The sequence below is a fragment of the Juglans microcarpa x Juglans regia genome, chromosome 7S (assembly GCF_004785595.1).
Source record: "Juglans microcarpa x Juglans regia isolate MS1-56 chromosome 7S, Jm3101_v1.0, whole genome shotgun sequence".
In the NCBI taxonomy this organism is placed as follows: Eukaryota; Viridiplantae; Streptophyta; class Magnoliopsida; order Fagales; family Juglandaceae; genus Juglans; species Juglans microcarpa x Juglans regia.
In genome coordinates, this window is record NC_054607.1 from 15,232,072 (window position 1) to 15,376,250 (window position 144,179).

The 144,179-nt window shown below is 36.3% G+C and overlaps 3 protein-coding genes and 2 long non-coding RNA genes across 5 annotated transcripts; 2 read left to right on the forward strand and 3 right to left on the reverse strand.

Moving 5' to 3' along the window:
* The first annotated feature begins 4,716 nt into the window (after window positions 1–4,716).
* Window positions 4,717–24,769, forward strand: LOC121240299. Its single transcript, XR_005935511.1, has 3 exons — window positions 4,717–4,728; window positions 14,252–14,257; window positions 24,575–24,769. It is a non-coding gene; the product is annotated as an uncharacterized LOC121240299 (long non-coding RNA).
* Window positions 24,770–26,845: 2,076 nt separating this feature from the next.
* LOC121241145 (dnaJ homolog subfamily C member 8) lies at window positions 26,846–58,953 on the reverse strand. The gene is made up of 9 exons (XM_041138788.1): window positions 58,768–58,953; window positions 31,777–31,867; window positions 31,601–31,661; window positions 30,423–30,500; window positions 30,189–30,262; window positions 29,024–29,137; window positions 28,821–28,928; window positions 27,561–27,599; window positions 26,846–27,178 (listed from the first exon to the last, which is right to left on the reverse strand). The coding sequence occupies exons 1-9, from the start codon at window positions 58,854–58,856 to the stop codon at window positions 27,092–27,094; spliced, it is 741 nt and encodes a 246-aa protein (XP_040994722.1). The 5' UTR covers window positions 58,857–58,953; the 3' UTR covers window positions 26,846–27,091.
* LOC121241146 lies at window positions 55,411–71,838 on the forward strand. The gene is made up of 3 exons (XR_005935667.1): window positions 55,411–55,669; window positions 62,705–62,710; window positions 71,826–71,838. It is a non-coding gene; the product is annotated as an uncharacterized LOC121241146 (long non-coding RNA).
* Window positions 71,839–83,204: 11,366 nt separating this feature from the next.
* On the reverse strand, window positions 83,205–85,364 carry LOC121240851 (protein FAF-like, chloroplastic). Its single transcript, XM_041138380.1, has 2 exons — window positions 83,986–85,364; window positions 83,205–83,952 (listed from the first exon to the last, which is right to left on the reverse strand). The coding sequence occupies exons 1-2, from the start codon at window positions 84,929–84,931 to the stop codon at window positions 83,348–83,350; spliced, it is 1,551 nt and encodes a 516-aa protein (XP_040994314.1). The 5' UTR covers window positions 84,932–85,364; the 3' UTR covers window positions 83,205–83,347.
* Window positions 85,365–110,831: 25,467 nt separating this feature from the next.
* On the reverse strand, window positions 110,832–112,370 carry LOC121240852 (protein FAF-like, chloroplastic). Its single transcript, XM_041138381.1, has one exon. It carries the CDS (start codon window positions 112,362–112,364, stop codon window positions 110,832–110,834), a length of 1,533 nt encoding a protein of 510 aa, XP_040994315.1. The 5' UTR covers window positions 112,365–112,370.
* Between the last annotated feature and the right edge of the window lie 31,809 nt (window positions 112,371–144,179).

The window sequence follows — 144,179 nt, forward strand, 5'->3', positions numbered from 1 at the left end:
AAGGAATCTCACAAAGCATAGCGTTTTCATCTGAAGAAATCATAGGACTTACAAATTTCGAAAGGTCCGCAGGATGCATAGTTGGCATCGTGGATAGTAAATTCTGAAAATGTACCGTGGCCCCTTGGTGAATTTCCTCTAGAGTATTATATTAAGTCACGATTTTATTAACATAATATATCACTCATTACATCTCATCCGTGCCCCCAGTCTGTTTGATCTCATTAGGTCAAGGGTCCTTAATCTCTCATGAGTTTATAATTCAAAGCAATCTTGACCTTGCACTATAATATGCTTATGATTATATCAAGTCAAAATAGTATGAGTCATAAAATAAAAAGTAAGAATCTAAATAATCTTCCCTTGGCAGTCATATTAAATCAATTAGATTTGACCACTTTCCCAGACATGCGCTACGAGACTATGTTATTTGTGGCCCTGAGATAACATGCTAACGTAGAGATAGTAATAATTCGTCTATTGATCCATTAGGGCTCACATTGTGACGGAGCATGTACCCATCCAATCAGTCCCGCATATAGTGGTTTATAGACATACAATATGAAATGTATGTTATGGTAAAACTCCCAATCAATTGGACTTGTCACATTCAAATGTCATGGCAATCTTAATCTCCCTAAGTCGAGTTTCTTAGCATAGTCACTCATCTAGCATTTGCCTAAGATCTCACATTCCGCTTTAATCAGATTTTATGAAATTGTGCAAATACTTCATGTACAACTCTTGTAAATGTTTTCTTAGCTAAGCCAGGACAACATTCTTTAAATTTATCTTGAATGCCTTAAAAGCATCAAGATATTTACTTGCTCACTTTCCAAGTATCCAAGTAATCATTTTGCTCGTTATTGAAGCACCAAGGTGATCATCCATGTGAGTGGATTGCTCTTTGATTGGTGACATCTTTGTAATGCGTGCTTTTCACTTAGTATCAATTAACTTATAATATAAGATAAAAACAATAATCTCTCTAACACAATAGATACTAACAGTGTCAAATGTGCAATAAAGTCAATAAGATATCCTTAATAGAATATTTATCAAATCTGATAAGTTCCCAAACTCTTAACATAAGCCTTAGTAAGAGGATTAGCTACTTACTATCTTTCTATTTGAGATATGTTGTAATATCACCTCACCTTACCTCACGCAATGGAATCTTGAATGTAGTGAATTCAAATATCTATGTGTTTGATTTTGGCATGTTATTTGGGACCCTTGGCATATTCCAAAGCTGTCATACTATCATTGTATATCTTAACGGCTTTATCTGTAAGAGCTGTAACCTCTAGGCTCTGAATAACTCTCCTAAACCAAACAATCTCTTGTACAACTGCTGAACAAGTAACGTGCTCTAACTCCATCATGGATAAAACAATATGATTGTTTTTTTTAACACAAAAAGGCAGCTCTCCCACTAGGTATAAGTGCAGAACCCATTGTAGGTTCACACTCATCATTATCACTAGCCCACATCGCTATAACCCTCCAGTCTCAGGTGTACACCCTGATAGCAAAGAACGAGATCTACTATCCCACGAATGTATCAGAAAATCCTTTTAACTGCTTGTTAATAAACTGGACTTTGGTTACTCTAATAACAACTAACCAATCTAGTTGCAAAACAAATGTTAGGTCATGTACACAACATAGCGTACATCAGACTTCTAATCGCATTTGTATAAGCAATTATGCTCATCTCTTTCTTTTTCTCACCACTCTTGTGGTAATGTTCTAATCTCAATGCATAATGCTTCTTAATTGGAGTGTCTATAAGTTTGGAATTGTGCAAACAAAATCATTTTAGACCAAGAAGTGTCCTGGACCAATCCCTTAAAATTTTAGCTCCAAGCATCTAATTTGCTTCACCTATGTCCTTCATCTCAAAAGTAGAGGATGACCACTCTTTCTTGGTAACAATTATCTCCATATAATTAACAGTAAGTCCCACATTGCTTAACTATCACTATTGTACTGTCTTGGCCTCCTATATAATGGTTGGCCTAGGAGGCCAAAACCATCCAAAATATAACTCTAATGAGTTTATATTTTTTTTAATGTATAAATTTCAATTTATACTTTAAATTATATTATAATTTGGGTCTAAAAAATATTTTTAGACAAAAAAAAAATTTTTAGGCAATGGGTTGGGTGGGGGCCCCCTCCCCCGCCTCCTGGGGGCGGGGTATGAAACCCCTCCACCCGCATGGTGCGGGTAGCACCCCTAATCTCTAAGAACTCTAAAAATTCAAAATGTTCGTCTAACATGTTCATAAATCTTATGAACATGCTTTGAATCAACACATAAAAGTCACTAAAAGACACAAAATCTCACTTGAAGTAGTTGGCTCCAACTCTTAGTCAAAATCATAATTTTTTTCTCAACTTTGCTTTGATCAAACATCTAATATGAGAAAATGACCTTTTCTCCATGAACGGAAATGAAAGGGATGAGATTAGTGAAGAAATGGCTAGCACGCCTTTTACACATTCTGAAGAGTTAAGTGAGGGCTTGAGTGATACCTTGATGGATGGTTGTTTGATCAAAACAAGGGGCAAATAGTGAGTGGTTTTGGGCTGCTTCAGTTGCCGTGTAGAGTGGAGGTGATGAGGTGGACTTCGCCTCACATCATGTGACTTTTTTGGCCTGCCTTGGGCATAGGTTGTTTTGCCATTGGTGGGCAAAAACTTCCTCAAGAAACTTTGCCAAGGTGGCCAATTCATGGGCCTTAAATAAGTGGGCTTCATTTTGGAGTTTAAAGAGGGCTTCGTTAGGGTTTGAGATGATGTCAAGTCCAAATCTAATTTTTCTTGACCCAATAAAATTTTCAAGGTTTAAACGGTTGAATAATGATGTCATAGTATGAATTTGAGGGATTAATAGCATGTGAATTTGATTTAATCAAGTGATTAAGTACAATGCTAGAAATCAGATCCATTTAGGGTTTGGTGGCAAACTTTAAGGTTTGGGGTAACTGTTTAGGGTTTTGGTTTCCTCCAAAATTTTGGAGTTTCAAATGGATTCTAAGTTTTTAGGGTTTTATTAGGGTTGAAATCCTCTTTGGTTTGGCATAATTTGGATGGTTGGATGGAATAGGGTTTAGCTTAGGTGGTATGATCTCACACCTTGATTTCCTTGATATTTCCATATCATGGTTCCTCTTGGAACCAAGTGTCCAATACTATTAACCATATGAGACTAGAGGGTTATAACGATGTTGATTGTGCTACTATTCCTCCTGGACATTCCTTACTGTAATTCTGAAAACACTGGACTAGATGCTACAATTGAGGTTACAATTCACTTTGGGAAAAGTGAAAATAAGCTTTACTCTGTAAAATCATAAATATACATACTAACATAATAGTGCAAATCATTTATAAAAATTCAACTCCGAAGTGCCTCGAAATAATCAAAATGCATTTTTGAACAAACTTTTCATCCAAAAATTGAAAATGACTTTATTACGCCATAAAATCCTAAATAATCAACTAAGTCCAATCGTGTATATCATAATTCATTCTGACACTTCTAACTATCTTAAATAAATAAAATCCTATTTTTGGCCCATAGTGAGTGGCAACATTGACCATTAGAGAGACCAAAACATACGTGATTTGTCGATTTGTGAAAACTTATGGAGTTTTCGGGTGTTCCTAAAACCTATAGAAATTCCATGATTGAATTTCTAGCGAGCTGTTACAATTTATCTGTAGCCGGTATACTTAATGTGTGAGGACCATGCCAAAGCTTGGGAAAAGATCCCCTCCCGAGGAGTTTGCCGGGTGTGCAAAGTATCGCTAATCTAAGAGAAAGGCGAGCTGCACTATATAGAAAGCCTAGCTGACATGGTTCAACAATGGGCGATAAAGGATTTTTCACCCTGCACTGGGCGGAAAAATAATGTGCTGACCATACTTGGATGAGATATGAGGAAGGACAAGCTCGATGCAGACATGGGAGCTCTCTAACATAACACATATGTGCTCAGAGGGTGGTAGGTTTTGTACACAGAGGCCCATACCCCGTAAGAAATGTCACATCTGGAGTAAGCATGTGGAAAAAAGATCACGGGCCTGCAAGCCATATCGTCTGGTTTCAAAGGTATGGTCCAGTGCCACATGGGAAACCCTTATTAGAGGAAAAATAGTGGGACTTGACCCAAGGTAAGCTGCAAAGGACGTGCATGTCTTGTCTCTGTCAACCTCTGCCATCCTTTAAGGCCAGAGGGTAAAAAGATGGCTGAGATTGAAGGTCTTTCATTCAAGTATGTCTGGAGTTAGAAAGAAGTTAGAGATGGGCGACAAATCCTATAGTATAAAACAATTTGGACAAAAGCCAAAATCTCACTTTTTAGATAAAAAAGTGTTCATTCTCTATTACGGTAAGAATCTTCAAGAAATTAAGGGACTTCAAGGCTTAGAATGAAGGATCGACATCGACACTACTGGAATATTAGAAGTATTGTTCAAATAGGTTAGCTTCTATGACCATACTGGGAAAGTGGAGTATGTTATAAGTTCAGGATTTTGCATATTCAGTAACTCACCTCTCTACATTAAAGTATATTTTCTTCATTACGTTTATCTGTTACTTTTATATTGTGATTTTGAGATGATGCATTTGAATATCGTAATTTGATGATAATGTGATTTCTGAGTGTTGAGTCTTACTGTGTGTCGATAACATGGATAGGACGAGGAGTCCCCGTGCCATTCCTAAAGCACATTGCCATGAGTTTTATATGGGTAGAGTGATTTTCCATTATGATCTTCGGGAGGGAGGGGAATGTCTTTGTATTAGCCTCAATTGATAACACAGGTAGAGAGAGTCACTAGGTTGATCATGCGTGGTGTCCTTTTATGTGTTGAATGGGTAGAATGATTCCCCGAGTCGAATGGTTCTTGATTTGGTAAAAGATCTCGCATGTTGGCTGGGTAGAGTGATTCCCTGAGTCGAATGGTGGAGCAATTTCCTGTTGGTACTTATGCAATGAGATATTATGGATTTGATGTGGACTGTTAAGAGGGTCATTCCTCACCTATTCAGAGGGTGATTCCTCACCATACGTAGATACTTGAGATTTATTATGAGGGTGATTCCTCGCTATGCATAAATATGTGTTCACGACTTTATTTACATGAACCAATGCATGCATATTCATTTTCATTGTCTCTTAATAATAATATTGTCATGGGTTTTAACCTATTGGGATATTTTAGAAGTATCACTGTGGTGGTCCCACCTGCGGTTTTGTTTACCAGAGTCATAGATCTTGATGCAAATTTATCTTAAGAAGAGTTTCCCAAGGAAGAAGGACCAACCCCGCCTGAGGTGCTGATACAGAGGCCTATCTTTGGTTAATAGGTATTTGTAATTGTAAAGATGTATATTTTACTTCGGTGAAGAATTATGTATGGTTCGTTGTATTTTGATATAAGTGATGAACTAATGAAAATGTACAATATCATTTGGTAAGAAGCGATGATGATATATGGATATTACTATTGAATGTTAACTTGTTTTACTGGTACAAATATTTAGTATTTGTCTCCAACTAACTTATTCCGTTGCAATTTATTTTACTTGTTTTGTGTTCATTTGAGAATGCACGCCTAGCCTCGAGTAAGATTTGGAGTGTTGCCGACTGACTAGCACCCATGGCAGTTCGAATCCTCATCAAATATGCTGCCGAGGAACAAGGGTGCCACATAGTTCTTCCTGATAAAAATCATATGTGAAAGATTCTCACTCAATCTCAAAACGACGATGAGAAATGGTTTCACGTTTGCTACTATGTAACTAAGACTCTTGTGAGTTACTATTTAGAGGTACATTCCTACTAGTAGGCAAGTTATTCCTACTATCTTTTGTGATTATAGGATGTGGTAAATCTCCACCCTTGCCAAAAGATAGTGCAATTCCCTTGAATTCTTGCAACTCAAAAAGTTCAAGACCTTTATTTGCTTCACCACTATTGGAAAAATCATTCTTAATAAATGTGACATCATGCGACTATTATTCCTCCATTAGGATGTTCATCATACATTACATAGCCATTTGAGCTCTTTGAATATCTTATGAAGATATACTTATTTTCTATAGAGTCAAGTTTTCCATATTTATGAGAATGGTATGAACATAACTTGTAGAACCCTAAGACTGCAAATGTCCTAAATTTTGCTTTGTGCCATTTTAAAATTCATATGGCGTTGAGGGAACATCCTTTTAGATGGCACACGATTCCAAATATAGGAAGACATCAGTTTCAAATGCTTAGATTAGCTTGTAGTGTGATGCTCCTAGATTTCGCTTGGGATTGGAAGGACATCTGAAGCGTCGAAACAAGCAGCACAAGGTCACGTGCCCCCGTTCATGATAATTAAAGATGCAATACGCCTAGCTTGCATCTAATAGTATGCAATATTCGTAATGGATAATTTTTTTCTTGAGCAATACTATGCACCAAACTAAAGATATCCCAAATACTTAAAACATAATCCATACCTATTGAGATGCTAAACACATCCATGATTACAGTACGAGTCTCAAAAAGACTGTAATCTCAAAAGTATGGGAGTCAGAGCTCCATCATTATAACACCAAAAACATAATCACTAGTCTAGTTCATCGAGCAACTCGCGTAACTCTGCTAATGATGCCATAATATTGCCTATAAATTTAACTATGGAAGCCACAAGCTCTGCGTTGCGTCGGCGTCGCCTAATTAACCTCCTCTAGTCGGTCAGGCTTTGCTCTAGATCCTGACATATCGCCTATCATTCAGGGGAGAATGATAGTAAGGACTATCACTACAAGATTTGAGTATAAATCTCCGTAAGTTAACATGAAACTTAACATACAGTATACAAATACATGCATGACAGTAAATGCATGAATGCATAATCATAATCATAAATAAGCACGACATAACTTGACTTATAACATGGCATGACTTAAACTGAACGTGGACTAAAGTTGAAACTGAACTTGAGATGATGTGAACTAGAACGTGAAGTGAAATATGAACTGAATGTGAATTGAAACATTAACTTGACATGACATGAACTGAACTGATCGTTAAAAAAATATGAGCACGAACGTGAAATACATGAACTTGGAGCTGATTGAAATAGCATGACATGAAACTGATCATGAAATAACATGAACTGAAACTAAACGTGAACTGAGCGTGAAACTAAAATGAATTCTGACAATAAAAAATGGTTTCGCCAATTATTTCATCAAGAATAGTGAACAATCAGAATGATTTCGCCCAACATATTTCGTCAGAGGTACTCAAACAATCAAAATGATTTCGCCATGAGTATTTTAAATGAGATACCCTAACAATCAGAATGATTACATCAGGAGTACCTAGTAATATTTTGACAATCATAATAATTACGTAAGGAGTGTAAAGCTCGTGGCCCATACCAATTGGAGTTTAACCTTAGGATGGGACGACGTTGTTCAAGTAAAATTTTTCTTTTCCTTGACTTCTTTTCTTATTTCCTCCTTTCTCTCTACACCCCAATGTTTTCCCTCTTTCTCCCTCTCTTCAGTTTCTTTATTCCGATTTTCCCTCATCCCGTAACTCACCCCCCACATGTATTTGACGGTTCCTTGCATATTTTTCTTCTGTTCTTTTCTTTTTCTTTTCCTCTCAACCAAACCTCTCTCAATAGCCGCTTCCTCTCACATCCTTTCTTCTGCTCTCCTGTGATTGTTAGTGTAATTGTGGTGCTGCATTGTGTTTTGGGAAAATTTTTAGTTTCGTACAGGTAAACCATTTTTTTTCTTTTCACATTGTGTTTTTCTTGGTTGGATTCGATGTATCTTACCCTTACATAACCACTCTCTGTTTTTCACTCACAAGGTTTTATTTTCACAAATCACTACATCGTGCACCTTCATCCTCAAGAGCCTTGCGGGTTGACGTTGCTCATACTGGTAGGCTCCCATAAATTTTCATATTTCCCTCACTTTGATTTTCAAGTAGTAGTTTCATCTATATTTATTTTCTTAAAATGGGCTTCGGATTTCAATATTTTTATTTGCTCTTGTTATTTCGCCCTTATCAGATTTTTTTGACTTATCTCTTCAAATTCCTGAAATTTCCTTGGGCCGTGGCAAGTATTAAACCAGTTTAGATACAAATTGTAGGCCTTTTTCACTCAACCTGATTTTAGGTAAAACTCTCTTTAAACTTGTGTTTTAAATTCTCTATTCTCATGTGTTTTTGAGTTCCTCACTCATTCCCATATTTTCTTCTAAAAATCTAGAATTTATTACCTCGGAGTGTACTGCTATCGGGTTCAGTGGAAAGTGGAGTAGCACGATCTCGTTTCAAAGTGCTACAAGGTAATCACGAACGCTAGCTTGGGAAATTGATGTCATATTTGCACTGTTATGACATTCATGGATGAATTGATGAAGTATGTGAAACTTGGTTGGCTCTGTTGAGTGGTTGGGAATTGTTGTGGCTGGTTGGGTATCTTGTTATCGTTCATGTTGTAGGAAAGATGTAGAGAGTGGCTGATGTAGTGGTGGGGATTGGTTATGATTGGTGTGATAATGGAGTCTGTGAATGGGTCAAGTGACTGTTACACATTGGGACTTTTTGGGTACTGTTGTTTGCAGGAGTTGTTTATTTTGTGGACTATTTAATAGTTTAATCTTAGTATATCTTACTCTTACGAAGATGGAATGTTCTTAACTAAGTTAATTACGAGTGTAGGTATTAACGTGTGAGTAAATATTCTCTGTTATAGGTTCTTGTGACACGACTTTATTACAAGTTCAAAACATAGAGATTACACTGCAAGAGTCAGGTAAGCGGGGTTCCTATGCTAGATTTGCATAAGAAGAAATGAATTGAGGTTGGTTTGTAAAAATGTGCATTTTGTTTTAAAAAGAAAAAGTAAAAAACAACCTCAGTATATGTTTTGCATTCACTCATGAGATATGTATGAAAGAGAAAAGAAATGCTTTTGACATGAATAATGTAAACATGAGCAATATTTGACATGTTTCTGAAATGTACAAAAGAGCGAATATGATATATGTGAATTTTTCTACATGTGATATGAAAATGATTTGGATCTGTTTTTGATCAAATGGAAATGATATGAATATGTTCAGCACGTGGTTTGATATGATATGGATATGAAAAACCTTTGGCATACTTATTTGTTTTGATTCTGATTTTGAATATAGTTCTGATATGATGATACTGGTTCATGTGATATGGTTGGTACCAACATGATATGATATGATATGAGTGCACCTATTTTGGAAACAAAATGGACTTTTATGTGTTCTTTCTTGTGTGCACACTCCTGGCTCCGAGATTGAAAAGGGAAAAGTTTCACAATATGATACTGCCTGATTTGGCTATCGGGATAGCACAACCCTACCGCGGGGGTTAAACATGGTATATGATATGATACGATACGATATAATATAATAAGATGAAGACGTTCAATTATGTTATGCCAAAACGTTTTTAAATATGAAAATGGTTTATGAATATGAAAAGATTTTAAAAGTCGCTCTGATTTTTCTGATAATACGTTTTGAGATGTGCATATAAAAATGAAATGTTTTGCTTCTGCATACCAAACTTTCGAAAAATGGCTCATGTTTACATATTAGTATATGTTTTCTGCTTACTGAGTTATTGATAACTCACCCCTTATCTTCATTATTTTTTCAGATGATATTGATGACCCAGCAGGGGGTCAGGAATAGAAATTGGAAGCTTGACTAGATATGGATAGAAGGTCGAGTACCTAAGGGTACCATCGTTAGTAGAAGGGTTTGACTTGAGTATTTGAAGTTCTTTATGTTATTTGGATCTATTGAGACTTAAGATGTATCAGTTTATTATGTTGAGATTTAATTATGTTTTTGGTTTAGTTGGACTTATGGTTTTATCAGTTTGGTATGTTATGACTACTGGGAGATTGTGGACCCATTGGATTACTATTATTGCAGTAATGACTTTGTGGAGTTTGTAATGTGTTTATTTACTAAGTACTCACCCGGGTATGGGGTGTTACAAGGAGTACTTAGTAATATTTTGATAATCAGAATAATTACGTCAAGAGCATTTAAGTTGAGGTACTCAAACAATCAAAATGCTTACGCCGAAAGTATCTCGTGTGAATTATAAATGGAAATACTCGGACAATCATAATGATTACATCACGAGTATCTCAGACATGACTGACTGAGAAAATGATGTTTGTGAGACACACTCTAAACTTGAGACAAAACATGACATGAAACGAAAGGACAAATGTCCTGACGTAACGTAAAGTGACATGTACATGAGACATATGACATGACATAACATGAAACAGACAAACAAAATATAACATGACATAACATGTAACTAACAAAAATTACGTAACATAGCATAAAATGTAACTGACAAATATTACGTGACATGGCATAAAATGTAATAGACAAACATTACGTGATATGGCATAATGTGTAACAGACAAACCATTACTTGACATAGCATAATGTGTAACAGACAAACCATTACGTGACATGGCATAACATTACATGACATGGCAAAACGTGCAACATTACTTGATATGGAAAAATATGTAACAGATAACATTACGTGATATGACATAACATATGACAGATAACGTTACATGACAAAGTATATTATGTGACAAATAAATATTTCATGACAGAATATAATATGTGCAACAGTTGTATATGTAGTGACATGGCATAGCATAGTATATATGATAACTTAAGTATATAAACAGTAGTTCCCTTATTCATCACGCATACATAGTAATCTGACACCAAGTTAGAAGCTAACTTATAGTGATTGTCAGGTTTATGGGAAAAAGAACGAAACATGAGAAATTATAAGTAAGGATTCTAAATGTTAGAACTTCGCCAGTAATAACTTAGAAACACGAAAAATACTAACTTTGAGTAAAATTCTCTACATGTGGACAATGACTATTTTGCCCTTATCTAAAGGATTTTACATCCTAACTCTAAAATTATCTAAAATTTACATCCCTCATGTAAACTTTGTCCTAAACACAAATATCTAAATATAAAAATTTAAAACAATACAAAACCATGAGAAAAACACCATGGCCAAAACACTCCAAAGGTCATATCTCTTGATTTTGTTACAATTTCATCTAACTTCAAAACTTATGTTTAAACCAAAATATTGCAACAAAGATCCTCATATCCTAAGCTTAAAAACATGCTTAAAACATCCTACAAAATCTACTTCACAAAAACACAAAAGTTTTTAAGCAAAAAGATCCAAACTTTTAACCAAAACATAAACTCTTAAATCTCAAAGTTTTGACTCTTTTTAAAACATCTCCAAGTACTCCAAAAATTCAAACCTTTCTTCTAACATGTCCATAACACACTCATAAGAACTAACATGCTTGGAATTGTAAAAAAAAAATCACAAAAAGTCACAAAAATCCAACTTGAAGCACTCGACTCCACCACTTCATCAAACTGGGATTTTCTCAACTTTGGTTTTGATCAATCCTCTTGATAAGAGACGTACCATGATAAAAAAAATCTAACAAAATCATATGGTTTAAAATATATGTCCTAAAGTAGATACAAGATTAAACTTAAAAATCCATGGCCAAAATTAAACCAAAACATGGATCTATCCAAAAACCTCATATTTTTTATTTAACCGAGTATCCTTATGCATAAAATCACATCTTTACAAAAAAACACTTAACACCTTCAAAATAACATCATGACACGTAGATCAAAGGCTTAGGATCATGAAATAAAAATATCAAAGTCCTTGGAGTAAGATTAAACCACAAAAGATCCAAACTTTCTTAAAGCAAAAATTATTTTTCTCCTTCCAGTTTCTAAGTTTCTAGATCTAAGAAACTATTTAATCAAAAGCTTTTAATATGCAACTAATCCTTAAAAAAATTTCATATAAACATGTTAATAACAGTCCATAAAAATTTTGGACTAATATCTTTCCATTAGCTTGGTCAAAACTGCCAAAATACAACATATTATCCAGCTTATCGTCCAGAATGACATTTTCATGGTTAAAATAACCTTTTACCGATCAGAAGACTGATTAAAACAAAAAAAGTACCCATGAAAACTAGACTCAAAGAGGAACAACTTTCATGAAGAAATCATCAAGAGACAATACAAAAAAGGATTTCAAAAGCTGCAAGCAAAAATGCTCAAAAACTGCTCGAGAGAACTTGTGTGAAAAGAGATGAAATGAGAAAGGGAATGGTCTACACTCTTCCTACACAATTTGAAGGGTGAAGTGAGGTCTTGTGTTACACTTGAATGATGGATTTCTTGGCCAAAACAAGGGGCAAACTGCCCATAGTTTGGGTTGCCTTGAGGTGCCATGTAGGTTATTGTGGTGAGGTGGCCTTTGCTTTCCCATCAAGGACTATTTGAGGGCTATCTTGAGCAGTGGTTGGTCAGCCTTGGGTGGATGGAAACTTTCTCAAGAATTTTTTTTAAGGTGGCCAAAATCTGCGGGCCTAATGGGCTTCATTTGGGGGTTTGAAGAGAATTTGGTTAGGGTTTGAACTACTATTAAGCCCAAATCTATTTTTTCTTGTCTCAATCAAACTTCTAAGGTTTAAAGGGTTGAGCAATGATATCAGAGCATGAACTTGAAGGATTCATAGCATGTGGAAATGATTTAATCAAGTAATTAAATACAATCTTAATAATTTGATCCATTAAGATTTTGAAATCAAGTTTGGAGTTTGGGGTAACCGTTTAAGGTTTCGGTTTTCTCCAAAATTTTTGGGGATACAATTAGATTCTAAGTATTTAGGGTTTCACTAGGGTTGAAATTCTCTTTAGTTTGGCACAAAATGGATGATTGAATGGTATCGTGTTTTGCGTAGGTGGCATGATCTCACACATTGATTTTCTTCACATTTCCATCTCATAGTTCCTCTTGGTGCCAAGTGTCCAATACAATTCACCAAGTGTAACTAAGATCTTGCCAAGTGTCCAACAAAAGATCTTTAGCCTAATTTGGACATTTCACACTACGATTTTGAAAACACTGCACTTAGTGCTACTATCGAGGTTCCTATTTACTTCGAAAAAAGTGAAAATACATTTTGTACTATAAAATCTTAAATAATCATACTAACCTAATAGTGCAAATATTTTATCAAATTTTGGCTCTTAAGTATCTCAAAATAATCAAAACGCGTTTTCGAACAGCGTTTCGTCCGAAAATTGAAAATTGGTTTATTGGGCCAAAAAATCTTAAATATTCATTTGAGTCTGATGGCACAGACCGTATCCCATTCTGACTCTTCTAACTATCTCAAACAAATAAGATCATGCATCTAGCACCATAGTAAGTGTTAACACTGACTATGCTGACAGACTAAAACCTACGCGATTGGTTGATTCGTGAAAAGTCGGTAAGTTTTCACAAGGTTTCTAAACCCTAAAGAAATTTATCTCTTGAATTGCTGGCGGGCTATTATATGTAGCATCATTGATTGAAACCATTTCCAATAAGGTACTATAGAGGTCAAATCAGCAGCCTATAATTTAGCCTTGAAATAAAGCCGAAGGTCAAGCTAAGAGATAAGAATAAGAAGAGATAAAGAAAGACAATCAAACTCCTGAAAGGAAAGAGATAGACCTCTATATAAGTAGGGCTTAGCAAAAATCTGAAAATCTGACTCTGCTTCGACTCCAATAAGTATAAACACTAATGTATAATAACATGTAATACTAATTATATAATAACTAATATATAATAACATTTAATACTAATGTATTATGTATAAACACAAATATATAAATTTATAATAACATGTAATATTAATATATAATAACTAAAGTATATTAACATGTACTAGAAATGTATAATAATCAATGTATAATAACATGTAATACTAATGTATAAATAATAACATATAATAACATTAATTTGTACAATGATTTATTTTTTCAATTTTAGTTATGTTTTAATAAAATTGAAATTGAAAAAATATTTTTTAAAAAAGACTGAAATCTAGAAGCCCAAATCTGATTAGATTGTCAAATTGAAATTTCAAATGGGCAAAGAAAAAAAGTCCAAATCTGACTCTGCTCGACAAGTCGAAGTCGAAGTCGGAGTCGGATTGGAGGCTATGCAAATCGGAGTCGGAGTGGGAGGTCGAATTCGACCTCTGACAAAAGTCAGAGTTAGAGGTAGGGCACTCCAACTCCGACATTATCGGTGCTCAGCCTTATACATAAGGAGGAGATTCTCACAAATCTGATAGGCTCTCCACAGAAGTTCCCTACATCTAGACTCCACCACACACACAATGATTCCAACGGATCTTCCTTAAATTCCTCAATTGTATTGTAAGATATGTGTGGCTATGAGAGATTGTAAAATTACCCATTATAGTGTATTTTGCCCCCAAACCACGTAAATCACTGTGTCTTTATTTATTTATTTTTATTTACTTATTTATTATTTATTTCATGGATGAACACGAAGAGTGCCGTATTGACGCTCGAATCATCATCGTGGGCTAGGAATAATTCTTTCCTCCTTTCCGGTCTATTGTTCAAATTTACGGCATTAATAGTTGGCGCCGTTTGTGGGACACGATTATTCTCTACATCAAGAGTGGGAGAAAGAAGATTTTCCAGCATACAAAATCATCCCCAAACGAGCAGATGAAACTTCCCTTAGATAAGTGCTCTCAACCTTACACCTCTTATTTTTATAAATATCACCACTAGAAAAGTAAAGGGCGACGACCCAAAGCAGGATATGCACTTTGCACTTAAAAATGCGCCCAACACACCGTACAAAGAGAGAGTCTCGCCACATGCACCGTACACTTAAAGTGCACAGTGTGGTGAGGGACGTCTTGACCGTGCACATGCCATGCACAGTGCAGACTAAGTGCACACCGTTCACCTAGGGGGCCACTGGGCCCAACCAACCATGGGATCAGTAGAGGCGTCGACAGCCACCACGTGGACCGCCGGCGCCCTCTACCCCCACCAAGGTGGTCCCAGACCACCCCTCCTTATGGAGGTGGGGTCAGTGCCATGCACTGTATATAGCCCGTAGTGGGCTTGACAGTGACGTTGACGGCCACAAGTGGACCATCAGCGACCTCTGCCCCCGTTAGGGTGGTCCTCAACTAGCCCCCGTGGATGTGGCATCTGTCACAAAAACCGCACGACATGCACTCGATTGGCGTTTTATGGCCAACTCACTGTGGGACTGGCAAAGGTCCAGGCAACCACCACGTGGACTGTCGAAACTTTTTGCCTCTGTGACGACTGTCCCCAAATGCTACGGCCATGCGGGGTAGTGTCCTAGTCGTGGAGGCCATGCACATAACGTGCATCCATAAGGCTCACGATGGCTAGTCTTGAGCCAAGTTGGAGGTCTCGACGATCACCACCGGGACCTACAACAGCCTATGTCACCGCTGAAGTGGTCCCAACTACGAAGGTGACATCTACCTCACGGTTTGTGTGCATGGGGCGTGCACACAATCAAGTCCCACCTTGCCCACTCATTGTGGGCTGGTGGGGTCCACGGACCTCTAGCTATATTTGTCGCCAGCGAGGTTTTCCTCAGCCTCGATGCGTTGCTGCAATGGTGAGCTCCATAGCTCGGCCATGGAAACTCCTCGTCAACGGAGGAAGCTCCTTGCCACCCTCTTCAACCTCGTAACGGGCAATGGTCCCTCCTGGGCACTGCCCATGGTGGGCAGTGACTACTAGTTGTAGCAGACTTGTGTTGGCGAGCCGCGAACTTGCCAACTATACAGCAGACAAGCTCCTTTGCCTGTCCACTGTGACTCACTTTTCTCATGACAGGTTACTACTCCACCATGTATGCATCCACAATTGCTTGCCCCTAGCGACGGGAAGCAAGCTCTTCAACTCCGAGCCTCTCAACAACCCAACAGTATCTCGCCACCCTCATGGTTGGCAACAGCTCACCTTTGCTCTACCTATGAGCAGCCTACACAACGGACGGTAATTTTCTGTTCACAAAAACTTTGCTTGTCACAGAGGATGTTGCTGCCACAATAGTGGGGTCGAGCATCCCTCCAAATATCAATGATGAGTCCAAAAACATACAATGACCAAACGGACATGCATGTCAAAAGACCTCGCGACTCTTGAAACACCAAAGACGAGTCCAAAGACTCGTTGTGAACAGGGCATGAAGATCAAAAGACCCCGCTACCCCCCAAACACCAATGAAGAGTCTAAAAACTCGAGGTAACCAAACGAGGGTGCAGGTCAAAAGGCCCCGCGACCCCCTAAACACAAAAAACGAGTCCAAAGACTCATGGTGAACAAGGCGTGCAGGTCACAAGACCCTGCAACCCCCTAAACACCAAAGACAAGTCCAAATATCCGTGGTGAAAAGGGCACGCAAGTCACAAGACCCTGCGACCCTTGCCGTCAAAACAAGCGGGAAAGGTCAGGGACCCCGCCTGTCCCACTCACACCTCACTGAGAATCAACAGGCAGGACAAGTCATCAGACTACCAGACCACCCTCATGATGACCCAATAGGCGGGAAAGATCAAGGACCGCCCAACCTCCGAGACACCCAACAAGGGGTAGCTCTCTAGACTGCTCGACCTCTCTCACGTGGACAACAATACAAGCACATCATCTTTTCCAACAAAAGCTGAGTGTTTACACTCGTGCCACAACCGCTGCCAGTGGGGTACCTATTGGGAGCCTTTCAGCTCCACAACTGCCTTGCGCTGGTTTCCTTCGAGAACGAGTCGACGGGCTCAACAACCGTCTAAGGTGGACCCAGGGAGTCAATGGGCTTCCTAACCACTTAAGTGCGAGTTACTATAAACAAACTTTAACATCAACCCCGAAATGGGACCCTCAAACGACAATTTACACCAAGAGGCAGAAAATCCACTACTACCAACAATAGCAAAAACAATCACTTAAATACACACAAAAAACCAATCATGGAAATATACACTCTTCGCTGACAATAAACAATCTCTCATGCAAACATCTACACAAATAAACAAACAAACTCAAAGCCAAGCTCTGCGCTTACACTTACCGTGGTTGAGTACATCTCCCGCCCAAGCCAAGCTTTGCACTCGCCACTAGAGCAGTCAAGTACATCTCTAACCCAAGCTGACCTCCACGCTCACCACTATCGTGGTTGACTACATCTCCTGCCCAAGATGAGCTCCAAGCTCGCATCTAATGTGGTTGAGCACATCTCCCGCCCAAGCTGAGCTCTCAGCTCGCCACTACAGTGGTAGAGTACATCTCCTGCCAAAGCCAAGCTCCACGCTCGCATCTAACGCAGTCGAGTACATCTCCTGCCCAAGCCTAGCTCCACGCTCATACCTAATGCGGTCGAGTACATCCCCCACCAAAGCAAAGCATTGTGCTCGCACCTAATGTGGTCAAGTACATCTCTCGCCTATCTCTCCACGCCTATCTCTCCAAGCTGAGCTCTTTACCACTTAGCACAAAACAAACAAAAAACCAGGGACCAATTTTCAAAATTTATTTTCCAGATTATTGACTTGAAGATTCTCAAGGGCTTCTTGTTGAGCAAATTGACCTTAATAATCGTGGGCATCTATAGGGGTCAAATTAGCAGCTTGTAATTTAGTCTCGAGATGAAGTAAAAAATTAAGCAGGTTTGGGGGGTGAGATGAGAATTTTGTGTTTTGTTTGAAAGTTTAAAATATTAGGTTTTAATAGTATTATTGTTTTGAGATTTGAAAAAGTGGAATTACTTATTATATTTTATATGAGGATTTAAAAAATGTGTAATGATGAGATGAAAATTTTGTGTTTTGTCTCACCTCCCAAACCTGCGAGATAGGGAAAGACACTCTGACTCTTAAAATGAAAGAGATTCATACTTCTAAAAGGAAAAGACTTCACAAGGCAAGTTGGACTCAATCACTACAAAAAAATAGACACTTCTATATAAGGAAGAGATCCTCACAAATCTGACAAGCTCTCCATAGAAGCTCCCTAGGTCCATACTCCACCACACACACAATGATTCCAAAGGATCTTCTTAAATTCCCCCAATGTATTGTGAGAAATGTGATGCCATGAGAGATAGTAAAATCACCATTATAGTGGATTTTACCCCCAAACAACCTGTGGATGTAAGAATTATGTCGAATCACGTAAATCCTCGTGTCTCTCTTTATTTATTTTTATTTTATTATTTATTATTTATTTTATGGATGAACACGAAGAGCACCATATTGACGTCCGAATCATCATCGTGGGCCGGGGATAATTCTTTTCTCCCTTTCGGTTTGTTATGCAAATTCAAGGCTGATGGGAACCAAGGTGGGCCTAGTCTTAAAGATCATTTGCAAATTCCAGATGGGCCAATTACAAAATCAAGGGCCAAGAAGATCAAGGAAGCAATGCATGAATTGGTACAATCCACTTGGGATGAAGCTAGCAAGAGCCCAACACTCAAGATGGGCTTGAAAGAAGGAGAACTAGGTTTGATCCACTTGATTCAAGCTGTGGAAGACATGACTTAGAGATAGGGCCTATTGTTATTGGAGACTTCCAATTTGGTTAAATGATTTATTTTATTAGTTTAGAATAAGTGGGCTTGAAGATGCCTGGCCAATACGTCTTATTTTTAATAAACTAGAGTTTTCGAGAAGACCTTGTATTTTGGCCAAGGGCTTATTTGAAAAGTTACTTTTTAGGAATTAGGGTTTCAAGAGATACTGTAACGTTACTGTAGCCGTACTGTAGCCGCAGGTATTGTAGCGAGACACTGTTCATCAGGGCATTTTGGGTAAAAAGGGGCTTTATTTTGGCTAGGGTTTTAATTAGGTTTAGTTTAAATACTCCTTGTAGCCTCATTTGAAGGTTAGACAATATTGAATGTTATTTGTGAGTTGAGGTTTCTCCTCTTGTTCTTGATTGAACTCTTGAACTTATCAAAGGTAAATCACAACCTTTGTGGCGTTCCTCCTTTGTAATCTAGGTTCTTGAGACGGGTTCTTCAATGGGTCTAGATTTTGATATAATCTAGGTTCTTGAAATGAGTTCTCATTGGGTCTAGGTTTTTTCATCCATTGACTTGAATTTGGCTTTCTTGGGGAGTTTTCAAATTGATTGTGGGTTCAAGGGATTTCATTCCCGCGGGTTCATATCATTTGGTATTCAGAGCCAGGTTTCTAATCAGGTCTGATTTTATATTTTAATTTCTTGCATCCTTAAATTTAATTCTAGTGCTACATTGTTCTAGAGTTGCCAAAAAAAAAAAAAAATTGCAGAAACAAAAAGTAGGCTGCCAAAATTCTGAGGGTTTTGGGTTTAGCTGAAATTTGCATCACCTAGGGTTTCAAAATTCTAGGGTTTAATCCATATCTGAGTTTGTCAATTGCTTGGAATGTCGTTCCATTGATTCTCTTCTATTTCGTTGTCAATTCTTGTGTGCTTCAATTCAATTGCTTGATTTTTTACAATTGAGTATTTCTGTTTGTGATTGAATTAGAAAAAAGAAAAGAAAAGAAAAGAAAGGAAAGGAAAAGAAAAGAAAAAAAAGGAAAGGAAAAGAAAAGAAAAGAAAAGAAAGGAAAGGAAAGGAAAAGAAAAGAAAAGAAAATTCGAAAAGAAGAAGAAGAAGAAGAAGAAGGAGGAGAAGAAGATAAGGAGATATAGCATATTTAAAGGTTGTTACATAGTTACAACAAAGACAAGGAAAAACATTTGTTGATTGAGTTTTATCGTCAAAGGGGCTGAATACATATTTGTAGTTGGTATCTTGTTCTATAATTACTCTTTCCCTCATATAAATTCCTTGAATCCCGTGTCGTTTTATTCCTTCCTTGTTTCTTGTTTTTTGGATCTATATTATTGGTTGGAATAATACAAGATTGTATTGTCTTGATTTTAGTTCAACGAGTTCTTAAAGAACTTGAGCGGGAAAACTATTGAGGTAAAAGGCAAGAGAGTGTGAGACTAATATCGGGAAAAAGCCAATTAGGAGTGAAACACGAGTGGAATGCCATTATTCGAGTGTAAACATGTAAGGGAGTGTGTGAGGTTTTTTCACTAACATTCATTTGTACAACACTTTACAATATCTCATCGGAGTGGCTCTTCACCAAAGGGGATGGTAGATAACTCATCCTTTGTGTTGCAATCCATGCAATAACAGTTTGAGCGGTTGAACTTGGTGTTAGGTGAAGTGAGGATAAGATGGATCATCAAGAAGTGGTGATTAGAAATTTACAAGGTAGGAGAGATAGGAGGAGGAGTGAACCTTGTATTGAACATAACTGTAAGAATGAAGAGTATGGTGAGTCTCTTGTTACCAGGCATGCTCTCAATATACAAATTAAGATGGATGATACAGAGAAGCAGAGCGAGAACATTTTTCATACTAGATTTCACATCAACAACAAGGTATGTAGTATGATCATTGATTTGCGAAGTTGTATTAATTTGGCTAGCACTACTTTAGTTGAGAAATTGAATTTACCTACCTTAAAACACCCTAGACCATACATGTTGCAGTGGTTGAGTGATTGTGGGGAGGTTAGGGTCAATAAGCAAGTGCTAGTTACTTTTTCATTTGGAAAATACCAGGATATGGTCCTTTGTAATGTAGTGTCTATGCATACTGGTCATATTTTGTTGGGGAAGCCATGGGAGTTTGATAGGATGGTGATCCATGATGGATTAAGGAACATGTACAGTTTTGAAAAGGATGGAAAAACAATCAAATTTGCTCCTTTAACTCCAACACAAGTCCATGGGGACCATTTGAAACTGAAAAGTGAGGTTGCTCAAAAAAGAAAGAGTGAAAATGAGTGTGATCAAAAAAGAAAAAGTGAAAAGGAGATTGAGCTAAAAAACAAGAGTGAAAGTGAGATTGAGAATAAAAGAAATAGTGAGGCCGAAAATGAGAGGGAGAGTAAAATGAGAGAGAGAAAAGATGAGGGTGAGGCTGAAACCTCAAGAGAAAGAGAGAATGAGTTGAAAAATAGTTGTCAGGTCGAGAATTCAAAACAAGATGAAGGAAAAGAGAGTGACAAAAAAAAGAGAGTGAAAAGCAAAAAGAGAGTGAAAGGGAAAAAGAGAGTGAAAAAGAAAAAGATTGTGGAAAGAAAAGAGAGAGTGAAGAAAGTGAGAGAAAAACAAAAAGAAAAGTGAGTTTTTATGCTAAGGCGAGTCTTAATATTAACGAACTTGATGTATCTTTGCCTAGTGTTATTGTCTTTTTGTTGCAGGGATATGAGGTCATGTTTCCTAGAGGTGTGTTTAGTGGATTGCCACCTATTAGGGAGATAGAGTACTACATTAATTTTGTGCCAGGTGCAACAATTCCTAACCGACCTTTCTTTGAAGAACATGAGTCTTTTTCACACTTGAAGGGACAAGGTAAGTCGTTGACTATAATGCATGCTAAGTGAGAGGACTGTGCTAAGACTTTTCCTCATGTATTCAAATACACACAAGGTATGAAAAATTTTGTGGTTGATGCTTTAGCAAGAAGGTATGTCTTTATCTTCATTTTAGATGCAAAATTGCTGAGACTTGAATATAATAAGGAATTGCATGCTAATGATGATGACTTTGCTAGTGTGTATGGAACATGTGAAAAAGCATCGTTTGGTAAGTTCTATAAATTAGATTGGTATTTGTTTAGAGAGAATAGATTTTGTGTGCCAACTAGTTTTATGCTTAAGTTGCTTGTGTGTGATAGACATGGTGGTTTGTTGGGTAACTTTGGTGTAAGGAAGACTTTTAATATGTTGCATGAACGTTTGTGGAAGTATCATTTGCCATTCACTGACGTATTGCATGAACGTTTGTGGAAGTATCATTTGTCATTCATTAACGTGTTGCATGAACATTTGTGGAAGTATTACTTGCCATTCATTGAGTTTGCATATAATTGGAGTGGTGTAAGAAAAACTTTAGGTGTGTTTCATGAACGTTTGTGGGAGTATCATTTGTCATTCATTAAATTACTACATGGACATTTGCGAGAGTATCATTTGCCCTTATTAGAGTGTGCATATAAAACCTTGCATACTACTATTTCTTATTCTCCATTTGAGGTTGTTTATAGTTTTAATCCACTTACTCCTTTACCTTTGATGGCTTTGTTTGTTGATGATAGGAGTAGCTTGGATGAACATTTTCAATTTTTTGAGAAAATTAATGAAAATACATATGAAGTAGATCTTTCAAGTAAGTATCATGTTTTTGCTATTTTCAATATTACTAACATTTTTCCTTTTGATCCAGGTGGAGATTCGAGGTCGAATCCTTTTGAGGAGAGGGGGAATGATGGGAACTAAGGTAGGCCTAGTCTTAAAGATCATTTACAAATTCCAGATAGGCCAATTACAAGATCAAGGGCCAAGAAGATCAAGGAAGCAATTCACGAATTGATGTAATCCACTTGGGATGAAACTAGCAAAAGCCCAACACTCAAGATGCGCTTAAAAGAAGGAGAACCAGCTTTGATCCACTTGATTCAAGCTGTGGAAGACATGACTTAGAGATAGGGCCTATTGTTATTGGAGACTTCCAATTTGGTTAAATGATTTATTTTATTAGTTTAGAATAAGTAGGCTTGAAGATGCCTAGCCCATACGTCTTATTTTTAATGAACTAGGGTTTTCGAGAAGGCCTTGTATTTTGGCCAAGGGCTTATTTGGAAAGTTACTTTTTAGGAATTAGGATTTCAAGAAGTACTGTAGCGTTACTATAGCCGCGGGTACTGTAGCGAGACACTGTTCATCAGGGCATTTTGGATAAAAAGGGGCTTTATTTTGGCTAGGGTTTTAATTAGGTTTAGTTTAAATACTCATTGTAGCCTCATTTGAAGGTTAGACAATATTGAATGTTATTTGTGAGTTGAGGTTTCTCCTCTTGTTCTTGATTGAACTCTTGAACTTATCAAAGGTAAATCACAACCTTTGTGGCGTTCCTCCTTTGTAATCTAGGTTCTTGAGACGGGTTCTTCAATGGGTCTAGATTTTGATATAATCTAGGTTCTTGAAATGAGTTCTCATCGGGTCTAGGTTTTTTCATCCATTGACTTAAATTTGGCTTTCTTGGGGAGTTTTCAAATTGATTGTGGGTTCAAGAGATTTCATTCCCGCGGGTTCATATCAAAGGCATTAATAGGTACGATTCCTCATTTTCCGCAACACTAATTTTTTGTGGTGTGCCAGAAATCATTAACTGCTTGCGTATCTCTTTTTTCTCACATAGTTCTTGAAACTCTTTAAACAAGTATTCACAACCCCAGTCAACTTGTAAAATTTTTAAATTCATTTATCTCTAATTCTCAACCACAAAGCAGTTGAAGCAGTCCAATGCTTCAAAGTGACGAGAGATCATTTAGATATAATTGAAATGTGTGTAGTCTTCTATAAATGCGAGACAATAAGAGGTGCCATTGTGTGCCTTTACATTCATAGGTTCGCAAATATTAGAATGAGCTAGCTATAAAGGATAAGATGCCCTATGTTCCTTTCCAAAAGGCTTCATACAAGTTTTCCCAGCTAAATAAAGCTCACACATAGTAGATTTAGTTTAGTGAGAGACCCCAATAGGCATTCTCTAGCTAGTTTAGCCATTTTATCTTTTCTAAGTGGCCTAGTTTAGCATGTCATTTCAATGAATTAGAAACAACATCATCATCATCATTTGAAGACATAAAAGAAAATGAGAAATGTTCTAAACTCAACATAAAGAAACCAATCGAAAGAAAACCATACCAATACAAAGTCCTATCCAAATAAAAGTCTAGCTGATAGCCTTCAAAATAAAACGTAAAACCAAGTTTCAACATAGAAATAACTAAAAATAGATCACAATGAATACCAGATGCATAAAGCATGTCATGAAAAAGTAACAAGTTCCCTAAATGCATCTTGAGTTGGTAGCTGTCAACTTCAAGCACTTCTTCTCGAGTTCTGTTATCCAATATAACGTACAATTTGCCAGCAGATATTCTTCCATAATATATTAACCCAACTCGATCTTGAATTACATGTTTGGTTGCTCTTGTAACGCCCCAAAAGAAATTTGATGGAAATAATTTCTTTTATTTAGACATTAGATATGCCATGAAAACGTATGAGAGATTTTATGGATCCAAGACTAGTTAGGTTTTGATTTGTTAGCATTGTTGAATTATGATCCCCTAAAGTAACGAAATGCCTTTTGGATTTTTTAAGGCATGTAAGATCATAATTAGATGAAACGGATTGCACCATTAGATTTGTATGATTTTTTTAGGATTTTATAGTGCAACAAAAAATTGCGTGATTTTCGGGTGCCAACAAATGGGTCAACCAAAGAGCATCACGTGGCATTTAGTGTGCCACATCACCAACCAGTTGTCACATGCCTCTCTTACATGCCCATACCTCTATTACACCCACCATGCCCTTCCGCTCACACCTTGTACCTTTTTGACCAACCATCTATGGTGATTTGAAACCCCCAAAACCGAGTCACACATAGCACTCTCATTGGATTAGCTAAAAACTAAATCCAATAAGAATTTAGCTATTGAATCATAAAATGTATCACATTGGAATAACTATATTCCAAATATTTGAAATATAGCTACAGTAACTTCTAAAGTAATTTCTAAATTTGAAAGATACTGTTTATTCATCAAATCTATTTTATATTATTTATTTCTCTCTCTTGAGGTCTCCATTAATGTCTCACTAGTTTCTATTTTTAACCCATAATTTAATTAGAATATGATTACTAATTAATATATAATATTATAAATAGTAAAATATGATAAAATAAATAATTTCATAATTAAAAAAATAAAAAATTTTTGAAATTATTAATTACTCATGAATAAATAGGTAATCCAATGCAGAGATTTAATGTGAATAACCAAAGCCAAATTCATCTTTTATTATTTTATTGTCATATGATGAAAAAATGGCTATTCCAATGTGGAGACTTATGTGAATGGAATAGCTAAAAGCTAAATTCATCTTATATTCATAAAAAATGTATTTTAACTTTAGCTAATCCAATGAGAGTGCTCCGCTCCATTTCCATCGGTTTACACTTCCCCATTCCCACTTGACTTGGAACAATTTTTGCAAGCAACCTCCCACACCCTCCATGTACCTCTCTTACACACACCACGCGCCTCTCTAACACCCTTGTACACCCATGATCAGCCCCCATTGATTTTAAGATTCAAACCAAAATTGAGACACCCAAAGCCCCACACCACTCGGTTTTGTCCCACAAACTTGAACAATCTTTGCAAGCAACCAACACACCTCATTGTACCACCAATCCAACCCCATTCCCTACCTAAGGTCAGCTTTTTCAGCCCTCTAATCCACCCCCACACTCCATCAAAATAACCCCCATGGTTGAGGTTCAAAACGCAAACCAAACCCCAGAAAGTAGGCTATCGGGTGCAAAAATGGGGGTGGTGCTAGCGGGCCACCTAGCACTTACTGCTGGGCATACCGTTGGTACAAATGTGTAGTTTTTCTTTTTCTTTCATCTGTTTTTGTAGATATGTTTTTAACATCCTTAACTATTAAGAAAAATTTTTAAAAATATGCAACTTTCCTAATAATCCCTAAGTTAAATAAAAATAAAATAAAAATATTCAGCAGTAACGTAACATTTGGTGGTGTGTGTGTGTGTGGGCTAAGTAGCATTTTCCAATATCTGGTTTGCCCCTTTTCACCACACAACTTGACTCCTTCCACAAGCAAGCTACCCCATGCCCTGCCTTGTGCCTCACATGTCAGCCACCCAAAACTCCCCTCCTCTCAAGCCAAAACCAAGCCTCACTCAACCGGATACAAAGACTCCATCACACCTGAGCTTGTTCACTTCAACAAGCAACCTTTCCCATCAACCCCATGGCTTCCTCCACCGAAGCAGCCTTCACTTGCTTTCCTTTTCTTTTCCCATACACACTCTAGCTTTCTCACTTGCACGCAAGATCACTAAACAAATTGAGAAAAATATTATCTTCACTGATCTAACTGATACACAAGAATACAAATATATATATATATATATATATATATACACACACACACACACACACACACACACACACACACAAGTGTGATCCCGTAATTGTTGGAGAAAATATTTCAGTATAAAAGGCTAGTGATAACGCAAGCTGGAAGCATGATTTGTGAAGCTAGCTGGGGGCTTGATTTGCGGAAGTTATTGCTTGCTCATGAGTTGGTGATCCTTTGACCGAAGCATTTAATGTAGAGGATATACTGACATGATGCATGGGATTAGATTGTGCGCTGTTATCACTCAATTCCCATAACACTTGTGAGTGAGAGCAAACCAAGAGAGAGTGAGAGAGAGTGAGAGAGAGGGAACCAAGGTGAAACTAGACTTTTGATTTAATATTCACAACTTCTGCTTGATTTTTGTGGTTTTTATTGAGAAAATCAATCATACATACCTATATACTCATTCTAATGTTTTCTATTTTGTTTAATATGTTTTATTTTTTTATTTTTTTATTTTTTTATCATTTGTGACTAGAGAACCAAAAAGGATTAATGAACTTTCATCTGAGCCTAATAAACTGATAACTTGGGATTAATTGGGTTAGAATCAAATATTATATTTTCAACGGCTATTATTAAAAAAAATTAAAAGAAAATATTTGAACCAGTATCACATTGTATGAAATAAAAGAGGCAGAACGTAACTTAATTTAAAACTCCCCTAATGGCATCCTGGGATCAATACTTCAAGATTTGGGTGAATTCTCAAACTGACTATAATAGCATCAAATTATACTTTAATAACCCTTATCGAATTACGATCCATCATTCATTACAATGATTTTGGTTTCCTTAATTACGTACAGAGAGATTGTTCCAATTAGGTCTGCTGTCAACACAACAATAAACCTGTTCATAGATAGTCACTGTTTTGCAGAGCCTCTTGAACTTCCAAAAGCTTCGTTGGTCATCATCATGGCACAACCATCAAAAAGCATTAGGCCATTTAACCTCGCTTTACTGGCCTTTGAACATAAGATTTATTAGGGTCTTCTGTCTTGAGCTTTGGAGGTCTAATTTCACCCTTCTTACCCTGCAAATGCACAAGTCAATCTTTTTCAGCATTTTGTTTTTGGTGAGTGAGAAAAAGGGTAAGGTGGGAGTCCATGGTTGGTAACTTGGTAACCCTGCCTGAGCAAGTAAGCTTATTCCATCCTATTGATCAAACCATAGTCGATATAAATCCAGGAAAAGGGTCTAATAGAGAATCCCAGCAGTGGCCTAGCTATTATCAAGAGAATGTTGTCCCATAGTTCGAACTCAAGACCTATTCGACACCAGAGCCTAAGGGAGTGACCTAGAGCCGGAGCACCACTCTTGGTGGGTTTCAGCAATTCTCATTTGCTTTTTTGTTAGAAAAATAAAAGGTCAGGGAAAAAGAGACAAAAACAGCCAAAACAATAACATTGTCTCACCTTTTTACCACTCTTCATAAAATCTCTCCAGCTTGAAACCTGATGACCAAAAAAGGTAGATAAACACAGCCGAATTGCAAAAATATTAGCAAAGAAATTGACGTTTTAGTTTTAAAATGGAGATATATATATATTTTAGGAATAAAATTCAGGAGTTATTGCAGAGCGCCATCAACATAAAAATTCAAACTCCAACAATACGGAATCTTATAACAGGATAAATAATGTTTTATGGATAATTAATAGAATCAATGACATTGCATAGGATTTGGAAAAAAACAGACAACAGGAACAAAAACCATAAACTCACGGAACACAATATAGCATGTGAAATGAGAAAAGTGGATAACCATCATTATCTAGACCTCAATGAAGTTAGAAAAGTAGCAGCAGTTTTGGCCTTGTTTGGTTACCAAAAGTTTTCAATAATGTTATTAAAGTTTTCAATAATTCTTCAGCTGGAATCAACGTTATTAATGGCTGAAGGCTCATTTGAGAACTAACGATTGCAGCTTGTGGGCATGTAGTTTTAAGTGTAGTAGCAGAAAAACTGAATAATAATGCAACATTTTGATATGAACTCAATGAATGAAAAATCTGAGGATAATATTCAACATTAGGGATTATAAATATGATACCAAATCAACCATTCACACAGTTTCATATTTCACAACCAAAAAAATTCATAAATAAGAAAGTTAAAGAATATTATTTTGCAGCCAAGGAAAATAATTAAAACCTACCTAAAACATGAAGAATAGAGCTGCCACGCTCAGGATTTTCCATTATTTGAAGCAGAAACAAAGCAAGACATTCTTTGTTTACTATAAGTTTAAGCCTTTTACATAACCATCTAAAGAAGTAGATCTTTGACAAAATGCAAGAGCACAATAACATAGAAAGAAGTCAAAGGATCAACCTATTAAAATAATGGTTCATGTAGCTTACAAAAAGAGAATGTGGTTTTGTGCTTAGGCAGTGCCAGATGAAGGTGGCTTTGAGGACACTCAACACGAGGACACTCAACACTCTTAATACAGTGGTTGGAGTAACATACTGGCTAGAAGCTAAAACCTTTCACAAGATATAACTGGAAGGGAAATTTGTTTGAGGAACTAACAATAGAAAATACCATGTTTGTTTTATGCCCGTATAGGACTGAAGAACACAAACACAATATGTGGGTGTGGGTGTGCGTGTGCGTGTGCGTGTATATAATGAGAAAGAGATGAATTTTAAATGATAAAGATCGAAACAGACCCTCTGTTCTCTTGTTCCTTCCCACTGCTCCTCATGCTCACGCTTTCTCTTCCACATTTCTTTTGTTTCTTCTTCATCCTTCTTCAATCTACCTTCCTCTTCCGAAATCTTCACAACCATAAAAGGAACAAAGATCATCCCAATATAGGCCAAAAATTTAAACAGCCAATGGAGCAAGGACGACAGAAGAGCTTTCAGCATACCCTCATCTGCATTTTTCTCCTTCGCCATTCCTGCTGTGTCAATATTTCTTGGACCTTTAATTTCAGCTGGCGCTGGAACTCCTCTGACTTCTCATACTGTTGCTCATATTTTCCCTTTAAGCATACCAAAGAGGTTAGTTAATAGGTTGTGTCAGAAGCCTTGAATTGAGAAGGGCAATCTACTAAGGAGAAGATTAAACATACAGGGACAAAGCCAGGATTTATGTAGAGGGGGGCCATAGGATATATAAAAGTTTGTATATAATAAAAATTAAAAGATTACTTAAAAACGTACATAAATATATAGGAAGTTTCAAGTTTGAATGTAAAATAAAAAATTTAACATGCCAATTGATCTCAATGTTCCTTCAACAAATAAAGATCATTAATTATCACATTCCTTATGATCAATATAGACTAGCAAATAATTTATAAGAAAGCTGTAATTTATTTTGTTTCGAAACCTTATCTCAACAATATTAAAAACTGAAAAAGTTCGTTCAATTTATTTTTATTTCGAAACCTAATCTTAACAATGTTTATGATTTAAAGTGTCAATATTGTTCAATTTAAGTTTTCAAAATAAAAGGCAAAGAAAATGACCCATGAAAAGTCATATTATGATATTTAAAACTAATTTAAACATACATACAACATAATAAATCAAATTAAAAAATATGGATTTACATGATGAATCAATGAGCATATATATGATTTATGGAGAATAAAACATATTTAGGATTAAAGAAATTCACATCTAATAATTTATTAAATTAATGAAAGAAGTCAGCTGAATCAATGCCCCCCTAAATTTGTCCCTACATGGATATACAAGTCACATCAAGACAACTAATGTATTAGAGAAAATAATGGGGTTAAACGAGAAGGCACCAAGACAAAACAATAGTATATACTGCACTACATGTTATATAAAGTAAAATGAAAAAAGATCTTTAGGAGAAAGATGTGCCAAGCAAAAATTTTGTTTCACCTTATAGTTACAGGGATTAGCAACCCTACAGTCAATAACAGACTAACTTAAACATGCCCAAATCTAGATCTCAAAGCTTAAAAACTAAAATTGGCACTCACATTTGAAAAATGCAAAACACACAAGCAGAGATGTGTGTGTGTCAAGGATATGGATATGCAAAATTCCACATACCTCGTCAACCAATGACTTGATCTTAGAAGCTGTATCTTTCTTTAACTGCTTCTTTCTCTTCATTCTAAGTTCTTCTGCAGTTCAAATCAATTAAGAAAGAGCTCTTTTTTCAATTTATACAAAACAATTATGAATAGACTAGCCGCATTAAAAAACAGAGCATACAGAAATTTTCTCCAATTTGGAGAGGTTAAATTTGCTAAGAAGCTAAATCATTGAACCTATAGTACCAACCTTTTGCTGCATTTACTTGGCTAAGAACATAATCTCTTTCCTCTTGATCAAGTAAGAGTTGTTGGGCTTTCGCCAAAGCTGCTCACAAGTCAACAACTCAAGACTGGTGAATAATTCCGATCATATATTTAATAAAAAAAATATATAAAACTTTCAATAATTGCATCAATATTCCTTCTCCATTAATCCAAAAGATAAAAAAAGGTAACCAAACACCACAAAATCAAAAGTTCCCAGTGAAACACAAACATCTTTCCAAATCATCCTTATTGTACAGTTATGTAACACAACTACATGTTAAGACTACAATCCATTACTAATCTTGCCAATTTAAATCCCACCATATTACTACAGAACCAACTTCTCCTCCCTCTTTACCCACTTTACTGGCAGGGCTATGGTCAACAGCCAATGATAACATCTAAAAGAAAAAAAAGTGTAGAGAAGTAATAAATAAGCTTGTGGTAAAAAATTCACAATGACCCACCTTAATGCATACAGGTAACTTCTAAACTATTGAATCCCATCCCCACAAATCTCAAAGAATCAAAGTAGATAGAAAGAAAAGTTTGAATCACAAAAACCAGGAGTTGTTGCTCTCTTTAGAGTGCATAGATGATGATAACAGAAATCTCTAATGTTTGTAACATAAGAACCCCACGAAGCTTGGATTCAGCTAGAGTGGCTTGCAAATTTGACTGAGCTTGAAAATCCTAGCATGCAGTTTACAACTCGCAACTAGAACACAGCATCAATAAATAGCAGCAAATAATAAGCAAACCATATATTTGTAACTAAAGCAGTCTCTCTTCCTGCAGCAAAACCGTCCAGTAAAATCCCCCTTTATCCTCCTTCTAAGTTGTGTTTACCACAAAAGCAGAACAAACAATTCAAGAAATGAAGCATAATGATTATTATGCTATAAAAATCTTAAAGAAAAAAGTCTTCATAGGAAATTATACAAAATCCATTAATGCACCTGATATGGTAATTCTCTCTCTAGTTTAGATTAATAATCATATAAAAATAAATGTGTAAGTGTTTATATACATGTAGAAATCTTATGGACAAGATTCCAGATTTCCAAGATGTCATAAAGAACTTTAACAAAGATAAGCAGTTAACCAGGGGATCATATTTTGTGCACTAGAAAAAGTACAAAGCATAGATCTTTATACCTCCAAATGCCTCTTTTGCTTGTGGATGCTTGCATTTATCAGGGTGGACCAGCAAAGATAACTATGAATGTTTAATATTGAACATGCCCATAAAAGGTTGATTAGAAAGATAAGAAGTAAGGAAAAAAACGAGAAACAAAATTGGTCAATCTGATTTCATTTGATGTAGGAATTACCTTACGGTACTGCTTCTTAACATCTTCTAAAGACGAATCAAATGGTAGGTTTAGAAAATCAAACGGATTTAACTTGAAGCAGGAAAGGATCCTGTGGATTTATCAAATATTCAAAAGATAATGAGAAATTAATCATCAGATAGGATGACATTTATACTGAAAAGAGCATAATTGACAATTAAGCATGCGCATTTGATATATTTTTTTTTTTGATCAGTAAAAAGAGAGATATTACATATATGAATGAAATAAACATAGTCCTTGTACACAGGATGTATACAAAGGAACTCCTAAAAACATTCTAAAAGCGATAAATTAAAGACAAGAAATCCTGGACATTGTCCCCATGTAATATAATAGGGGAAAACCAACACATTAGTGTGGAGAAAAAAATTCTTCAACTCAGTACTTTTGCGTTCCTTATCTTCAAAACAACGTGCGTTCCTTTCCGTCCAAATACACCACATAATACACAACGGAATCATCTTCCACATTGCTGCCACTTGTTTGCAACCTTGCAACTTTGACCAACATCCCAACAAATCCACCACCCTCATAGGCATAACCCAGGCAATATCAACCCTCAGAAAGATCTCATCCCATAACACTCTTGTTACCTCACAGTGTAGTAATAGATGGTCCACAGATTCTCCATTCTTCTTACACAAGTAGCACCAGTCCAATACTACACATCCTCTCTTCCTCAAGTTGTCTGTGGTCAATATCTTCTCAAGAGCTGCACTCCAAACGAAGAAAGCTACTCTAGGGGGTATACGAGACCTCCAAATATTCTTCCAAGAGAACGGAGTAGTCTCAAGTTGTGTTGTCAAGATGCTATAATACGCCTTGACTGTACATAACTTATGGTTATTAGACCTCCACTTCAAACTATCTCGCTGTGTCAATGAGTTCTCCGTGGAATATAATAAGCTGAAAAATTCTGAAACAATAGATAATTCCCAATCATGGAAATCCCTATTAAAAAGAATATTCCACATATGCACACCATGAGAGAATATACGCACGTCAGCCACTGAAACTTCCCTATCAGCTGCAATACGGTATAAGGCCGGAAAAACCCTTTCCAAAGCCTGGACTCCACACCACACATCCCTCCAAAATCTGATGCGACTGCCCTCACCAACTGCAAAGCGAACTTGATTTACAAAACATGGCCACCCCTTCCTTATATACTTCCATAAACCCACCCCATAACCCCCACTTACTTCCTTAGAGTACCAACCACCCCAAGCGACACCATGTCTAGCATCAATAGTGTCCCTCCACAATGACCCCCCTCCAAATGATATCTCCATAGCCATTTTCCCAATAAAGCTTTATTGAAAGTTCTCAAATTACAAACACCCAACCCCCATTCACAACTGAGGCGCATACAGTCTCTCATCTAACCAAATGAAATTTCTTTTCCTACTCATTCCACCCCATAGGAACGCCCTAAAGAGTTTCTCCACCCTGTTCACCACCCCTATAGGCATAGGAAACAAAGATAAAAAATAAGTGGGAAGATTAGTAAGAGTACTCTTGATAAGAGTGAGACGGCCCCCCTTCGATAAGTACACCCGTTTCCAGCCAGCCAGTCTTTTCTCTATCTTCTCCACTATCCCATCCCATATAGCTTTATTCTTGAAAGTTGCTCCCAAGGGGAGACCCAAGTATTTCATTGGAAAATCCAGGAGACTAGCTAACCTGAGAATATTAGAAACCACACCCATAGGAACCATCTCAGACTTGCCCAAATTCACCTTTAGTCCCGACACTGCCTCAAAGCAAAGTAGCAATGCTCTTAACGTTTGGATCTGGCTACTCTTTGCTTCACAAAAAACTAATGTATCATCTGCAAAAAGATGTGATATGAAAATAGTGCCACCATCACCATTGCCCACCTGAAAACCCGATAAGAAACCTCCCCCAACAGCAGCCTGCACCATCCTACTTAAAGCTTCCATAACTATGACAAATAAAAAAGGAGATAAAGGATCTCCCTGCCGTAGACCCCTTGAACTAGCAAAAAAACCAGTAGGTGTACCATTAACTAGAACTGAGAATCGGGCAGTTGAAATACAATGACACATCCATGTAATCCACCTAACCCCAAAACCACATCTCTCAAGCACATATAAAAGGAATTCCCAATTCACATGGTCATAGGCCTTTTTTATATCAAGCTTGCACAAAACACCTGAACCTCCCTCCCGTAACTTGTAATCCAAGCACTCATTTCCAACAAGCACTGAGTCAAGAATTTGTCTCCCATGAATAAATGCATTCTGGGACTTGGAGATAATATGTTCTAACACCGGACTAAGCCGGTTAGCCCTTCGAGATTATCTTATAAACGCTACTAATCAGGTTTATAGGCCGAAAATCTTCAATAGTTGAAGCCCCATGTTTCTTAGGAATAAGAGCAATAAAGGTCGTATTAATGGACTTTTCAAACTTCTGAAAGGAGTGAAATTTGTTAAAAACCTGAATAACATCACCTTTTACAATATCCCAACAAGTTTAAAAGAACCCCATTGAAAAGCCATCCGGCCCCGGCGCTTTATCCTTTGCCATGCCAGATATGACCTTGTGGATCTCTTCTTCAACAAAAGGTCTCTCCAAAATACTCACGCTCTGCGAATCAATTTCCTCAAAATGCAAAGCATCAAGCTTCGGCCTCCAAGTAACCGATTCTGAGAGAAGGGACTCATAATACTGTACTATATGATTTTCTAGCTCGGAAGGAGAAGATATCACCTGAGAGCCTGATTGAAGTGACTCTATGACATTGTTACGCCGGTGTGAATTAGCCACTTTGTGAAAGAACTTCGTACACCTATCGCCTTCTTTCAACCAAAGTGCCCTGGATTTTTGACACCATGAAATCTCCTCCGATTGCAAGACCCTCTCTAAGTTTGCCATAGCCAATCCCTTCCTCAATAACACCTCCTCCGAATTATCTCCCAAAAACTCTTTATTCTCAAGTTCTTGCAGTTCCTCTAACAGTGAAATCTTCTGGTTGTCAATATGACCAAACACCTCCAAATTCCACTTCTTCAAGTCTTGTTTCAATGCCTTCAACTTGCTTGCAAGAATGTAACTTGGGGTACCAAAAAACTGATATGAAGACCACCAACTACTAACCCTCTCTACAAACCCATCTGCTGTTAGCCACATATTTTCAAACTTGAAATACCGTCGCCCCCTATGAATACCCCCACAATCCAAAAGGATAGGATAATGATCTGAACTGACTCGAGCTAATCTTCTCTGACTTACTTCCGGATATTTAGCTTCCCACGAAGGAGAAACTAAGAATCTATCCCATCTCGACCAAACCCGCCCATTTGACCAAGTGAATTCACCCCCTACCAGAGGGAGATCCATGAAATCCAGATCAAATATGAACTCGTTGAATTCCTCCATGGCCAAAGAATGACGACAGTGCCCTGACCGCTCACTAAGAAACCGGATAGTGTTAAAATCACCCCCCATGCACCACGGCACATCCCATAAGGAATATACACCCGCCAACTCCTCCCACAACCTTCTCCTGTCCCGATCCACGTTAGGACCGTAGGAACCTGCAAATGCCCATTCCCATCCATCATCCACATTTTAAAATAAAGTCGCAACCAAAAACTCTCCGACACATTCCTCAATTGACTCAACCACTCTTTTATCCCACATAAGCAATACTCCACCTGAGGCTCCCGAAGAGGCCAAATAGGTCCAACCTACATAGGAACACCCCCATAAACCTCGCACAAATTTCCTGTCAATAAAATGTCTCTTTGTTTCTGAAAACACACCGCATCACCCTTCCACAACCGCAATAATGCTTTGATACGAAGGCGCTTATTGCGATCATTAAGCCCCCGTACATTCCATGATAAAATCTTAGGCTTCATAAAAAACTATGTTACCCCTCCCCCTTTATCTATCCCTTCCGCCACTCCCTTCTTTCACATCATAGTTAATGGAGCAAGTTAGCTTTTTAAGCTCCCTATCGCGTTTAGAGGCTGATTTTGAATGACTAGCCTCAAGGACTACAAGGAGAGCCTTAAATTGTTCTTCATACCCTCCAAACGAAATCCCAATGACCTCTTGAATTTCCTTTACTTTTTTGAAAACCCATTTTGACGAAGAACTCCCATAATTAGATCTGGGTGGGAGTGTGCACAAGGGTGTTAGAATGGCCCCCTCCTCAACATTAGTGGCAGAAGCAAATAATGCCAATTCCGAGCCACATACAACTTCTGATTCAACCCTGGGTTCCACCACATTTTCAGGAACTCTGAAACCTTCGATATCAACATTGGATCCCACTACATACCCCTCAGAAGCACCCAACTCCAAAGATATCCCATCTTCCAACGAACCAGACTGCCCAGGAGACACTACTGTACCTCCATCCACCACACACGACTGTTTCTGAGCATCCTCCAACACCAACCCATGATCCAGCAACGGACAACATTGTTTCAGAGGCTCCTCGTTAACTGTCGGAGCCCTCAGTAAGGAGAACCCATGCTCCGACAAGTGGGACTGCACATATAACGCTCCTGTGCCTCCGTCCACCACACACGACAGCTTCTGTGCCTCCTCCACCGGCAACCCACAAAACGACGACGTAGAAATAGTGATTAAAGACCCTTGCTGGATCGGCAACTCACCCTCCTCGATAACCTCCCGACGAGGTGCCTGAACCGGCACACCCTGATATTCGTCGACGACGATCGGAGGTTTCTGTGCCGGTAAGGAAGCCGTTACGGCACTTACCGGCGTTGCGGAAGGATGCGCCAGGCACTGACTCGAAATATCGGGTGGTGCCCGAAACACCTTCCAAGCCTTTTTTGGGCCGACCTGACCCGACCCCTTTGCTGGCCCAGCCTGCATCCCGGCCCTTACTCCTTTCGCCAGCCCATCTTGCATCCCAGCCCAGCCCAGCCCAGCCCATATTCCCTTCCCTTAAACCCAGCTCCCCCTGCTCCGAAACCTGACCCAATTCCTTCACTTCCTTTCCCTTAACGCACCGTTTAAGACCAACTAATTCTTCCAATAACAGCCCTACTTTTATCTCCATATTACTCAGAACCCTTAACAAATATTCTTCATCTATCTCACTGCCTCTGCAAGACCTCTGGCACTATAGGCACCGCTCCACTCACCTCTTGCTGCCGTACTTTCTGCACTTGAAGGACCTCGCTGTACGACCTTAAGGCATCAACCATCAACGAAGGAGCACCACCTTCTCCCCTAAGCACCTTCGGCTTGGCTACTTGCGATGGCCATGGGAGTGCCATCACTCTGTTTCTCACCCCTGAAACAGAGGGATGAGCCATGAACTCCTTCAAAATATCTCCAAATTTCCTCCACCCCTCACCCATTCTACCTTCTGGAACCACCAACATACCTCTCCTCTTTTCATGCCCAAAATTCGAAATGGAGAAGTACCTTCCATTGCGGTTGCAACCCCTCTGTATCATTAATACTGCATTTCCAGTTCTACAAGTTCTAAGAAACTCTGACGAGCCCAACGACGCAGCACACTCCCTCACCATCAAGCCCAACCACCCCAAAGCTTCATGCTCTAATGAAATGTATTTCACCACAAGCCAACTACTCTCAGTAATTCTCCACCACCTAACATTCTCCCTACTAAACACAAATAACTTCTATTCAATGAAGACCTCTGTGCACATATCCATCATCACCATCCAAAACACTAACACGATAATCACCAATCTGAAACTTAACACCCAACTGGACTACATGCTAATCACCACCAGGAATTACCATCATTGATGACCCAAACTCCAGAAACAAGAACAGAAAAAACCAAGAAAACCAAGAAAAGCACAAAGTGTACGGAGAGTATTTTTGGAGAGAGAAAATCTATTCCCTTTGTTGAGTAATCATTTATATGCGCATTAGATATAAAACGACAAATATATGCAAATTTATAGAAACTGTACGATACAAAAAATTCAAAAGAGTAAAATAATAGCAATTCAAAATGGAAGCAAATTTTAGGAAGAAGCCTTTAGTAAAAAGACATTGAGAGCTAGCAACACAATTTGCAAGCTAGTTAGCCATGGTATGGGATGATTTTTTTTTTTTTGATAAGTAAACAATCTTGAAAAAGCCATGGTATGGAATGATATAGGGACTCATTTCAAGAAGTACACTAGAGCCAATGGCACAGAACCAGATTTAGGACAGTATAAACAAATCAATTATTCCTGCAAAATATTTTTCAGGAAAACCCACAAAGAAATCAATGAGAAGGCCTACCAAAGAACACCCGTCATGCCCAAGTGCCCAGATTTAAAAAAAAGGTTCATTTTTCTGGTTTGAGAAATTTCGAAATTTTGTTTTATTTTATTTTTTATTTCCAGCTGCAATTGACTATATTGATTTATTGTGTTAATTGCTGATTGTGTTAGGCACTGACTGGCTTTATTTAAATGCTGATTATATATATATGGCACGTAGATTAAAAAACTTGCCAAAATTGGTACTGTCTTATGTAGAAATAGGAAAACTTGCCTTAGTGAGGGCAACTTTCAAATCAGAATTTTACGACTCCGTAAACCCTAAGGGCATATGTCTGTCGTGCCTTTCAAGGAGTGGGGAATTTACTTAGTTGCAACTAGAAAACTGGAAGCTTCCAAGAAGCCCTAATGTGCCACAAATTTCTGGAGGATAGAATCCTAATGAGGAATATGGTTCACGGAATCTAGCATTCCTTCGGCATCTACATTCCAAGGAAAGTGGTGTCTAGGAATCAAAAAAATATCTAGGAAAGTGACGAAACTAGCATTTGAAATGATTGCGAATATGATGGGATTCCAAGTAATATGATATTCCTATGTTTGGTTTATTACTAGGAATCTTGTAAGAATTATTTTGTTCTTCACAAAATATCACTATATTATTCTTTGACATGTACAAGACGTTTTGAATGAAAATGAATAAAAAACAAAATAGCAATATAAAATTCATTGACTAAATAGTAGCATAAAATTAAATTAAACCAAATAGTATAGAACAAAAAAAACAATGTCCAATACGAAAAACCCAGAAAAGTTTGAAAGTGAGGAAAAATAACCTGAGGAAAGCAAACCTTTTCCAGGAGGTAGACGATGTGACGAGTGTAGAAAAATAAATCCTAGTTTATATAAATTTATATTATGTACTTCAAAAAATAAAAAGAGGTGGATTTCCTTTACTTAAGTCCATCCAAATGGAGTAATCTTTTAAGGATTCCAAACACCCATAATTTTGCATCCAAAAGAATTCACATTAGACAACATAATCATAGGTAATTGTGCCTTAGTTATGTTGGTGGGGATGACGTATGCATAAAAGGATGGGAAATATTAAAACACTATAGGTTATTACACTGTGACAGCTCCTAAGGTTGATGTTTAGATCTCCCTAAAAGAACGTTTTGAGTACGGGGCCAATGAGTCATCCTTAAGATAACTAATTTTTTTCTGAAGAATTGAGACACTTTCGAGTTACAACAAGTGAAACTCCATAATCACATGGCTGGCAATCACATACACACCACCCAAATGATCATACATGAACAAAAGGGTTATCCGCTTTGACAATACAAGTGTTTAATAAAAGGAAACCAAATCTAATTTAAATCAGAAAAGCATGTGTAAAAATGGAATTGATTGAATAGTTATGAATGTTTTACATATTGCTCAAGAAAATTTGTTATTATGCAAGCTTAGGAAACAAGGTAAATAGTTACGACCATGGCCATACTTTATTCAAAATGTCAACGCAATTTTTTTTCTATAACCTTTTTCATGTACTACGATGCAATGTAGCCTTCCATTGATAGCCCGTTTTATCATCCAATAATACTATGTGAAAAAGAATTCAAATGTAAATGATTTTATGTGCATTCTTCCGCTGTGATAGGAAACAAAAATGTTATAAATACTTATGATAATGAATGAAACGCAAAACAAAAGAAAGGAAAAGAAGAAAAGGAAAGGAAAAACTTGTGACTTTATGAAGGCCTGTAAAGGATTTGTAATGTTTTCTCAGCCTAATGACTGATATGCAATGGTACCAAAGCTTTGCCAGGTGTAGCCTTCTTGTATGGTCTCCTGAGATTGGCCCACCTAAGTGCACCTAATCTATCTAGTGATATACATATCTTTAACGTGATTCCACCTATGGCCAAGGGAATGAAAACAGGATCCTTGCGATTACTTACCGACTACTCAACTTATTTTGTTTTTTATCTTTTAAATCTCCCAGGTTTTGATGATGAGGATTTGGTAGGCCAAAACTAGTTTTGGAGACCATTACTTACTCAAGCTATAATAAGTGCTCGACACAGTTACAAGGCTTTAATTATGATGATATTTTGGATAATTTGTTTGTTTTAGGTTAATTGAGTTTGCCACATTTCATAGTGTGTTTTGAATAAGAAGTTTCCGTTAAGTTAGGGCTGCACCCCTAAAAAACGCCTATTGATATTAATAAGTTTTTACTTATAAAAAAAAGTTATGTTAGGGGTATCATAATTCATGGATCTCTCATACTTGGTGCTATTTAATGTCATGATGTAGCTGTCCTAACCTACAGGAAGGCGGTGTTACATCTCCCAATGAACTAGGGTTAAAATCAAGCATTCTATAAATTTTTAAAGCCAAAACCATTGAAGTAGTTGCAATAACTAATCATTTTGCATTATCTTCCCTTACTTAGGGCAACCCCAAGCTAGACACATACCAAATTGAACAACGTAGCCATATATGTAGAAATATGGAATTTAATAACCTAACAGCTTGTATTGTATACAAGATATCGAGGCAAAAGGCACCAGGAGTCATATGGTGCTTGTCTGTTATTTGGGATTTTATTTGTCCTTCCATAAGCTATTTCTCAAATGGGGGCCAATTGTGGGGATCAAACCAGATTTTATTTCAGTATCATTGTTTTTGGTCTTAGAGCTCCTTTATTGAGTACAACCTAAGGTGGTTGATTTCCACCATTCCTCTCTCCCCCAAACTTTTTGTTTTGATGTTACCTCCATTTTTCACAAATTGTAAATGAGGTCCTAGGGCCACATGGAGTAGGCCTATGGAAGAATATACGACAGGTTGGGGCAGTTTTTAGAATTAGTATGGTGATAGGATCCTTAAGGAAGTCTTCTTGGAGGTGTATCATTGTAATGACCCAAGAAAGGCCCAAGCCACATTGGACCCATGCTCCAAAAGGACTAGCAAAATATTACACGAGCAAAACTTCTCCTTCCTAAGCAATGTGGGATCCCATTCCCATCTTATACACAATCTGGTGTATTACAATAGTGCTCCTGTTAAGAATGCTTCAGAGGGGGATAATTAGGAGATGTTGGGTAATAATATTCAGCTAGTATCCTGGGCAGTTCTGGTGCAGGGTTTGTTTTATATGGGTTCGTGTTCGAAGCTAATGATCGACCAAAAGCTCTTTGATTTTAAATGTGAAAATCATCAATGGTGGAGGATTTTTGAGAGTAGTCGCAGGGCTTCAAAGTTTATTTCGATTGATGTTTCTGCCATGGACTAGTTGGCTTTGGCGGTGGGAGCTTGTGGAGCGTCAGTTGGTTCCTCTAGGTTTTACAAAACTCGTCGAAAAGGGAATCAAGTGTTGGTGGTCCAAAGATGTCATAACATATACGGTCCATATTTAACGCTGCCAGAATATGGGCAAGAAATGAGACGTGGCTTCATTGCTGTTCCGGAAGGTTCAAAGGGCAAGGGGAATCAAGTGTTGGTGGTCCAAATATGTATTTTTTTTTTTTTTTTTGATAAGTAAGAATCTTTATTGAATCGAATGAAACTAAGCGAAGCCCATGTACACAGGAAGTATACAAAATGAGACACCTAATTACATTCTAGAAAGCAGAAAAGAAAACAAAAACTCATGAACATTCCCTCCCTTTAGTACAATAGAAGAAAACCACTGAAAAAGATACGACACAAAAAAATTTCAGATTTCTCCCACTGCTTGCTCCTTTTTGTTAAAGCACTTGTCATTCCTTTATGTCGATAAACACCACATTAACATTTGCGACAACAAGGAGTTGAAACGTGTTTCAATTAAGTCTTATGCTTTTTTCTTGAAAGTCTCTCTCTCTCTCTCTCTCTCTCTCTCGGGGTATGACCTTTCATCTTCCATCCCAGGCGCTTCTCGCCTGGGATAATCCTTGATCTTTTTTTGCTTACCCCGAAGATGTCATAACAGATACGTGGCTTTATCACTGTTCCAGAACATTCAAAGGGCGAGGGGTGGAGGAAGTTTGCAGAATTATTGAGAGAGGTAGTCAATATCTCCTTTGTTTCGGGTGTGAACAACAGAGCACCTATGAAGATTGCTTCTTCCAATCACGCTGTTGTTGGAAGGAAGGGATCTTTTGCGGAGGTCTTGAAGAAGCCACCGCCGATTATGGAGGGTAGAAAGGAGGCTCATGGGGTGGCTGGTGGTGAAGAGGTGCAGCCGGGATTACAATCGAATAAGCTTCTCAAGGGTGACGGTTGGTTTTCCAAGAGTGGATCGTCAAGGGATGGAGAGGGGTTCACATTGATGGCCATGTAGGATGTTCTATTGGACATGAAGGAAAAAGTGGATTTTATGTTGTAGTGAGTGGCATTGGGCATGGGCTCAGAGGATTTTAAGAAGGAAGATGGGGGTAAGTCGAAGTCTGCTGTTGTGATAACCTATATGATATGTATAAGGGTAAGTGTTGTATGGGATCCCGCCTTGCTTGAGAAGGAAAAATTCTTGCTCTTTATAAGGTTCTAATGAGTTCCAATTATATCACTAACTAGTCCTTTTAGAGTATAAGCTATGTGGTTTGAGCCTTCCATTGAGGCGTTACAAATGGTATTAGAGTCTATAGCAACCAGAAATGTGAGACTTGAACCGTGCCACCTACGACGGACTGGCCTAACGAGAACATCGGGAATTTAAGATGGGTAGATTGCGATACCCCATATGATAAGGTTAAGAGTAGGTGGTGTATGAGATCACACATTACTTGGAAAGGAGAAATTTTTGCTCTTTATAAAGTTCCAATAGGGCTCCAATTGTATTATTGACTAGTCATTTTGGAATATAGACCATGTGGTTTGGGTCTTCCATTGAGGTGTTATAGTTGTTGTTAGTGGCTTGGGCTCTAAAGTGGGCTCTGAGAAGCCTAAGGCTTCAAAAGATAAAGATATAAATACGGGGGATGGGCCAAGCTTGGTAAAAGCCCGGAACGGGTGTGTAGAGTGAAACGTTCATGTATCGGGCTTATTGGTTTTGACTTCCTCTTCAAACATGGTGGTGCTGATTCTTGCTCCGATGGTGTTGGAACTGGTAGAGACGATAGCCGGTCATTGGCATTGCTCCAGGTAGTGTGTCGGAGATGGAAATGCCGTTGGAAGTGGAAGAGGGTGAAATGGTGCTACAGGATGTTGAATGTGACGTGTCAAATGGTGGGAGTTAAACCAGATTTTGTCTCTGGTTCCTTTGGCTAAGGGTTTGCATCTTTTGGAGCTTGTACCATTCTCGCTTAAACCTATCATTCCTGTTGTTGCTTTTTGGCAATTGAAGATGTATATAAGGGCTACTTCGGATTTGTCTATTTCTGGAAATATGCAACAAGATGTATCACCTAGAGGGGTTTTGGACGAGTCCAATTTACAGATGGTTCTATGTGAGGGGGACTGCTTTGATGAGTATGTTGGTGGTCTAAGCCCTTTATGCACTCTCCCGCCCCAATCTCCACCCAGTATTGCTTCAGATTGGGTTATAAAAATGGTTGAGGAATTATAGGCTTGTTTGGGTATATCTTGTAATGGTTTCAAAGAGCAATTTAAGGCTCTTATTGTATCTATTGAAGTTGGTCATTCCTAGGTTTTGAAGTCAGCTTCTAAGAAGGAAAGGGAATTAAATAGATTGAAATGTTCTATTAATTACTATAGTAAGGAGGGAAGTGTGGCGAGGGTCAAGTTGAAAGGGAGAGCGTCTTATATTTCCAATGAAGCCTAAAATTCTCTCATGGAATGCTAGCAGAATCAATGACCCCAATAAACGACTTTGTATTAGATCTCTACTTTGGAGTTGGAAAAATATTGTTTGTCTTCAAGAAACTAAGCTATGTTTTATTGATAATCGTAGTTTGTGGGAGTGTTCTTTTGTGGGATGGGCTTACTTGGCATCTTCAGGAGCTTCGGGAGGTGTTCTTTTAATGTGGGATAATAGAGTGATGGAGTTAGTGGAGGAATGCATTGGGAATTTTTCTGTGGCGTGTTCTTTTAAAAATGTCAGAATGGGTAGAAGTAGGCTTTTACGGGAGTTTATGGGCCATGTTTGGATAGGGAAAGGAGTCCCTCGTGGGAGGAATTGGCGGGATTTGTATTATTTGTGTGATGTGCCATGTAGAATGTGTGGGGACTTCAACACTATTCAGTTCCCCAGTGAGTGTTTGGGTGAACCTAGCATGTCTTCGGCAATGAAGGATTTTTCCAAGCTTATTTTTTATTTGGATCTTTTGGATCTTCCCCTTGTAGGGGAAGCATTCACTTGGTCCAATTGTCGGGGTTGGTCGAGATTGGATAGGTTCCTTGTATCTCCATATTGGGAGGTTCATTACCCCGGGTTGTGCCAGACGAGATTGTCTCATGTTTGATCAAATCATTTTCTCATTTTGTTGGATTGTGGTGGTATACGGTCGGAGATATTTTAAGTTTGGAACCATGTGGCTAGGAGCATATGCGTTTGTTGATTGGGTGATGAGTTGGTGGTCTTCTTATCAGTTCTCGAATAACCCTAGTTTTATTCTTGCAGGCAAACTTAAAGCTTTGAAGCTTGATTTGAAGTGAAGTTTTCGGGAATATTGACAATCAGAAAAATTCCCTTTTGGAGGAGTTGCATGCTTTGGAGGTTGAGGAGGAGAATGAGGTAATTTCCGGGAAGGCATTGTTGAGGAAAAAAGAAGTGGTAATTGATCTTGAGAGGGTCTTAGAGTTTAAAAGAGGGAGAAGAGACTCAAAGATGTTTAAAAGTCTCACATTTGCTCTTTGCTGATGATACGCTGATGTTTAGTGAGCCTAATCAAGAACATCTTCGTGCTATGAGAGCACTTTTGTTATGTTTTGAAGCTGTTTTAGGACTTAAAAGTCAACTTATCCAAATTTGAAATTGTTCCAGTGGGTGCCATTCCGAATTTTTCAGATCTGGCCAATATTATGGGATGTAGGGTATCTTCGTTGCCTATGAGATATCTTGGTCTTCCCTTAGGGGGCTACTCATAAATCTGTCACTATTTGGGATGGGGGGATTGAGAAGAGCAAAAGGAAATTAGCTGGATGGAAGAAGCTATATTTGTCTAATCTTCCGACTTATTTTCTTTCTCTTTTTCCTTTGCCAGCAGGGGTAGCAAGGAGGATTGAGAGGATTTTTCGTAAGTTTTTGTGGGGAGGTACAGGAGAGGGAAAAAAGTTTCACTTGGTCAGTTGAAATACGGTTTGTCAACCAGTCTCTTGTGGAGTTTTAGGGGTGCGAAATTTAAGGCTCTTTAACAAAACTCCTTGGGAAATGGCTTTAGAGATATCATATGGAGAGAGGTGCATTATGGAAAAATGTTGTTGATGCTACATATGGGAGTATGGGGGGGGGGGGGGGGGGGGGGGTTAGGTGTTCAAATGAAGTTAGAGGAGTGTATGGGGTGAGTTTGTGGAAGTCCATTAGTAAGGGTTGGAGGGATTTTTCTAGTCATATTAAATTTAAGGCGGGGGATGGAAAAAGGTAACTGTTTTGGCATGATATTTGGCGTGGGGATTCTGCTCTTAAGATTGATTTTCCTTCTTTGTTTAGGATTGCTAGGGATCAAAATGTTGTGGTAGCAAATTCTTTTTCTTGTAAGAATGATAATATTCATTGGAATGTAGATTTTGTTAGAGATGTTAATGATTGGGAGGTGAATGAAGTTTCAGATTTTTTGGGAAGACTTTATAATTCAAAGGTTGTACAGGGAAGGGCAAATAGATTGTTATGGGATAAGGCAGGAAATTCCAGGTTTTCGGTTAGTTCATATTATAAGGTACTAACATGTCATTGTGGTTTTGAGTTTCGAAGCATCTGAAGAGTGAAGGTACCTACTAAGGTGGCGTTCTTCTGTTGGTTGGTAGCTCCTGGTAAAATTCTACCCCAGATAATCTAAGAAAGTGTGGTATGTGCGTGGTTGATTGGTGCTTCATGTGCAAGAAAGATGGCGAATCTATAAACCATCTCTTTTTTCATTGTGAGGTGGCAAAATCTTTGTGGAATGAGATTTTTGGTCGAACGGGTATAGTTTGGGTGATGCCTAAGGAAGTGGTCGATCTTCTTGCATGTTGGAATGGTTTTGAGGGGAGATGTGGCTGCCATAGGGAAGATGATTCCTTTGTACTTGATGTGGTGTCTTTGGCTAGAAAGGAATGAGAGATGCTTCGAAGACAAAGAACGTTCATTGAGAGACCTTAGGGATTTTTTCTTTTGTACTTTGTGTTCGTGGGCTAAGGGTCTTGTAATGAATGCTGATAATGTTCAGGATTTGCTTTAGGCTCTTTTTAATTCTAGTGTGATGTAGGTTATTTCCTTTGTATACGTCTTGTGCACTTGGGTTTTGCCTATTCTTGATAATAAAATTTTCTTTATTAACTATAAAAAAAGACGTTGAGAGGGTCTTGTTGAGGGGAGAGATCTCTTGAAGGCAAAAGTGTAGGGCTCTTTGGTTAAATGTGGGAGATAAATGCACTAAAGTTTTTCATAGAATGGCTAACTCACATAGGTGTGGTAATGCCATTGAGTTGCTTTACTCTGATAACAATGTGTTTTCATCTCCTCTTGAGATTCAGGATCATAATGTGAAGTTTATGAAGCTCTTTTAACTGAATCAGCTGATTGGAGACCTAAACTTGATGGTTTGGCCTTTGGTTCACTTGATCCTATTAGTGCGAGCTGGTTGGAGAGGCCATATGATGAAAATGAGATCTATCATGTCTTTAGTGGGATGGTCAAAGATAAAGCCTCTAGCCCAGACGTGATACGGGTTTTGTAGGAATTTTTTTCCTTTCACAAGTTTGAAAAATCTCTTAATGCCCACCTTCATTGCTCTCATTCCTAAGAAATATGAGGCTTATGATTTGAAGGACTTTCGTCCTATTAGTCTTGTAAGTGGAGTTTATAAAATAATTTCAAAGGTGCTTGCTAACCATATGAGTACGGTTATGGAGCAAATTATCTCTAAGCCCCAAAATGCTTTTGTACGCGGAAGGCAAATACTTGATTTTGTTCTTGTTGCTAATGAACATTTAGACACTCGATTGAGGGAGGGTATTTTTGGTGTTCTTTGTAAGCTTGATATGGAAAAGGCGTATGACCAAATAAATTGGGATTTCCTTTTCTAGATTAGACATTGTGTCTCTACCACTCGGTTTTCAGTGTTAGTTAATGGTAATCGATATGGTTTTTTCCGTAGTTCTCGTGGTTTGAGTTAGGGGAATCCGTTATCCCCTTTCCTCTTTGTTATTATCATGGAGGCATTGGGTTGTATGGTGGAGGCTACTTTTTTTTTTTTGGTGGGTGTTTGGGGGGGGGGGGGGGTTTCTCCGGTTTTTTGGTGGGAAACACTAATGATGGGACTACCACACTTTCTCACCTTTTTGTACATGACACTCTTATTTTTTGTGATGCGGATCGTGGGCAAATTCAAGCCTTAGAGCTGTGTTATTACATTTTGAAACTATTTCAGGCTTGAAGGTGAATTTGGGTAAGTTGGAGATGGTTTCGGTGGGGAAGGTGCGGAATATTAATTGTTTGGTGAGTTTTTTGGGCTGTAAAGTTGGTTCTTTACTAATGAAATATTTAGGCGTTCCGTTGGGGGCGTCTTTTAGGCTAAGGCTATTTGGGATGGGGTGGTTGAGAAGATTGAAAAAAGGTTGGCTGGTTGGATTGGGAGGTAGAATCACCTTAATTAATAGTACACTTTCCAATCTCCCAACCTAAATGATTTAGAAACCTTGTAGAAAACATTGTTAAAGTTCGCGCGAGGTTGGTTTTAAAATTCTCTCTCCGTACGAAGACTCGTGAGTGAATAGTGAGCTGAGAGAAACCCTAACCCACCTATCCCGCTGCCACCCCCCACCCACCATTGACCGGAGAGCAACACCACATTGCCATCACAGATGAGGCCGACGTCCCCGGCGTCCTCACTGGCAATTTGGCTCTTTCGCCTTTCTTCTTTGTCAGAGGTGTCAAATTGTCGCCGTGCACTTCGACACCACCACAAACCTGAACGATAGACCTAGGCGACTCAGTTGTGGGGCCTTCGATGTCGGTCCTTCTCCAACGATTGGGAGTTTTCTACTTTTCTGCTGTTTCGACGGACTCCGGCGACCCCGTTGTGGGCCTCCGACGTCGGTCATCCTCCGGCGACTCTGTTTTCTCCGTTAACTCAGGTTAGGGGCTTCTGCTCCTCTTTTGTGCGTTCTCAACAGAATGAAGGCATGCAGCTTGGGATGCCCTCGCAACTAAAGTCGTAGGTTTGATGTTAGTATGGGTTAGATGGTGTGCTTTTGGGTGGAATTGAAGGCTTTCGAGCTTTTGCCAGAAACACGGAGGTCTTCCTTAAAAATCGTGGAGAGTAGAAGGGTTTGGAGATTTGTAGTGATAGATTGTAGTGGTATAGAATGGCTGATGGCTACGGTGGAAGCAGTATTACAAGCAGGGAGAACTTTGGATTTCACAAAACACTTGCGCGAAGGAATGGTAGGTTTCACAAAACACTTGCGCGAAGGATTTCACAAAACACTTTCATGGCTCAATGACTCCAACAAGCATGGTAGGTTTCTAACAGTCACCGAATATGGTGGAGGAGGTCAGCGGAGTGTTGTAGTCCTTCCCAAAGGGTATGAAGGTCTGGGTTGGGAGAAATTTGCTGCGAAATTACGTAGAGCTGCGGATATGCTTTTTGCTGATGGGTCAAATCATAAAGACCTAAGTACATCCACGGTGGTGAGGTGATCATATGCGGAAGCTCTAAAGATCGGTCATGCTTCGGGGGTTCATAGTGAGGGGATTGATTATCAGAACCAGCTTGTCGCGATGCATAACTCCTTAAAGGAGATGGAAACCCAACTTGTCGAATTGAAGACAGTGATAGTTTTTTTGTCTACGAAAATAGACTTGCTTTTAGTTGGAGACAACAGGGTTGTAAGGTACAAGACTAAGATAGGCCTGAATCCTTTAAACTCAGATAAAGGAAAATGAAAAATCGGATTCGGCCCTGTTCTTATACCTAAATCCAAAAGAGTATGAAGGGTCAAAAGGAAGTCTGGGTTATTTGAACTGGGTTCTACGTCGGGTATCGGTGTAGAGACATCTGCAATGGAATGTCATTCGCCTCAAGTGACTTTTGTACTTGAAAGAAACTATGGCTCCCTCGTTGGAGTTGAAGGAAAATGATGTCTGACCATTGGTGAAGGGACCCGCTGAAGTTGCACATAAAGAAGGGACTTGATGTCATACCATTGGAGAGAACCAATGGAATTGCTGAGGAAGTATGGGATTTGAATATGGATTTGGCGTTGGTGCCTTGTGTAAAGGAATGCCTTGTGGATCCCCTGGTCTCTCTTCCTCCAATAGCGGATTGTATTCTGCCTAAAGTTAACAAGATTCAGCAGTTCGTGGAAATTTCACATGGAGGATGTGAAAACCAATTTAAAGAACTAATTACTGCGATCAAGGCAAGTCACGCTCTTGAAACAAAATCAAGTTTCAAGAAAAGCAGGGAGTTACAGCGTCTTTTTTCGGGAATCAACTACGACGCTAAGGGTGATAGCTTATCTAGAGGGAGGGCATTGTGAAGACAGGAAAACTAGGGGTTGGGGTGGGGTTTTTGGGTAGAGTTTTAGTCCTACGGGATGCAAGGGGTTGGGGTCGGGTTTGGTGTATTTTTTGTTGTTTTTCACGAGCTTTTTGGGTTTTTTTCACGAGTTTTTTGGGTTTTTAGGGGTTTTCTATTATGGGCAAGGTGTTCTCTTGTATACATTCAATGTACTTGGTTACTTCTTTAATATATATATAATATTTTTACTTATAAAAAAAAAAAAAAAAAAAATCTCCCAACCTACTTTGCCTGCAAGGGTGACAGATTGGATTGAGAAGTAATTTCATGCATTTTTGTGGCGTGGAATGGGAGAGGAAAATAAATTCCACCTTGTTAGTTGGAATAAAGTTTGTACTCCTATATCGTTTGGAGGTTTGGGGGTTCGTAACTTGAGAATTTTCAGTAAGCCTTTGTTGGGGAAATGGCTATGGAGATATCAATCGGAAGGGGCGTCACTGTGGGGGGAGATTATTGACCGGAAATATGGGAGTGATTGGGGGGGTTGGTGTTCTAAGGAGGTTAGGGGGGCTTATGGTGTGAGTCTTTGGAAGTTCATTAGGAAAGGGAGGGAGAGTTTTGCTAAACATGTCAGCTATGATGCTGGAGAGGGTTCTAGGATCCAATTTTGGTTTGATGTTTGGTGTGGTGATCGGGCCCTTAATAGGGTGTTCTCGGCTATTTTTCGTATGGTATATGATCGGCATGCATCTGTTTCTGATTTGTTAGTCCACTCGAAGGGATTCTTGCAGTGAGATATCTGTTTTACTAGAGCTGTACAGAATTAGGAACTTGATGATTTTTCAGATTTTTTCAGCTTTTTACATTCCCTGTGTGTTGTTGGAGGTAATGAGAGGGATAGAATGTTGTGGAAGCCTAAGGGAAGTAAAAAGTTTATGGTTTGGTCGTATTATAAGGTGTTGACTGTTACTTATAAAAAAAAATAAGGTGTTGACTGTTCAGCAAAGTCCTCCTTTTCCTTGGAAGCATATTTAGAGATCTCATATGCCTTCCAAAGTTGCTTTTTTTATCCGGACAGCATCGCTTGGAAACATTTTGACGATGGATAATTTGAGGAAGCGTGGCCTTATAGTTATGGAGTGGTTTTTCATGTGTAAGAAGCATGGAGAGTTTGTGGATCATTTACTTTTGTATTGTGAGGTGGCTAAGGCTTTGTGAGAAGGAGTTTTTAGTAGAATCGGGTTGGCTTGGGTGATGCCTTTAAGAATGGTGGATCTTCTTGCGTGTTGGAATGGGCTATATGGTTGTTCTCAAGTGGCTGGTTCTTTGTGTCTTATGTGGTGCATTTGGTGGGAAAGGAATGAGCGTGTTTCAATGATAAGGAATGCGCCTTGGAGGATATTCAGAATCTTTTTGTGTACTCTTTATTGCAATGATTTTCTGCTTCAGTGGTTAATGGAGCTTCAGCTCATGACTTTTTGTTGTTGCTTTCTACTTCGTAGAATGTAATTAGGTGTTTTCTTTTATATACGTCTTGTGCACATGGGCTTTGCCTATTTCATTCGATCTAATAAAATTGCCTTTTGTACTTGTAAAAAAAATACACAGCAGAATGTTAGTTTTTATCATAGAAGCACCAGATTGGGAGGTTGATGCCTTCAGTGAGCTCTTTATTTTCTCGGCCTTCAAGGAGCCAATTGGTATGGAAATAGTTTTGACGCAGACATTAATAGTTATCTTCTATTTATACCATTTTTTCCTGTTATCTCTAATGTCTTGAAGTCATATTCTATCCATCTAAATCCAATAAGATGAATAAAATCCTCCGACTGTGCCTAAGGGAATATTGGTTAAAATAGATATGTAATCCATGTACATTAAGTTTGTAAGCTATTTTTCAAGTGTGACCGCTATCTTTCTCCAGTGGTGAAAGGGTTATGATTTAAGAATATTGGGATAACCCTTATATAATTATGTATGCTTAAATCATAAATATTGAGATCAAACTAATAGTCAAGATGATTCATTGTAAGGGAAAACTTGAGAAGAGGAGTACTGGTTTGGGATGCTGGAGTGGAGTTCTGATCTGTGAAGTGAGGCTGAGAACCGATATTACCAGAATGAAGGATAAAACGGAGCATATGGATTAAGTGGTGCTGTGCATTTTGAAGGGGCAACGGTATTAAAAGAATGGAAGTGCAAAACAGTGCATGGAAGACTTAAGTGGAACGGTGTGTTTTGGAGATTAACAGAGGTATGAATGGAGAAAGGTTCAAGTGCTGCATTTTGTATCAAATGTTATATAACGATGGCGTTTTACTTTCTTAGTAGAGAACTTGTATAAAGGACTGTAAATTCGAGAGTAGTTTTTTTTTTTAAGACTTGTTAAGGATTGAATTTGGAGGTTAATGATTCCTAGAAAATCTCTTCCAAGAATAAAGAAGGTTTTCTTTTACTTGGTTTTGAGTCTTGCATTTTGAGTTTTGCATTCTTGATTATGTTCTGGTTGTGTTCTTGCTGGTGAGATTGAACGAAGACCACAAGAATAAATTTGATTCATGATATTCATGACCGAATTCACGTACATTGTTATGAACCCAACTAAGTTGGGCTGGGCTTGATGGGCTTCCAACCTAGTTGTGATCTTTTATTTTTAGTAAGTTGCTAAGTAGTTGTTTAGTGGCCCATGGCCTTAGTTGATGGTTGTCGTTTAGGGGCATTTTTCCCAGTATATGTAGGGGACGACAATCTGGTTGGGATTATTCTGGAAATTGCAAAGTGTTTATCTAGTTTTCTTTATTCAGTGTAAGGAGGTTGGTTCTCCCTTGAAGTAGAACCCTTATCAACACAATGGTGTGGCTCTGAGGATTTTTATCAAGCACCTGCTGTGCATCCATTTTCTTGTGGCTTCCAGCGTTTGTTTAATTTCTTCTTTACCATTTTACATCACAAACAGACTGTAGTACATTAACAGGGCAGGATCCTAACAAGCGGTATTAGCTAGCAGTCGATCCTCATGGACAGGGTAAGATTCAACGAAGAGCAAACAAAGTTGCTTGAAAAAATTTTGAATAAGTTGTTGGAGGTGAAAGAAATATTGAAAGGAATGCAAGTAAATTGTAAGAGAATGCAGCAAAGTTGTGTGGAGATAAAGCAGACTCTACGGGATTGGCAAGACGAAGAGGAGGAAGAAAATGGATCGAAAGATGAAGATGAACTCGTGGAGGAAGCCGTAGAAAAGGCACCGATGGCAACGGTGGAGGGGAATGTAATGCTGGCCACAGAAATTACCCTTAAAGAAATGCCTCTGCCATCTTCTCCTCAACCAATTTCGGGCCTATGCAAAACACTCAGATTCACATTGTTCCCTACACTTCCTCAAGTAACAAACACATAATCTCCAATCTCTTCGTTTCTTTTCCCAGGGCACAAACATATTCGATGAAGAAGATGACGAGAACATGGATTCCATCATGGCGATTTTCAAAAAGAAGATTTCTCTTGTACGAAGACAAACTGACTGTAGAAGGAGACAACCGGGCCATCAGAATCCCTCCTAAGCCTCCTCCTACCAAAAGGAATGTCACTCTTCGGCGCCAACAAGAATCGGTCACCGTGCAGATTTCCATGACAGCCCAAACCGAGAAGACCATTACTTTGGAGATTGAGCCTCCGCCACCTACCAAGGGTGGTGAATTTTATTTTTTATTTTTGCAGCAGTACACAGAGGAACAATTGATGGTCGAACCCCAACCTCGATTCCAGTGGAATTCTTTCAATTGGATCCCCAACCACAACTTATGGAGGTCAGTGTTAAGGTCTGAGGGGTGGAGTTCAAAGACGGATGAGGAAACTGTTGATGGCCAGGTGAAGTGTGAGAAGTGGATCTGAGATGATGAAAGTTCTGCTACGAAGGGGGGTTTGAAGTTTGAGGATGAGAGCAAGGAGGAGAAGCAGAAACAGGAAGAAGAAGAAGAAGGAGATGACGACGATGACCATGACCCTTCCAAATGACACTGTCTCCACCATCTTAAGGAGCAATGGGTTCCTTGGGGACAGGATTGTGAAGCTTCCTCAATGGCAAAAGCTTTGGCCGGACCTACAAACCCGTTCGACTAGAACGGTGTGCATATCGTGGTTGCCGGAGACAGAGGTACCAGGAAATCGAGCTTCATTGTGACGACCATGGCTGAGAAGTTTGCAGCAAATGTGCTACCAGTGTTGCCACTGACGGGACTTCCAAAGGATTTCTTTCCCGACCGTGTGCCCATTACAATCATCGACACTTCATCTCGTGAGGAGGATGACGGTAAAGTGGCCAAAGAATTAAAACGGGTTGATGCAGTTGTGTTTACTTATGCCTGTGATGAGCCTTCTACACTTGATTGATTGAGTACTTTCTGGCTTCCTAAGCTTCGTAAATTAGAGGTAAAAGTCCAAGTAATAGTGTTGGGTTGTAAGTTGGATTTGAGAGATGAGAACCAGCAGGTGAGCCTGGAGCTTAACAAAATTAAGATAAAACGTTTTGCCAATGGTGGATGGAGCGAGCAAGATGCTGCAATCTTGGTGCCAGGAGACGTTATCAGCATTAAACAGGGAGATATTATCGCTGCTGATGTTCGTCTTCTCGAAGAAGATCCACTTAAAATTGATGAATCTACTCTAACTAGAGAATCCGGTGTTGCCACATGTGAAGAGGGTGAAATAGAAGCAGTTGTGCTTGCCACAGGAGTCCACACCTCTTTCGGTAGAATTGCCCATTTGGTGGACACCACCCATCGAGTTGGGAACTTCCAGAAGACTATCTCTACAAGTGGTAATTTCGTTATTTGTTGGGCTGATATCCTGGAAAGTAGTAAGCAAATTACTACATTATGGAATTTTCTTATGGAAATGAGAGAGGCTCTTTGCTATGAGATTTATTTAAAAAATTCCTGGGTTGTTTTTAACGTCTGATGAATTGCATGAGAGAGTGTTAGACCCTAATAATATCATGTTTTCAATCTTAATTGTGGTGATAAAGGATGATGAGGATCTTTACAAGACGGTTTGTGTTGATACTGAAGCTGAAGCAAGCTGTGGATTAGAAATGGTTGGAACAATGGGTTTTACTCTATATATTTGCACACTGTCTGGGCAGGTTACACCTGAAAGTTTGGGTCCAGGAAAAATGGACCTTGGCCTTCGAGTTCATGAGGAACCTCATGCTGTTGTGGCCAAAATTCATCTTGAATGGGTGTTGATGGTTTGGGTGAGCGTCCTTTTTGATAGCTTGTTGTAACATACGGGTCTAAATTTAGGGTTTAAAATTAGTATTTTATTTATTCATTTATTGGTATTTTAATTTCTTTATATTTATTTATTTATTTTAGATTTTGTGATAACAGATAGATCGATTTAGTGATTCCTTTCCTTTTAAAACTTCGAATATTCTATCCACTTAGTCCCCGTGCTAGTTTCGGTTTCCAGAGTTTGAGCAACTCCAAGTCAAACTTTTCAAACTCTCTCAGAAACGATATCCACGTGAGAATAGGTTCCTAAAGTTTAGGCAATTTCAAATTTCAACCAATCTCTTCACGTTGCTTCCTCCCATCGCCTATAAAAGACTCTCAAGCCTCTGTGATTCACACAGTGATATATCAAGAGAAACAACATTCCCGCTTAAACCATACCTCTGCCCAACCATCGTCGACCAGCCCGGGACGTCGGAGCCCTACCCATGGCGCCAGAAAACGCCGGCCAACTCAACCCCGTTGAACACACCCCCTCAAGTAAGCCCCTGCCGCCGCACGCCACCTTCCTCCCTTTCGGTTGTTTGAGTTTCAAACCCATCTCTCTCTAAACTCTCACTATTTCTCTCTCTCTCCCTCTCTCGGTGTCGCACCACCATAGGGACCCCCCAATCACGTCGCCGGTCGCTTCTAGCCACCTAGAGCCGCCGACGCACTCTGCTCTCCCTCGGTGAGCATCGCACAGCTCTCTCTCCCGTAAGCCTTTGTTTTTACTTCTTCTTCTTTTATTTTATTTTCTTTTCTTTCTCGTTTCTTTTCTTTCTTCTTTCTTTTTTTCTTTCTTTCTTCTTTCTTTTTCTTTCTTTCTTCTTGTTTTATTCCATGTGCTTCAGTTCCCAAAAAGCCCCCCATTAATTCTGTAATTCCATGCATGCCCTTTTGACCCGTGAGGGTGTAATTCCCTGAGCCTCGACTTCTTGGGGCCTTAAGTCAGTCAGATAGTATTTTCTTTAAGTGGTTAATCTCTGGGTCGACAGAAACTGGTTTACAATTTTAAAGAAGGATAGTATATTTTCAGAAATACATTACCTTTACATGGGCTTTATCTAATTGAACAATTATCAGCATTTAGACAATTTTTATAAAAGATTTTTAAAGGATTTCAAAGCATTTGTTGGAGTCCATTAGTAGTTAAATTCCTTATACGTATTTAATTACGTAGAGTATTACGACACGTTTTGCTAGGAAGTTATTAACGTCTAGAATCTCGTTTAGGTAACGCGCTACAAGTTGGAAATCAGGAAGCAGCGCTAAGAGGTAAATAGTATGATCATATTAATAAATACGTATTGTGAATATTATTATTATGTATAAAAAATGTGATGTGCTTATGATTGTTAACTACGCTACACTAAGAGGCAAGTCAATGTTAGTTTACTTTTCGGTCTTGATGAAATATGAGATTATACTTGAGTGAATGAATTTATTGTTGATTGATTTAATGTTACTAAATTCACATGAAAGCCATGAAATGTTGAAGTAGTAGTTCAAAGTCAAGTATGCCATGTCATAGTCAGATTATGCAAGCCATGTCCATGAAATGCTTAGGTTATATATATGCCATGTTTGTGTAATACTTAAACCATGTATGCCATGTTCAAGTAGAACCTGGATCATGTATGCCTTGGAACGTCATAAAACATTCATAGCATGTTATGTAATATCACGTTATACTATGCCATGCTAAATCATACAAGAATATGCCATGCTAAATCATACAAGAATATGCCATGTACAAAGATATGCCATGCTAAATCATACAAGAATATGCCATGTACAAGAATATGCCATGCCATGTCATGTTACGCTATACCATGTACAAGATTATGCCATGTTAGAGATGTTCATGAAGCAAATCTCATGCATTAAGAAAGATAAGAAATGTAACGGTACCACAGACTCAAGAGGGGTTAACCACAAGTTTAGTGAAACACGGACTCAAGCGTGTTTCACTTCATGATATGCAAGTTTAGTGAAACACGGACTCAAGCGTGTTTCACTCCATGTTATGCAAGTTAAGTGAAACACGGACTCAAGCGTGTTTCACTCCATGTTATGCAAGTTAAGTGAAACACGGATTCAAGCGTGTTTCACTCCATGTTATACAAGTTAAGTGAAACACGGACTCAAGCGTGTTTCACTTCATGTTAATACAAGATAACTAGGACGTTATGCATTCACAATGACATGTTTTGATTATATATGCTTCCACTTATGTTAATAATGAAAATGTGTGCCATGTAAATCTGTGATGATATATGTATGTAAAGTCTTCCAGAAGATCATGTTACGTATTTGATTGAAATCCATGAAGTTGTATGTACGTTCTAAAGGGTATCCTAGAAATGAATTGTATGTTAGGCAAGGACTATATTTTACGATACGATGTACCACTTACTGAGTATTCAACTCATTATTTTTGTGTGTTTCTTGTTTCTTCCATGTATGATTCTCGCAGATGATGTCTATGATGATGAAGAGCTGGATGGCCAGGAGTAGATCTAGTACCAAGACTTAGGAATGAATAAGTGATTTTATCACCAGAATTAGATTTCTTTTATGTCATGCATAGGATTAGTTATGTTTCTTTATATTTCGTTCAGTTTCCAAAACAATCATGTTCAATTCAGTTTTAACGTTTTGATGAATTTCAATAAATGAGGTAATTCAGGATATGAATCTCTTTACCGGGCATTATGTTTTAAATATTGGTAATATCTCTATCCTACGGGAATGGGGTGTTACAAAGCATGCTTGGCCTTGTCTTTCATTAGGTTGAAAATGAAGTCACTGTGCTGGCAAGCTATATGATATTCCTTGGTAACTATTTGGTAGAGTTTTCATTTAAGGGTGGATTGGCTATAATTGAACTACAGCGAGCACTTGAGGAATATGTGTCTATGTTAATTGATGTGGTTGCAAGCCTACAAGGGAGGATGTCAAAAGATGCTTTATGTTGGAATTTCACAGATCTGAATAGCAACAGAGGCGGGAATGTTAAACTGGAACCAATACCATAGAGTTGCTTCAATATTTGAACCTTGAGAACAAGGTTCTTTAAAAGGAGGGAATTTGTTATGAACCCAACTAAGTTGGGCCTCCAACCTAGTTGTGATATTTTATTTTTAGTAAGTTGCTAAGTTGTCGTTTAGTGGCCCATGGCCTTAGTTGATGGTTGTCGTTTAGGGGCATTTTTTCCAGAATATGTAGGGACGGCAGTCTGGTTGGGATTATTCTGGAAATTGCAAAGTGTTTATCTAGTTTTCTTTATTCAGTGTAAGGAGGTTGGTTCTCCCTCGAAGTAGAACCCTTATCAATACAATGGTGTGGCTCTGAGGATTTTTATCAAACACCTGCTGTGCATCCATTTTCTTGTGGCTTCCAGCATTTGTTTAATTTCTTCTTTACCATTTTACATCACAAACAGACTATAGTACATTAACAGGGTAGGATCCTAACATACATCCACCAAGTTCCAGCATGCAGCATAATTGAGATTCCGAAGAATAAAACTTGTTAAAGCATAAATATTGAGATCAAACCAATTATTCAAAATGTTTCAGCTTAGCATAGAGTTTAGGGATTTTGCCACAACTATAAACTGAAAACCCCACTAAATGCATAATCATAATAACAATAATAAATAATAATAATAATAATAATAATTTCGCAAAAGCCAAATCCAAGAGTTGAATTGAAATACAAGAAAAAAAAACTAACAGACAAAATTATAATTTTCATATAAATATAGCAAATTGTAGAGGGAGAGAGAGAGAGAGAGAGAGAGAGAGAGAGAGAGAGAACCTGAGGACTTCGTTGTCCCTCTCGACTTCGCTGACTTCGGCGTAGAAGTTCTTGAGAAGCAAATCTTCATCGATGCTTGCATCTCCCATCCTTGTCCGTTAAATTTACGCTTTGCACTCTCTACGTTCCCTCTTTCTCTCTCTCTCTCTCTCTGTGTAAGAATTAACAAACGCAGGCAAATGGCAAATCTGTTTGCTTTCGAGTCCTTTTCAGGTTTGCGACCATGGCACCTGAATGGATTGGGCTTCGGCCCAATGATTTCTCTCAAAAGCTTTTATCAGACGACTCAGACCAAACCACGAATTTGCGAAACGGCTTTCAAGTCCAAAACCGGTTTTCCCAAACCGGTTCTGAAACCGGTCTCATGATTTATTTAATAGGACAATTTAACTTATTAAAATAGATCATTTATATTCAATGAAAAATATATAGAATTTAATCAAAACATTTAAAATAAATTATGAATTCAAATAGCTTTGATAAGAATGCAATTCATGAATAGGACTTCAAATATCCTCCTTTTTTCCCTCATATATCTTTATTTATGAAAAAAAAAACTGATTTTTAATTTACAAAATCAAGGCAATGGTGATTGAATTATACTTATGAGCGGTGCTACTCGGGTGGCCGAGTAGCGCCGCTCGGTGTTATCGCTAGTTGTAAAACTAGGTTTTTTTTTTTCTATTCACATTTTTTTAATGTATTTAAATATTTTTTTAAAAAAAAAATACATCAATACATTTAAAATCACTTTCTTCATCATTTGGTAAAAAAAAAAAAAAAAAACCGAGCGGTATGGTTTGGGCGGCATAGTAGAGTTTTCCTATACTTATTTCTCCCATGATTGATTTAATAGGAAAATTTAACTTATTAAAATAGATAATTTATTTTCAATGAAAAATATATAAAATTTAATCAATAAATAAAGTATAAATTCAAATAGGTTTGATAAGAATGCAATTCAGGAATTTGACTTCAAATATCGTCCTTTTTCTTCCTCAAATATCTTTATTTACGATGAAAATAACTGAGTTTTAAATTGCGAAGCAAGGCAATGGTGCTTGCATTATACTTATTTCTCTCATGATTTTTCTCTAAATTAAATAATTTTATATTTTATCCATTAGGGTTTTTACCATTATTATTAAAATAAGAATGGAGATATGACAAATTTTAAGATAAAAAATAATAATACTTGAGTAATGCTAAATACAGTCATAGGTTATGCAAGCGTCACGTACTTTTTTTGAAAAAGAGTAGAGTCTACTATTAGAAAATTAATTTTTTATGTAAGTCTCATATTTACTCATTTTTTTTCAAAATGAGTGTGCAACGCTTGTGCACTCTATAATTACAAATATTATTTTTAAAAAATAAATACAATTTTGATTCTACAAGAGTTGGTTGAAATCATATTGGAGTGTACGAAAATGGAGGTTAAAAGCGAGGTTGAGCTTTGGAACCCTTTGGGTTTTTTGTTAATATGTTAACGTCATATTTCGTACGCCTTTGGGTCAGGTTCAAGCAACTCGGATCTTTACAGTTGGGCCTGCGAAAACGAAGAAAAAAGAAGTTAGGAGAGGGCGGTCTTGGGGTTGGGAGTTTCTGATGCTAAAGTCAATAGAATATTTTGGAAATTTGTAAATAATGAGAAATTCTAGAGAGCTTTTCCGAACCTAGAAATTTCTATTTATACTGGGAGTCTAGGGATAGATCGTGCCTGCCCCCTGTGGAGCCCATATCCATTAATATGGCGTATTACTCGGGTAGTGGTGTCATTAATGAGGCGTGGTTCCCCGATTTACCTTACTTTGCTGGTGTCTTCAGTGGTCCATCGATGTCACCTCGTCAGAAGATCAAAGGTTCTCTGTCTTTCTCGTTCTACCTTGTACAAATTCTCATGAGCAGGATGCGGCCAAGCGGCGTCCAGCCTGTCTGTCCCATCATCCATCATTGCTTAATTTCCCTTGCAAACGAGTTGCTTCATGGGCAAGTTTGGGCCCTGAGGCCAGGTATCGGAGCGACAAAGCCCATTACTCTCGGTCAAGTGCTTAGTGGGCTTATGAGTGAGGGGAAAATGACCTTACAAGTGGCATCGATCATATCTATGTAGAAAGAGAGAGATCGAACAGTCGCACTAGAATATTCTCCCAAGTTGTAGTGAAGAAAGTCTTCAAGGATGTTCTTGGGCAAATATCTTGGTATGTTGAAAGATTGGGTGCTTGGATCATATCTGAACCATTCATGTACTCTCTCTATGTGCTCTCCCTTAGTCCTATTTGGATAGTGAAAGTGTTTTATCTCATCTTATTATTACAACTTTTTCAAATTTTCATACAAAATATAATAAACAATTCAACTTTTTCAAATCTCAAAACAATAATAATATTACGTATGACGTATGGCGTAAGATTTAAATTTTAAAATTTATTTTTCAAACCAAATTTTGTCGCATATATAATGTATGGTGTAAAAGCCTTCAAATATAATTATTCTTTCACATTAGCACGCAACTACCCTTAAATGTAGAGATCTCACATTGTTTGAAAATGAGAAATTCTTACTTATTATAAAATTCTAATGGGGCTCCAATTGTATCATTGGCTAGTCATTTTGGAGTATAAGACACGCGGTTTGAGCGTTCTATTTGGGCATTACAAATAGTAACAAAACATATCCCAACAAAAAATGTGGCACTTGAGCCGTGCCACTAATGATGGACGAGCCCAACATGGACATCGGGAATTTAAAGGAGTGAGATTGTGATACCCAAGATTGTGATACCCCATATGATGAGTAAGGGTAGGTGGTATATGGGAGATCCCACATTGCTTAGAAATGAGAAGTTTTTGCTCTTTATAAGATTTCAATGGGACTCCAATTATATTATCCACTAGTTCTTTTGGACTTTCCATTTGAGCGTTATGACTAGTTGCATATTATTATTTGTGTGCTCTTTAAGTGCAATAATGCCCATATTGTATTGTGATGAAAAAAACAACATGTATGGAATGATTTTATTCCTTCAAAATGAGTTGCTAAAATATTGCACTATGTTAATGCGTAAAAGCGCTCAACATAGGCCGGAATGAAAGAAATAATCATTTCATCCCATTGAGGTGATTCGGGCCATGTCGGTGCTGTCGAGAAGTCCACGATAGCGATTTGGGCATCGATACATTGTTTTTACGTATATCCATGAGAATAAGCAATAAATGAATAATAAAACATAAATAAAGGGTGATACACGGATTTATGAGGTTTGACATAAAAGCCTACATACAAGGGGTATTTAGAGGACAAATCTACTATAATGGGTGATTTATATAGTTTCTCATGATCTCTTGTATTTCATAGTACAATGGAGGTCGATGACCCATTTGTTTAGAGAAACTTATTGCTCTGAAGACTCCTTGGTTGAGGATGAAGAAGCCTCAAAAAGTCACCTAGTCTCTCTCAGATCAGACCCTAAATCTTTTCTCTTGGGTTGAAAAGCCCCCTTGTTGAGGCCTTTGGAGTGGTTGGTGAGGAGGAATGTCAACTTTATGTCACCTCTTCATTTCTTTTTGCATGTCTAACTTCACTTCCTCTGTCAGCTCTTGCCTTATCTTGTCCTCCCTTTCTTTTCCCTCTTCAAATTGCTGATGGTTGTAGCGGGTGAACTGGACATGGCATATTTACCCCTAACACAATATTTGCAAGAATTGTATTATCTTCTACATTTGCAACTAAATGCATATCATTGGTAATGACCGTCCTATATATACTAGTCTTTTTTACCAACGATATGTCCCCTGCCCTCCATATGCAAAGTGGATTGGTACCAATGGTTTTACCCCTTGCAAGAACCCCAAACATTGGTACCTGAATACCCTAAGCAAAAAAGTTTATCCCAGGAGGCAAAGGGAGCTGCACTAAAACACACAACAAATTTGAGTTTTCTGTAAATGATTTTAGTTATAACTTCTTCAACAAAAAATGAATTGACTTGGCAAATGAGGTTTTGTTAATTAATTAATTTTTTTTTTCAGAAATAATGAAAAACTTTCACATTCTAGTATATCTCTAAGTACTAGAGTTTTGCATAATATATACTTAATTATTTTACAATTATTTTATAACAAACCTATATATATTTCTGAAAGTTAATTGTCACCTCATAAAAAGAAGTGTTACAGGCACAAAAAGATTACATAAAAGTAAATTCACAAATTGACGTGATTTCAAGTAATATGTTATATCTATTTTACAATAATCTAACATAACATACCATATTAAGTAACACCAATAAAACATTTATCTTATTTTAAAAGAGTTGGTCGAGATATTTAATTCCCATACGTATATCTAGAAGAAACCATCCTCGTTTGGCAAAAGCTTGGACATTTTTTTTTTTTTGAATAGAATCTATGTATCTAATTGATGAATCAAGTAATACAATCTGAATTGTAATCTCTATTTAGACATCTCACTATACAATCTGGGATAGCCTCTAACAAACTTTTTTTCCTTCCATAAACAAAGATTTTTTTGCTATAGTATGAGCAACCATGTTTTTCCCTCTATGAGCAAACTGAATTGACTAGTTTGAACTATTTTTGAAGTAAAACCTAACATCTTCTACTAAGGAACCATAACAAGTAAGCATCTCTTCTTCACTGCACACTGCCATGATTATCAGCTTTGCATCCCCTTAAAAGTTTACTTTCTGGATATTAAGAATACTTCATAATTCTACTGCTAACCTCAGTGCATTACATTATGCAACAGTTGCCTCTTTAACATTTTCTTTCTGATCACATACAGCTGCTAAAGCCTTCCCTTCCTCATCTCTAACAATGATGCCAATACCCATTCTCCTCCTTTTCTGATCCAAAGAAGCATCCCAATTTACTTTAACATATCATCTTTCTGGTTTTTCCCACCTCTAGTTATTTTCAACTATATTCTACACTTGTCTATCTGATTTTCCAGGATTCATCACTGCTTGGTAGTATCTTATAGTAGCCTTAGCAGATAAAATTAAACTTATAGGACATTCCATTCTATTTTTAAACACAACTCCATTTCTACGCAGCCAAACCTTCCTAAGAGTTACTACCAATTCCTCCAGTTGACTCTTGTTAAGCGTAGTCATACATTTCTCTCACAACAACAAGAAATCAACTTCATATCTGCCCCATTTTTGAACACAGCTTTTCTCACTTCTCCAAATATCATTTGCTGAATGACACTCCCATAAAACATGCATAAGAGTTTCATCTTCAATTTCACACATAGGACATTTTTTATCCTTCACCACTCTCCTTTTAAACAAGTTCACTTTGGTGGGCAATAAATCATTCCCAATTTTCCATAAAAACATTTTTGTTACAACAGGAACTTCTAAATCTCATATAATTCTCCACCTTTCATCTCCTTTAGCTTCTCTTGAACACTCATATTTATTCTCCCTTTTTCCCATAAGCACAAAGTATGCACTTCTCACTGAGAAAATACCCTTTTTTGATGGCCCCCAAAACAACTTATATTTTGCTTTGCCTCTACTCAAAGGAATGGTAAGTATTTTCTCAACCTCTTCAATTTTGAAATGGATCTAATCACATCTTCCTTCCATTCTTCCTTCTATTGGTCAATTAGAGCTTCAACTTTTGAATCTTCCTGCAACATAGAAACTGGTGATTGCAACATAAAAGAAGAAGGGTTAGGAAGCCACTTGTGCCCCCATATTTTAATGTCTCTCCTATCCCCTACACTCCATCTAATCCGTTCTTTTAACAAATCCCTAGCTGAACAAATGCTTCTTCATATAAGAGATGGTTGTGAACCCAATTTAACTTCCAAAAAGCTGGATTTTCTATAATACTTTTCCTTGAAAATAGTTGCTGCCAAGGAATTAGGAAACTTAAGAAGCCTTCACCCTTGTTTTGCAAGAAGGGCTGTATTGAAACTCTCCAAATCCCTAAATCCCATACCACCCCTACCTTTCTGCATTCCCATCTTTTTCCATTTTCTCCACACAATCCCCTTACCACCCTACTGTCTTCCCCACCAGAACTTTGCAAATAATCCGTTGATCTCATTACACAGTCTCTTAGGTAGCTTGAAAACACACATTGTGTATGTAGGAATGGCCTGTAGAATTGCCCTGATTAGTATCTCTTTATTAGCTTGTGAAATAAAATTGTTCTCCCAACTATTCATTTTCTGCCATATTCTTTCTTTGAGGTTCCTAAAGGTATTAAACTTTGATCTTCCTACCATAGTAGGAAGACCAAGGTACTTCTCATAGGTTCCACAAACAAAATAATTCCCAGCTTCCATAATGACCTTCTTGTCTGCTGTTTTGGTATTACTGCTGAAGAACAAACAGTTTTGCCTTTGTTGAGGAATTGGCCTGAGGTCTTTTCATATAATTTCAGCACCTCATGTAACCTTCTCCACTCCTCTATCCTTGCTTTACCAAATAAAATGCAATCATCTGTAAAAAAGTAAATGATTGATATTAATACCTCCTTGAGCTACTTACACCCCTCTAGTGATGTGCATTTTCTTATAATGATTTAGAAGAGAGCTTAAGCCTTCAACATATATTAGGAAAATGTAGGGTGACAAGGGATCACCTTGTCTCAACCCTCTTGAGGGCTTAAACTTATACCCAGGAGAACTATTTATTAAAACTAAAAATGTAACAGATTTAACACATTTCATAACAAAGCTCACCCACTTCTCATAGAAACCCTGCCTTGACATAACAACCTCAAAAAATTCTCACTCTACACGATCATAGGCTTTAGACATATCTAACTTTATGGTTATACTCCCCCACTTTACCTTTCTTCCTAGTTTTCAAGGAATGCAATAACTCATAAGCCACCATTGTATTATCATTTATCAATCTACCAAGGAGAAAGACACTTTGGTTTGGGGATATGATTTTAGTTAAGACCATTTTGAACTTGTTTGTGATAGCTTTGGAGACTATTGTATACATGACATTACACAAACTTGTAAGTCTATATTCACTCACTTTTTTTGGGTTTTTTTGACTTAGGAATCAAAGCTATATGTGTAATTAAGAGAAGGGTCTAGAGGGTTACCATTAAGAATATCTACTACTGCTTTACACACCTCACTAGAGACTATGCTCCAATGACTTTGGTAGAAACATGGCCCAAATCCATCTGGATCAGGGGCTTTTAGTGGGGCCATCTACTTCACAGCCTCTTCCACCTCGATTTCAGAAAAGTTTCTGGATAACCTTTCATTCATTGCATCTGAGACCCTTGAATTTAAACCCATGAGACAGCTCTCAATCACTTCTCTACCTGGCCTTGTAGTTTGAAACAGTTTACCAAAGTACTTTCTGAAAATTTCTTCATTCTTCTTAAAACCAACAACCATTCTATTGTCCCCATCCTCTACTTCTTTAATGAAATTTCTTTTCCTTCTTTTATTGGCACAAGCATGGAAATAATTAGTATTCCTATCTCCATGCTTGTACCAATTATTTTTTGCCCTTTGTTTTCTACCATAGATCTTCATTTTCTAATAACAGGTTCAGTTCAGCATTTATCCTTTTAATCTCCTCTACATTACTGTGACATTCCTCAGCTTGCAAACTTTTTAACAACTTAGTTTTCTCTTCTATTTCCTTCATTCTCCCCTTCTTCCTCACTGTCCACCTTTGAAAAGCTGCTCTACTTCTCTACAATAAACCACTCACACCCTTATAAGCTGTGGACCTTCAGCTTTCCCTTTCTTGCACACATCTTTTACAACCCCTTCACAATCCTCTTCTAGAGCCCAAATAGCCTCATACCTGAATGGCTTTTGCTTCCACCTACACCTTTCATCTGTACCTTCTCTTCTTGTAACTAAGTGGACTACTAAGAGTTTATGATCTGATGTTCTAGCCACCATTACTTCAACCCATGCTTCCTTGTAAATTTCCAACCACTTAGGATTAGCAACTGCCCTGTCCAACCTTTCCTCAGTAAAGCTTTCATCATTGTGAGCATTACTCCACGTATACTTATCCCCCTTCCAGCCTAGATCATACAAGTTCCCCTCACTCAATACTTCCCTAAACAACTCCATTTGACCCTCTGGTCTTGTCTTACCTCCTCACTTCTCATCATTTATAAGAATTTCACTAAAGTCCCGTACTATGCATCATCCTTCTCCATCTGTTGGCTTCATTGATTTTAGCATCAACCATGTTTCCTTTCTCTTTATTGTCTCTAGATGTTCATAGAAACAAGTAAGCAACCATCTACTTTCACTCTCATCTTCTATCCATGCATTTACATGTCTTTTAGAAAAGTTAAAAATTTCCACATTCACCCTTTGGTCCCATAACAACATCAATCCACCCCTTTTTCCTACTCCCTCCACCTCAAAACACCCCTTACAAGCCAACTTTTTTTTTTTTTTTTTAATATTCCAACATTTTTTTTTAATCTTAGTTTCCATAAGAAAAACTAGGTTGGGTTTATTCTTCTTTGCCATAGAGCAAAGATCTTGAACTGTCCGAGGATTCCCCAATCCTCGACAGTTCCAACTTAGTATTTTCATAATATTTGGCGGAGCTGACTTCTAGCCACCACCAACAAACTAGACTTTTCATCTGTATTGCCTCCACCTTCAACCTTTCCTCTCTCACTCAACTTCGTAGGACCTCTAACTTCCACCTCTGTCTTGCCTCTTTTTTTTTTTTTGTCCTTTGTCGATGGCCCATTCTTTTCTGGATTTTGCTCCAGCCTTCCTCCTTTAAACCCTCTTTTTAACAAGCTTCTCCACCTCCACCATACTCCCCTCCTAAAAAATAACTGCAACCTCCTACAATCCTCCCTCTCCCCTACTGGACAAATCGTCTTCTTGTTGCTATAATGGAGAATAAGTTCTCTCCCCCACCCCTTCTACCAAACCCCACTCACCATCACTCCTCCTTTCTTCACCTAGCCCTTCACTGTTTTTGCTCCCTTCTAGTTCTTCCCCATTGTTATGCATTTCCTCAGTATAGTCTTTTTCACTATTATTCATACTCCCACTTTTTTCAGCCTCACTCACTCCCTTTCCCTTACTTTCCTCATTCTCTTTTTCATCTCCATTTTCTCCATTATGATATAGGTTTTCCCCTTCCTTCCTCCACCAACTACCCATATAAGACATGCCCCTCCCATTGTAGAATGGTTTGTTTCTGTGAAAATGCTTAAACCTCTCAACCATAACCCATATTCCTGATCTTTCCCTTTGATACTTTCCCCTCCACTACTACATCCATCAGTCCCATGCATAATACACCCACATGAAAAGCATATTTTTGGCATTTTTCCATAACTAAAGGGAATCCATAAACTATTTCCTTTTACTTTCAGCATTCTCCCTCTAGCCAACGGCTGAGTCATATCCACCATGATCTGAACTCGTAGAAAATTTTCCCACCCACTTCCATCATCCCTTACATCCACCTCCTCCACTTTACCCATTATACCCCCTATTTGTTCTCTTCTCTCTTTTGTCATACATGATAATGGTAACTTATGAAATCTTGTCCAAAAGACTTCTGAGACAAATCTAATGTTTTGTAACGGAATATACCCATCAAACTCCTTCATAACCAGCAACTAGTTATGAAACATCCAAGGTCTACCTGACCACACTTTCTGTTTGTCTGCCAGATTTTGAAATACAATGACATAAATATTTGAACTCACCTCAATAAATTGAGCAGCTTTGCTTATCCTCTAAATCTTTGTCATCGTTGTATCCACCACTTCTCCACTTATCAACCTTGTAGAGCAAATTTTTCTCATTAAAGACCTCTGTTCCTTCAAACCCAGTTCACTCAACACTTCATCCTTTATCTTTATCACAGCTTGCTCCTCGTCCCACAATCGAAAACCCTTCCATTTTTCTCTAAATTCTCCATCATACGGAGTCAGATTCTCTCCTCTGTCAACAAGTTTCCACCAATACCACCGTAAGCTTCCATATCCTGTTGCCAATCAACGGTAGTAACCACTCGAATCTTTCCCGTGTACAGTAGGGACCACCTTCTTTCATTTCCTTTTCTATTATAACCACCTCACACACTCACTCACATGCCTCTGGCACTAACTCTCGCTCCACCTCTTTTCCTGAGATAAAAGAGAGGAGAATTTTCTTGGCCCATATTTGAGAGAAAAAGAGAGTTAGGGCAAAAGTTTGGACATAAGTTGACAGCCTAACATCTTTAATTTGTTCTGTTTTGCTTTTCTTTATTGTAGGTAACGATGCAGGCTAGGCTACGACTCCCAATTACTAGAAATCAGTAATTGTAAACTCAATTTGATGCCAGATTGCAAATATTTTCAGGTACACATTGGTTTGGTTGGAACATATATATAAAGAAAGAAGCAGAACCTAATTCATTCCACTAAGCACTCCAAGTCTTATATGTGGTAGTTCCAACCATGTGTAAGGACATATATATGTGGTACATTAAATATTAAGGAAACTTCACGATGAAGAAAACGCCAAGCGATCTGATCTGTTAAAGGGAAGATCGATCAAAGATGTCATTTGAGACCAGAGATCTTATTTATTTTTTATTTTTGAAGAAAGAGCAGAGATCTATAAGCATGTGGAAAAGGTTAAAGTTTAAACTGTTGGAAACATATAAGATGTTGCTAATTATCGTTTGTGTCATGCATTCACGTTGATTATTTTATGTATTTGCATGATCTCAACGTCAGCAGAAAAAATTATACATGGAACCTCTAGTTGAATCTTTTCATTGCAAGAGTACTTTTCTTCCTACTTCTGGCTGCATGCATGCATGTGATATCTATTTTGTTTATGCACCGCATGAAGAAGTGGCTTTTAGGAGTTGAAAGCTGCTCGTTTCTTTCCTAAAAGGTTTTGGCCCGTTATTTTCCTTGAAGAAAGCAGTACGTTAAAAAAGTCCTAATAATTTTGGTCATTTGGACTTGATTTTTTTAACTTACTTAGCAATCTAGAAATTGTTCAAATAATCTAAAATATACATGGAAACTGCTTATAATAATATCATGTGGAGAGTTAAAATTTTCTTCTAAATAAATAAAAAAAAAAGACGTAGAACAACTCAATGATGCTTGTAGCTAGGGTGAACGGTCGAACTATGGTGCGTGCATGCCGTCATGCACTTCATTTGCTTTTGGGAGCCTGCATGCATTCCCTGGCATAATTGATTGTGTTGATCCTGTTGTTGCTGCTATTATCGCACTTCGTATTTGCCAAGCTATCATATATTGATTAAAAAGTCATTTGCTTTTGGCAAAAGAATACTGCACTAACAACTTTGATTTCTCAGCGGTTATGAAGAAATCTCAAAAGTTGAGAAATCCTTAAAAAAAAAAAAAAAAAAAAAAAAAAAAAAAGGCTCTTGGCACTTACAAAATAACAACCAATTCAAAAATCAAGGTATCGTAAATTAAAGACCTAATTCCTATGGGCACATGCTTGGCTGATATAATATTCATTCATCAAATCCAAAAACCAAGGCACCCTAAAAACTTTATTCAGCTAAAACATAAACAAACATGCAACTCTAACTAACTCTAGGAGCAGGCACTACTGCTTTGGTCCATGTTTATCAAGCCTCTTGATTCCTAATAGTCTACTTATGATTTATAGATCAATTGATCCCTTGTTGTACCTCTAGCTCCATTTTCGCCAACCAATCAACAACTTGGTTTGTCCCTGTATATAACATTAGAACATTCAATCTCTAGAGAATTAGGCTTCGTTTGGATCATCAATTTATCTCAACTTATCATTACAACTTTTTCAAATTCTAATACAAAATATAATAAACAATTCAACTTTTTCAAATCTCAAAATAATAATAATATTAAAAAATAATATTCTAAGAATATTTTATCATCTCAACTCAACTCACTTCAACATCCAAACACAACCTTAATCTTCAGATCAGTTATTATATCTCGGGGTTCCCTCAGTCCAAGGAATCTCCCTTCACGTTTTCGGTCAATTGATAAGCAGTTGAGAATCTGTTTCCAACTCCACCTAGCTAATTAGCTACAATCTCGTGCAAAAGTTTAGGCCTTCAGGCAACATGCATGCAAAGCACTAACCTCTACAAACATATATATTAGTCCCCTCTGCTCCTCGTCGTACTTTGAGAAAGTAACAATTTATGAAATTATAATTTGTCCCAAAAGTTTAAGTTGACAAGAATTAGAAGTGGATTTTATTATTTAATTTATATCTTAACACAATTAAAGCACATTGATAAGTACTACGAAGGCTGCTTCCATCATTGTCTTGACATATCGGATCTCATATTTCTTAGTGTGCCACAAGGACTTCCATCCCGATTGCAAGCATCGATCAGTGATTGGATGAGAAGTTAACAAATGAGGATACATACTCGATCCCATAATTGTCATCACACCATGCATTTGGCGAGATACAATGAGCATTTATTGGACAAATGATTCATTTAATGGGGTAGGTTCATTTAATTGAAGGACCTACTCGTTGTTTAGAATGTTAAAACCTTATTGTGTCATATAAAATGTCATATAAAATGACTCAAGATCACAACATTAGATTGATTTTCACATGGAGTTATCATAGTTCTATAACCGAATAGCTTGTGTCAAGTCCATGTCGTTGCTCCTTAGATAGATAGCTTTGCTTGCATGAGGTGCGCTAATATAAGGTGCTGTGTAGCACACCAACATGATAGTAGGCCTTGTTAAATATTTTAACATGAACATTAATAATTGGATATTTGATTTTCTATGATCCACAATAATAAATCAATGATAATTAAATACGTATCTTTCTCCATATGTTTGATGAAGAAATTAATCTGACTATGTGAGAAGGATCACCCTAGCAGCTCAGCCTCCTAAGTGTCTCCCGATGGCTAGAGGTACTCTGATGTTGTAGGTGAGAATCTTTTAACCCCTCAGTGCTATTTTTAGATTTCTGGCCATCATGAAATCTAAGTCATTGAGTTTGACTATAATTAGAGATCAAGAGTCAATCTTATCTCTTAAGAGTTTTTATCCCATTATAACTCTTTGAACTATTCAAAACTCTATTATGATATGGGTGAGTGGGACATAGAGTTCAAATAGAATTCTTACATTCTCCCACTTAGCCCATACGTCCATAAATGATATTTTCCGTTCATGAGTTTATTATAGGAAATTAACCATACTGCGCAAATTCATTTCCTGAAACTTTTCATAGATCAAAATACATTTCATGAGTTCCGTAATATCAATGTTAAACTAGCTACTAATGCGAGTCATGGCGGTCCTCTGTTATATAATCAACAAATTTCCTTCCATATACCACAACACCAGTAACTTAATTTAACATGATCTTTGATTGGGATAATTAAGGCTAATACTATAATGCCTTGGGTTCTAATTCATGTCTATTGTAGACATTATCTTGTCGTCATTCATCCACACTGTTCTATGTACATATAAAGTAGAAGACAAGAAAACATAAACAACCATAATAGATATCTTTCAATTTCCAATAACAAAAGACTTAGCATATCAATGATCTTTTTAACATGTTCACATCATAGGTATAAGCATATGATCTATCTTTTCAGCATGTCCCTTAAGTATAATCATTAACACATAATTGTTATAGACATATTTGTTTCTGTATTTTCTCCTTAACACTTATGTATTTAAATTTTCATTAAATACTTATCATTCGGATAAAAATATTCTGAGGAATTTTTACAATACTTTCTTAGCGGCTTGGCTATAAGTCGACAATTCCAAGTCCTAAGATAAATTTCCTCAGTCAGATACCATACATTGTGGCCTCAAAGCATACCACAAACTCAGTCCCTATTGCACATGAAGCAGTAAGAGATTTGCCTCATACTTTTCCATAAAATAACTCTACTAGATAGTAAAATACATAACTATAATTGAATTTTTCATCATTAGAGTAATCTCACAAAATAGGGTCTGAATATCCAGTTATCTTAAGAGTATCAGTTCTTCTTAAAGCAACAATATAGTCTTTAATTTCTTGCAAATAACATTGCACTTTTTTCACAGCTTTTGGGTGAAACATCCTTGGGTTACTTTGGCAACAACCAAGAATGTCAACTGAAAAACTGATATTCATCCTTATATAGATTTGTGTAATAATCAGATTTATTATAACAATCATATACAAAGTTTTCTTAACAACCTAATCAATTTGAGAACAATGTAAAATACTAAGCATGTCACATTTTATTTTTAAAGCATCTATTGAACAACAACTCTTCATGTAAAATCTTCTAAAACTCTATGCAACTATACTGAGACATCTTAACACTCATTGTTTTGGTATTAAAATTCAATCCCAATTACAAAAGATGTCTAATTCATAATTTCATTTTTAAAGTTCCTTAGAGACATAACTTTAATACCATACTACAAACCATAATTCACACTTGTTAAAAGTCATATACATGCATGACTATAAATACAAATATACTCCCACTGACTTACGGGTATATACATTAACAATATTTTTCTTAATTCCAAAACAATATTGGTATTATCAAATTTCAGATACCAATTTTTCAGAAAATCTGTTACCTCTTTTAACTAATCTTTTTATTCGTTTATTGTAGACTTCACACTTTCATTCTACAATTATTTTCACATCTCTTTGATGTAATTCTAGACCATAATGAGTTACTCATGCCATAGTGATTCTTAATGAGTTCTTTCAAGTTTATTAGAAATCTCTTTCTAATTAATGCTCATTTCTGAGTGAAATCCTTGATTATAAGTCTGACTTTATATCATTCAACGTTATCTTTTAAAGTCAGGGTTTTGTCTCCAACACCCATTTACATTCGACTTTTATACATTTCAGACAATTTAGACAAAATTACAGACTTTACATTGATTCATGAATTTCAATCACTCTTTTATGCATCGGACTTTTATAAAATCACTTATTTCTATGACTTGTGAAAACATATACGAACCTTCATTTATTTCTATGTCAAATTCAAATTTTGAAAATACACCATGCAGCCTAACCAAAAATCAAATCAAAAAGATCATATGAGGTTACTTGTTCTGATGTCTCCATGGCCAATTCTTCAGTGGTGTTTCTCTGATGAGGTAAATGGTCATTTGCTTGTTGTTCTATGTTATTATTAAGATAATTATAAAATGAATTATAAGCATTTTCGAAGTACAAGAATGCACTTCACAATAATCACATTTCTAGTTTCTATACTTCCACTGATTTTGCCAACCATAAGGAATCTAACATTTCAATTCCCTCAAAATTCAAATTATGAATAGAGACAATACAACCTAAATCATTTGGATCTCCATGAATAATCAATAATGTACCCATTAACTATTATACGATCCAACTTTCTTTCATTTGGATTGTAAAGCCTTACTTTAAATTGACTATTCATACATGTATAAGCCTTAAATCAAGTTCCACAACTCAAAAGTCTTTGAGACTACTCACTGAGAACACAATCTAAGATATATACCATTATTTTTAATAGTTTTACTACACATCTTTTCAAGAAGTTAACAAAATAGGTCAGGGTTATAACCTGACTCATAATATTTTTCATCGCATTCACTACTTCAATCCAATTCGATGATTTTCACCTTTCTACCTAGTTGCATTTCCTCCCCATGAGAAGTGCCTCAAGAATTACTAATGGCTTGAGACTTCTAATGTAGCAATAGATATATTCATACCATGAAAAACATTTATGAAAGTAATGAAATACTTATATCTATAAAACATTATAGAAAAAAGATTTACATGCGTCTATATGTATTATCTCAAGAAACTCTCTATTCCTTATACCATCTTTTCTTGATATGTTTGATTTCTTTTCATTTTATACAAATCAATACACATCCTGAGATTAGAAAAATCTAAATGCGGAAAATATTTTATTTACTAATCTCTACAACTTTTCTTGGAGATATTTTTCAAACTTTTATGTCACAAATTATATTTCAAATTATATGCCATAAATTGTAAAAACATTTCATAAATCATTTTTCATTTGGTTCTAATACATGCTTCACGAGTGAAAATGAAAAACTTTTAACAAAAACACTAATACGAAGGCATGATAAATACAAATTTTATTGGAAGAAAAATTGGAACAAACATAAATGGCATTTTGAAACAATTTAAAAATTTGAACATTTGTACTCGAGTTCAACTACTAAAATAAGTATCAATATTTATAGAATTTGATTTGAAACTTATATAGACAAAATACATATTAGGGGTGTGCATCCAGATCCGGATCCTGATATCCGGCCATAACCGGATCCGGATCCAGATGGTAAAAGTGGAGCGGTTATCCGCCCGAATTGAATCCGGGCGGATAACCGGATTCAATCTAGATATCCGGTTTGTAACTGGATATCCGGATTTTTCACTATAATCCGGATTGTTCACTACATGCATAATCTGGATTGTTCGCTACAAACCCGGATTTTTCACTCTAATCCGGGTTGTTAATACTTTTTTTTTTTTAAAGGAAGACTAAACTTAAAAAAAATGATTTTATAGCACTGTTTTTTTTTAAAAAAAAAATTCTGATATGCTCAAATTGCCCAGATTTTTTTTAAAAATAATTTAAACACTTTTTAAAAGATTTTTATATAAAAAAAATTAATTAAAGAACAAATAAATAAATAATATTGTTGTTACCACACAATGCAAAACATAAATTTACAAAGAATAAAAGAAATATTAATACAGCACAACTAATTAAACTAAAACATAAATTTACAAAGAACAGAAGAAATATTAATACATCACAACTAATTAAACTAAAACATAAATTTACAAAGAACAAAATGCATTAAGCTTCACATCTTGGATCTAGGATTGGGGGAAAATTTTCTACTAGACTGTCTCTCCACAAGCTGCCAACAATATCAATTACAACAGAAAAATGAAAACTATAATGATTAGAAACAATAAATAAAAAAGAACAAGAGAATAAAACTTGAAAGAAAACCTCACAAACACACTACAATAATTAATCTAATACACCAAGTAGCTTATTTTTTGTTATGAAGCTTAGCTTACATTTCTTCTTTTTGGTGAATGTTCCTGCCATGTACTTGCTTTTCATTTTAGCTACAACCTGTTGTCATTTCTATTCTCAGATAAGAATTGCAAATAATGATTCACAAAGATAAGCAACACAGATGGTAGAGGAAAACAAATTTGCTATTTGTGATCATGCAACAGAACTACGACGAACAACCATATTTACTAGGTGCCAAAAAAAAAAAGTCTCTTTTGCTTTTTATACATGCCAATTTGAATTTACGTTGAAAGAAACTTGCTTCCAGAGTAGATCTCCTGCAATCGAAGATTAAATATTAAATAAATCAGCCAGCTGCCTTCTTCTCAAATAATTCAAGACAAATGTTTTGCTATACTAACCTGATGTAACAGAATGCATGATCCCTGAGAACAAATATTTCAATGATTCAATTAAAAATCTTTGACAATCTCTCCAATAGTTATTTGAGTGTATTTCCAATTAGCTAGGTCAAAGTATGTTGTTCAGTATCTCCAAGAGATCAGAGACTGAATACAAGTAGCAAAACAAAATACAAACAAGGCCACGTTTGCAAATAATAAAGGCATTCAATTAGCTTGCAGCAGGTTGCCTTGCAAAAATGTTAAGACAGTCAAAACAAATGAAACTCAGTACCAAATCTCCCCTAAAATATAAAACATGGGGCTTCAAGAAAATGAACCATGCAGGTTTTAATTGCATGGCTTTTGTCTTTCTTTTTCTTCTCTCTCTTTGAGCTAATAAACTCAGCTTCTTGCAAGTCACAATAAGTGAGTCATTTTGGTCATATTCTCGGCAAACAAACACAACATTAGATTTGTATATACTATTTTTACCCAAATTAAACAAACCAAAAGCAGATCAATGACTTTCTCATCCATTTTTAAACGAACCAACAACCCACACAAATCCAAACCCACTTACTCAAATCCAAAGTGCATCTAACTTTAAACACAACATAAAAATATCTATACAAACCGAGCGAGAGAGATGAACATACCGTAGGGTTTCACTTTTCAGCTCAGTTGAGAGAAAGAAGCTCTAGGCCTTCGAGTGAAATGAGAGGCAGAGAGGAGCTCAAGGGGTGCAAACCAGTGACGACAAGGCTAGGGTTTCACCATTTCAGAGACACTCAAATACAGAAACGAGAATGAGTCTATGAAACCAGGTAAGGGCACTACAAGTACAAGGAGTTCCTTTTGACAAATATGGGAAAATATTAAAGTGGGCCATTCAAAGTCTCCATCAAAAGTAGACGGAAATAGAAGGCATAATGCCATAAACCCACTGTAATAGCAAGAAAACTAAATCTCATGTGAATAACAGAGCAAAGGAAAAATAATACAAACCAAACAAACAGAGTATTGCATTAAACAGTGATTAAAACTAAATCCCATGTGAAACATAGAGCAAAGGAAAATCCCAAACAAATTTGAGCTTTTTTTGAGAAAAATCTGAGAAAAATCCCTAAGTAGAAAGAAAGATACCTTAAGAGCTTAGAGAGAGAGAATATGGATGGTAGCCTCCGCGTGTCTCACCCAGATGCGCAAAGTTTGAAGTTTCTGTTTTCATGTTTCGGTGAGGTTGAAAGACTTGAGAGAGAAGGTGGATTCGAGAAGACGTCGAGACCGAGAGAGAACGAAGGAGGATTCGAGAAGATGTCGAGACCGAGAGAGAAGACAGGCGGATTCGAGAAGACGTCGAGACCGAGAGAGTTGCTAAGTGCAAAGTTGCAAACCCTAAGTGATGTGAGAAGATACGAGAAAGGGGCGGTTTTTTTTTTTAAGGGACCCTGTTAAGGATAATCGGGTCACATAACCGGATCCGTAACCGGATGCGGAATCTTCTTAACCGCCCAGGTGTAATCTGGACAGATAACTGCCCGGATGCACCCGGGTTTCTGGACCGGACAGGAAAAAAAATCGGTCTGGATGCACACCCTTAATACATATGAACATTTGCACTCAAGTTCAATCTAAACGAATGTATAAATATGTATAAGATCTGATTCGAAACTTATACAGAAAAAATGCTTACCCTTCCCTTCGAATCATGTCTCATGCTTATGGCACATAAACCTTCATATGTCATTGTTTCTTTCAAACTTCAATTGACACATTTCTTATACTTTTATCACCATCAGACCTATCCCAACTCATACAAACAAGAGATGACCGACGCTATGCCCAAGAAGATTTGATGCTTGTTCTTATTACAATCGCGGAGGTGCATAAGGTACTCTTAGAGCTGCATCCTGAATGTAAATTCTCTATGAGAATGTCCAAGCTACATCTTGGTCATACTCTAAAAAGACTGATTAATAGTATAATTGGAGCCATATTGAAACTATTATAAAGAACAAGAACTCATCCCGTCCAAGTATCGTGTGATCTCATACACCACATACACTTATCACTTTGTATGTAGTATCACATTGAATAATATTGAGAGTCATGTATAATCTTCATCTTCATTTAAACTCTTGTAAACTCTTAATGTAAACATTAATAAATGTCATGATCCTCTACCCATTTAAAAGTCGATCTAAACACATCCTGCAAGGGGAGAAAACGTACAAAAAAAAAAAAAAAAAAAAATAACGTTGTTTTGGGCAGATCACTAAAACCATCATTTTACTCTACTCATGCAACCCATGACACAAATGAAGACTTGCCAGCGATAAGCCCCTTAGTCTCTCTCTCTCTCTCTCTCTCTCTCACACACACACGCACACACACACACACACACACACACACATTTAGCCTATCTGTTTTTATCCTAGCCATCGTGGCCTAGCTAAGGAGCTCCGTGCCACCAAACTGAAATAAGCATTGCACCACTGCACGCTCCACTATACGATAGGATCACCAACCTTGCTCTAAGCTTTGTCTCAAACCGCAAGGTCACCTAGCCACTGTGACGAATGGCAACTTCGCATGCCAACTCCCATCCTAGTTTAGTAAGATGCTCTCTTTATCCATGTGCATGCTTAAATAGTGGCTAACCTATTGTTGAGTACCTAGACAGTTCTAGAAATTTTGTGATTGTGTTGCTGGTTTGGTTAATGGTGCTGGTTGATTGGCTGCTAGTTAAGGTATTGGAGGTTGGTTTTAAGTGTATCTAGACAAAGGGGTAGAATCATTTTGTAGAGTTATTTCCTATGGTTATGCTGAAATGAAAATTATAGAGAATCTGGGCATGAATATCTTAGGTAGGTAGAAATTTGAGTATGATCATGACAGTTCAGTTGTGGATCTTGGATGATTTTACAACTTTGTTTAGGGGAGATAGTGTTAAAATTTAGAATAAGTTTGGAGGTTCAAGGAGTTGACTAGTGGATGGAGTAGAGTTATTTGCGGGGAAAACTAGGTGTTGGGTTGATAATTAAGGGAGAGTTTTTTGGAGTGGTTATGCAATTTGTCAAAATGGTTGAGATGAGAGTTTTTGGTATAAATCAATAAATGACATTGTTAATATAAAAATGAGTGTGCTGGCATATTCTTGTGAAAATCTTTGTAAAATTGTGTTGTAACATGTGTTGATATTGGAATATATGATGAATTCACAATTGGAGCAGTTTTGGCTAGGAATAGACAAATTTCCTAGAAGTTAGCTTGGGTTAGCTCGAAGTTGTGTACTAGCCAGGTTAGAAAGATGGAATTGTGGAGTTATTTAGTATGTTTGATCTTTTTTTAGAGGTGTTAATTCATTTTTATTAACTTGTAGATTGTACTGATTTGTCTAGACTTCTACCGATTTTCCTCCACTCCTTGGTGAGACAAGTTTGGTTGTATTAGGAAAGACAAGTAAGCAGTGCACCCACGCACTTCGCCAAAAATTAACTAAGGTTAGTTTTGAGAAAAAACTCGCATATTTTACTATGAAAACTAACCGGTTATTTTCTACACTATTGCCTGTATTTGAACATTGGAATGAAAGTTGTTATGACTAATGTAGATATGAGCATTTTTTTACTTTGTTTCTCCACTGCATAAAATGTAAAGATGACTTCTTTATATGATTATATGATATTATCTATTTATTACACTATTTTGTTATTGCATTATATCCAAAAATCCTAAGACTTAAGATTCGGTTTTTGTTTTGGGTATGAGCTTTACCATGGGTAATAATTGTTGTCTTTGTTTTTATGTTGGCCCAAGTATAAAATGTGGCCTACCTTATTATATTGGTACCAACATCTATATTCTATTTCTAAGTGAACTTTGTCTATTGTCCGCAGAATAGGGCGATCGATAGGTCATCCCGAAAACCCCCCACCCACCTGGGCTAGCCGCCTATTTTCGTTTCCTCTACTTGGCCCCGTTATATGTGGGGGGTGGCCTTGTTGGGCTGGACTGGCGGGCGGGTTGGCACATGGCCATTTAGCCACTCGTGGGTTTTCGTTTGCGAGGAAAAGAGCTATGAAGAGGACGTCCAGCCGCCGTTTAATCGCCATTTGAATCTATGCAAAATTATGAATGGTCTAATTTAGGGTATGAGCTATTTACGATGGAGAGTATGGCAAAATCTCAGATAGACGACTACAGATAGCGAGAGGAGAGACGAGACAAAGAGAGTGAAACAGAGAGTCAAAGATAGAGAGAGATAGAGGCTGTGAGAGAGTTGTCGTTTAAGGGGAAGAGAGGGGTTACGAATGGTTCTAGAATGACGTCGTTTTGTTTAAGTGATAAATATATATATATGTAAAAGTGGGCGGGCAGGTGAAATTAGGGCAGGCGCAGTGCCCCAACTTGGTAGGTGAGGGCGATTTGCCTGTTCTTCACAAGTGGGACTTTGGTGAGTCGAGAATAGGTACCTGACCAACAACCCTAGAGTGGACTCACTTTGGAGATAAAGTGATTTTTTCATTTCCACTTGACTAATAATAAAAAATGCACAAACTGCCACGAGAGTAGACATGACATTTGTTTCCGTTTATGATAGTATTTCAGTTATACTTATGCCAAATTTCATTTTGTCAATATCATTATACTAAAATACTTATGAAATACTATATTGTTATTTTTGAGATATGGTTTTGTTTTCATATTCTCGGTGGATTCAATTGTTTATTCTCCTACCTTTTCAAATGTTATTGATGATCATGTCGGTATCAAGAATAAATGACAAGAGAGTGAAACTAGACGAGAGTAGCAAGAAAATTCATGATTAGTGTTCAACTTTATCTTTCTTTGGAATATTAATATTATTTGAGACATTTGATTATGGAGGATTTTTTTGTGTTTAAATTATTATTTTTATTGATTTTGATTAAAATGGTAGTTCACAGCAAATACAGGCATCACATAATTAGAAATTCATCAAATGAACAATTAATGTCTAATTCATTTTCAAAATAGAGTGCTTGAAAATGAATCAAGACATTTTTAAAATATTAATCTTTAAATAGTAATCAAATTACGATAAACTATTAAGTGAATGTATTATGCCCGAGGATTTGCTTCCACCCAAAAAGGAGTATTCCCTCCAATAGAATTGTTCTAACATATGTTGAAACAATATTGGACGTTCAGCTATTTTGGTTCGAATGAAATTTTTAACTGCAGACATTTTTGTTTGAAAGCCTACATCTGAATAGAATTTACACCTTCCAACTATATTTATCGATCAAACGTAAGGAAACAGGATCAAGTTTCATATTCACTCTAAAATGGACTTTTAGATTGTATTTGCATTATGTCAAATTATGTACATTCGATTATATGAACTAATTAGAATATGACTCATTAAACTAAACGAATTAGACATTTAAATCCTAACACGACCCATTTAATTTTCAGATAATGAGTCATATCGTGTCACCTAGAGCTGTATAGAAACCGATGGGACTGACTGTCGTAGACGCAAATCGGTCGCTAGAGTTTGAAGCTAGCTGAAACCATCAGAGTATTGGTCGACCGGCAATATAAAATTAAGGAAACTGATGCCAGACAGTCTGGTTTCGGTCTGAACCAAATCCAAACTGTCGAACAACCAATTATATATATTTATATTATATGTAAATAAAACGATGCCATTTCGCTTAAGTAAATGAAACAGAATCGTTTTAGTTAGGACTTTTATAATAAAAAAAATTAGGTGAAATGGCTCCATTTCTACCTAGGATCAATAAACCCCTTTCTTCTTCTTCCTCCATCTTCTTCTTCCCTCTACAGGTCTGTTTCTTCCCACCAATGACATAGCGACACCGAAGGCAGCCAACGAATCGCACTTACTCACGTCGACATTGTGGCTGCCGGTTTTCTCCCCTAATTGGCCGGTTCGGAAGCTCTCCAAAAGCCATAGGTGCGGTGTCGGTTTTGGACCGAAACTGCACTGACAACGTCGGTTTTAAGCTCAAGTGTTACCTATTTTGACTATTTTAGTAATTAATTAAAAATTGATCAATACGACACGATCATTTCAAGTCTTTTAATATAAATAGATTGAACTAATCCCTATAATCCATTTGATATGATTAACATAATGTTACAAAAAATTAAAACCTATATTTATTAGTGCTCATAATATCTTTAAAAAAACAATCCGATTGCATACTAACAAAAAATATCAACGTTTGGATAATAAAAGTGTTTATCTCGTCTCGTCTGATCTCATCATTATAATATTTTCAAAACAAAATATAATATTTTCAAATTTTCATACAAAATATAATAAAATATTCAACTTTTTCGAATCCCAAAATAATAATAATTTAAAAAAATAATATTCTAATAATATTTTATTTAATTTTTAATTTTTATCTAAAATTATCTCATTTCATTTCACTATCCAAACCACACTTAACCTATAATACAACTAATTACATACCCAACAATAACAAATATAAGTATAGATTTAATATTTCAATCCAACAGTAAAAACATAAGATCCAAGGAGTTGTGAAAAAAAAAAAAAAATACAGAAAAAAGAGCCGACAACAAAAAGAGTGCTATTCTTATACACACTCGGAATCTTAGGAGGTACAGAAGCAGCAGATACCAGGGTTACCGGATCATGGTGTTTCCGAAATTAGGAGCAATTTGGACAAAAACATGACTCATACTGAAATTCCATTGGCTAGGAATTACAAAAAGCAAGGAAAGTAAAAAGGAAAGCAACCCAACGAAATGCAGAGACCGCAGACAAGACAAGTCCACCAAGTCAAAGATGATTATGCTGAGATCTCAGCTTCGGCAGCAGGAAACAGGAGATCATAGATCTCGATGCCGATCGATCATGAAATTTTCAGACTCCCAAGTCGTCTCTATATATCTCTCTCTTTTCGGTTTTTTTATTCTCCTGTTCCTTTTCTTTTATTGGCTATACAGCCCCTGAAAGACTAGAAGTTGGGTAAACAAAGACTGGCGTAAAAGGGGCACAATAATATTAATAACAAGTACTAATGCAGAAGAAATTAATATGCAGAGGGTAAAAGGATGTATGTATGGATCAGGAGGTGGCAATCCAATTGGGCTCCCATAACAGAAGAGATCTTCTAGGCTTCTTGCAGCCTTTTACCAAAGGACCCGAGTAATCTCCTCTGTTTCCTCTCAGAACAAAGAGCTGTCGCTGCTCATTTGGTATTGGAATCTTAGAGATAATGGGTTTGTTTCCATTGCTTTGGAGGGCTGTTGGTAATTGCTGAGTAATTGGGTTCGCAGTAGGCTCGGCCCACCAGTAGTACTCATAAGAATTGAAAGAAGCTACTGCTGCAGCAGCAGTACTTGAGGAAGCTGCGTCATGTGGTGATAAGGGCATGAGCCGAGCCACGAGTGGGTGTGGTGGAAGAGATTTCGTCACTGAAGGATTCATCATATCTGCTATTCTAATCTGCTTGTTCACTGTTAGAGCTATTAATCTATAAACGCTTATCGCCCTACTTGACAACTTTGGCTCTTTCTCGATGATCACTATTTCCATTCCTTTGGGTACATTTTCATCATCAAAGCTCTCAACTTCTTCACCTTCCAGCTCGTTCTCCACGTGTCCTCCTTCGTCGCCGTCATAAACTTCCTCAAAGTCCTCGAATTCACCTTCTAACACTTCTTTGTTAACTTTCACTTCTTCGTCTTCTTCTTCTTCTTCTTCTTCTTCTTCTTCTTCTTCTTCTTCTTCCTCCTGTTGCTGATCGCCCTCGACCCATTTTTCATCTTTGGCATCTTCACTCGAGAGACTACTGAGGAAAGTTAGGACAAGGCGGCCATCTTGCCGTTCGGAGTGGAACTGGTTTTGCGAAGGCACGGTCACAGCTTCAAGGACTAATCGTCCGTTGTCTCGATGAGTCTGCATGAGGAGAGACGCCCCATCTTTACGAGTGAGAGAAGGAAGAGGTGGAGGGAACGATTTCGGCTTTGATTTCTGTTCAGTAGAAGCATGATGGTATTTTGCCACCCTCAATTCCTCTCTATGATCAAAAGCTTGAGAGAACATCTTCAGATTTTGTTGTTGTTGTTCTTCTTCTACTTCCTCATCCACCTTTTCCTCTTCCACGTCCTCCGTCTCCGCTGATGGGTCTGATGAGAAACCGTCGGAGCCGGTCTCCGATCCGAGACTCTCCGTGCATATTTCGAGACTCTTTCCGCTCAAAGAGCTCGCTGATCTCTTCGCAAGAGGGTGAGTATAAGGAGGCGGAAGTACTTTTGGTGTGTCCTGGTTGTCCTTTTGAGATACAATCGAGCTCCATATATCGAATTGTCCCGGTTTCTCGAGCTCTTCCTTCTGCTCCTTCCCTTCGAGCTGTTCCTTCCTTTCTTCACAGTCGTCTTCTCCTGACAAGGAAGATGAATCTGCTAAAGACAGCAAAAGTTGTTCAGAGGATGCGGTCTTTTTCATGGCCTGAGATAACCCATTTTGAGCCAGCCATTTCTTGGAGGACATATCTGCGGATAGGGTTCTTCGGAGAGAAGCAGCTTTGGTTCTTTCACAGTCTGACCGGAGAATGGTGACGATGCCCTGTTTTTCCATACTCGTAGCCTCTTTGTTGATCGAGAGAGACGAAGACAAGCAGAGGCTCTTGCTCAAAGGAGTTGACATCTCCAGAAATTATTTGAAGGAGAAGGAAAAGCACTTGGGCTGTATAAAAGTGAAAAAAATTCAGAGAAACGAAAGCAGAGGGCGGTAAAGCTGACTAGTAGCTGAGTGCCAGCTGCAAGGGATACGGGGAGAGGAGGGTGACGATGTTGACGAGGACGATGATGGTGAATATGATGTTTTGAGGGAGTGGCTGCGGAGGCTGATAGGCCGATGACAAAGAAAGAAGAGTGGCATGTGGGTATTTGTAGGCAGCCGAAAAGCCTTTTGGAACCATGTCCATTGGGACCCGCCTACGACAACCATGATCAAAAGACACCCTCTCAATGGTTCATACTTTCTAGCATATCTTTCCCTTGTAAGAAAAAGAGGATGATAAAAACATCGTAGGTGTTGTATTTTGAGAGGTACTCATTTTAGTTCGCATATGCTCTTTTCCCCTTTGCTTTCTTGATCGGAATTTCAAATTTCGTTCTGGTTTTATAATCAGGCCAGATTCAAAATGACCTCGATGAAAAAAATGCACACATTCAATGCATGGGTCACTGTTCATGATTGTAATTAATTGATGAAAAATGCTACTCTTACAGCTCAATTTTATCGCTATAATTTTTTATTTTTTATTTATTTTTACTTAAGGATTAAGAAAGTATTTTTTAATAATATTGTAATTTTTTTATTTTTTTATTAAAAATGTTAAAAATATACGTATGAAAAAGTTAAAATAAAAAAATCTTATAACTAACGGTAGCTCCCAGTAATGATTGTAGAGCTATCCTTAATTAACTATTTATCTTTTTGCACACTCTCGTTAATAACGAGAAAGACATTTTTCAAATAATGATGTACGTACAATCTTTTTTATTTAATTATATTTTAAATTGAGAGTATTTCTTAAAAAGACTTTATTTTTATAAGTTATTTTCTAATAATCAATTCATTTAAATGTCTTGTGCATGGACAATTTTTTTGGTGAGTTATCCTTCTTCGATGGACTAAAAATAAGAAGAAAATAAGGCAAAATGCCTTCATAAGGCTTGATTTAGATAGAGAGATGTTTTAATCTTATTTAAATATCTAAACACCATGAATACAAATGTTTTATAATTTCAAATTTTTAATCTTTTTATCTAATATTATCTAATTATTATAATTTTCTCAATCTTCTAAATAAAATATAAAAAATAATTTAATTTTTTTAAATTTCAAAATAAAAATTATATTATAAAAATATTTTAATTTTATAATATTTTTATTCAACTTTTTCTTTTATTCATTTTCTAAAAATCTCATAAAATATTTTAACTCAAATAATTTTTAACTCATCTTATCTAAACTTAACGAGTAATACTACATACAGTCGTAGTACGAAAGTGTCCTGCGATCGTTTTGAAAAAGAATGAGATCTACTATTAATAAATTATTATTTTTTCATATAAATTTTATATTTATTTTTTATTTTTTAAAATAATTGTATAATATTTGTACATTTCACGATTGTAATTATTATTTTTCAAAACATGTATATCTGTGACGTGTAATGTGCCAAATAAACATCTTTCGATGGACTGGCGCCGCACTCTGGTTATAACCACTCAGATTTCCGACCACATTTAATTCAGTGGCATCACTTTGAAGCCTAAAAAAGCTGCTCTCTTGCATCAAAAGATAGTGACTGCAGATTTTTAATTTCCTTCACTTTACAGGTCCTCAAGCAAACAATTGATCCCTTGTTGTACCTCTAGCTCCATTTTCGCCGGCCAATCAACAACTTGGTTTGCTTCCCTGTATACTTTAGAACATCACTCTCTAGAGAATTGATCATCAGTGTTATTCTATCCTAGGGTTCCCTCAGTCCAAGGAATCTCCCTTCATGTTTTCAGTCAATTGATAAGCAGCTGAGAGTCTGTTTCCTACTCCACCTAGCTAATTAGCTGCAACCTTGTGCAAAAGTTTAGGCCATCAGGCAACATGCATGCAAAGCACTAACGCTACAAACATATATATTAGTTCCCTCTGCTCTCCGTAGTACTTTAGAAAGTAACAGTTTATGAAAGTATCATTTGTCCCAAAAACTTAAGTCGACAAGAATTAGAAGTGGATTTTATTATTAAATTTATATCTTAACACAAAAAAAGCACATTGATAAGTACTACGAAGGCCGCTTCCATCTTTGTCTCGACAGACAAGATCTCATATTTCTTAGTGTCCACAAGGACTTCCATCTCGATTGTAGGCATCGATCAGTGATTGGATGAGAAGTACTTGACAAATGAAGATACATACTTGATCCCATAATTGTCATCACACCATGCATCTGGCGAGATACAATGAGCAGGACAAATGATTCATTTAATGGGATAGGTTGTAACGACTCGATCCTATATTTTTTTTTCAGGGATAAATTACGGATAATTTTGTTAAACTCAATAAATGAGTTAAAGCCCATTAGAGAATTTATTGGATAGATTATTATTATTTTTAGTTAAGACTCCATTATTATTATTATTATTATTATTATTATTATTATTATTATTATTATTATTATTATTATTATTATTATTATTATTATTTTCTCTCCAAGCTCATGAGTCATTTTCATAATAAAACTCTTCCTTACCGGATTTTCTTCTATGAATTTTAAACAATCCACTCACATGCACATTCACGTATATTTTTATCTAGGGTTTTCTTTTGGTTTATCAATCATATATATATATGGTACACTCACCAAAACTGCAAGCTGCACTCCCCAAGTCCTCCACCGTGAGTCTTCCATTCACGCATCAAACCACTGTATGCACGAATTCATCGCATTCGTTTCCTCCACATGCACGTCTAATCATCTCACTCGTTGCACGTCTCTTTCCCTAGGTTTTATTTTGAACGTTCTCTATCACCTATATATATATATGTATATACAATTTGATCTCCTCAACGACGCACCACCTTAAGGTAGTTCCATTCCAAGTTGTAGACCGCTAACCTTTTCGAGCCGTTGCCCAGCCCACACCTTGTAAGCCATGAGCACATAGCCTTCCTCCACCGTGAGCCTCTTCCTCCAAGCCGTTCCTCCCGTTTCCTTTCACCTCAGCACCAGAGAAGCCATACAACCCGCGAGTTCGTCACTGAGAGAGTCTCAGTTTTATCCACCTCTAAACACAAGCAACGCTCACCGTAGAGCAAACACGAGACTACCGCACAACCACACACACAACAGTACACCAAGAACCACCAGCTTTTCCACACGCAGCAACCATAGCTCTTCCTCTCCACCCTCGAAAGCAGCCCAAACACAGTAGCCACCATCATCATCTTCTGTGGAAAGCAAAAACTGGAGCTGCTCTATTTTGAAGCCATCGAGACAGAGCATCCTTGCCCAAACCGAGAGCCATGTTTTGCCACAGTTGGGCCACGACGCCACTGTTAGCAGCAACAGATGAAGCCAGAGATCAAGCCTCCACCGCCCAGTGATGCCAAGCACCATCGCCCGAACCCCCATGCACACTGCGTGGTGCGTAAACTTTCTCTCCATTCTCTCTTACTCATTCTCTCTCTCGGCGTCACACTACCCTGTCTAAAGGAACCCAATCACGCCGCCTTGGCTCCCAGCCGCTTGAGCAGCCATGCCTTGCAGCTCCTCCCCTTGGTGAGTTTCATCCCCTGTAAACGCACGCCTCTTTTCCACTCTCCCGATACCCTCTGTTTCTCTACAATTATAAGATGTGTTTTAGGTTTAAGTAGGTTAATTGATACAATTACAAAAATGCCCCTTTGTATTGTTCTCCCAAAATGCCCATACCCAGTATCTTGTTTTTACAAAATACCCATGCCTATTTAGGATTAAAAGATGAGAATATTTTAATGTTAGGCAGAATTTAGGTTTAGGAAATATAGACTATTTTAATAGTTTAGGTTTAATTAGAAATTAATGAAAATTGCGTGTTTATTTTTATAGGCGACCGACTACGCGCTGAAAATAATGGATTAGCATTGCAAGGTAAGTAGTATGATCATACCCTTACACGTATGTACGGTAAACTGCTTGTCTTTTATAAAAATATTATGCATGTATACCCTTCATTGGAAGTCCATTTTTACGTACCTGAGTCATGATTTTATATGAAAATTTATGCATTAAAGTATTTTATGAAAGTTATGATTTTATGTGAAGGTTTATGAATATTGATGATCTTATGTGATAATTTATGCATTAAAATAATTATGAAAAGTCATGTATGATTTTATGTGAGAGTTATGCATAAAATTATTTATGAAAAGTCATGATTTTATATGAGGGTCATGCATAAAATTATTTATAAAAAATCATGGTTTTATGTGAGGAAACATGTATAACGACATTTATGAAAAATGCGATTTCATTTGAAATCTATGATATGATATGACAAGTATGTATGTGATTTCTTTTGAAATCTATGAAATGAAAAGTATGCAAGTATGATTATGATAAGATATGTAAAGGCCTATGTTATGATATGAAGATGGTACCTATGTTATGGGCATATTGCGTTGCCAGGTCGTGCTTATTGGTAGTATACCCAATATGTCTTCCTTATGTATGGATTCTACAACCGTGGCTACTGGCGGAATCAGAATCTACTTAGATTCGTTAACCCTAACTCACGGAGGTCAACAGTGGATAACGGCCTATGATAAGTGAAAAATAAGTTCATGTTAATTACATATGTATTTGTGAGTATGCACGTTTTCCAAAAAACCTTATGTTTATTATGTTTACTATATTATTGAGTATTCGACTCATTTTTGCATATTTTTATGTTTTTAAACCACCTAGGTGATGACATTTATGATGATGAGACTGCAGGACAGGACTTGACCCCGAGAGGTGAGGTAGAGGCCTAGACAAATTATGCTATGATTAGTTTTATGGTTTAAGGTTTAAATAAATTATTTTGATAAGTACATGAGAGTTTCGTATTTTTTTAAATAAGTGCTTCCCCAAACTTTATTTTGGATTTTTAATATTTTATTGAAATTTGCTTTATTTATGAAAATCTTTCACATCTGGCGCTTTGTTAAAAAGAAAAGCTTTTAAATTTAAGTTTGGTAGTAGCACACTATCTCTCCGAGAATTCTAAAATATCTTTTTGGGAAGCGAGGTGTTACATAGGTTCATTTAATTGAAGAACCTACTGGTTGTTCAGAATCATGTTAAACCATATTGTGGCATATAAAATGACTCAAGACAACATTAGATAGATTTTCATATGGAGTTATCATGGTTCTATAACCGAATAGCTAATTGTGTCAAGTCCATGTCATTGCTCCTTAGGTAGATAGCTTTGCTTGCATGAGGTGCGCTAATATAAGGTGTCGTGTAGTGCACCAACATGATAGTAGGCCCATCCCAACTCATACAAACAAGAGGTGACCGACGCTATGCCCAAGAAGGTTTGATGCTTGTTCTCATTAAAATCATGGTTGTGGAGGTCCATAAGCCACTCTTAGAGATGCATCATCCTGAATGTAAATTCTCATTACAAGCTACATCTTGGTCATACTCTAAAAAGACTAATAATAGTATAACTGGAGCCATATTGAAACTATTATAAAGAACAAGAACTCATCTCGTCCAAACATCATAGAATCTCATACACCACATAGATTTATCACTTTTTGTATGTGGTATCACATTGAATAATATTGAAAATCATGTATAATCTTCATCTTCATTTAAACTCTTGTAAACTCTTAATGTAAACATTAATTGACCTCCTATAGTTTTGAGTTATAAATGTCATGATCCTACCCGTTTAAATGTCGATCTAAACACATCCTGCAAGGCAAAAAACACATACATAAAAAAAGGTCATTTTGGGCAGATCACTAGGCTTAGTTTGAATGTTAAGCTGAATTGAGATAAATTAAGTTCTTTATAAATAGTAACGAGTTGAGATTGTGGAGTGATTTTTGTGGGGCCCACCTAAGATGAGTTTATATGTGTTTAGATAGATGAGTTTAAATATATTTATAGAAAGTTGAAAAAGGTTGTGGGTCCCGCATGTAACGAGGTGTTGAGTTGAAAAATATTTTGAGCCATATGTGTAAAGAGGTATTGAGTTGAGTGATGCTTAATGATTTGTGAGTTGTGTGTTTGGATGTTGGGCTAGGCTTAAATTTGAACTCAATTCAGATGAGTTGAGATGAGTCCATGTTCGAAACGAGGCCTAAAACCATCACTCTACTCTATTGCAACCCATGACACAAATGAAGACTTGCCATTGGTAAACCCCTTAGTCTCTCTCTCTCTCTTTCTCTCTCTCTCTCTCTCACACACACACACACACACACACACACACACACACTTTTTAGCCTATCTATTTTTATCCTAGCCACCGTGGCCCAGCTAAGGAGCTCCGTGCCTCAAAACTGAAACAGGCGTTGCACCACCGCACGCTCCACCATATGATAGGATCACCATCCCTTGCTCTAAGCTTTGTCTCAAACCGCATGGTCACTCAGCCACTATGACCAATGGCAACTTCGTGATGCCAACTCCCAGCCAAGTGTAGTAAGATGCTCTCTTTTTCCATATGCTTGCTCAAATAGTGTGCTAACCCATTTTGAGTACTAGACAGTTCTAGAAATTTTGTGATTGTGTTGCTAGTTTGGTTAATGGTGCTGCTTGATTGGCTTTTAGTTAAGTTATTGAGGTCGGTTTTAAGTGTATCCAGACAAAGAGGGAGAATCATTTTAAGAGTTATTTACTATGGTTGTGCTGAAATGAAAATAGAGAATTTGGGCATGAATGTCTTGGGTAGGCTGAAATTTGGGTATGATCATGATAGTTAAGTTATGGATCTTGGATGATTTTACAACTTGTTTTGGGGAGATAGTGTTACAATTTAGAATAAGTTTGGAGGTTCTTAGAATAAGTTTGGTGGTTCAAAGAGTTGACTAGCAGATGGAGTAGGGTTATTTGCGGGGGAAAACTAGGTGTTAGGTTGATAACTAAGCGAGAGTTGTTTGGAGTGGTTATGCAATTTGTCAAAATGGTCGAGATGAAAGTTTGTGGTGTAAATCAATAAAGGGAAATACTGTACCCACAAAGGGATTAAACAAAAGTAATCCCAAAACTGATGTGGTTTGATGTGATTCGTCAAATTATAAAGTTATTTTTATTGTAAAATAGATGTAACAGATCAGATGAAATCACATTAGTTTGTGGAATTGATTTTGTATAATTCATTTAAGGATGTAGAAGTACTCATCAATAAATGACATGTTATTGTACTTGATTAAATGGGTTGCCTTGTTAGGCAATAAGTGTTTATGAAACACTGGAATATATGAATTCACAATTGGGGCAGTTTTGGCTAGGAATAGACAAACTTCCTAGAAGTTAGCTTGGGTTAGCTTGAAGTTGTGTACTAGCCAGGTTAGAAAGATGAAATTGTGGAGTTATTTAGTATGTTTGATCTTATTTTAGAGGTGGTAATTCATTTTTATTAACTTGTAGATTGTATTGACTTGTCTATACTTCTACCGATTTTTCTCCACTCCTTGGTGAGACAAGTTTGGTTGTATTAGGAAAGACAAGTAAGCAGTGTGCCCATCCACTTTGCCAAAAATTAATTGAGGTTAGTTTTGAGAAAAAACTTGTATATTTTACTATGAAAACTAACTGGTTATTTTCTACACTATTGTATGTATCTGAACATTGGAATGAAAGTTGTTATGACCAGTATAGACATGAGCATTTTTTTTACTTTGTTTCTCTCCTGCATAAAAATATGACTTCTTTATATGATTATATGATATTATCTATTTATTACATTGTTTTGTTATTGAATTGTATTCGAAAATCCTAAGACTGAAGATTCGGTTTTTGTTTTGGGCATGAGCTTTTCCTTGGGCAATAATTGTTGCATTTGTTTCTACGTTATTATGTTCTATTTCTAAGTAAACTATATCTATTGTCCACCCGCATAGGACAATCAATTGGCCATCTCGAAACCCCCGCCCCACCCACCCATCTGGGGGGCTAGTGGCCTATTTTCATTTCACCTACTTTGCCCCGTTATATAAGGTGGTGGCCCCGTTGGGCTAGACTGGCGAGTGGGTTGGCACATGGCCATTTAGCCACTTGTGGGTTTTCGTTTGTGAGGAACAGAAAAATGAAGAGGACGTCTAGCTGCCTGGCCAATGGCCATTCGAATCTATGCAAAATTATGAATGAACTCATTTAGGTGTGATGCCCCAACACAAGGTTACATACTCTCGTTCATGAAATTTAATATGCAATGCATCTAGCAGTATGCAACAACCGCAACAGAATAATGGTGAATAAAAATTTATGCTAGAATAAACTAAAAAATCCCAATATCATTCATAAACATCATAAGTTCAGATCATAAGGTAGCATAATCTTAGTACAAATAATTAAGATAAGAAGTCTCTTTAGCTAGATCAACTGTTTCATGCGTTCTAATGCACCGAGTGTTAGGGCTATAAACATCATTATGAGATCTTGTTTATTGCTGAGGTTCGGCTCCTCTTCAATCAATCAGATCCACAGGTTCATCTGGTCCATCTTCGTCAAGTCCTGGCACAACTTCTATCAATCTGAGTGGAATGATAGTGGGTCTACAAAGGGTGAAATTTACTTGAAATCTCAATAAGTTAGACAACCAACGTGTACAAAGATAAATTATGCAGGATGGATGATAAATATAAAATGCGTGCGATGTAGAAAAAAATATGTATTTGTCTCCCATCTAGATTCCTTTGCATTTTTAGAGAACTGAGACACACATTTTCTTGCAGAGAACATTTTTCACTTCAACCAAAAAGAAAAAAACATAATTTCATCATAACATTATAACATTTCATTATTTTTAATAGTTTATAATTAATCATAACATTAACATTATAACGTATGGTATCGTCACAGTTCTCCATATGCACTATGAGTATCTGTTTGTGACCGTAGTACAACTCATGTTGAGACTACGTTGTCTACAGACTCATTCTTAATGCATTGGTAATATAACATGACATCATCATAACATTATAATATGTAGTTCATGACATGTGCATATGTAGCAAGCTTTAATGTGAAAATGACATTTATATGCAATAATGCTAAAATGGATAAAAAGTCACATGTCATGTATGAAAGTTGTCATGTACTCAATGTATCATATAACATAATGTTTCATTGTAACACCCGAAACCAACCAAGCTCTTTTTTTTTTATCTATTTATTTATTTTTAGTTCATTTATTTTATTATATTTTCTTCACATGTTTATTTTTGATTTTAAACACTAGATTTAATTTTGTTTTCTTTTCTTTCCATTTTTATTTTTCTTTTTTCCCATAGGTCTGCCATTCATCCACGACATGCATACACACGCATTCGTTCACGACATCCATGCACACACACGTCTCTCTCGTCTCTCTAGGGTTTCACCTCACATATATATAGATACATATGTTTTTCCCATGCAATGAGAAACTACCCAAACACTGCTGCCGCTAGAAACTCCTTCCCACGCAAACGGCAACCGTAGTGTTGCATGCCCTCCCACCGTCCAACTTCAGTGCACGTCCTCACACCCGCTTGAAGACCAGCCGCCGCGCAGCATCCCAGCCACTACCTCCCAAAACACACGAACCACCGTGGGATAGCACTGTCCAAGCCCCACGAGAAACCGAACAACCACCACTAAAGGTCAGTCCCACTGCCAAGCCTTCCACGTTGCAATCCACACGGCTGGCCCTTTGCACGACGAAAAACACTAGCCTGAAGCAGAACCGACCACTGCAAGCCTCCACCGGCAGCCAGACGAAGCTGCAGCCTTCAGCCACCATAAACCGCTGCCATACCTTCCACCGAGAGCCCCACCACGTTGTGACCCCACCTCACGAAAACCACCGCGGTTAACTCAACTGCGAGCCATCCCTCTCACGGAAAACCCAACCGTTTATTCCCCTGTTTTTAGCCACCCACTCAGAAAAGGGCGCTGAACACCTTCAGGCCACCTAAGCCCGTAGCACCCCCTCACGGTGATCCCTCGGTTACTCCCTCCTTTCTCTCCGCCCTCTCTCGCGCTCACCTCTCCCTCTTTTTTTCTCTCTTGCTCAGCCCAACTCGATGGCATCTCTGCCGCACTCCTGCTCCTCAGCCGCGCCACCACGGTCCCTCTAGCTAGCATCGTCGCACCTCACCCCTCGATGCGTGCCTCGGTTTCCCTCTGGTAAGTTCCTGCTGCCGCATGTTTTAATCCCGTTATTTGCATGATTTACGTTATTTGCATAATCCCGTTATTTGCATGTTAATCCCGTACTTTATATATATATATATATATATATATATATATCGAAAGTTTTAACCTAGGTTGGGTACTTACTAATTTTGACCTAATATATATATATATATTTATATATATAAGGAAGGTTGGTTTAACCTAATGTTTTCGGGTGATAAGTTTTTATTTTTGGAGTTTATGTTTAAATGAGTTTTGCTTTAAGTGTCAATAAATATTATATTTATATTTTAATAATATTTTTAATTAAAGGAAGTAAACCTATTTTTAAGAGAGGAGTTTTTCATGACTTATTTTATGAAAATTTTAGTAACCAATGTATTCTTTTTATTTATAAAATATTGTTGGTATTTTAGATATTTTGAATATTAATTTTTATTGAGTTATATAATTATCATAATACCTATTCGATAAATTTTCTTATTCGGTATGAATTCGATTAAGTAGATATTGATGATCTTAGAAAATGATGGTATTTTATGGTTATGAGGACTTTTAGGTATTGAAGGATTAAAATAGGTTATTTTAGAAGTTTAGGATTAAATATCGAAATGTGTGATTAATTGTAAATTTATGAGAATTACGTGACTATTTTATAGGTGACGATTAATTATTGTTCGACATTTTGAGAAAAATTCTGAATAAAGCTAAGAAGTCCAGGTAAGCGGGGTTCCTATGCTAGACTTTGCATTAAAATAAAATGAGCTGAGGTTGACTTTTTGAAAAATATACATATTTGGTTATGAAAAGAAATTTGAGCTACCTCAGTTATTTATTCTGCATTATTCATGAGATTCTGTTTAAGAAGAAAATATTTTCCATCATGACTATTGTAGACATGAGCTTATTTTTTACATTCTATTTCTGAATTTTGAAAAGAGAGCGAATATGAAAATTTGTGCATAATTATATAAATATGCTTTGGATCTGCTTTGATTGTGAAGATGATATGAATTTGTTCAGTACTCTGTTGGATAAGATGTGATTTCTGAAAACCTTTAGCATGACTCTTTGATTTTGAATTTGATTCTGTTTCCGTTCTATTTAGTTATAGCCCTGCCATGGGTTATAATAGTGGATACGGCCCAACCACGGGTTATAATAGTAGATACGGCCCAACCACGGGTTACAATAGTGGATACGGCCCAACCACGGTAATAATAGTGGATACGGCCCAACCATGAGTTATAATAGTGGATACGGCCCTGCCACGGGTTATAGTAGTGGTCTTTGTTTTGAGTGCACACCTTGGTGACAGAGTGATTTATGTTCTGCTTGGTTATCCGCAGATTGCACAACCCTACCACGGGATTATACATGGCTTCTGTTCTGATATGATGTTCTGATGATGATGATCATTTATGCTATGCCAAAAAGATATTTTTGAATGAAATTATTTCTAAATTTTCACTCTGATATTTTGATAACATGTTTTATTTCCGCACTCTAAGAATAAAAATGTTTTGTTATGCATTCTGATTTCTGTAAATGTTCATGTTTACACACTAGTATATGTTATCTGCTTACTAAGTTGTTGATAACTCACCCCTTATCTTTATATATTTTTCAGATAATTTTGATGGTTCAGCTGGAGAAAAAGAGTAGGAAGTTTTAGCAAGTTGTGATGATCGAAGTGAAATAAGTGCCTGAGGGTATAAGTACTTATTTGAGTCGTAGTTAGTAAACTGATTTTATTTTTTGGGTATTTTGATTTGATGAGTTAAGGATAATTTCACGTTTTGGAGAATTTTTAAGTTATGTTATTGAGATTCTCTTTATTGTCCCAATGGAGGAATTTAGATATTTGGATTGATTAAATGAATTAGTATTGTTTCGGGTTTTTTGCATTTTTAGTTGTGTTATTTAAGTTGATTTTAGATATTAAAAGTTAACTCTCCAAACCTCCGGGATCGGGGCATTAAATTCATACTCAAAATGACAATTATAACATGGATGTGACATTTATCAATAAATCATAAATAACTTATCAAGATATAAGTTAGATGCCAACTTATAAACTGTTAGAGTTTGGAAAAAAGTAGCAGCTGTAATCAAAGTTGTACTAAGTTAGGATCTATACTATTTAAAGAAGAGTTTCATAATCAAAAGGTTTCAAAAATAGATATTTACAAAAATACCCCTAGATTTTCAAAAATTGCCACTAAGACTCTAATTTTTTACTAATTGCAAACGAACTCCAAATTTAACTAAACTTCATAAAACTCATATTTCTCATATTCTAAAATCATCTATACTCTTAGAATTCCAAAAATCAAATTGGAACTAGCCCAAACACACTCAGTCCTTGGCATGCACTCTGGTTAATGCCTAAGTGTAACTTGAACTATTGATCTATATGAATGCATGCATATTTGATTGTCTTTAATTGAAAATAATCACTATAATCCTTAATGACATGTTAAAGCTTAATCTTGGGTGAAAAATTTCATCCCAGCACTTAATCATGGTTAGAAACCTTAATCTCTATTAAACTAGTCCTTAAGCATGCATGATATTTCTTAATCTTATCACCAATAAAAGTGTCAAAAACTTAGAATTAAATCATGCATTTCTCTCCTTTTCCTAGTCATAATTTTTGTTTTTTTTTCCTTCTTCTTCTAAATGCTCATATTTCAACCCTAGGTAAAATAAATCAAAACTTCTCAATTTAAGCATGATTTAACCAAACTGTGCATATTTTGATGATCAACACAAGATAGAACTTAAAATCTATCATGGCATGCTTTCAATCTCAAATTTAAACCTTTAAAAATCATTCTAAGACATTAGTAAATCATATAAAAAAATACTAAGACATGCCACAACTAAAATTCCCATGTAAAAATAATTTAAGCACTTAATCTACCCTTAATAACCCAATTTTGAATTAAGTATGGTAACCTTTTCTAAATTCACCCAAAAACTACTCCAACACTTAAAATCACAACTTGACATGTAAACTAAGATCTAGGGTAAGAAAATTTACAAATTTCGCGGCCCTCTATAGCTCCCAACACAAGAACTTAAAAACTCAAGAACACTCACTCGGTTTTTACTCTTTTGTACTCTAAGGGAAGATCTCTCAAGAACTCAAGAGGAGCTTGGATAAGTGGTGTGGAGTAAATGAGGAGGTTGAAGGGCTTTTTATAGTGCTCAAAGGAGGGGAGGGGCGTCGGTCATGGCTTGGAAATGTGGCTTGTGATTGGTGGAGTGGGGTGGTGGTGTTGATGATGGCCTTTGTTCAGCTTGTGTCATGCTTTGTAGGGTGAATAGTGATCTAAACTGCCATGATCTCATCACGAGAAGTGCTACAAGGTTGCTAGAGGGTTATAGCTGCCGTGGTGTAGCAAGGAAGAAGAGAAAAAAAGTTAAAAACCAAGGCTTTTTTGTGCCGGGTATAGACCTGAAAATTGTGTAGATTTTCATTTTTTTATTTGCATCCCTTTGGTTTATCTTCATGGTTATTTTGTGCAGGTATCAAGTCACTTATTGAATTTTTTTTTTCAGTGGTAGAAGGTGGAGGGTTGCTACCATGTGATGATGAAGGAACAGCTCAAAGAAGAGGGTGCAATGGAGGGTGGTTGTCGAATGGGGTTGTGCACAAACAACCCCATTCGGTTTTGGCTCCTCATGGGAGATGCCTTGGGTCAAATTTATCATGATGATTTGAGGGGCTTAGGGGATTGGAGGAGGAAGGAGTTGCATGTGATAGTGGCTCAGCCAAGAGCAGAAATGCAACTAAAAAGCAATGTCAATCGATTCCCATCCAACTAGCCTTTAGGTGCAATCGATTTAGGATTTTTTACTTGGTTCTTCGAACCAATTTCATCCAAGGCTTAGTATGGTTCTAAAGGGATGAAATGAGGTGTGATTGGTGAGATTGGGACAAAAAATGAGATGGAATTGGCATGGCTATGGGGTTGTTTTTAGTGCAATGCATATGAAAGTGCATAAGTGACGATTGGGTGGATTGGTGCAATGTCATGCTTTTGCTCTTAATGACATGTGTGGGATCATTACTAAACTTCTAATTTAGTCTAAGAATTATTAGAAAAAATAATAAAAATAATAAAATTCAGATAGAAAAGTCTAAAAAGATTATGAATGGAAATTAAGCTCGAAACATGGTTTAAAGATTACTAATCATGCATAATTTTGATCAATGGTCTTAACCCAAGTTCAAACTTAATTTTCAAGGAAAAATCTTAGGGCATCGGGCACAATATGAGCTTAAGGAAAACTCATGGTATGGTGTAAGTGGGCTTAAATTAGAAGGGTGAAAAATGCAAGACAAGGCGTTGGGTCTTGTTGGGCTTAAAATGGCCATGAATTGGAGTTGCATGGTTTATGGGCATTGGGTGTGTGTTGATGGGAGACCTTGTGTCCAGATTTGAAGAGGTCATGAGAGGCCTCAAGACCCACAAGAATGGATCTAAAAAGGCTTGCCTTAACATAAATGAGTCATGGGTCATGGGTCAATGCTAACACTAAGTTAGGCCCAAAAGGCCTTAAGCCTTCCTCACTTGGGCCAAACCTTTCTAAGGCTATCCTACCAAAATTTAAATTCTTATAAGGCTTGGTTCAAGATTCTAAGTCTCGGCCCATAACATTCTAAAGTTTAAGGGCTTTAAGAGTAGAACTAATGAGCTTGCTCACTAAACCACTAATGCTAAAGGAAGTAAATCCCAATATAATATGGTAGCATAAGCTTATACTAATGGTTAACCTAATGAGTAATTAGGCAGGGTGTTACATTAGTGACGGGAACCAAGGTGGGTCTAGTCTTAAAGAATATTTATAAATTTCAGATGGGCCAATTACAAGATCAAGGGCCAAGAAGATCAAGGAAGCAATGCAAGGATTGGCGTAATCCACTTGGGATATGAAGCTAGCAAGAGCCCAACACTCAAGATGGGCTTGAAAGAAGGAGAACCAGCTTTGATCCACTTGATTCAAGCTGTGGAATACATGACTTAGAGATAGGGCCTATTGTTATTAGAGACTTCCAATTTGGTTAAATGATTTATTTTACTAGTTTAGAATAAGTGGGCTTGAAGATGCCTGACCCACACGTCTTATTTTTAATGAACTAGGATTTTCAAGAAGGCTTTATATTTTGGCTAAGGGCTTATTTAGAAAGTTATTTTTTAGGAATTAGGGTTTCAAGAGGTACTGTAGCGTTACTGTAGCCGCGGGTAGTGTAGCACGACACTGTTCATCAGGGCATTTTGGGTAAAAAGGGCTTTACTTTGGCTAGGGTCTTAATTAGGTTTAGTTTAAATACTCCTTATAGCCTCATTTGAAAGTTAGACAATATTGAATGTTATTTGTGAGTTGAGGTTTCTCCTCTTGTTCTTGATTGAACTCTTGAACTTATCAAAGGTAAATCACAACCATTGTGGCGTTCCTCTTTTGTAATCTAGGTTCTTAAGACGGGTTCTTCAATGGGTCTAGATTTTGATATAATCTAGGTTCTTGAAATGAGTTCTCATCGGGTCTAGGTTTTTTCCATCCACTGACTTGAATTTGGCTTTCTTGGAGAGTTTTCAAATTGATTGTGGGTTTAAGGGATTTCATTCCCACAGATTCATATCAATTAGGGTATGAGCTATTTACAATGGAAAGTACGATGAAGTCATAGATAGACAACTGCAGTGACAGCGAGATGAGAGATGAAATAGAGAGAGTGAGACAGAGAGTCAAAGATGGGGAGAGATGGAGGCCACGAGAGAGTTGTCGTTTATGGGGAAGAGAGGGGTTACGCATAGTTCTAGAACGATGTCGTTTTGTTTAAGTTATGTATGTATGTATGTATATATGTATACATATATGTGTAAAAGTGGGCCGGCAGGTGAAATTAGGGCAGGCGCAGTGCCCAACTTGGCAGGCGAGGGCGATTTGCCCGTTTGCCACAAGTGGGACTTTGGTGAGCCAAGTATAGGTACCCAACCAACAACCCTAGAGTGCACTCACTTTGGAGATAAAGTGTTTTTTTCATTTCTACTTGACTAATTGCAGAAAATGCACAAAATACCACGGGAGTAAACATGACATATGTTTATGCTTATCTTACTATTTCAGTTATACTTATGCCAAATGTCATTTTGTCAATATTATTATAATAAAATGCTTATGAAATATCATATTGTTATTTTTGAGATATGGTTTTGTTTTCGTATTCTATAATTGGTTTATGGTTAGCAATTTAGTTTAGGTTCCTTGTTTAATGAGTTGGTGGATTCAATTGTTTATTCTCCTAACTTTTCAAATGTCAATGATGATCATGTCGGTATCAAGAATAAACGACAAGAGAGTGAAACTAGACGAGAGTAGTAAGAAAAGTGTCGCGTGGCATAAAGGAGTTAACCAGATTGAAGAGAAAATTCATAAGTGTTCAACTTTATCTTTCTTTGGAATATTATTTGAGACATTTGATTATGGAGGATTTGTTTATGTTTAAATTGTTATTTTTATTGATTTTGACTAAATGGTTCACCCCAAAATACGGGCATCGCATAAAATCTTGTCATTCAAACGGACAATTAATGTCTGATTCATTTTCAAAATATTCATCTTTAAACAGTAATCAAATTACGATCAAACGGTTACATGAATGTATTATACTTGAGGATTTACTTCCACCCAAAAAGGAGTATTCCCGCCAATAGAATAGTTCTAACATATTGATAAAGTGTCAAAATGCGTAATTAAGTAGTTTAAGTGAGTAAATTGTTTCATAAAAAAAAGAGTTGAGCACTTAATTATGCGTTAGATTTTAGTATTGGAGCCAAAATGCACGTAAAAATATGGAAATTGCAACTAGTAGTACTAGGAATAATCGTGACATTCATATTGCTAAGCCATCAACTTTAAAGTTCCATCTTTGCCCATAAAATAACTAGCAGTTGTTCTTATATGTTGTAGGGCATTTATGGAAGAAAAAATTCCCAACTAAATTTGGTATTTTTGCTAAGTCGAGTTGCATTCATAATGAGGGAAGGTTCTGGATTGGAGAAAAGAGGGAGAGAAATTGGTTAGGACAGCTGGGAGGTGCATGTACGTAAGAGGAAAAAGGAAGGGGACACCGGGAAGGATCTTGAGAAAAAAAAGTTCTCTTGGGGAGAGCAAGCAAGAAGCTGGGCAGCAGAAGCATCTTTTCGTTCTTTTGTTTCTCATTTTATTTCCTAGATTCTACAATGTTTAAAACGAGCTTTGATGCGAAAATGTTAGGGAAACATCTAAGCCTAATTTTTGGGGAGTAACCCAGAAACGGATTGAGTTTGATTTCTCATTTTTCCATTGATTTGCATTTCATAAACTTATTGAGTTGCATTGTATGTTATATTTGGAAAAGTTTGCAGTTTTTCTTCTTAATCTTGATCTGTTGTTGATGCAAGGCACAACAATGCTTGGACCTGATATAAGATTCCAATAGATAGTTTCAGATAAACTGTAAATTACTTTTGAATTGCTATATCTTCCAACCATGATCGTTATGAATGGGTTAGTGGTTGAAAAAAGAGAGATTTGAGCATTATTCAACAAAAATCTGTGAAAGGGTGAAACCCGAAGCTTAGGTATTTGAGTTATTGTCTTTTAGATTAGTTAACACTCTACACAGTATTTCTTTAAGAGTATTGTAAATCTGTCCATTTCTAATTGTGTTGCCTTTTCTTTAAAGTCGTTCTTTCAGAAATGGAAAACAGATTATTAAATCAACCCAGAAATTCTTATTCTCAACCATCTGACTCCTCACATGTAAATAGATACCAACCATTCATTTTTATATTGCTGTAAATCCATTTTTGTATATACAACGGTTACAACATCTTGTTCCAACTTTTGTTTTCTAACTTGCTCTGTCATTAATGATGAAATCTAATATTTACATGAATCACATTGTCCCTGTGAATTTAATCTTGGAACTCATCCCTAACTACTTTGAAAGTTTCTGCACTTGGAAGACAGATTCGGCAGCTCATCAAATTTTTGGCATCGTTGCCGGGGACAATTGATATTCATTGAGGCAAATTTGTTTGAGAGAGTTGAAGTCTTTGATGCTGTGAACCTCTTCACAGTTTTGATGATATCTAATCATTTTCTTTTTCAGTTGTTTGCTCTCTTCATTTTACATAATTTCTACTGCTGTATATGTCTAGTTGGGGTAGAAATCATTATGGTCGTCTGATTAGAAATCTTAACAACACAGTCTGATTCAACATCTTTTGATTCAGCATCTGATTTAGTATCTATGTTTCTTGATTCCACATATGAAACTGAGAGCAATATGGATGATAATGAGCATCCCGAGAGGGAAGTTAATCCTAATAGGACTCTTAGGAAATACTTGCATCCTATTTGAACTAATGCACCTTCATGCATCATTCAACCTCTAAATGCCAACAATTTCAATTTCAAACCTGACATAATACCTTTACTACCACATTTTCTTGGTATGGAATCTGAAAATCCTTATTTACATATTAAGGAATTTGAGGAAATATATTCTACATTTTTGGATCAGACATGCATAGAATGGGTCATTAGGCTAAAGCTATTCCCATTTTCTTTAAAAGATAAAGCTAAAACATGGTTAAACTCATTTAGATCTCGATCTATAGGTACTTGGAAGGAGATTGAGACAGAAGTTTTGAAATTTTTTTTCAATACACAGGACAAATGTTTTGAAAAGACAAATCGTGAATTTTTATCAAAAAGATTCTGAAATATTTTATCAATGCTGGGAAACGTTTAAAGATCTATTAATTTCATGTTCACACCATGGATATGAGCATTTGTGTGTTATTAGTTTCTTTTATGAGAGTTTGACACCTAAAATGCGCCAATTCGTTGAAACCATGTGTAATGGAGAGTTTTTCAATAAAGAACTTGAAGAGGCATTCGAATATTTCGATAATTTGGCTGAGAATGCCCAATCTTGAGATATTGTTGATGCTTATGACAGATCTAAGGTTGTCGAGTCTAGTGGTGGCAAGTTTTACTTGAAAAAGGATGAATATGCATGCTAGGCTAACACTACTGTCCAGAAAAATTTATGCTATCGAATTGACAAAGGTTAACGAGGTGTAAGTTATTCCTAAAGTGCCTAACAAGTGTGGAATATGTGAAGAGTTAGGGCATGTCACTAATAAATGTTCTACTATCCCTGCATTTAAAAAGGTGTTGTTAGATAATTCAAATGCTATGAATTTGATTTCCCAACCATTTGTCAGACCTTGTTCTAATACCTACAATCCAGGTTGGAGTAACCATCCAAATTTTAGTTGGAAGAATGACCAAAATGCAGCTCAAGTACCTACATTTCAAGGAGCATCTCAATATGCAAACCAACCTGCATTAGTTCAGAAAAAGGGACTTGAAGAAACTGTCTGACAGATGGCCAATACACTGCAGCAATTCATGCAAGGACAAGCAAAAATCAATAATTAGAATTCTTAAGCCATAAATGATATGAGAAGCACACTCACAAGGTTGACTACCACATTGAGCATTCAAGAAAAAGGAAAATTTCCTACACAGCCACAATTGAATTTGCATGTTCAACCTCAATAAGTTCAAGCTACGACTGAGTGTTCCAATATCAAACCAGTGAAGGCCATCACAACTTTAAGGAGTGGACGAATGGTAGACATTCCTGCTCAAGGGCCAGACAAGGTAGATAAGGCTGGTAAGGTTTCTAACCTAATTCAAATTGTTGTTGAAGAAAATGTGACTGATGTAAAGGTAAATCCTTGCCCTGTTCCAACTTCTTTCCCTCAAAGACTTGCTCCTTTGCATAAAGATAAACATCATTCTGACATCTTTGAAATCTTTAAGCAAGTTAGGATCAACATCCCTTTGTTAAATGTTATCCAACAAATTTCTACATATGCTAAGTTCCTAAAAGACTTGTGTACTTTTAAGAGGAAATTAAATGTCCAGAAAAAAGCTTTCTCAACTGAGCAAGTCAGCGCCATTATAAAAAGTAATACTCCACCAAAGTATAAAGATCCGGGGTCTCCCACAATTGCTTGTGTAATAGGTAGCTCAAAAATTGGTCAAGCACTTTTGACCTTGGTTCGAGTGTAAATTTGTTGCCTTATACCATATATGAACAACTAGGTTTAGGAGAATTGAAACCTACTTCAATCATCTTACAATTGACTAATTGGTTCATCAAGATGCCTAGAGATATTGTTGAAGATGTCTTGGTTCAAGTTGATAAATTTTTTATCCAGTAGACTTTGTAGTACTTGATGTTCACTTTACAAGTTCATATTCATCCAACCTCCAATAATCCTTGGGAAACCATTTCTTGCAACATCCAATACTTTGATTAACTATAGAAGTGGTGTTTTAAAATTGAGTTTTGGAAACTTGACACTCGAGCTAAATATTTTTAACACATGCCGGTAGCCACATGACTTCGAGGAGGTTCAAGAAGCTAATTTGCTATAAGCAATTTTTGATGAAGAGACTTATTTAGAAACTAAGCAAGAGGTTGTTAGTGAATTTTCTTGTAACAATTCTGACTAGTGCGACGTTTATTTCATAGGGAATCAAAAGGGGACATCCTGGAGGTAGAAATTTGAGCAACTTCCACCATCAACAACAATTTTAAAGTCTTCCTCAGATGAAACGCCAAAATTGGATCTCAAACCATTGCCAACAGATCTGAAATATGTTTTTCTGGGACCTGATAGCACCTTTTCCAGTGGTTTCTTCCTTTCTTAGTGAGGAGCAAGAACAGAAGCTACTTGAAGTATTGCGACAGCATAAGGAAGCTATTGGTTGGACTATAACAGACATCAAAGGTATAAGACCCCTTATTTGTACTCGTAAGATCTACTTACAAGAAAATGCTAAAACTTATAGGGAAATGCAAAGGTTATTGAATCATACCATGAAAGAAGTTGTTAAAAATGAAGTTTTGAAATTGCTTGATGTTGGCATCATCTACCCTGTCTTAGATAGCAAGTGGGTGAGTCCAACTCAAGTGGTTCCAAAAAAATCTGGTTTGACAGTTATGAAAAATAATCAAGATGAGTTGATCCCCATGAGAATGACTACTAATTGGCATATGCGTATCGATTATAGGAACTAAATGTAGCCACTAGGAATGATTATTTTCCTTTGCCTTTTCTTGATCAAATCATTGAAAGAGTTGCTGGCCATGCTTTTTACTGTTTTCTAGATGGTTTTTTGAGCTACTACCAAATTGACATAGCTTTTGAGAACCAAGAAAAGATCACTTTCACTTGTCTTGTTGGTACCTTTGCTTTTAGACGAATGACATTTAGTTTATGTAATGCACCAACCACTTTCCAACGATGCATGTTAAGCATTTTCAGTTGAAAACATCTTGGAAGTATTTATGGATGATTTTTCTGTGTTTGACAGCACCTTTGGTAATTGTTTAGCTAACTTACAAGTTGTGTTAACTAGGTGTGAAGAGAAAAACTTATTGCCCAATTAGGAGAAATGTCATTTCATGGTTCAAAAAGGCATAGTCATTGGGCATATTATTTCATCTAGGGGGATTGAGGTTGATAGGGCCAAGATTGACCTTATTTCTAAGCTCCTTGCACCTAAAACAATAAAGGATGTTAGGTCATTATTAGGTCATGCCGATTTTTATAGGATATTTATTAAAGATATTAGTTCCATTTTTAAACCTTTGTGTCTTTTGCTCGTGCATGATACTATTTTTAAATGGACTGCTGAACATCATAATGCCTTTGACCAACTTAAAGATTTGCACACCACAACCCTTATTATGCAACCCTCTGGTTAGTCCATTCCTTTTGAAATTATGTGTGACGCTAGTGATTTTGCCATAGGAGTTGTGCTTGGACATTGACAAAATAATCTCTCATTTGTCATATATTATGCAAGTAAAACTTTAAAGGGTTAATTACACTTTACCCCTTGAGCTTTCACTCAATTCACAATGTGCCTCAGAAACTACTAATTGCATCAAAGTGGACCCTTGAACTTCTAAAACTTCCCAATCCCCCCTTTTGTCTACCAGAAACATTAAATCTAACGAAATTTCACTGCAAATATGTAATTTTAGTTAATTTATTGTCATTGACCATATAAAATATAAAATAATATATGCTATCAATTAATAATAAATCATTAATTATTTTATACCTAAGTTACAAATAAGTATGAATAATTTATGTACACAATGAAATTATTCGATATTCATTAACCATATATAAATTAATAAAAAAAAATTATTTAATGATTTACGATACTTTACCTTGGTATGCTGATATTGTGAACTTTTTAGTTACAAGTCAGACTCCACCACATTGGATTGCTCAAGATGTAAAACAATTCAAAGTTGATGATAAGTATTTCTTCTACTATGACTCTTATCTGTTTAAATACTGCTCAGATCAAATTATTCGAAAGTGCGTCCCAAATGCTGAAATATCTGTTGTTCTTGCTACTTGTCGTACCGAAGCATGTGGTGGACACTTTTCTGCTCATAAGACTGAGGCTAAAATGTTTAAGGATGGTTATAATTTCTATAAATCTTGACCAAACATGTTCAAGGATACTTACAGTTTCTATCAATCTTGTGAACCTTGTCAAGAATTAGTAGAATAACTAAACGAAATATGATGCCTCTACAACCTATTTTGGTGCTTGAAGTCTTTGATTGTTAGGGCAGTGACTTTATGAGACCATTTCCTTCTTCTTTTGGTCATTTATATATTTTAGTTGCTATTGATTACATGTTTAAATGGATTGAAGCCATTCCTTGCAAAACAAATGACCATCAGATTGTGCTTAATTTTTAAAAGAAAACATTTTCTCTCGCTTTGATATGCCTAAAGCTATCATAAGTGACATTTTTGTAACAAACCCTTTGCTGCCCTCTTGCACAAAACTTAGGCTTAACATATGTTCTAACATATGTTGAAACAATATTGGACGTTCAGCCATTTTGGTTCGGATTAAATTTTTAACTGCGGACATTTTTGTTTGAAAGCCTACGTTTGAACATAATTTACACCTTCCAATGATATTTCTCGATCAAGCATAAGAAAACACGATCAAGTTTCATATTCATTCTGAAATGGACTTTAAGGTTGTGTTGCGTCGTGTCAAATCATGGACATTCGATTATATGAACCAATTTGAACACGACTCATTAAACTAAATGGATCAAACCTTTAAATCCTAACACGACCCATTTAATTTTTAAATAATGGGTCATATCGTGTCACTTAGAGTTGTATAGAAACTGATGGGACCGATTGTCGTAAACTCGAACAGGCTGCCGGAGTCCAGACCTAGCTGAAACCGTTAGAGAACCGATTGGCCGGCAGTATAAAATTAAGGAAACAACCACTGGCCGATTCAGTTTCGGTTTGAACCAAACCCAAATTGTCAAACTGGCCGACTATATATATATTTTTTATTTTTTATATTATATGTAAATAAAACGATACCGTTTCACTTAAGTAAGTGAAGCAGAGTCATTTTAGTTTTGACTTTTATAAAAAAAAAAAAAAAATAAGGTGAAACGATGCCATTTCCACTTGGGATTAATAAACCGCCTTCTTCTACTTCCCTTGTCTTCTTCTTCCCTCTTCAGGTTTGCTTCCTCCCACCAACGGCATAGCCTGCTGCTCCCCTCCTCTTTCCCATCTACATTGAAGGTAGACCGACGAACTGCACTGACTCACGCTGACATCGAGGCTGCTGATTTTCTCCTCCCTAATTGGCCGGTTTGGCCAATACTAAACCTCTCCAAAAGATGTCGGTGGAGCGTCGGTTAGGTTGCACTAATCCGTATAACCAATTTGACCTAATTAACATAATTCACAAAAAATTTAAAATCTATATTTATTAGTAGTCACAATATCATCGAAAAACAATCAAACTACATACTAACAAAAAATATCAATATTTTTCAAATGACCTCGTTTGGATAGTAAAAGTGTTTCATCTCATCTCATCATTACAATTTTTTCAAATTTTCATATAAAATATAATTAACAATTCAATTTTTTCAAATCTCAAAATAATAAAAATATTAAAAAATAATATTATAACAATATTTTATTTAACTTTCATCTAAAATCATCTCATCTCACTATCCAATCCGCTTAACTTATAATCAAACCAATATTACATACCCAACAATAACAAATATGAGCATGAGCTTAGAATTTCAATCTCAACAATAAAAACATAAGCATATTGAAAAATGTCAATAATACAACTCAACAATAATAAAATTATAATTTTGAAATAAAGTTGAAATGGATTATTGCAGCTTGATTTCGTGTTAAGCAAGTTGACCAATTATTGACTCGTTTATTAATTGTGTTTTAACGGATTAATCTATTTTTGACTCGCATCCATTTATATCAAACTTGAATTGGCTAATTTCGTTTCGTATTCGTATTGAATTGATGGATCGTGTCACATGTTACCCCTGATTAAATACGGATTCTTTTCCTCTCTAAATGATTTTATTCTGAAAAGCAGAATTTATTGTAGTGTTTATGGGTGCTATTCACATGGTGCGAGGTGGGGAAGGGTTGTATGGTGCGGGGTGGGGGGGACATTTCCCCTCCCCGCACCATGTGGGGGAGGGGCTTTTTCCCCCACCCCTGCCTCCCACCCCCGAGAGGCGGGGGTGAGGGAAAAATTGCCATCCGTCCGACCTCCCGCCTAGGCCAACCCATTGAGTCTAAATAATTATTTTTAGGTCCAAAAATATTTTTTTGGACCCAAATTATAAGATAATTAAAATTATAAATTAAAATTTATAAATACAAAAGGAAATTAAACTTAAGCAATGTGAGACTTAGTGGCCCCGTCGGGGTCATCCCGCCGCCGCCGCTGCCCCCGTTGGTCCTTCTTCCTCCTAGGCGGACGGGGGTGGGGCAAAGGGGTGCGGGGCCCCGCTGCCCACCCTTAGCAACGATAGTATTATGAACACGATCACGTGTGCCTATATATACATTGCCGAAGGACTTGTAAAAAAAAAAAAAAAAAAAAAAATAGCCGACAACAAAAAGATTGCTATTCTTATACACATGCTTATTTCATTATTCCATGAGAAATATCATTATCCACAACACTCGGAATCTTAGTCGGTACAGAAGCAGAAGATACCAGGGGTACCGGATCTGCAGATCATGGTGTTTCCAAACGAAGGAGCAATCAGGACAAAAACATGACTCATACTGAAATTCCATTGGCTAGGAATTACAAAAAGCAAGGAAAGTTAAAAGGAAAGCAACCCAACAAAATGTGGAGACCGCAGACAAGAGAAGTACTCCACCAAGTCAAAGATGATTATGCTAAGATCTCAGCTTCGGCTGCAGGTAACAGGAGATCATAGATCTCGATGCCGATCATCGATCGTGAAATTTTCAAGAGTCCCAAGACGTCTCTATATATCTCTCTCTTTTTGGTCTTTTAATTCTCTTGTTCCTTTTCTTTTATTGGCTATACAGCCCCTGAAAGACTGGAAGTTGGGTAAACAAAGACTGGCGGAAAAGGGGCACAATAATATTAATAACAAATACTAATGCAGAAGAAATTAATATGTATGGATCAGGAGGTGGCAATGCAATTGGGCTCCCATAACAGAAGAGATCTTCTAGGCTCCTTGCAGCCTTTTAGGTTTACCAAAGGACCCGAGTAATCTCCTTTGTTTCCTCTCACAACAAAGAGCTGTCGCTGCTCATGCATTGGAATCTTAGAGATAATGGGTTTGTTTCCATTGCTTTGGAGGGCTGTTGGTAATTGCTGAGTAATTGGGTTCGCAGTAGGTTCGGCCCACCAGTAGTACTCGTAAGAATTGAAAGAAGCTACTGCTGCAGCAGCAGTACTTGAGGAAGCTGCGTCATGTGGTGATAAGGGCATGAGCCGAGCCACGAGTGGGTGTGGTGGAAGACATTTCGTCACTGAAGGATTCATCATATCTGCTATTCTAATCGGCTTGTTCACCGTTAGAGCTAATCCATGGACGTTTATCGCCCTACTTGACAACTTTGGCTCTTTCTCGATTATCACTATTTCCATTCCTTTGGGTACATTTTCATCACCAAAGCTCTCAACTTCTTCACCTTCCGGCTCGTTCTCCACGTGTCCTCCTTCGTCGTCGTCATTAACTTCCTCAAAGTCCTCGAATTTATCTTCGAACACTTCTTTGTTAACTTTCTCTTCTTCTTCTTCCTCCTGTTGCTGATCGCCGTCATCCGATTTTTCATCTTTGGCATCTTCACTCGAGGGACTACTGAGGAAAGTTAGGATGAGGCGGCCATCTTGCCGTTCAGCGTGGAACTGGTTTTGCGAAGGCACGGTCACAGCTTCAAGGACTAATCGTCCGTTGTCTCGATGAGTCTGCATGAGGAGAGACGCCCCATCTTTACGAGAGAGAGAAGGAAGAGGTGGAGGGAACGATTTCGGCTTTGATTTCTGATGAGTAGAAGCATAATGGTATTTTGCCACCCTCAATTCCTCTGTATGATCAAAAGCTTGAGAGAACACCTTCAGATCATGTTCTTGTTCTTGTTCTTCCTCATCCTCCTTTTCCTCTTCCACGTCCTCCGTCTCCGATGATGGGTCTGATGAGAAACCGTCGGAGCCGGTCTCCGATCCGAGACTCTCCGTGCATATCTCGAGACTCTGTTCGCTCAAAGAGCTCTCTGCTCTCTTCGCAAGAGGGTGAGTATAAGGCGGCGGAAGTACTTTTGGTGTGTCCTGGTTGTCCTTTTTTGATAAAATCGAGCTCCATGTATCGAATTGTCCCGGTTTCTCGAGCTCTTCCTTCTGCTCCTTCCCTTCGAGCTGATCCTTCCTTTCTTCACAGTCCTCTTTTCCTGACGAGGAAGATGAATCTGCTAAAGACACCAAAAGTTGTTCAGAGGAGATCTTTTTCATGGCCTGAGAGAACCCATTTTGAGCCAGCCATTTCTTGGAGGACATATCTGCGGATTGGGTTCTTCGGAGAGAAGCAGCTTTGGTTCTTTCACAGTCTGAACGGAGAATGGTGACGATGCCCTGTTTTTCCATAATCTTAGCCTCTTTGTAGATCAAGAGAGACGAAGGCAAGCAGAGGCTCTTGCTCGAAGGAGTTGACATCTCCAGAAATTAGTTAAAGGAGAAGGATCGCGACAAGCACTTGGGCTGTATAAAAGTGAGAAAAATTCAGAGAAACGAAAGCAGAGGGCGGTAGAGCATACATGTAACAAAACTTCAAATTGCAAAGTAGACAAAAAACGTGTATATTTCTGAGCTGGAAAATGCAAAAAGCTAAAAGATAGATCGTATATGAGAGGTACTAAAGTTTTTACCTGAGGCAAAGCGACAAGCATCAACCGAGAGTAGGCCTGCAGAGAGACCACCCAGCTGACAAGCTGAGTGCGAGCTGCAAGGAATACGGGGAGAGGAGGGTGACGATGTTGGTGAGGATGATGATTATGAATATGATGTTTGAGGAGTGGCTGTACTGGAAGCCGATGGCCGATGTCAAAGAAAGAAGAGTGAAATGTGGGTATTTGTAGGCAGCCGAAAAGCCTTTTGGAACCATGTCCATTGGACCCACCTACGACAACCATGATGAAAAGACACACTCTCAATGGTTTATACTTTCTAGCATTTTGCTTGTAAGAAAAAGAGGATGATAAAAACATAATAGGTGTTGTATTTTAAGAGGTACTCATTTTAGTTCGCATGTGCTCTTCCTCCCCCTTCTTGCTTGATGGGAATTTCAAATTTCCATCTGGTTTATACTTTCTAGCATTTTGCTTGTAAGAAAAAGAGGATGATAAAAACATAATAGGTGTTGTATTTTGAGAGGTACTCATTTTAGTTCGCATGTGCTCTTCCTCCCCCTTTCTTGCTTGATGGGAATTTCAAATTTCCATCTGGTTTTATATAATCAGGCCAGATTCAAAATGAACTCGATGAAAAAAAATGCACACATTCAATGCATGGGTCACTGATCATGATTGTAATTAATTGAATAATTGTAATTAAATGTCTTGTGCATCGACAATTTTTATGGTGAGTTATCCTTCTTCTATGGACTAAAAACAAGAAGAAAATAAGGCAAAATTCCCTAGTAAGGCTGATTTGGATATAGAGATGCTTCTATTCATCTCATCTCATATTATCTCAATATCCAAATATCACATATACAAACGTTTTATAATTTCAAATCTTCAATTTTTTTTATCTAATATTATCTAATTATTATAACTTTCTCAAACTTCTAAATAATTTAATTTTTTTAAATTCTAAAATAAAAATAATATTAGAAAAATATTTTAATTTTATAATATTTTTATTTAATTTTTTCTCTTTATTTTTTAAAATTTCATAACATATTTTAACTCAAATAATTTCTAACTCATCTCATTTAAATTTAAATATCTTATTATTATTTATAATTCATCTCATCTCATCTCATCTCATCTTAATGAAGTGTAGAATCCAAGCCTAAAACATATATATATATATCTCTGATGTGTAATGTGCCAAATAAACATCTTTCGATGGACTGGCGCCGCACTCCCACTCAACGATGACCACATTTAATTCAGAGGCATCACTTGGAAGCCTAAAAAAGGTGCTCTCTTGCGTCAAAAGATATTGACCGCAGATTTTTAATTTCCTTCACTTTACGGGTCCTCAAGCAAACGTTCAGGTGGATTGCCAATGTGAATCAGAAATAAGGGTATGCAGCCGGATACAATGTCCGGATCCGTATCCGGATTTTTAAGATTAGAAAAAACCGATTATAATCCCGGCAGGTATCTAGTTTTAGAATCGTAACCAATATCCGATTTTAACTCTATTTTTTTTTAAATTCTAGTTTTTTTTTTAACTATAATTTTAAAAACAATGTCGTTTTGAAACAAAAATTCTGTCATCTTTTTAAAAAAAAATTACCTGGTTACGGATAACTGGTTAAATAATCGGATCTAAACGGGTAAAAAAATATTCAATCCGTCCGGTTCAATCCAGTCAGATAACCGTTCGGATTCATTTGGATTTTTGGGTTTCAGACTGGATCAAAAAAAAAAAAAAATTGGGTCCAGATGACACTCCTAATTAGAAATATAAAAATTAATTTAATTTTACTTTCTTAATGTGTTGTGAGAGTATGAGACTTCCGTGTAATGACTCTCTCAATTTTTCTAATCAGGATAAAAAAGTAAAATCATATATTTTTAAGTGGTGCGTAGGAGTGCGCCACTTATATTTAGAATTTTTCTAATTGAGATATCAACCAAAACCCGAGCAGTACGTGGGAATAAGCTTAAGGTTCAAGAAGTGTTTGTATGAGAAGTTTAGAAAAGTGGGTCAAGAATCGATATAATTATTTATTTTAAATGATTTTTAATAATTGGTAGAGATATAAACGCATTATGTGGTGTCACAATATTTAATATTATTGTTGATGGGCGCTTTAATAACATGAGTAATGTTAGATATATACAATTTTATGATGTGCAAGTCTCATACATATTTTTTGAAAAAAATAGAGCTCACTATTGAAAAAAAAATTTTTCATTTGGATTCTAAATTTATTCATTTTTTTCGAAAGGAATAAGCAAAATTTGCGTAGTCTAAATCTGTAAATATAATTCATCTAGCTAACACTATTTAAGAATTTGGCTATTAATAACAAGATTACCCTCTCAAACAACCTTGAAAGTTGAAACTATAGGAAGGTCTGTCCTAGATAATAAAAATACAGGAAATAAGACTTCATAGCTAGTAAGAAAAAATTGTATGAAATGGGAAATTAGTTCAACAAGATGAGGAATAGGGGAAGAAGTCATGCAGAGCAAGATGGGTAATGTCTCACGATAACCTAACTCTAGGTGGGGGAGGTGAAAGGTAAAATGCACAAGTGATCTTACCAATTAGGCAAGGCGGAAAGTGACACTGACTGAGTGAAAATGCATGGCTTAAGGAAGAAGCAAAAGAATCACTTGACGTCAACAAGCTAGGAAGGGAGGCAATCACACACACATATGAACAGAGAGAATGGCGACTGAGAATCCACCATAATATAATACCATAATATAATATTCACAAAGTATCATATATATATCTAGAAACAACCGGTGATCCACCGCGTCACACCTTTATTTTGTGACCCCTAATTTGCATCTCTCTCTCTCTATATATATATATATATAGAAAAATTTTACGCACCATACTACCATCCCACTAAATAAGATGTAGTATATTTATTACTATTAAATGATCATTTATTGAATGTTTCTTTATCATCTAACAGTGATAAATGTATTATATCTTACTTAATAGAATGAAAGTAGGATGAGAGTATGGTGTATAACATTACTCGTTTTTTAATGAGTTCGTAAATTTTATATTATTTTCACAAATGTTTAAATGAATTTAAAAAATGTTTGAGAAAAATAGAAACAAGATGTAGAAAAAAGATGTAGAAGTCTATGTGACCCTAACACTACTTATATGTTATATATATATATATATATATATATATATATATATAGAGGGAGAGAGAGAGAGACAGAGAGAGAAATGGTAGATCACCGAGGATTTCTACAGATATTTAACCGAATTTTCTTTTTTCTTTTAATGTAGAAGATGCCATTACATACGTACGTACATGGATCAGAAGATGCCATTACGTCGACGACTCACTCATACACGAAAAGTTAGTGATGTCGATTAGTTTAAGGATTTTATCATATAAACTAGATATAAGTATAGAGAGAGGAAAAAATATGCTTACAAGTAATTTGTTTATTATATGCTTTTATAAATATAGTATATTTAACAATAATTAATATATTTACAAACTAACATATAAATAGAATAACAGACAAAAAGAAAGAGATCAAAACAATGCCGTAGAAAATTATGAGTAATGATATACACACAACTCTACTTTTATATAACCACATTTTAAAATGGGGATATTTATATAAAATGATGTTACTTTCATAAATTATTTTACCAAGAAAAATTCTATTAATAAGCCAATGTGAAATACAGAGTGTACACACTGAATACTATACTTATGTATTAGGATTTAATTTATAAAAATATATACATATTTATAAAAATATTTTAACTTTATAATATTCAACTTTTTTCTCTCATTTATCAAAATTCAATAAAACATATTAAATCAAACCATTTCACTATTATGATCGAAACGAGACCTTAATATTTTCCTTTCAATAGAAACGAATGGATGACCAACTTGCTTGATCTGTTTATATATACGTTTGCTGCAATTTGAATCTATGCCCCATTATAATGTTAACTTGGAACTAACCAACCCATTTTGGATTATTCACTGCAAATGATCAATCAAAACTTCTTATCTTGAGACCTCAAATAGAATTGCGGTTTACAATCCATTGCCCAAATTCGGGAAAAAAAATGAAGAGTAGGGAATAGGACTTAATTACTCTTTTACGATATGAAAATAAGGGAATGACTTTATACCGTATGCCATTGCACTTTTTTTTTTTTTTTGTCTATAGTTTATAAAAATAATTAGGCTGTGTTAAATGCATTGCATGATTTCTTAAAAGCCTAATCTACTCAATTAAATCCCAAAAATCCCCCATAATTTGGAAAAGTCTAAGATATATAATTTCTCTACGAAGAACATAATTTCTTATACATAGTTATAATACAATCCCGTCTTTTCTTATAAATCAGTTCTCGGATGAAATGATGTCTCATGAACTCTATAGTCTTAGTGTGACTATGAAAACATACTTTTTAGTCATGGCTATAGCTAACATATTGTCACAATAAACCCTTGTATGACTAGCTAGGATGTCTTTGCAACAAGTCATTGAGTATTTTTCGAAGACAAATCGCCTCAATAGCTGCCCTTGTGGCAAATAAATTTCTGCCTCAGCCGATTATAATGTCAGAGTCTTTTGTACCCTACAAAGTATACAAATCTCGTTGGATGTTATTGTAACAACCCGTCCCCCTAGTGTTATGAAAATAGAGAGTAGAATCCTACTCGCTTTTAAAAGTTTTTTCTTCTTAACGAAACACTAGGTATAAAAGACTCAATTGTATATATAAAAATAAAACGTACTTTATATAATCAAAGGACAATCTAGGGAAGCTCTTATTAAAAATCTCTATAAATCTTGTTTGATCCAAGTAATAAATTAAAATTTTAATACATGATCTAGGCTTCCGTTACTTCTTTCCAAGCCAAGTTCTGTCCTGCAACTTCAAACCTCAACTTAAGTATTTCCAAATACAATCACATATTAAAACAAAAATGGGTCAAATATTCAATAATAACTACTTCTTATTGAAAACATATAAAAATATAGGATTTTAGTTATGCAATAACATTCATAGTTCCGATCATCACATTTAATCACATTAATATTTATACATGCATTCCCCTTAATTTCTCAAGGTCTAACTCATCTAGATTAGTCATGCAGTCACATTCAGTCATATTCAATCTCATTTATGTCATTACAGTCTTTCTTATTCATGCCTGGTCCACAATGTTAACCCTGTGTGTTAGGGTTAGCGATGCGGATCCTTGCGGTGTTGGCTCTTCTCCAGACTGTCGGAAGAGAACACAATCCTCTTCAGGAATGTGCATGAGTGCATCATTAGGTGCACTGCAAGTGATGCACTTCGACATTGCAATCAACCCCTTATCGTCATGGTACTATCTTCACTATCATGGCCATTTTAATCATTTTACCTCAAATAGTCAAACATGCATTTCAGTTCATTTCATTTCCTTTTCATTAAGCTTTTTCTTTCCTCGTCTTTTATTCATTTGATATATATATATTGATACTATGTATACAATAGTTAGAAACATACAGTGCATTCCATTGATACCTCACATGCAATAATAAGAGGCTACATGTAAAAGGGGTTGTCAAGGAATGGTATATACACTCATATAATTAAAACATGTACATATAATATAACTTGCAAAAATGATATTTCTATTTACTTAAAAGAGTAAGAAGGGTATAAACACACTCACTTACCTAGAGCCTCATGCAAATCACCTTTATGCAGCAGTCAAATCACATTCATGTCAATTGGCACCTACATGCAATATATTGTCGCGTCAATTTCATTCTTTAGGCGCACTATTAATTTAAAGACTTAGAGTTTCGCTTAATAATACTACCCGTGTGTGAGGACCTTGCCTATTCGAAGGTAGGAACCCCAGCGAGCCGCCAAAATGTGGCCAGGAGAAGGATAGAATGGTGAAAACCAAGTGTGAAGTGAGCGGAGTGATAGGCGGGCAAATGAGAAACGAGGACTAAGCGAGTAGGAATATAGGGCGAGCAAGACATCAAGGTGAGCAAAGGCTCAGGATAAGGAATGCAAGTGAGTGAAGCAAGCGTCACTTTAGGTGAGCAAAGAGCAAGGCAACCATAGGGATGCATGTTCTACATTGGGCAAGCGATACGCAAGGCAAGCAAATCCAGAAGGAAACAAAGGCAATCAAGCGAGCAATGGGCAAGCAACGACGTTGGCGAGCAACATTTAGTGAAAAGCATTTCTAGGTGAGTAACATACAAATGTGGTAGAAGAACTTGAGCACCCCAAAATAACATAGGACAGAGAGGCTAAAACCTTCAGTGCGATATTCAGTGATAACCTACTGTTGGGGTAGGTTCTTTTCTATGTTGGGTAATGTCTATGAGTATGTTTGGGGTGTTTATATTCTAAATCTTTGTCCTTTCTCTTATGCTTTTCCCACGTGCATATTTTGCTACTATGATTTACTAGTTGCTTTGCTAAATGATTGATGTTATTCTTTAAAAGTACTTACATTCCAATTTTAAGTGGAGTTATGGGTGTGAGTGGATCACAACCCGAAACCGAGATGGGGGCATTATCTTGGGCATTGCGGTTCCCCACCAAACCACAATCGTAACATGTCCTCAAATAATTTCGAATTGACCTCATAATAACCATTTAGCTATCCAAGCTATGACTCCATGTCTAATCCTTAACCTTTCTCACTTCTTTTATAATCAACCCTAAGGTCGTAATACCTGTAAACCCTTAGATATGAACTCTAACATAACAACTATTACCATTTTTCTACCAACCTTGAGCCCGTAAAATCAACTACGATTTATTATCATCAAACCTATCAAATTGTGATATAAAATTTAATCATGTACTTAGAATATGTGAACCCATAATTTACAATAACCTCATACTTTCATGCAAATTCATAATACTAAAATTCATTACCATGATCCAAAACAGTTTCTCTTCCTGAAATTTATCATGACCCCATAACATGCATATTTAAATCCTAATTTAACTCCATGATCCATACTTACAAATATTCAACCCATAACCATTGCTTGGACCCACGTACTTAAACTAGTTGTTAAAACTTCACAATTATTTACATCCTTAAACTTAATATCCACAAAACACCAACAAAATCGTTACCCTAAAGTAACTAAATCCTCATAATTTTTATCGTCCAAACAATTCCTCCTAATTTTATTGAACCCTAAATTCGTATTGTTGTGCAAAACACACACACCAACGATGACAAATAAAGTAAAAATGAGCACGATTAAGCATACGACGCACAATATACGTAGTTCGGCAAATTGCCTACGTCCATAGAGTTGTAGAAATCTTATTAACCAGAGTAGATTACAATCACTCAATCTCAACTTACATTTTCTAGGACTTTTTACTCTCTTACACAATATGCACTCACTAGACAATTGTTCCCTCTGAAAATATGCTGAAAGTTGTACAAAATAAGTCAAATATGAAAAATATATAGCGAACGGTGTTGGAAACCCTAATCTGGCAAAATCTGCGTTCTTCGCTCGAACGGCATATCGAGCGCTCCTAAATCACCCAGATGCTTGCTTGCCCAGATGTTGGACTAACTGCACTCTAAATCACCCACTACTAATTCCTTGACCAATGGAGCACTTCTCGTGATTTCTTTCCACTTAACTCCTAAAATGTCAGTCCCCTTTCGCGTTAGGTGGGTCCCTCACATTCTGTATCATGCACTGCACAAGGAGATGGGCCAAATGTATCATCGAATCTCATGCTGCATGGTAGGACAATAAATGAAGGTACGGATCCCACTCGATACGTAAATGAACACGTGTCCAGGAAGACCTCCGGTTTCAAAGATGTTCTTAACCTATTTCATCACATCCCATCTAATCTCATCTCAATATCCAACCGCCATTAATTCAAAAACACACTTTTCAATTTCAAATTTTCAAATTTTTAAATTTTTAACTTTTTCATCTAATCATTACCTAATCTTTATAACTTTTTTAAATTTTCAAACAAAACAAAAAAATAATTCAATTTTTTCAAATTTTAAAACAAAAATAATATTTAAAAATGATATTATAACACTATTTCAACTTTATAATATTTTTATTTAATTTTTACTTTCTTATTTTTTAAAAATTCATAAAAGATTATAACTCAAACTATTTCTGATTGTAGGTTGTTAGGGCACGTTGCAGGCATAACTAGAAATTGCATTAACAATTCGAATAACCTTTTTCTGCAAATAAGGTCAAACATGCATGTCAATCTGTGAACTCCTTGGTTGACCTCACACAACCAGATTATTAATCGGAGCAAATTTGAATCAATTTGAAGTTGACTCGAAGTAGATTATGTTCAAACCCTTTTATTACTTGTCAGATTTGTGTCAAGTTTGCGGGTGTTGTCTTCGATGTACAACAAAAACTTAATTTACTGAGTTTTAAAAAATAGGTTTGATTCCCAAAATTCAATAAAACATATTATAACTTAAATAATTTTATTTGTACTATTTATAGAATTTTAAAATATTTCAAGTGTACAAACCAACCTTTAAATGTACTAAATAAATCCAACAATTTTATTCTATGCTTTGAGCTACTTATAATAGTGGCTCTAGGCTTTTGTATGTTTCGAAAAAAATTAATACTTTTTCTTGAGAATCTCGTCCCTTTGTCTCAACCAAGAGATCACGACACCTGTATCCAGTCTCAAGACCCTCCATGATTATACATTTTCTTGAGAATCTTGTTCCTTTGGCTAATATACGAAGGTTTCATTCCGATGCCTTAGAAGAAAGAAATAATAAATACATACACGATTATATAAATCAATAAAGGCATAAGACTTGACACTTCATCGAAGAATTAGCTCCATCAGAACATAAACTAATTTATGTTAGTTTAGGCCTTGTTTCAAGGCTTTTCTAGGCATTCTCCATTGAATAAAATGTGTATACAATCTAGTCAATTGAAAAGATATCTCTCTCTCTCTCCATATATATATCGATTCTCTTACGTACATAGAGAGTCAAGACGTTTTGACATTGTGAGTCAACTAATTATGAACAAATTAATATAATATCAAATATTTAAACGCAAAAGCAAACGAAGCATGCAATGAATAGATTGAAAAAAAAAATAAATAAAAGAATATATTTTTTCTTACTCTAATGGTTGCTTAATTTATTATTCGGAGTTGACTGATCAGCGATATATAAAAAAAATCATCAGGCGAAAGGAACCCGAATATGTATACTTTTTAAACCTTACGTCCTTCCGCATGATCATAAAGTTTGCATTTCGGCGAAAGACTACTCGATCGCAAGCTGCTTCATGCAGACATGCTGCCATAGCCATCCAACATGCAATATTGATATCTTTCTTTTTTTTTTTTCTTTTTTTTTTAACTATATTGGTATTAATTAATTTATTAGGAATCATTAATTATTAATGCATCATTTTCTTCCACTCTTTTTCTGAATTTTCTAAGTAAATCTTTTTGTATAAAAAAGTTATACGAAAAAATTTATAAATTAATGTGATTTTATAAAATTCATTATATCTATTTTATAATAAAAATATTTTATAATTTCACGTATTATATCAAATTATATTAATTTATAAATTTATTTTTATGTAATTTTTATAATTAAAATATTTTTCACTGTATTAAGAAAAAGAGGAAGTTTCAAAAGGTGGAGGGAAGTTTACACAGTTGCCCGTACGTGGGACATTCTTTTGGCTCTAATTATTACTTTCCAGATTTTTTTTTTGTCCCTTTTGTAAATGGTAATCGACTTTTATGATCTCATGTTACTTTATTTCTATTTTCTTTTTCTTTTGTGGGTGAATTTCAAAAGGCAAGAAATTTCAGGCACCTTAGCGTGTTACTTGATTTCTGTCGTTTGTTTGCCTGGAAAAAGTAACACAGAAAATTGTTCACCTGTCAAGATCATCTGAGGATTGGACGTACAATATGGAAACAGTGCTCAATTACCACTTGGATTATTGGAATATTCTGTTTAACTGGTTTTAGGCTTTTAGCAGCATGTTTTTTGGTAAAACATTTTTTGTTAACCACGACTTGATTGGTCATAATAAAAGCAATCAAATCGATTTGTAAATACACTACCACTTCTTTCGAGATCCATTATTAAACAATGTGCGCAAGCTCACGAACTCTCTTTAAAAAAAAATGTTGTCTATTATTAAAAAATATTTTTTTTATTAGTCTCATATTTATCTATTTTTTTTAAAAGAGTGTGCGGGTCTTATAACACTCTCTAAAATTGAAAATATCATTTAAAAAAAAAAACAAAAAATATAACAAGTTTTTTTTTTATGCTAAGTGATATGCATGGTAGGGTTCTATATTTAATGAGTAATGCTAGATGTAGTTCTTGAGTGTGCAACATCCACACACTTCATTTAAAAAAAAAGTGAGGTCCATTATTAAAAAAATAATTTTCTATGTAGATCTCAAATTTATCTATTTTCTTTTCTCAAAAGACTTATATATCCTAAGATTGTAAATATTATTTCTCATATCTAATTTGTGGAAGAACAAACTTTCAAATAAATTTTTTTTTCCAAAGCAAAACAAAAACCCCACTATTTCAACCACCACCAGCACAAAAAGCAGCACCAAATAGAGATTGATTATAGTGCTCCATATATGGAAATAATGTAAAAGAAAAGGCCATTATAATGGTTTCTATATGTTGCTCTCATTCATTCTCCCTTCTCCAAGGGTCATTGTCGTGACAAAATAGCATTAATTTGAAGAGGCATCTATCTGCTCAGCAACGTCCCTAAGAGATCAACAAATAGGACCTAGCCACGTGTACAAGAAACCCTCATGGTAGAGGCCAGTGCATGCCCTACGTTCCTCAATAAAAAAAGGTCAAGAAAAGGGAGACCAAGCGTCATGCATGGAAAGAAGCTGCTAGCTAGCCCGATGATGGTGAATGCGGTCCCTGATTCCCACTTAACACTCGGCGACGAAAAGAGAAAGAACAAGAATTTATGATATTGGACCTCTCCCAGGTTGTGAGTCGTGACTTCACTACGTACCTAGCTTCCTTTACAAAGCATCTTCGTTCGTCCACGCTCCTCTCCCAGGTTGAGTCGTGACTTCACTACGTACCTGGTTTCCTTTACAAAGCATCTAATTCGTTCGTCCATGCTCTTTCCTATATATATATATATATATTAATACGGTTATCCCTTTCACTTGCTTTGCATCCACTCTTGTGGGGGTATATAAATTATGTAGCTAGCCATCTTTTTAGCTGCTTAAATAGCCACCAGCTGTGCTTACGATACTGCATTGTACCATGACACTATGACAAAAGTGGTTTTTTGGATGAAAAATTTCATCCCAAAAAACTGTGATTTCGTCCTAAAATACTTCTTGGGACGTAAAAAAATGTCCCAAGATCGTTCCAATAATAGTGTCCAAAAAGGTATTTTAGGACGAAAATATCAATTTCATCCCAAAAAAATATTTTTTAAGAAATAAATGAGCAAAACTGTTCTATCGCTTTCCAACGTAAAATTTTTTTGGGACAATTGAATTTCGTCCTAGAATCACGTTCGAATGGTACAAATATTACGTTCGATAGTAAATTATGTTTGAATGAGTCCTTCTTGAGTGGTCGATCGATACCAGTCCGTTCGATTATCAATTGGCATGGGAAAACGTTCGAACAAAAAATTTGATGGTCGAACAGTAAAATATGTTTGAACGTATTAAGTAAAACATTCGATCGGATTATGATACGATCGAACGATTTGCTATGAGATGACCTTTGAACATTGATTTCATGTTCGATGTTATCGTTCGAATGATTTCCAATGTTGTTTGAACATTTAATAACGATTACATTCGAATGTTCTGTATCAATGTTCGAATGATTTTACTGATTTTGTTCGAATTGTAACTATTTTATTTTACCCAATAATAAAAAACCAAATAGACGTACATAATATTTTAAAAAATACATTACAATTTGTTCAGTACCCATAAAAGTAATCTCATAAGTGCGAGCTAAATAAATAAAACACTAGTAATAACGTTCTTCGTACAAAAATTGATCCCAAAATCTATATGTATACTGTAAATCAGTTGGAGGCCTGAACTGGTTCATAAATATATGCATTTGGAGTTGCATATCTCTCTTGAACTCTTATTGTTGTTGTTCATGTGCATCTCTATGTCTGCATGTTTCGTCAATTGAGCCTCTAACTCATGTTACCTTATACTCAATTCCTAGATCTTAGAATTCGCTTCCTTTAACGCTCTAGAGGTGTTGGAAGCATATCCAAATGATGAGAAAGAGTTAGAAGTCTTTACACAGCGACCCAAATCCCTCAAATATTATAATCGTGGACCCAGAACTTGTGTAAAAGTTTCAACATCACTTGTTTAGGAATTTTGATTTGACGTAGCTAAAGCACATAGGACAACTATTTTTTCCTACACATAAGAGAAAAAATTAATATCGCAAAAAATATTCAAATATGTTTTATTAAAATAGATAATAATACTTACATAATTTTTATGGGCTTCAGGTGAGTCCACTCTCCATTACGATCAGAATGGAATATATAATTTTGTCAGATCATTATTAGTATCTAACATTTGCTACAAGAGACATTTGTTGAGATATAAAGGCATTACAATACATCCAAATAACAAACTATATAAAATAAAAAAAATATAAAATATCATTATCAATTTCCTCGAGAGGCGATTGAAAGAACTTATGCCTGCATGATGATAATTTTCAACTTTTATCTATTTGTTTTATTTATACAACTAAGTTCTAAATATTAGGAAGAAAAAATTATAAATAGGACACGTAAAATAATTCATTTAATTTACCTTCACTACAAGAAATAAGGTTTTTTGCGGTAATTTTATGTCTGTTGTAAATAAAATCACTGCAACAAGCCTTTAATTGGGCGATTTTTATATCGTCGCGATCTTTTTTCTTAAAATTTTGAAACTGGTCTTTTGGGCATTTTTTTCACATTTTACGACGGACATACTTGCTGTAAATATTAAATTGATCTTTTGCAGCGATTTTTAACTTTTTGTGAGAAAAAAATTTGCTGGCATATTAAAAAACTTGTTACGATGGTTTGTTAATCACTGCAATTGCAAAAGTGGCCTTTTGCAACGATTTTTTAACTTTAAAAATCGCCACAAATAATAATCTGGTATTTTCCAACGATTTCAAAATTAGTAGAAAAAAAAATTAGACCTTACTTCCGGTGAATTCCAAGTCGCCGCTTAATGTCTAGTGCGAAGTGGGAAATCACGAAGTAGATTAATGTACAATTCACTTTTGCGGCGACTTTTGTACTTGTTGTGGCGATTTTTGTCGTCGCAATAAAGTTTTTTTAATTTTAGAGGCATTAAATTTCTGTCGATTAGAAAAATCGCCGCAATTCATAATATTTACGACAAACATTGTCGCCGTAAGAATATATGTTGCCATAAGAATATATGTTGCTAATTAAAGCTTAGTAGCAGCGAATCAAAACCGTCGAAAAATCTAATAAAATTTAAATCCCGTGCCTAACGTTTTCCCCTCATTTCTTTCCCTCCAATGCCGTCTCCCCCCTCCCCCATCTCTCTCCCGAATCCCTTTTCTCCCTTAAGCCTTCGCCGTGCACAGCCCCTCACCAGCAACCCCACCACACCACCTCACGTCGACAGCTACCCCCTTCTTCTTCCCTAGCCCCCATGGCGGAAATATCATTTTCCCCAAATCTGGCCTCACCTCTCTCTCTCTCTATCTCTCTCTCTCTCTCTCAGATTTCTCTATGATTGCCGTCGCTATGGGTGTCATTCGCCACCAATCACACCTCGATGCCATCGCTAGTCCGCTGTTGGAGTCTCCTTCTCCTTGATGCCTAGCCTAGTAGCCAGAGGCCCTCCTTCTCTCCCTTGCTCTATTCGCAACCCATGTCCCCCACGCAGTTTACTACCATGCCACTCCCTTGGGAGTTTCAGTTCTTCCCTTTGTCAATCTCTGTACTCTATTTACTCCATTCATTTCTGCCTCTGTTCTTAATGGACCAACTATGTTTGTTCTGTGCTATGTGTTTTTTTCCTGGTTTCCTAGGACAGATCATTAGGAAAGGTTAGTTGCAATAGTAAATGTCTTTGAAAATCATTCATTTTTTAAAAAAAAAGTAACTTTTTTTTAGCTCTGAACTGGTGAACCATGTTTGTCAATGATGAAAAATATCGGCAGTTTCAAGTAGAAGGAAATCTTCAGTATAAATGCCCCACATGTCGTGGGGAATGCTATCAGGTTTGGTTAAAAAGAGAGTGCATTCTTCCATTTGTTGATAGGTTTTGGTTTGGGGGTTTTTGCATTTGACTGTTGTTTTTGTAACTAAAAATTTCTATATGTCAGGTCAAGGGTATTGAGGATGCTATTCTGGAGCTTTGGAGAAGAAGAGATGAAGCTAATTGTGATTTAGTTTCTAGCTTGAGGGCTGCTGCAGCTTTGATATGGTTCGTCTTTCTTCTTCCTGTTTTTAGGAAAAGGCATTGATAATTATGCGAAGAGGAGAGTAGTTTTATTGATTTTTTGTCAGTGAATGGTATAGTTTCTTCTATCAATCTGAGATAACTGATCACATTGTGTAGTTTTATGAGAGTTGGTACACTTAATAGTATAATTGGAGAATTCAATTGGATGCCTTCCATTTGATTCCTTGTATTTGTGAATGGTACTTTAAAGGATTTTTCAATAGTTATTGTGATTTGCACAACTCACAAGGGGGATCTTGTATCTCCATTTTTTAAATCATTGTTAATGAAATATTGTGTATGATATCTACTATGTGCATGAGGATTTTTTATTAGGTTTGCCGTGGGACAAGTGAAGCATTCTTCATATGCTTGAAAAATGAGTGGAAAGCTATGCTATATTGTTATGAATTTCATTGTTGGATTCTTCAAATTTACAGGAGAGCTCTTGCATGAGATTCAGCTAAGAATTCCTCCAAGACACCACCAGCTCAAGTTCTCTCATTTTCCCTTTCTTGGTTTTGGCTTGGACAGACTATCCTCTAGCCTTCTCCCTCATGGTACCACTTCCTTCCCATTTTCTTTATTTTTATTACAAGGAATGGAATCAATTACTTGTTGAATGTGAATGAGTATTAAAGGAGGTGGTGTAGTAAGTATGTATTGCATGTTGGGGACAGATTGTGTTTAGTTTTAAGGCTTATGGATTGATGTTTTATGAGATAATGAAGCATACTAGTTGGACATATTACCTCTTGTTTGGAAACTATTTCCATGTAATGTATATATGTGATGTTTAGTGATTAAAGTTAGTTTGAAGTTAATAAGTTATGTCTCCATTGAAAGTGTTCATTTTTGTTTCAAATTCTTTAGACACTCTTCAACCACTGCATGCATATGGTATGGAATCACTTGTATTGTTTAAAAAATTGTTGTGCACATGTTTCTCTTTATAATATTCAACTAACAGGTATTAAATTATCTTGCACTCTGCAGATTATATAGCCTACTGATTTGAAAGATAATCTGCTTGAAGGACCACTTCCTGAAAGCTTCATAAATTTGAGCCACTTGAGAAGACTGTAACACTCTTTTTTTGTTAATTCAAATGACTAAAATAAAAGCCCATATTTTCCATTTTCATATGTCAAGCTTCTTGGATAATCTAGACTATGAAAGCATTGATTTAAGTAGTACATTTGTGAGCTTGTCATTTCTGAATGGGAATTTGAAATTCAAGAATTTAATCATCTTTTGATAATTCTTTTTTCTTTTTTCGTTTTATTTGGTTGCTTATAAAAATGAGGTAAGGGATAGACTATAGAGAATAAAGAGGGAGTGAAAGGACTTAACTTTTAAAGTTTTGAACTTTTTATTGCCTATCCCATTTCCTGGGTTTGATGGTAATGTTGATCACTTGACCCACTTTGGTTGTGCTGGGTTACTGAGAAATTGAGGAAGACAATAAGAGTACCCCATGTGGCAAACTGATGGGGCAATGGTCCACAACTAGGTCTTAGTTAATCGTTGTGCATAGTTGGAAACATGTATAGAAACAAAAACAAAATTGAAACTTAATCAATGATATGTTGATTTATTTGATGAGTTCTTTTTTTTTTTTTGAGCCATACACTCCTAATGCTTCTAATTGGCACCTACGTTAATCGCTACATCCTGCGACCTCTTTACCTATGTAAAATGCTCCATTCAACTTATTTTTACCTTGGCTCATCACGCACTTTGAATACTTGCAGGGGGGAGCTTTATCAGCCTATAAAGCCTCATGATTGTTTTTGGAGCATAGGTATGTTATCATTAAATAACTACATGAACTAGTTGAAGCTTAAAATTTGATTAGTCTACTCAAGACAAATTGCAAGTTGATTAAGTTCGTGAATGGAAGACATTAGTGGGAAGTTCTTACTATTACCTCACAAACATGCCAAATATATGGTTAAATCAATCATATAAATTATGTACATATTTGTGTGTTTATTTGTTGTTGTTTTTATCAACAACCATGAATGAAGTCTCAATTGCTCAATAAATCCCTTTGTTTAAGAGGATCAGAATGCCATATCTATTCTTTTGACCAAGCACAACCAAATGGAGTGGTGGAAAGCAGTGGTACTCTTGTTTGGGAACTATTTCCATGTAATGTATATATGTGATGTTTAGTGATTAAAGTTAGTTTGAAGTTATACATTTATGTTTGTTCAATGGAAGGTCTTGAATTTTGTTATGTAATATAGAATATGAAAAGGTGAATGGAACTTGAATGAGTATGTACTGTGTGGCCATTCAGAAATTTCATAGTGAATATAACTTGGATGTGTATTACATTTTTTATTTATTCTGTTTTGTGCATTTTTTTATTTTCTGAAACATCATTTTCGGCGAATTGTACTCGTCGGAAATAATTTTTCCTCATATAAGCTTCTTTGCGACGACTATATATCGCTGCAATTGCTATTTTTCAGCGACAATTACTCGTTGGAAAAACTTAATTGCAACAATCATTGAAAATCGTTGGGAAAATGGTGAGGCTTTTCCAGCGATTTTTTAACTTTTTGTGATGATATATCGTCGCAAATAACTTTTCTCAACGATTTAGCAATAAATGGGAAGGCCCTCTCTAGCGATTTTTTGAATAATTGCGACAGAAAAAGTAACTATTTGTGGCAATTTTTGGGGTTTGCTGGTTTAACTTATAACTGAGTAAACAATTGCAAGTTTGCAACAAACATTCGGCGTAGTAAAAATCGCTGGGAAAAGTTATTTCTAGCAATTTTTGGGGTTATTCTCGGCGATTCTTGGCACTGGGAAAGTCAGCATTTCTTGTAGTGCTTATATGATGTCAAACATGTCATAAAGTTTTTTCCAATAAGAAAGCTGGACATCCTGAAAATAATGTTGGCGTGCCTCTTCCTTGTTCTCGAACTAATTATAATGCTCATGACACATCTTCTTATATTTACGGAATGGATTACACATAAGCTCATCGACAATTTTACGCTTTTCTTTCTTACCAAAATTTAGTTCGAAGTCATCATGAAAAAAATATATATATACAAAGAAATTATCACTTGTATATTCTATATTTTGCATACATAATAAATAATATTATAAATCAATTATTTAAATATTACCAAACAACGCTTCTTTATAAGCTATTTCACATCTTGGAAAATTTTCTACCATGAACTCATAGTCAAAGGTGCATAAAGTTGTATAAGAGCACCCACATGCGATGCAAGCCAAGCTGCTAGTTGCACTTCAACTCTGGTATGTTCGTCAGGAATGTTAACCTTAATCTTACCTACTTTACGATATTTTTCCAATGTCACGCCTCTAGTAGTGCCTCGACCTTGACGAGATTATACTGTTAACTATAAATAATATAATATTCATTGTAGAAATGAAGTAAATAATGGTTAGAAACGATGTAATATGTATGAATTACCTTAATTGAAACAAAATGACTATCAGATTTTCACCTTCTTTTGTAGAGTTAATCTTTAGTGGTGAGTCAAACAGAGAGCTAGGAACAGGTAGGGATGGGATGTGAACTTCTTTCATCTTTGGTGACATAACTTCAAAGCACAAATACATTCATTACATAAAAGATTTGTCATAAAGTGTTATGTGAACACAAAACCGGTCAATCATTTGTATTAGTTTTAGTTGACCATTTCCCCTCATTATTTGTAGATACTTCTGATGACTCAACATTTTGTTCATCTGTCGCACCAACAATTTCAGTCTCAATTCTTCCCTATGTAATGGAATCATATCATACTAGCTCAAATCTAAAAACAAGTTAAAGACGAGTTGACTCTCTTGGTATACTTCTTAGGTAGAGGGATCATCTTCTTCATCATCTTGTCCCTCCGCCTCGGGGGTAACATCATATATATTTATTAGAGAAAACTTTTGTACCACTCGCCATTGGTTTCCTAATTCAGGATCATCTAAGTAGAATACTTGAAATGGTTGAGAAGCCAAAATAAAAGGATCATCTTCATATCATTTTTTCGATGTATTATTACTTAAGAAATATTCATCATCGCGCACTCCTCTTCGAGGATTGATTAAATTCCACCAATCACACTTAAACAGATACACCACAAGCTCCCCAAAATATCTCATTCTAATTATATCGACAATAATCCCATATAAATCAATGTGTTCTCCGTCATGACTTCCTTTAATTAGGACATCACTATTTTGTATTTTCCTATAGCATTCTAGATCCATTGTGTGATACCTATTTTTCTGAGAAATATATACAAAATATCGAGCAACGAGTCTCGATGGGCCATGCGCTAATGCATACAATTCGCTTGATATATCATTTAGATTACTCGCATGCTTTTATATTACTTTCATATTGAATAAAGCATATACATAAAAAAATAAACAATCATAATATTTTTTTAGTAATTCAAACTCACATCTGTAATTTCATTACCCGTTGTTCAAACCATTTTGGAAACTCCTCTTCTTATTTTTGGTTTGTATAATTTATTCTCAGTTCTTTGAGCATGTTAATATGATCACTGAAATTGAATAGTACCAAATAATTTATAATCTTATAATTTTTTTAAGTAAATTACAATATTAATTAACAAATAATGACAACTTACTTCAAGTGGCTATTTATTTTAGGGCAATTATTTAGCACATACCACTGAGTTTTCTCGAACTATCTTCCACACAAATCATAATCACACGCTGCACCAAATGGATGTACTTGTTGGAAAAATACAGAAAACTCATTTCGTTATCTTTCTTGGTCAACTTGAAAGTTTCTTTCCGGCCGATCACACCTCGTGCCAACTCCATGGAAGTATTTGGAACAGAAACTCATCGCCAATATATGTTTCTAGAGTTAACCTTTCTGGGCGGGTCTTGTTATCCACTGTGCATTTCAACTTCTCAAGGAACTGTTCAATTGGATATATCTATCTATACTGGACTAGTCTTGCAAGTCAAGTCTCACTAGAAAAATGAACGGCTAAGTGAACCATGACGTCGAAAAATGACAGTGGGTAAATGCTCTCCAGCTTACACAATATTATAGTAATTTTTCGTTCCATATGATCCAAAGTTTCTACAATATTCAACGTACTAGCACACAAGTCTTTAAAAAATATACTCAACTCAGTCAAAGCCACGCGCACATCTCTCGTGAAGTACTCAAGGATACCAACAGGTAAGATACATTATAAAAATACATGACAATCATGACTTTTTAATTCAGTAATTTTCTAGTCAATTGTTCACACACACCTTGTTTGTAACACCCGGACCCAACCAAACACTATTTTTATTTATTTATTTATTTTTAGTTCTTTTATTTTATTATATTTTCTTCACATGTTTATTTTTGTTTTTAAACACCAGATTTAATTTTGTTTTCTTTTATTTCTGTTTTTATTTTTATTTTTCCCCCCTAGGTCACGCTTTCGTTCACGGCATGCATGCACACACACGTCTCTCTCGTCTCTCTAGGGTTTCACCTCACATATATATAAATGCATATGTTTTTCCCATGCAATGAGAAACTATCCAAACACTGCCACCGCTTGAAACTCCTCCCCACGCAAACAGCAACCGCAGCGTTGCATGCCCTCCCACCGTCCAACTTCAGTGTGTTCTCTCACCCGCTTGAAGACCAGCCGCAGTGCAGCATCCCACCCACTGCCTCGATCAAACCCAGCCCGAAACACACGAACCACCGTGCCCACTGCCCAGACCACGCGAACGTAAACCTCAACCACCGCATTGTCTTAGCCTGCGTCCTTGAACATTTGCAGCAAACTCCTTCGCACTGCCACCTCCATCTCCACGTAAAACCGAAGTAACCCGTGCACACTGCGTCTCCACGGATCGCAGCTCCACCTTGCCATGCATCACCTCCACTTGACCATCATTGGAAGTCCAGCTCCTCCGTCGTACACCGCTGCACCACCACCAAAGTACCTAGAACAACCATCTGCGGAGTGATCAGAAATTCCCCTGTTTTAGCCACCGAAAACAGAGCATCACAGCCCAGTGTCCTTGTCGTTCATCACCACCACACACGGTGCCAGCGCCTCCACGCTGTTGCCACCGGCACAGAGAACTCCGACGGTCACTCCACGCCACTCCTTTTCCGCCGCGTCCCTTTCAGTAAGCCATCGACAGCGCCTCCGTGTCACTCTCTCATTCGTTGGTCTATCTCTCTCTCTCTCTCATCCAGTGCTCCGTCATGATCACCGCTGTCTACCTGGCCCCTCGCTACGTCGCATGCTGCCGCGTGATTTCCTCCGTGAGTAAGCCTTGCCGTGCATGTTCTGTAGATTTACGTAGGCTTTGTTTAGTTTTCAAAGAATTAATTGAAATTACCATAATACCCTCTAATACAGGATATATTAATTAGCTTTTAATTTATATTATGTAATAGTACACTCTTATATTTAGGATTTCATAAAATTACTTAAGTATTTTTTGACGTGTTATTAAGTAAAGATTTATTTTAAGAGTAAATAATATTGGAGTAATGTTGTTTTTACACTTTAGATATGATTTAGTCTATTTAAAAATAGTTATGTTTATTTTAAAATATTTTAGGATAATTATATTATCTAGTATTAAACTTTATTGTTTGTTTTCAATAATAAATAGGTCAAACTTTTAAATGTGTTAATCATAGTTATTAAAGCAATAATGACGATTTTAGAAAGTGATTATTTGAATTTTTGGTTTTGAGGATTTTAATAGGCTATTTTAGAAGTTTAGGATTAAATATCGAAATGTGTGATTAATTGGAAATTTACGAGAATTACGTGATTATTTTATAGGTGAAGATTAATTATTGTTCGACATTTTGAGGAAAATACTGAAAAAGCTAAGAAGTCCAGGTAAGTGGGGTTCCTATGCTAGACTTTGCATTAAAATAAAATGAGTTGAGGTTGACTTTTTGAAAAATATACGTATTTGGTTATGAAAAGAAATTTGAACTACTTCAGTTATTTGTTCTGCATTATTCATGAGATGCTGTTTAAGAAGAGAGTATTTTCCATCATGACTGGTGTAGACATGAGATTATGTTTTACACTTTATTTCTGATTTATGCAAAAAGAGCAAATATAAAAATTTGTGCATAAATATTGTAAATATGCTTTGGATCTGTTTTGATTACGAAGATAATATGATTTTGTTCAGTACTCTGTTTGGATAAGATGTGATCTCTGAAAACATTTGGCGTTACTCTTTGATTCTGTTTCCGTTTTGTTCAGTACGGTCCTGCCACGGGTCATAATAGTGTATACGGCCCAACCACGGGTAATAATATTGGATACGGCCCAACCACGAGTTACAATAGTGGATACGGCCTAACCACGGGTAATAATAGTGGATATGGCCCAACCACAGGTTATAATAGTGGATACGGCCTTGCCACGGGTTATAGTAGTGGTCTCTATTTTGAGTGCACATCTTGGTGACATAGTGATTTATGTTCTGCTTAGTTATCTGCAGATTGCACAACCCTACCACGAGGGTTATACATGGCTTCTGTTCTGATATGATGTTCTGATGATGATGATGATCATTTATGCTATGCCAAAAGGATATTTTTGAATGAAATTATTTCTAAATCTTCACTCTGATATTTTGATAACATGTTTTGCTTCCGCACTCTGAAAATGAAAATGTTTTGTTCTGCATTCTGATTTCTATAAATGCTCATGTTTACACACTAGTATATGTCCTCTGCTTACTGAGTTGTTGATAACTCACCCCTTATCTCCATATATTTTTCAGATAATTTTGATGGTTCAACTGGAGAATAAGAGTAGGAAGTTTTAGTAAGGTGTGATGATCGAAGTGGAATAAGTGCCTGAGGGTACAAGTGCTTATTTGAGAGTCATAGTTAGTGAACTGATTTTATTTTTCGGATATTTTGATTTGATGAGTTAAGGATAATTTCGAGTTTTGGAGATTTTTTAATTTATGTTATTGAGATTCTCTTTATTGTCCCCATGGAGGAACTTAGATATTTGGATTGATTAAATGAATTAGCATTGTTTCAGATTTTCTGGATATTTAGTTGTGTTATTTAAGTTGATTTTAGATATTAAGAGTTAACTCTCCGGACCTCCAGGATCGGGGCGTTACATTGGTAGATTTGAGGCATAACCATCTGGTAATCTAATCTTCATTAGCTACTCACAAAATGTAGTCCTTTCGTTTCTTTATAATGTATACCATCCAATCGGCATGTAGACAGACGGTCTTATTCCCAACCACTTCAGATCCTCCCGTGAGTTTAATGTATCCTTCATTTTGCCTTAATATGACATAAAAGTTCTCAATATGGACTCGCATATATTTTTCTCAATATGCACAACATTGAGATTATGCTGCAATTTTAACGTTGACCAATACGAAAGTTTGCAAAATATACTCTTATTTGTCCAATTCAACTCATTCGCGATTTGTTTTCTCTTCCTTTGCTTTTTACCAAATTCATTACAACCGATATCTACTAATTGTACAAGTACATTTTGACCAGAGAAATATAGTGGAGGGTGCCCCATTCAATAGTGCCATCAAATATCCTAGAATTTCCACACCATCTATGGTCATTAAGTAAAAATCGACAATGATCTATAAAGTATAGTTTCCTCCCATACGTAAGCCATTTAGATTGGGTACGTTTGTTACAAGTTGGACATGCCATTTTACCCTTGGTATTCCAACCTGGCAAGTTTTCATAAGCAGAAAAATCATTTATTGTCCATAATAGGACAACATGCATCTTGAACGACTTGTCTGTTGATAAATAAAGTGTTAGGACCCAATTCTCCCACAAATCTTTCAATTCTGCAATCAATGGTTGTAAGTGTACATCTATATCATTTCCCAGTGATCTTAGACCTGGAATGAGCAAACTAATCATGAAATGTAGATTCTTCATACACTTTCACAGTGGTAGATTATACGGCATAAGTACAACTGGCCAAGTACTATAACTAGTACTCATGTTTCCAAACAAGTTAAATCCATCTATTACCAACCCAAGTCGCACACTATGAGGTTCTTCAGCAAACCATGAGTGTTCTAAATCAAATTCCTTCCAAACCTAAGAATCAGCAGGATGTGACAATACACCATTATTCCTAACTCTGGATAGTGAGTCATGTCATGTCTACAGTCGTTGCACGTGAGATAAATAACCATTGTAATCTAGGTATCAATGGAAAGTGGCATATGACCTTTTGCGCCACATTCTGCTTCTCAGATGTCCATCTTGACTCATGGCAAATGAGACACTGATTCAATTGCTCATTCTCTTGGCAAAATAAGACAGTCATTCTTACATGCATTTATTACGTTGTAATCAAACCTGGGTCATCACTTTAACTGTTTCGCTTAGTAGAAGTTGTGAGGTAAAATATTGTCTGATAGAAATGCCTCTTTAAACAACTCGAGTAACATATTGATAGCCTTAATTGATAATCGGCACATGGATTTTATGTGAAGTAGTCTAACTGTAAATGAAAACTTATTATGCCTTCTGCATCCTGGATATAACTCACACTATGAATCATTCCACAAGCGTACAAAAGTGTTATGACCCGCATCATTTCAATTTGATGTGTCTGTATCACCTTCATCCATAAACCTTCATACAATGTCACCCAACATTTACTTTATATCCTCATCGTATTCATCACCAATAACCTCTGGTTGTACAGCTTCATAAATGTCTTATTCTTCATGTGTAGGCTCGAATGATGTTGGATATGGTTCTCCATGTTAGACCCAATTAGTATAACCCTCATCAATACTTTTGACAAACAGACGCGAATTCTCACCAACTCTATCTTATGAGAATGTAAATTCTTGCACTGTCAGTATGGGCATCTAATACGCCCATCACTATCAACTATATAGGATGCAAACTTCAAGAATTTCTTAATACCTTTAGTATATACATTGTAATCCTCACCCAAACGATCTCTAACTCTCATCCAGCTCTTATTCATGCGTAATACCTAATTACAAATAGTCACGTGGGCATCAACAAGCAAGCATGTATCTAACATATCGTGCAATTTATTCATTTCACTAGGTAGTTGGTCCTATCCTATTCAGGATTGTAAGATCATAGTCGCCAACCTATCAACTATTATCTATCACATCCAACAAAATTTCAGCAGTATTTCCCCATAGTTCTCTAAATATGCTCATTTGGTTGTGTGCATCGACGAGTAACAGGTCGATGCACCATCACCGAAACTACATATTTGGAACAACATGGGATGACTCTACCAAAATCATAATGTCAGACGCGAACAGATACAATTGGATAATTTGCGAGAATGATATTATAATCTCAAACTGTCTACTATGGAAAATGCAAGAGTTGTCAACCGTTTATTGGGATTGATAACTCTCGAACGGGTGTAAGGTTTATTTCGATGCAACATACAAGACATGAGAGTAATACACAACAACAATTCAGAATACAAGAACATATCAAACAATAGATAATTATATAATTTATGTATTATTTTTTTTCTATATGATTTAATTGTGCTGTATGATTTTCTTAAATATAATCAATTGTGCTATATGATTTTCTTAGATCTAATCAATTGTGATATATGATTTTCTTAAATCTAATCAATTATGCTATATGATTTTCTTAAATTTAATACATTGTGCTGTATTATTCTTGAGAATATTTTAAATATTAAATTATTAGATTTTTTATATGTCTATTTTATATTAAGTATTTTGTTAAGTATTTTAATTAGAATCACTCTCATTTTGTTAACTACTTCTGACCAAGTATTTTTTAATAGTATATTTATTCACTTGGGTGCATGTTTTTAAGTAATAATTATAGTTTATTACTATGTTGTTCTATTGTATTATTTAACCTCCTATTGTCTATTATGTTTTTAAGTATTAATTACACTCATTATGTTTATTGTTATGATGTTCTATTGTGTGATAATTTAAAATATATTTTTAGAATTTAATTAGTAATTTAATTAGAGTGCTCTATGTAATATGTATGGAAATTCATGTTTGAACGCAAAATGACCGTTCGAATGGTAACAAATATTGCTCGAATGGTTGCAACCTAGTTTCTAGACTCGAACGCAGAACAACATTGACAAATACACTCTTCAAAATACAATGATTATTCGCAAACACAACCTCACAAATCATGGACACTACAAATGAACAAACATAGATATAGATTGTAATGAGTAGAAATCAGAGATTTTACCTTCAATGCAATTCCAAACAATCCAATAAACAAAAAATACCTACACCACATTTAGGAGATACAATAAAAGTAGTTAACATCTAAAATTTACAATGAAGAACATGAGTTAAAGGTGCATAGATATTTATCAAAGATCGTCTCTTGAAAAAATTCATGTTAAGCCCTTTCTACAACTCTCCCTCAATCTTTTCCTCACTCTATCTCTATCTCTCTCACTCTTTGTCTCTCTCTAAACCCAAGTGTGATTACATCTCTCTCTGAATTTTTGAGGAAAAAAAAATACAAAAATACCTTAACTCTCTCTGCAAATCAAAGAAGAACTCCCAAATTCAGAGTGTGCGGCGCTATGAGTGATCTACGGTATTTAACACACATCTAGCATTTTTGAACCTATTACGGCGACAAAATGCTGTTGTAACAAGTTCCTTGAATTGAAACGCTACTGTTCCAATTAAAATAATGATTATTATGGCGAAGAAAGTCATCACCTACGCGACCTTTTAAAATCTGTACCGTTCGAACCCCTCGCATTTACATTCGAACGTGAAAATTCTTTCAGCATGGAGTTTTTCTTGTTGACAAAATTTTCGTGACACTGTTCGAATGGTAGTAAAGTATCGATCCAAATTTTATCCGATGCTCAAGGATTGGTGGGAGAAATTCTCTCTACCATTTCAGTAGGCACCAAGAACCCTAGTCACCATTCGAACGTGACTCGCCACTAGAGAAAATGTTCAAATGTTCCTATCCAGTTTGAACGTAAGGTTCTACCATTTGAATGGTTGTACATCATAATATATATACTATATACTATAATATATTTTATGATTATATATTATAAATACTATATTAATACTAGTATAGTATAATACTATAATATATATACTATCAAATATTATAATATAAATATATATAAGCATAATTATTCTATCATATATATATAATATATATATATATACACTATCATATACTAAACTATGATATATACTATGATATATACTATGACATATACTATCATATACTATCATACTATATAGTATAGTATTAGACTAGTATTAGTATTAATTTAGATATTCTAGTACTATAATATAGTTATAGTAATTTATATAGTTATTAACTTATTTATATATAGTATTATAGTATTAGTATTAGTATAGTACAATATAGTATAGTATAGTATAGTATTAGTATAAGTTTAGTATAGTATAATATAGTATAGTTTAGTATTGTACAGTAGTTTAGTATAGTATATCACTATTATATATATATATAGTATATTATAGTCTAGTATAGTATAATACATATATATATTAATACTATAATATAGTTATAGTAATTTATATAGTTATTAACTTATTTATATATAGTAATATAGTATAGTATAGTATTAGACTATAGTATAGTATAGTTGGCTCACTCAAAAATGAGCAACACAAAGGCTATCCTCAGTGCAAAAAGGTGTCGCATAATAATTAAGAATAACTTTCAAGATCGTCTCATCAGGGAAAGTGCTTAAAAATCAAACTCGTGTAAAATAGTGAAAATATTTACAATGAGAAAAATAAAAATAAAAGTGATGATATGTACAATAAATGGATGAGTGCAATGGAAAAGAAAATTTACTGGTCATGAACTAGATTCATGTTGTTGGATTTGGGTGCAGTGATGAAAAGTAAGAAATTGAAATGCAAAACAGTAAATTAAAATTGCCGGAATTAATAAACTGAAATTTAAAGGAGCAAGAAAAATAAATGACATTAATTTAAATTGCAGGAATTAAAAGTGAGAGAAAAATAAATGACAGTAATTTAAAGTGCAAGAAAAATAAATGATAGTAATTTAAATGAATATAGATTTAAAGTGCAGGAAAAATAAATGACATTAATTTAAATGAACTGAAATTAAAATGAACACTTAAAGGTTGCAATAATTAATCATAAACTTCGAACTAAAATAAAATAAAAATAAAGTTGAAAATGGATGCTACAGGTGAAGGAGGAAAGCTGGTCAACAACAGTTTGGTCCATTAGGCTCTCGGTTGCGTTACCACGCTCCCTCTCTTCACCTGAGCTTTATTCAAAATAAAAACAAGACTCTCTACTCTATCCGCTCCTCCTACTCTTACACCTACTCCTACTTTTAACTTAATCTAACAATTTGCTTCGTCCGTTTACAAGCCTTTTTTTAGATTTCAAAATCCTCATGTGAACGTGTTGCTTTCGGCGTCCGTCCAGTGCGAAAATTGTATTTTTTTTCTTCACGTGTTGTCCATCTCTTGCAATTACTTCATGGCTGCATTGCTCTTCTCGTGGTCTATTTTAGGGAGCTGCGCAGGAGTTGTTGCTTCCACCAAGGTGGTCTTGACGGTGCTGTTATAGGATGGTGTTGTTTTCAGTAGTTGTGTGCGGGACGATGCCATGTGTGTAGGTGGCTTGGCCGTGCGTGGGTGGACACTACAACACAATTAGTTTTTAGTGACGATTAGAAAATTGTGACGGTCTCTAGACCATCACTAAAAGGTATTTTCTGTGACAGTTTCTGAAAACCGTCACTAAAGATAGAATGAGATTTTTTTACGTTCCAACGTATGGGAAATATGCGTTCGAACGTTACATATACGTTCGAACATTATGTCTTTTTACGTTTGAACGTAAAATGTTTTGGCGCAACCGTTCGAATGTTATTAATTTTACGTTCGAACGTAAAATGTTTGCACCAATGTTCGAACGTTAAGTAATAACATTCAAACGTTCATTGTAAATTTAAATTAAATGACTTTAATTTAAAAATTATGTGATTTTTATTGTGCATAATTTGTGAACAAGTCTAAAAAATTAAATTGTATATATTTATATATACACACTTTGTAATATATAAATATATATTATTGATTTATATATATTTAAAATGCAGTGATTTAGTATTAAAGTTGAAAAATATAACATCAAAGAAGGTTAAAAATTGAAATTAAAAAACGATAGAAATATTCAATAATATTTTTCGTTACAAATATTAAAAATAAAATACAAAATTTGATATTAACAGTCAGATGATAACGTTATCCGCAAAAGTCGAACTCTGTACCTCCTCAGTCAAGGTATCAACCTTGTCGTTGAGGATAGTTACACGATGGGTGAGTTCGGCAACAGACGCCGATATAGCCTCGAGCGATCGATCGATCTTATGATCGATATGCGCAGTCAGCTGTGAGATGACCGCATCAACCCAAGCAGGCCGCACATCTCCTGCAGATGTACTCGGCGTATGCTGACTACTACTCCCGACATGACCTGGCTCAGGCTGCGTCGGAGGAACTAGATCCTCTACAGGGGGTGGCTGACGTCCCCTCGCCTGTCCAATGCTACGTCGATGCGTGGTCATGTCGAGGGGGCTCATCTGATCTTTGACCCGGTCCTCTGGCTGGGTCGGCACTCCCCGTGCAAGTAATAGTCGGCTGATGAGGACACCATATGGGAGATTATCCGTGGAGACGATGCTCGCCTCGTAACGGATCCTCTGAAAGTTGTGCAATGGCAAATCTATAGGATCTCCACGTGCCACTCGTATCAAAAATTGTGCCCGAAGCCGACTAAATGTGGTTTTATGAGCCACAGGATCGACATTTGTTGCAACAATAAGGTGCAACATGCGGAAGAAATGCAGCAGATGGTTCTGGTTGAAGGCGTTCTTCCGCTCGATCTGCATGCGATCCCTCCCGGTGAGGATGTAGAAATCCTCGTCTCGGTCATCATCCCGAGCCTCGACGCCAGTATCCTCAGCCTCTGACTGGCCTGCATCTCTGGCTGATGCTGGCTCACATCCCCGACCAGTAGATGATGTAGAAGTGCCTACATCCTCACGGGGTGTCGAGTGTGCAAATGTCTCCACTCCTCGACGAATCCCAAGGTGCTCGCCGATGACATCTGCTGATACCTCAATGGAAACACCGCGTACAGTCACGGTGTGAGAGGATGCATCCTGAGGCATGTCACACATCCCCATATAGAATTCGTGAACCATTGAGGGGTATACCTTCCCCCTCAATGTGCAGATATTTCCCCATCCTCTACTGAGGAAAACATCTCTCAGGTTCGTCTGCTGCCAACAGAGTTCGTCGAACTCATTAATTAAGATCTCTCGCTCTACCATAACAGTACGAGCTCCAATACGGGCAGTGTCCGACGTGGCTCCTTCCCTCCCTCGTTTCCTAGTATGCAGTGGAAGAGCCATATCCTGAAAATAGAAAAGGAAAAAAAAAATTATTTACAATAATGCATTTTTTTGTATTAATTCTAAGATGCTCTGCCGTAACGTTCGAACGTTTTATCTATAACGTTCGAACGTAAAGATAAAACGTTCGGATGTTTATTTATACATTCGCACTTAAAATAATGTCAATATATTTACATTCGAACGTAAAACAAATACGTTCGAATGTAACAATGTACGTTCGAACATAAGCAGTAAATAAATATTGGCTGACGTACGTTCGGACGTTAAAACAAATACGTTCGAACGTATTTGTTTTACGTGTGAACATAAATATGGACGTCCGAACGTCGAAGCATGAATAATGTAGAAAATCATTACGTTCGGATGTTATAATCAAACGTTCGAACGTGGAAGCGGTAACGGCTGTGTAATTTAAACGTCGTACGTTCGAACATCTTGGTGAAACGTTCGAACGTTTTGACGCAGAATGGCTGAGTCGACTCAGCCATTATTGAAATCTCAAAAATTTCTCTACACGGTTCTAAATACCGAAATGTCACCGTGGAAATGAAGTATACACTTCAAGAAACATTTCTACGGTGACTATTCGGCAAATGACTAGCCGTGGTGGCCGGAAAATGAAGTTGAAAATCCGGCATCACTTATTCGGTTTAACACAAAACTCAATCCAAATTTCAAAAAAATACATGTTACTTGAATAAAAGATGAATGCCTACCTTTAGTGACGGTTGTGGGGAGTTGACGGCGGCGGCGAAGGAGGCGTGGCGGCGTGAAACGGAGTAGACGATGAACGTAATAGAAATGTCGTTTCGACGTTCGGTTTTGGCCTTATATACACAGAACGTTCGAACGTAATTATTATTACGTTCGAACGTTTTTCAATTTAATATTATATTATAAATGTTTATGTTATAGATTACGATGTTATATAATATTATTGACAATTAGATTATTGGTTTTTTTGCGAGTGCTTGTTATATTTCTAAAGTTTAGCAATATGTTTATACATGTTGTTGTGATTTTATGCTTACTCTTGAAATAATTGTGATTATTGTTTGTGAATTTTGTGAATAGTTTATGAGCTTATGGTGTTTATTGATTATTTAATAAGTAGTATATAGATATAAATAGATATATAAAATGTAGAATACATATTATATTATAAGTTAGTATATAATAAAGAATTTAATAAGTAACAATTTAATATATATTATTCATTTATATATATGGTATAATTTATATATTATATACATTTATGTTCTCATTTAAAGTATTATGCTATCATACTATACAATGTAGTATATAGTTATAGATATATAAAATGTAGAATACATATTATAGTATAAGTTAGTATATAATAAAGAATTTAATAAGTAACAATTTAATATATATTATTCATTTATATATATGGTATAGTTTATATATTATATACATTTATGTTCTCATTTAAAGTATTATGCTATCATACTATACAATGTAGTATATAGTTATAGATATATAAAATGTAGAATACA

Excerpts from the sequence above, each read along its gene's own strand:
- LOC121241145 (XM_041138788.1), bottom strand. The coding sequence starts at position 58,856 with ATGGGAGATGCAAGCATCGATGAAGATTTGCTTCTCAAGAACTTCTAC. Across the intron at positions 31,662-31,776 it reads TTAAGAAGCAGTACCGTAAG|TTATCTTTGCTGGTCCACCC; the intron begins GTAATTCCTACA and ends AAACATTCATAG. Across the intron at positions 30,501-31,600 it reads AGCAAAAGAGGCATTTGGAG|CTTTGGCGAAAGCCCAACAA; the intron begins GTATAAAGATCT and ends ACTTGTGAGCAG.
- LOC121240851 (XM_041138380.1), bottom strand. The coding sequence starts at position 84,931 with ATGTCAACTCCTTTGAGCAAGAGCCTCTGCTTGTCTTCGTCTCTCTCG. Across the intron at positions 83,953-83,985 it reads AGAAGAAGAAGAAGAAGAAG|TTAACAAAGAAGTGTTAGAA; the intron begins AAGAAGAAGAAG and ends AAGAAGTGAAAG.
- LOC121240852 (XM_041138381.1), bottom strand. The coding sequence starts at position 112,364 with ATGTCAACTCCTTCGAGCAAGAGCCTCTGCTTGCCTTCGTCTCTCTTG.